The sequence below is a fragment of the Mytilus californianus genome, unplaced genomic scaffold, assembly GCF_021869535.1.
Source record: "Mytilus californianus isolate M0D057914Y unplaced genomic scaffold, xbMytCali1.0.p SCAF_10, whole genome shotgun sequence".
Lineage (NCBI taxonomy): Eukaryota > Metazoa > Mollusca > Bivalvia > Mytilida > Mytilidae > Mytilus > Mytilus californianus.
In genome coordinates, this window is record NW_026262582.1 from 12,997,602 (window position 1) to 13,110,079 (window position 112,478).

The 112,478-nt window shown below is 33.6% G+C and overlaps 2 protein-coding genes across 2 annotated transcripts; both read left to right on the forward strand.

The window, feature by feature from the left end:
• Positions 1-34,448: 34,448 nt before the first annotated feature.
• LOC127718682 (craniofacial development protein 2-like) lies at positions 34,449-35,552 on the forward strand. Its single transcript, XM_052224736.1, has one exon. It carries the CDS (start codon positions 34,449-34,451, stop codon positions 35,550-35,552), a length of 1,104 nt encoding a protein of 367 aa, XP_052080696.1.
• A 15,735-nt stretch (positions 35,553-51,287) lies between these two features.
• LOC127717627 (uncharacterized) lies at positions 51,288-100,917 on the forward strand. The gene is made up of 22 exons (XM_052223349.1): positions 51,288-51,469; positions 53,932-54,125; positions 66,599-66,700; positions 68,050-68,164; positions 68,425-68,536; positions 69,806-69,884; positions 73,434-73,511; positions 73,924-74,081; positions 75,152-75,189; positions 75,479-75,584; positions 77,800-77,964; positions 80,558-80,699; positions 82,316-82,441; positions 83,220-83,271; positions 87,702-87,851; positions 88,503-88,619; positions 89,688-89,804; positions 90,701-90,865; positions 91,268-91,380; positions 94,341-94,411; positions 96,332-96,558; positions 98,433-100,917. The coding sequence occupies exons 1-22, from the start codon at positions 51,382-51,384 to the stop codon at positions 98,471-98,473; spliced, it is 2,556 nt and encodes an 851-aa protein (XP_052079309.1). The 5' UTR covers positions 51,288-51,381; the 3' UTR covers positions 98,474-100,917.
• Positions 100,918-112,478: the final 11,561 nt, after the last annotated feature.

Genomic DNA, 112,478 nt, shown 5'->3' on the forward strand with positions numbered 1-112,478 from the left:
GATACTAGGCATGTTTTGTACACTAGACGCGCGTTTCGTTCACAAAACAAAACTCTTTAGTGACGCTCTTATCACAAAGTTGAAAATCATCGATGAAGCTGAAGAGCATTGAGGACCGAAAATTCAACTTAACGTTCTGTAATATAAATGATATCCTCACACTGAAAAATTCAAACGTAGGTGCTTTTTGAACACATCTATTCAACCGATCTTAATATCCTGACTTACATTTTGATCTTTAAAATGTGAGTGGATAGAGAACTGACCTTAACGACAAAATAGATTTCAATTTCATACTCATATGGTGAATTATTATTTTGTTAAGGAACATTTTAAGAGAGCATATGGATTACTTATATCCCAGGTGATACGGCAATCTATGGTTTGCGATTTTCTTTAACATTATTTATTGCTTACTAATAAAATATTGAACCAAAGGTTGCAACTGGTAAAGTTAAAGTTATCTGTTTCAAAGCTGTTAGGAACGTTGTGATGATTTGGTTCACCATTTAACAATATCTGTATCGCAGATGACCTCCGATATTTTCTACCTTACGAAAAAAAAAAAAACAAACAATGTCGTCATCTTTCACTAAATTGAGACATCTCTGAATGAAACTTGTCACATAATTTTTACTTCCAATAGATTACACGACCGCATCTATTATAGCTAGTTGAGCCTTTGAGATCTCCTGATTTGAAATTACGTTTTGGTGGTCTTTTCATATTCTGCTTCGTGTGAAGTTGTTCATCTTATCGTCGTTTTTCTGGTTGGGTGGCGTCTAATTTTATTCGACACAAGGGAGCAAAACAGTTAGAATTGCAAAAATTTCAAACGAAGTACGACATGTTTCGAAAAAACATTCCAAAGAAAGAATGAACTTCATTTCTGACTTCAATGTCTTTTGGTCTCTTGTAGGAAGTTGTCTCATTGGCATTCATACCATATTTTCTTTTGTTATATTAGGTTTACCAACAAAATGTTCAGACACCGTGTTTCTGCAAATTCTCCTTAAACAAGGACTGTGTTTCATTAAAAAAGAATTATTTGCAAAAAGCAATGCTGGCAATAAATCATTATATAGCAATATAAGACATACTGAAATCCTCTTAAGGTGATTCCAAACGATGTTGTAGTCCCTTAAAATATGTTTGAATTATTTAAATGGTGTTTTCTGTTTAATAGTTTTTGTACAGCGATAAGAAAAAAAAAAGACGCATCATGATACATGTATATAATATTAGAGGTGATGTAACGTAAAAGTAATCATATAGACATTTAAAACATATATGCTAACTAAAATTATTTCATATCGGTTAATAATTAGCTTCTCTTATTGGATAACAAGGGGCCACATGACATTCTTTATTCTTCGGTCATATTTTCTATCGGTCTTTAACAGAAAAAAAAGGACCGGAAAACCGGTCGTTAACAGACTTTTACATGTTAATGACCGGTGGGGCGTGGTTTCTCTGTTTGAGTGATGTCCCGTAATAAAACGCAATCGCTATTCAGACGTGTTTACAGTTTACAGTTTACAGTTAGGAACATGGCTGAATTTGAAGACACGTCTGCTAGTACAGACTCTAAAGACCGGTTTGCTGTACTTTCAGACGACAGCGGCCATTGACCTGCTAACTGACATGGCTCTTGATCAACTGCTTGGAAAATTCTAGCCATCACTGAGGAACAAGAATGGAGAACAATATGCTGTTCAAAGCTTGAGGTCAATACGGGTCGGCATTCAAAAGTAGGTACACTCGAGTTGCATATTCTTCCATCGTCTGTCAATGTTTACAGTTTGCCAAAACAATAATGGGGGTTGATATTTCTGGAACTTTATTTGTGCAAGTGTGAAATGTGTATTATGGATTATATGTATGTTTATAATTTGAATATCAATGTATTTTTAACCAGAATCAATTTGTTTGCATGTACCTAAGGCACGTTCCATTTGGTTTTCTGGGTAGGCCTGTTTTTGTTTGGTGGGAGTACACTGCAGCTCAATTTGAATAACTAGCTTTAATACATGGACATTTTACATATATTATGAACATGATAAATGTACAAAACATAGTAAGTTGAATATGTATTTATATGTGCCATTAATTTTTCAGGTACTACACTGAACCGCCACGTAGACAGGAGATCAACATTGTCAGCGGCGAAAAGTTTACCCGTAGTTAGGCTATGTTTGAGGCTGTTTGTGTAGACTTGAAAAAAAGTGGTCTTGGAGATGTAACCCACAAACCGGTGATAAACAATGAAGATATGGCAAAGATCTGTGACTATTTCAAAACTTGGAAAACATAAGTAGTAGTCCTAATCCGAAAGGTTTGGTTTGATCTCATGATTTTTTGCTGCCGTAGAGGAAGGGAAGGACTGAGAGAACTTTCGAAAACTTCATATGTTGTTGATTGTGATGAATCGGGTCAGAAATTCATAAAAAAATGGATCAGAATTGACAAAAAAATCATCGCATTGATGTAGAGGATTCGTCCGGTTGGATCATTTACGAAGAAAAGGATAGCGACTTGTGTCCAGTTGCATCTTATTTAGGAAAATTGAACCCTAACTGTGATGTACTTTTTCAGCGTCCGCGACCGAATTACCACACAGAAGATGAGACATGGTTTGAGAACAAACCACTTGGAAAAAATACTTTAGGTGCATTAATGGTGAAAATCTCTAATTGTGCGGGATTATCAAAAGTATACAGTAATCACTCAATCCGATCTACATCTATCACAACTCTGAGTGTAAGTGGTTTCGAGGACAGAAAAATCAAAACTGTATCTAAGCACAAGTCACTACAAAGTATTGAAAGCTACTCAAGGGACTCTTCACTCCCACAAAAGAAAAAGATGTCCAAAGCTCTTGCGTCGTCATTATATAATACTAAGGCAGATATATATGTACCGTCTACCGAGAACAATGCAATAAGCACTGCCAATAACATTTCTCCTTCTACAGGAAATGCTGTTGCCATTAGAGCACCAACAATGGTGCAGTACCACAAACTGTTCAAAACACTAATGCGTCTAATACATGTATGCAACTTGATGACATTGATTTTCTCGATGACAGTTTCATCAGTGAGTCCGTACTGAAAGAAATTAGTGCATCACAAAACAATGTTAAAAACAATTACTAAAAAAAGAGTCCATTTTCAACAGAAATGACCATAGCATTAATATACTAAAATGTATCGGGTGGAGTGTTCAATTTCTATATTTCTAGAAAAAAAAAGTTATACATGTATAACTATGTGGATTTTTTCCAGTTAAACATTTTCCTGTTTTCATTTTATATTGCAGTTGTTTTTGAATTGTTTACTATATGTTTTTGTTAATTATAAAATTATAGAAAACTTTATTTTGTATTCATATACTGAACAGTTGCACTCAAATGAATGGCAGTGACTTATAGTTATTCAATACTATGACTGATCTTCACTCTTTCCTATAGAAATCGTACATTAACTCGAGGTTACTTTGAACAATTTGAATTTATGATTTTTTTTTAAAACATGGTTTCTCAATGAAATAAACATAATATTTATTGAAAAACTTGTCATTATCGTGATATATGGACTACCCGCAGGACAGTGATATTGACTGCGACAGCGATAATGACCTCGCCTACCATGCCTACGGCTCAGTCATTATCGCTGTCTCAGTCAATACCACTGTTCTGTGGGCAGTCCATATATCACGATAATGACCAGTTTTTCAATAACTATTTTGTAAATATCCAATGAATGAAATGTTTCAAATATACATGAATCGTGTAAATGTATACTTATTATCACTTTCTAATATAGGTTTAATTGTGTTTGCATTGTCCTTAGGAAAAAAGATTCCTTTGGCTGAAAACAAATTTTAAATGACTGAATTGCTGAATTTTTCCATTTTATACAATACGTCTTAGCTACTATTGAGGTCTAAAATAGAATAAATCCATTTTTATTTTACTTACAGGTTCCTTTGGCTGAAGGTAAATTATGAAATAGTCAAATTGCTGAAGAAATTTCTCAATTTTATACAATACTTCTTTGCTTCTGTTAAGGTCTACACTAAAGAAGTTTGATATTCTACAGAATGTAATGATGTTTCTCTGAAAGCATCAAAATGATACAAAACCAGAAACATACTAGACTGAACCATTAATTTGGGAGAACATAATTTATTAATTAGTTGAACTAGCTTTCAGTAACTGTGATTACTCTTATTTCGAGGCTTTGTGTCTATTTTACTTTTTTTTATTCCTCGTACCCATTTTTCGAGTTAAGCCAATTGCAACTGTCCCAGGAAAGGTTGGGGTTGGTTTTTTTTTTGGGAGGGGGATAGGGTGTTGAGCCCTCACAAACATGTTTAACCCCGCCACATTCTTTCTGTGCCTGTCCTAAGTCAGGAGCATGTAGTTCGCTGGTTGTCTTTGGTTCATGTCTATCATACTTGTTTTCGTAATTTGTTTTGTTATACATTAGGCCTTTAGTTTTCTACATTTTTCATGTCAGGGCCTTTTATAGCCGACTATACAGTATGTTTTTTTTCTTATTGTTAAAGGTCGTACGGTTACCTATAATTACTCGCATTCACTTCATTTCAAATTTGGTGAATAGTTGTCTCATTGGCAATCTTACCATATCTCCTTATTTTTAATTAGAGACGTCTGGACTTTAGACATAAGTTATAATCTATTCACTTCTTGCATCGATCAGACATACAAATCATGCATTTGTAATATATTCCCAGTTCATATTTTACTGGTATAAGAGAAATAAAGAAATAAATCAGTTTTAATCATGTTAAATCTTTCTTTCAAATGCACTTGATGTATATCTTAAAGGTGGAATACGTAAGAACAATATCACTCATGTCAAAAGTCAGGACGTCTCTTTAGTCTATCAGCATCAGTCTATTTCCGTTTAGGTTATAATGTACGTATCCGGACACTACGTTGATGATAAATTGATCCTGTATTCTAATACTTTGTGAACAGCTCAGCATTCAAACAAACAGTTAAAAATAAAAAAACAAAAAAAAACAAAAAAAAACAAAAAAACAAAAAATTAAAAAACACGGAAAGTAAACACATAAATGGGCTTTGTATATGATATAATACATATTTACATGACAGTTTTATATCGACCCTTATACCATCCCTTGAATAATTTCCGGACCTTGGGCTTAAGCCCTTATTCAAGTTTGGAAGTCCTCGGGCTCATACTCGGACCGACGAGAAAACGTTCATGTTGTAATCTAAAAGTATAAATGATTTTGAGAATTTGTAACGTATGTTTTTTTAGGTGCCACAACAATAGATACAATGAATGTAAATGCACCAGATTATAGAACTACAGAAAGCGCTACCACTACATCAACTCCAGACACAACAACGGAAGGACTTCCACCACCACAATAAAAGTGTATTTACTAATAAAATTCTGTAGAAATGATTTATATTTTCAATCCATATCAATAAAGGTAATTATATGCTGATTTTGTATTAGATGTTGATTATAAGACTGTCACAGTGGAAAAATGGACAAAATTTGATTTTGAGACTTTTCGGACATTTTGTAAAAGATTTTGTAAAATCTTTGTTTTTCTTATATTGGCAATATTTCACTAAAGGATTTTTTTATTTTTCTTGTGAAAGGTTTATGTCAAGTTTAGAAGATTAAGCTAATCTTACAAACCTGTTCGTGCACTTTTCATTGTTATTCAATGCAAAATGATTATCTAAGATATATATACCTGGGATTATCTCATTTCATAAAGAATCTCTTTTGTTTACTTATTGTACCTCAAACTTATTAACCCGGTGTAGGTCTTTAAATTGAGGTTCATATTACTAAAAGTTAATCGTGCATTAAGCAATGAAGAGCTTAACTTACTATTTTCATCATGGTTAATTTTTATTCTAGAACGGCATACGTTTTACCTATAGCCAACGCTCTATCTTATTAAAGTGTCGCTCTAAAATTGTTAGCATTTGCTTCGGGTCGATCTACTTTGCATCTCGTCATGAATATGCATGACATATTTGCCACTGGACACTAAGGGAGCGATCAATTATTCAGTTTCATTTAGTGATGTAAAATCATTATTCTTAAGTTGATAATCGTCTCAAATTGATTTCCAATTTTCATATATTTGATTTTTATTTATATTTGATTTTAAGTGTAAATTTTATCATTTCTCTCCTATTTTTTCTCTTTGCATTTAATTTTTTCTAACATTGAATAATATAATTGATAATGTACATATCAGGTGTTACATTGTATCCTATCCAGTCAAACTAGGAGACAGGGAGTAGAACAGAAAAAAATCTTCATTGAGTGGCAATAACTCATATCTTGAAGCGTACAACGGCGGTAGTCTCGTCTAGATGACAACATTTGCTGTTTCTATATCTTTTATAATGGTCATAAAAGCAAAAATGAATAAGAAAAATTTTGGCAACAATATATAGAAATATTCAACTTATTTTGGCCGTTTTATTTTTTCTTTAGATATTGTCTTACTGGTCGGTTTTGTTATTTTGAATTTTTTTTTCATCTACAATTGTCCTTGCAAAAGGCGCAAACAATGTTAAAATCAGCCACGCGACTTATTTGAAGATTTAGCTGATCTTTGTTGTTGTTTAGAGATTTCAATCATATACCTTATACGTAGATCGTATTTCCCACTCAAAGAGTTATTCAAATGGTTTTTTAACGTATAGATAGCGTGAAACTCTCACAACACCAGGCAATTTATATATGACATTTCTATTCCGACCGGACAAAGCTGCGCATTTGTACACTGTGATGTTTTTGTTGTAATTATCAACTATATCAATCAATTGTAACTGATTTTATGCCCTTTATGGGCCCTGTAATTTAGGAATTGAAAATATTCTATTCTTTTCTATTCTATTCTATTCTATACATCCGAACAGATAAACGGACGCAAACCTGTAGCAAAAGGTGAATATTTCTATACCATAGTCAATCCTTTGGTTTTGAATAAAAGGAGATAAAGGTATACATTAATGCAACAGCAACCGAACGACACAGACAAATCAAAACATTGACTCTCAATATACAGTCTTTTGTAATAGAAAGATGCCTATACAGAATAATAAGCTCAAAACCGCTCCATGACTAGAAAGTACGGAGTTAATTTGATAATATTTATCGTCAAAGATATCCCAACAGGCACAAGTGTTTGGTTGAAAAATATCACCTGCCCTTTTTTTATTTCGATCGGTGGAAATTAAAGAAGGTGTAATATAAACCAGTACATGTAGAAGAAAAACATTTCACTGTTTAGTAACGGTCAAATAAATGATGATGATAATAGATGACGTACAGCGGCAAATTAAATGCATAATTAAAGACGAAAACATGTAAATGTAATATGAATATGTATCCAGCTTTGTACAAGACGATACGCTGAGCCGGACTTTTAACATGTAAGTTCACAAGCTAACAGTTCACAGGAAGAAAAGTCACCCTACTCGGACAAATTTCTAACTCCGAGCCGACCAGTTAAGTGCTCTTACTCTTAAATGCCGCGTGTTTAGCGTTGAAACAACAAAAACAAATTTTAACGTCTTTTTATGACCCGGTGTGTATTCGAACCAACGACCTCCCGCTCTTGAGGCGATCACACTCCCACGAGACCAACGAGGCGAGCGATAGTAAAGAATATCTTACCAAAAACTCAAGTACAATAAACAATACAGGTTCACAGAATTGTCACAGTTACTAAAGCGAGCTAAAGTATCTAACCTAAACTAGAGGCCTTAAATGATATTGGAAACTACACGTTAATACCGAGGGCCGACTTCAAAGTAGATTTCATTGATTAACGCTCTCTGCAAATCAAAAACTCTTGTACCAATTATTTTAGGGGTTCGGATGTGGCCAGATGTTGCAAGGCTAATTTCTGTCCTTATTAAAAATATCCTCATTTTCCAGTGATATTCCAAGTTTCACGTCCAACCTCACTGTCGACCTCCTATTGCAATACCTACTTATTGTATTTAAGATATATGTGTTCTCGCCATGAACATGCATGAAATATAAGCCACTGGACGTAAAGCAAACAACAATCAATCAACTTCATAAACTATTCCATGTACATAGTACACGAAGACAAGAGCTTGTAAAATGCTATAATGTAAAATTTCCATTTAAATCACTTAATAATAGTACAAAATATTTTATGGTGTTTTTGTTTGCCAATTTTTGCAACTTACTACATAACTTTACACTTATAATTTTTTTTTTTAAATATTTCTTTACTATGGTTCTTATCTTAATTCTGTCTTATTACGATATATTACATATGGTCTTATATGTTTCCCAATATATCTTTTGTATTTTTTCACTATTTTGACATATTGACTGGACGTTCCCTTTTTTTAAATGACATTGACTACATGTTACTATGAATAGTAACATCGAGTCAATATGATTTCCAAAAAAATAGGAACATCGAGTCAATATCATTTTCAAACTTACACTATTTACATATGTAATATATAAATCAAGAACTTTCACTCAGTCAATACGTAGTATATGGACCTGTTAGATTATATTGAATCTCAGACTACGTCCTCGGTCAATATAATCTGACCAAATCCATATATAACGTATCGACCTCTTCAAAAGCCAAAAAATGATAGTTATAATATATGATTATGTCAGGCGATTATAAAACTTAGCAAGGTAAAAGTTTTTTTTTTTCAAGGTGTTTATGCTTCATTTATACGTGAAAAGGGAATGATGGACGACTATAAAAAAAGTATTTGTTTTCATATAATACATTGTACTTCAATTTAAGAATGATGATCAACCTTGCGAAAATATCTCATCTATACACGTTTTGATTGAGCCTCTCAAGCCTACAAAACTTGATGTTAAAGATGTTACATTCAGGCTATTTAATACGATTTTTTCATTGAAGTTTACAGGCATAGTTTTTTTCTTAAACAAAAACTCAAACAAAATCAAATTGATCAATTAATAAGACTGAACAGACTACACTAATTATTTTTCATTTGCAACGTAGTGTAGGAAAATTGCAGAATCAAAACCAAAATGAACATTTACCTGAATATTGCATCAAGGTCTGTTCGATTAGAAGTTTTGAAAAAAGCTATTTAAATAACTAATTGTTGGAAGAGTGTACTTACTGTTTTCATATGGTCTGGGGCCTGTTTATCGAAACTATCCTAAGATCGGTCCTAAGAATTTCTTAGGACAGAAATTAGGATAAAGTTAGGACCGACTTACGACATGTCTCAGCATGCACATCGAAGCTATCTTAGGATTATCTTAGCTAGGATGTCCTAACCGCTGTCCTAGGTATTGGCGTTAAAGAAAATAACAAATTAAAAATGAAAAAATGAAAATATTGTATCAAATTTAACCAATAACTGTAATTCAAAAAAAGATAAATAATTAGAAAATAATTATTAGTTTTAACTTAAAGGTGATAAATACTTTTTATATTATATTTGTACATTTAAACTCATAAAACAAAACATAAGACAAAAATATAACTACGTTTTATATAAGAATTGAAACAAACGAATTGTAAATAGTTAAAATAAAATATATAATCGGTAAAATCATTATATGCTTTGAGTGAGCTGAATTCGAAGTGTCACGGTTTCATACTTAAAAGTTCAAAGACAAATCTCGTGCATCTTTCATATAAATACTGAGTACTTCAACTATTTTATTACTACAAATAACATGCGATGATACTTGTGAATATTAGAGACGAAATTCGAATTCTACCGATGCAAAACTACAGATTCTCCTGGACGACGTGGACAAGGGTAACACTTTGTTTTTTGGTAAATTGTCAAATGTTGCAACAAATGGTGTTGAAAAGAGGGATAGGGATTTAATATGCATTAAGGGAACTACCATTTGATTTTTATTGGGGGGGGGGGGGGACTAGGTTTAAATTTGTAACAAGGCAGGACAGCAGTTTGGAGTAAAAAAAAAAGGCAGGATGAGTAACTTTGCAAAAAAGAGCAAGATGACAATTTATGTTAAAAAAGGTCAGGATGAACTAATAAAATAATGGCAGGAGTTTGGAAGTAAAAAAAAAGGCAGGATGAGGAACTTTGCGAGAAAAAAAAGCAGGATGACAATTTACATGTATGTAAAAAATAGTCAGGATGAACTGATAAAAAAAAAAGGAAGGACAGAGATTACAACAACAAAAACAGCAGAACAATATTTTTCATCCTAGGCACCCCCCACCCCCCTAACCCACCCATCCACCCACCCCCGTCATAAAAATCCAATGGTACTTCCCTAAAGTAAATTCAACCAATACAGGCCATATTTAGTTATAAAACAACCATCCTAAATATATCCTAAATTGAGGACCATCCTAAGACCATCTTAAGACAACTAAATTTGTATCCTAAAGTTAGGACAATTCCTAGGATTTTCCTAAGTTACGACATGTTTGATAAACCCACATAGGATTAAGATATGTCCTAAGTTGGTCTTAGGACACGTCCTAATTCTAAGACTGCTTCGATAAACAGGCTCCTGGTCTTTACGAATCTATTTCATGATAACTGACAGATTAAAAACATCAACTATATATAACAAGAAGTTTTTGTACAGAACATTCATTGGTCAGTTACAAATGATGTCTGTATAGGGTTTTGATTTACTCATTTATAAAATAAAAATCGTTATATTAAAAAGTTGGAATTCAAAAATATAAATTAACCCCTTAATTTTATAAAACTTCCCTATGGTAGTATTTTGTTGCTAACAAATGTATAATAAATAAATAGCCAAATGATGTACTGCCATTTAATCGGTCCGTTTCCAATGCAAATTGGTAACTGTTACTTGTATATATCATTCTGAGTACTGTTTAACTATTATTTTATTTGAATGTATTCAGACTCGTCCAATTCCATGAAATTAGGCTTCTGCAAGTGTTTTTGCGTACTTTTCTTATGTTTTTGATGGTTTGTAAGTCAGTAAAAGTTCAATGATTAAGTTAATATTGACATTAAAAGACCTTCTCACAAAAAGGGCTGTTCAAATCCCCTCGCCCTTCGAGTTCGGGGATCTCAACATCCCTTTTTGTTCGAACGTCTTTTAATGTCAATATTAACTTATCATTGATCTTTACTATTACTAATTTCATGTTTCAATTTGTTTTTCAATTAGCTACATCTACTTCAATCCTATCTATTATTCTTTTATCTATTTAATTCGATAAATAAGTTTGTATGCTCTATTGTTAATTATTTGCTTTGTGCTAATTTTTCCATAATCCGTTAATTGTATTTGTCACTCATTTAGAGAAATATTTGTTAAGTCTATTCAAGTAATTTTTGATTTGTTAATTGTATAAACTATTTTATCATTTCGACATGGCAGATTGGATTGAGCATTACACTGAGCAGTTCCAACTCTGTACAATTGTATTCCATGCTGAACTATTAAATTATATATCGCGGAAACCAGAGTCGTCATTTGTTGCAAGAGTTAGCCCTCAGAGACAAAGTCGGTGCAGACTAGTCGTATTGCTTATTGTTTATGTGTTGATGCAGGCCAACACATAACCCAGTCACAAGATACACCCAGTTTCCATTTGTGACATTTGGTGCCAGGTCCGGGTCATTTTGACTCTGTAGGTCAACACGTTTACCTGATACCTCAGGCAGCAATCGAGTTACCAGTTCCCCAGAGATGTACATATACATGTAGCATAGTTATGAATTATTAGATTATATATCGCGGAAACCAGAGTCGTCATTTGTTACAAGAGTTAGTCCCCAGAGTGAAAGTCGGTGCAGACTAGTAGTATTATTTATTGTGTGTGCGTTAGTGTGTGGTTGAAGGCCAACACAAAACCCAGTCACAAGATACGCCCAGTTTCTATTTAGTACAAGCCCCTCACGTGTTTTATTATTCAACGGCAAAACAATCAGACAATAATGCACAATTCAATAATCAAAATTTGATGTTGCTTATTGATTAAGATTAAAGAAAATGAAATATTAAAAAAGAATTATCATAATTTAATTTTGAAATGTGTCGTAAGTAAAAAAGACTGTAGTTCTTCGATGTTTAAATACACTCATCAAAAATACCAAACTTATAAGCTGGTACGACTACATTAGAATCATTAGTTGAGCACGAATCCAACGAATGTAATTTGAAATTATAGACAACATTGAAATGCATTTATGAATACCACAGTTTCTGAAAAGTGGTGGTAGATACGACTAAGGCAATCTATGACTGGGTTAGAAAATCCTTACTATGTCGAATAATTCAACATTAAAAAAACACGTTATTTTTAGAGAATAAACATATCACAGTTTGTCAACACAAATATGCTGCCTACTGAGCATTGGCTGAATGCACGTGGTTGTAAAAGCTAATTAAATATATCAAGCCTATAACTTGGTATGCCAGCCGCACGTTAAATCTACATAAGACTCACCAGTGTCGCTCAATTTGAAACAGTTTTAAGACCAAATAAAATACGAAGTTAAAGAGCATTAAATAAAACAAACCTGGGTCACCTCATTAAACCAAAACGGTCAGAGAATGGTTGCTTCCAAAGGCTTAGCATATTCTACTATGCGTATATCTACGTCGATGAGAATTCCAACTCAGTCAAAATATCACGAAAGTGTTTAAGTATAGGACATAATCCTGAAATTAATTTTTGTTTGAAAGGGGTTCGCGTTTTTCTTGTTTAGATTGCATTGTTGTACTATGTACTTTATAATTTGTCAATAGGTGTGTTATTTCCACCGGTAAAAGTCTAACTAATTCTTCGATCTGAAAAACAATGTGTTTCAGTTCCAAACAAATGTTCCAGTTAAAAAGTTAGAAAATTTACATAAACGATGGTATACGAATTTATTGCTGTCTTACAGTCAGATGAGTGGGAGCCAATTACCAATCCTCTTATCTCCTGAATTGATTTGTCAAAATGTTTTATAGGTGTAACGCAAAGTGTGTCAAATGTGGAGCGCGAGACCTTTTTACTATTCCGATGCACCTGAGAGCACCTCCGATTTTTGGGGGATTCGTGTTGCTTTTATGTACTTGAGATTTTGTTTGTCTCAGTCAAAACGTCCCGACAGGAAAGTGTAAAAAATCCATAAACTCAAAGATCAGACAACTATCCTAGGACCTCTTAAAAAGACGAGACGAACAGGAATCTTATCGGGCGACAAATTCATGATGGTGACTATAAGCTTGTGTACTGTCGACGGCAGTCATTTTTATGTCACACCTACGATAGTAGAGGGGCATTTTTTGTTTTTCGGTCTGTGCGTCCGTCCGTCCGTCGTCCGTCTGTCCCGCTTCAGGTTAAAGTTTTTGGTCAAGGTAGTTTTTGATGAAGTTGAAGTCCAATCAACTTAAAACTTTTTAATGCCAAATTAGAGTTTTGACCCCAATTTCACGGTCCACTGAACATAGAAAATGATAGTGCGAATGATTATAATTTAATTTTGAAATGTGTCGTAGGTAAACAAAAAGGCAGTAGTTAAATATATAGATAAGCCTGCTATATGATGTTCTATATGAGGGTTTTGTGCCATTTTGAGTACCCAGAATAAAGACTAGAGATTTGAATCGTCATTTTGAATGTTGGTACTTAAGGAGAGAAGGAGAGAAGGATGGCTTTGTGAATTTTCTAGAATGTGTACATGTATACATGGGATTCCTGTATTATCGGTGATTTGATAGTTTTTTGTTGCGATACAAATGATGATGTTTACATATAAAAACAATATTGTTGTTCGTGATGCTCAGTCTTACACTTCAATTTAGTGTTTGTGGTCTTTGCCATTCTGTCTGTTTTTGTTTTGTTTTGTCATGGCGTTGTATAGATAGTGTATGTTCGAAATATAAGTTTTGCATGATCCCTTGATACAATGTATATTCTTCGCCTCTTTTTTTAACAAGCTGTTATAAACACTTCATGTCATAAATAATTACACCATTGATAGAGAATAGGTTTTTAATTGAACTGCTTGTTGGAAATTGAACCAATTGAAGTTGATTAAGAAAAGGCAATTCCAAAAATTTTAGCAAATTCAATGTGAATGAGATGGATCTATCGTTCGTCTGCACTACCATGAAATTAATGAAGTATTATAGTCAAAAAGGTTTCTTCATTTTAATCAAATTAATTGATATGCAGCAGACCGGCATTATATGGATGACTATGAGCCATAACAGATTATTCACTTCACGTTTATAAGTTACAGTTTATTAATTTTACTTACTTTTCTAAGGTTCAACAATATTTGTTCACCTAAAGCGTAACCAATGCACGTTAATCCGAAACAATGTATCTGGCGCATGAACATCGGTAGCATACGTTTTTGTTTTGATTTTTGGAAATCATTATAAATAGTCTGATTGCCGTTTTTCATAAAAGCTGGAAATTATTGAAAGTAAATTGCTCTAGTAAAATAGTTTTATTCACATACATTGAGCCTCAAATTTGACCATTAATTTCTCCTCAACGTCTTGTTTATTTGTTAGTAAATTTAAACAACAAAAGGAAAAGAGAAACCACTCCAAAAAGAAAACAAAACGCAAGGACAAACCAAAGTTAAAAAAAAATCACACAAAATTCAAAAATTGAGCACCAAGAATCCCCTAAAAGGCGGAGTGCGGGTGCTTCAGATAAAACCGGTATTTTGAATAACTAGTGCCTAATGATTGTAAAACAGATCATTTTAGAAACAATTGTGAATTCTTGAATGGTATGTGATGTACGCTTTAAGTAAATACATAATTCCATTTCTATTAGGTTATGATTATTAGGAGTATATTACATCAAAACCAGGAATTACCATAAAAATATAGAAAGTATAATAGATACCACAAACTAATATCACATGACTCCACAGAAAAAAAGACGTACAAAAAATGACAGCAACGGATAACAGATGGAGCAGATAGCCCGACTTGGAACATGCTCAACATGTGATGCGGTAAAGGCCCGACTTGAAACAAGCACAACATGTGGTGCGGTTAAAGTCTGACTTGAAACAGGAACAACATGTGGTGCGGTTTGTCCCAAGATAGACCAAGCACAACAATTGGTGCGGTTAAAGCCCGACTTGAAGCAAGCAAAACATGTGATGTGGTTAAAGTCCGACCAGAAACAAGCACATATTGTAGTGCGATTAAAATCCGCCTGGGAATAGGCACAACATATGGTGCAGTTAAAGACCGATTTGGAACAGGCACAACATGTGGTGCAGTTAAAGACGGATTTGGAACAGGCAGAACATGTGGTGAAATTAAAGTCCGACTTGAAAAAAGGGACAACATGTGGTATGGTTAGGACCAACATGAAACAGGCACAATATGTAGTGGTTAAAGCACGACTTAAAAAAACACAATATGTGACGCGGTGAAAGCCCGACTTGAATCAAATACAACATGTGGTGCGGTTAAAGCTCGACTTGGAACATACACAACATGTGGTGTAGTTAAAGTCCGACTTGGAACTAGCACATAATATGGTGCGTTTTAAATCCCGACTTGGAACAGACACAACATGCGGTGCGATTAAAGCCAGAAGTGGAATAGGCACAACATGTAATGCAGTTAAAGCCTGACTTGGAACAGGCACAACATGTGGTACGGTTGAAGTTGACATTGAATAGCCGCAACATGTGGTGCGCTCAAACTCCGCATTGGAACAGGCACAGCATGTGGTGCGGTTGAAATCCAACTTAAAACAAGAATAACATGAGGTGAGGTAATGTCACACCTGGAACAGGCACAACATGGCGTGTGGTTTATGCCCGACCTGAAACAGGCACAATTTGTGAAGCAGTTTAAACCCGACTTTAAACAGACACAACATGTTGTGCCGTTACAGCCCGACCCAGAACAGGCACACCATGTGGTGTGGTTAACATCCGACATTGAACAGCCACAACATGTGGTGCGGTTAAAGCCCAACTTAGAACAGACACAACACATGGTGCAATTAAAGTCCGACGTGGAATAGGCACAAATTGTAATGCAGTTAAAGTCTGAATTGGAACAGACTCAAAATGTGGTGCGGTTAAAGTTTGATATTGAATAGTTACAACATGTAGTGAGCTCAAACTCCGCATCGAATAGCCACAACACGTGATGCGCTCAAACTATGCATTGGAACAGGCACAACATATGGTGCTGTTTAAGTCCAACTTGAAACTGGAACAACATGTGGTGCTGTTACACCGGACTTAGAACAGGCACAACATGTGGTGTGGTTGAAGCCCGATTTGGAACGAACACAACAAGTGGTGCGGTTAAAGTCTGACTTTGAACAAGCACATACTGTGGTGCAGTAAATGCACAACTTGGAACAAGCACAACACGTGATGCGGTTAAAGTCACTCTTGGAACAGACACAATATGTGGTGCTGGTACGCCGACTTAGAACAGGCACAACATGTGGTGTTGTTAAAGTCTGCATTTTAACAGGCACAGCATGTGGTGCGGTTGCAATCCGATTTGAAACAGGAATAACGTGTGGTGAAGTAGCGCCAGACCTGGATCAGGCACAACAATGGCGTATGGTTTAAGTCCGACTTGGAACAGACACAATTTTTGAAGCGGTTAAAATCCGACTTGAAACAGACAGAACATGCTGTGCGGTTAAAGCTCGCCATGTGGTGTGGTTAACATCCGACATTGAACAGCCACAACTTGTGGTGCGGTTAAAGCCCAACTTGGAGTAGACACAACATGTGGTGCAATTAAAGTCCGACTTAGAACAAACACATATTGTAGTGCAGTTAAAGCCCGACTTGAAGCAAGAATGACATGTAGTGCGCGTTAATTTCGCTTTGGAACCGGCACATCATGTGGTACGGATAAGGTCTGACTTGGAACAAGCACATGTTGTGGTGCGCTTAAAACCCGACTTGGAACAGGCACAATATGTGGTGCGGTAAAGGTCTAACTTGGAACAAGCACTCATTGTGGTGCGCTTAAAACCCGACTTGGAACAGGCACAACATGTGGTGCTGTTAAAGCCAGACTTGTAACAGGCACATCATGTGGTGCGATTAAAGCCCGACTTAGAACAGGCACACCATGAAGTGTGGTTAAAGTTCGACATTGAACAGCCACAACATGTGGTGCGGTTAAAGTCCGACTTGGAACATGCACAACATGTGGTGCGGTAAAGGTCTCACTTGGAACAAGCACTCATTGTGGTGCGCTTAAAATCCGACTTGGAACAGGCACAACATGTGGTGCTGTTAAAGCCAGACTTGTAACAGGCACACCATGTGGTGCGATTAAAGTCAGACTCGTAACAGGCACAACATGGGATGCTGTTATAGCCAGACTTGGAACAGGCACACCATGTGGTGTGGTTAAAGCCAGACTTGTAACAGGCACAACAAGTGGTTCGGTTAAAGGCATACTTGTAACAGCCACAACATGTGGTGCGGTTAAAGCCAGACTTTTGAAAGGCACAACATGTGGTGCGGTTTAAGCCAGACTTGTAACAGCCACAACATGTGGTACAGTTAAAGTTTGACATTGAACAGCAACAACATGTGGTACGGTTAACGCCTGACTTTGAACAGATACAAAAGAGAGGCGAAAGATACCAAAGGGACATTCAAACTCATAAGTCAAAAACAATCTGACAACGCCATGACTAAATAAAAAAAAGACTAACAAAAAACAATAATACACAAAACACAACATAGAAAATTCAAGACTGAGCAACACGAACCCCACCAAAAACTGGGGTGATCTCAGGTGCTCTGAAAGGGTAAGCAGATCCTGCTCCACATGTGACACCCGTCATGTGGTGCAGTTAAGGTCTGACTTGGAACAAGTACATATTGTGGTGCGGTTAAAGCCCGACCTGGAATCGGCACAACATGTGGTGCGATTAAGGTCTGAGTTAAATGCGGTTAAAATCCGACTTGAATTAGGATTAACATGTGGTGCGGTTAAAGTCGGACTGGAAACAGGCACAACATGTCGTGCGGTTAAAGTTTGAAATTAAACATCCACAACATGTGGTGTGATTAAAGCCGGACTAGGAATAGGCACAATTTGTGGTGCGGTTAATGCTCGACTTGGAACAGGCACAACATTTGGGGTAAAGGTCTGACTAGAAGCAAGAATAACATGTGCGCTTAAAGTCCGACTTTGACCAGACACAACATGTGGTTCGGTTAAAATCAGACGTAAAGCATGAATAACATGTGGTGCAGTTAAAGCCTGACTTGGAACAGGCACAACATCAGATCAGGTCCGTTTAAGTCCGACTTAAAGCAGGATATTCATTCTAGTTGTACCTATTCACTTTTCTCGGACTATTCCAAATCCAATATTTACCAAACGAAAAACACATATTATCCATTAACATATATGCATAAATACTAGTTTTTTTTTACTCTCCCAAAGTACCACTTAAAGACACAAATACATATCATTTCAATCCCACTACAAGAAAGACGTGCGTATCCAATGACTTTAAACATAAATCTGAATGAACTTTATTTAAGATATTTTTATAGTAAGTATTCTACTGTTCATAAATACTTCGTTAAGTAAGTAGATGGTAAGCTTGATCTTAAATTTTGCCTGCGAATTTTTGGGTACAACACGGGGAAAATGAAAAGAAAACCATTACAAAATTAAATAAAATTCTTTAAAATGATAAATCGGAAGATTCGATTTAATATTTAAGGTGTATTTTAAGTTAGCGAAAGTCCAAATAGCTATCAATTCCTGGGAAATAATGGGCGTCGGCCCTACAGGCTTCCGCTCCATTATTTCCAAGGAATGGACAGTTATTTGGACTTTCTCTATAACATGATATTTCTTAAAGTTGTTAATTTTCTATTATGGTTACGTAAATTTTACTCAGTTAATGCAATCCTTATGTGAATTGCAAACGGTGTAATACAGTTATCGTTAGTTATTTTTGCCATCATGTTACTATAAAAAGTAAAATAACAAAAATACCGAACTCCAAGGAAAATTCAAAACGGAAAGTATCTTAACAAATGGCAAAATCAAAAGCTGAAACACATATATGTTTTGGTACTCCTTTAGCTCATGGGATGGTGTTGATTAATTTGCCAATGTGATCGGATAATTTGTTCCTACACACATCTGTGTTTATCAGACATGAAATTAAAAGAAATCTATGTCGGTTATTTTGTCCTGTCAAATGTAGTGGTATATACAACGGATGAGATAAAATGAAGACTTCAGAAAATAGAATTGATAATCACACGTAACTCGGAAATACGATTTGTAAGAAAAAGACACAAATAGAACTCATTTCTATACACCTTACGCCTTTGGCCGGCGCATAACTGTCTTATAGTTTTGTAGCTGTGCATATCCTCAACCTCAATATAATGAAAATATAAACAACTACAAAATTTGCAAAAGGTTCATATTCAATCTTGATTTCGTGAAATATATTCTCACATATCTTTGTGCTTCGAGTTATGACATTTTTTTTCTCTTATAAAAATATTTTTGCTGTGTGTTCTGTATTGCTTAAATTAATATTTTCTACGTCTTTTACCGTATTTGTTTGTGCCCTAAGCTTAAGGTTCGTATTTCTATTCTAAAATATTTTCAATTGATATTATAAATACTGTTGATCGTTAGATATGATGTAAGACTTGGCATTTCAGTCATAAAAATTTACTCAGTACTCGGTGTAAAACATTTTTACTCGAAACGCCATCTCCAGTATTTGTATTGGTTGATTTCTGAGTCTAAGTACGATAATTGAATATTTCATGACCCTTACACTACAAACCAGTAAAAGTCTGAAATGGCCTATATTTGTACTCGACTGTACTGATTTTTACTCGACCAGTCTGAGTTGGTCTGAAATTTACTTGATAATACTCGACTGTAGTCTGAACCATACTTAACAGTCTGAACTTGTACTCGACCAGTACTTAAATATTTTATTTTCGTCTGAACCATGCTCGACCTAGTCTGAACCATGCTCGACCTAGTCTGAACCATGCTCGACCTAGTCTGAACCATACTCGACCTAGTCTGAACCATACTCGACTAAGTCCTAACCAACCTAGACCTAAATTTTGTATCTATCTATTGTATTATCAATTTAGGAACTGTTTTTAACAGCTATGTCCCTTGGCTAGAAATTTGAACAACAATTTGAAATTTAAGATGTATTCAATATGGCATTGAAACCATAATTTCACAATAAACATAATATAAATTCAACACCATATTTATCAACACTTGCATATATATATCACCTTTAAAATAAAAATACAAGCTGATCAAATAATCACAAAACTGAGTATGGTTCAGACTGGTCGAGTATTGTTCAGACCTTTGGTCGAGTATGTTTTAGACTGAAAAAATTGGTCGAGTACAGGTCGAGAATGGGTTAAGACTGTTTCAAACTGGTCGAGTAATAGTTCAGACTATTTTCAATGGCAAAGATAAGGGTCAAGTACAAATCAGTACGGTCGAGTATGGTTAAGACTGGGGTCAAGTAATGTCGAGTAAAATTCAGACCAATTCAGACTGGTCGAGTGAAAATCAGTACAGTCGAGTACAGATATAGGCCATTTCAGACTTTTACTGGTTTGTAGTGTTAGCCACCTGAGAGTTAGGAAAATTGCAAACTTAACAAGGTTAAGGCAAAGTGCTTTGCATTCCATGCCATGCAATCAATAAGCAGTTGCTGTCGTCCTACATTGCGTAGATGTAACCGGTTCTTAAAATCGATGAGATAACTTCAGAAAACGAATAAAAACCAGGGAACATATAACAAAATGATCATATCGAATATAAAACCAGAAGGTATTGTTTCTGAATGTAACTAGCATAGCGCTAAGACGTAATTTTCAAACAAACAAAAATTGCAACATGCTAATTACCATAATGCATCACTATGACTTAACATAAGATTATCGATTTATCTAAAAAAAAAAGATTGCAAACGGATGGGTCGACAGAGTGAGCATCTCTTCCTAATCGTTAATCACAATTCATGTAATTTTTGAAAATATCCTAAACAAATGCCAAATTAGTGTGTCAGTTGTTTACAGATGTCCAAATCCCGTAAATCGATGCAGAAGCGACAAAACAAACAATCAGTGAAACGCAAATCCTGAAATAGCGATACTGTGTCCGTTGATAGGGTAAGGGTTTCATTCAAAGCATGCATCACCCGCTATGCTAATTCATTCTCGGTCAAAATGTCACGAACGAGAATACGACACTCTCAGTCAATTTATAATCAGACGTCTGTACTGGTATCTTAAGATCTAAGACCACAATAAACATGTCGAAAGTCAAGTGAGACATTGACACATCGTATTGGTCAACCAATTCGTCATATGGACTGTTTAGTATATGTAGTGTTGATTTAATTCGTCCTTCCTCATTTTGCTATGGGAACAATGTTTGTGTTTAGTAAACGCATCATAGAAACCAGGATTGAAATTTAAAGCACACCCCTGTTAATGAATTCCGTATAGAGTGGACATGCACGAGCTTATTGAAGTAAGTGAAATATGTAAACGTCATACGATGTAGCAGAGGATCTAAAAACTGCTAATAAATGGAAAGCTGACAACGGGAAAGTTTACTTAATAGGATGTGGATGGATAAGTGGGATATATGAGTTCGAATGTATGTGGTAGGTTGAAAAAAAAATGTATACTGTAACGAATAAGAACTTCGTGGTGGCTAGACAGAAGCTGCAATGATTTAGACATTTAAGTTGATTTTCTACATAATCTTTCCGAAGTATTCAATTTAAGAATGTACATTATAGTAAAGTCGGCACAATGATAATATGCTTTACTATATCTAATTTGGAAACGAAAATAACAATTTATTGATTTACTAGGTCGGAAACGCTTTTCTTGATTCATCATTTTATGTAACTTTCATACTAAATGGAATTGAAAGTCAAGGATACTTAAAATCAACTTGAGGACCTTTTTGACCAAAAGGGAATAGTCAAATTCACCCTAGGTCAACTATTTCTGAAGGAGTTGAAACCTAAGTTTCTGAACAATTTTTTGATTTTTCCATTTTGAATATATGAAAGGTATATTATAAATCAGAACTAACTAACTAACTACAGCGATGGATGTATCATCGGGGGAATACCAGCAGTGGTTACCGAAGTTATCAATGTATGACAAGTGCGAACTTTGTTTACAACTTTGTCAATAATTATGTCTACACAGTTTTATCTATTAGTTCAAACTACAGATACATGTTATAATATTCCGGGGACAACCCTCTAAGGAAGAATATTTACAAATTAATTATAACCGTACTTTTAAGTTTTGTAGTAATATTATAGATATATTCAAATATTTTCAGGTAAATATAATATGATTAACTACACCTAGTGGTAAGTGAAATATTGCAGATATTTGTCTATTTTGATGTCTTTATTGGAAATATATTGTTTAATTGAAGAAACTCTTTTTTTTTTTTTCTCTGGTCATTATATTTTCAACTTTTCACACATACTATTTACACCTTAATTTTTGTCAGGCAATTTGGGTTTCAAGGAAACAAAATGACTTACAATATATATCATGTACTATAAAAGTTCATATTCACGCAACTCTACAAAATATTGTGCGCCTTAAAAACAGAAGAAACAATATCAACCGGTGTGCATTCTTTTTAATTTTCAGACGGACCTCATCAATTTTATAATATGTCAGGAGAAAATGAACACCCAACATATATATTGATTGCGGAAAATGAGAAAACTGATTTATTTCGCTCTCTCTATCCAGCTATGATCTGGTGTAAGTTTCTAATTTATTGTAAGAACTATTCTTCAAACATCAATAAATCACACAATCCTGACAATATCAATATGCTTTTCGGCAACAATGTTTATTGTAAGGTAATTGGCATACATATGAGCCCCAATTGTGCCAGCTTTAATTTGATATCGAGCAGTTCTTGTATTTTTCTGATTCAGAGTACATGGCCAAACTCAGTAAAGTTACGTTTAAAATGCATTTACTAGTATCTGGAAAATATGGTTACGTTGAATAATAAAAAACATCTCTAAATATACTGCCGAAATTTACAGAAGGAAACTTTTAAAATAAATCTAATTTAAACAGCAATAGCTGGCACTTCAAATATTTAGATATTTTACCTTTAGACGTGAAAATGTAAACAAAAATGAACGCAAAAAGCGACGATTCGTCTTTTACTATTGTTCTTTCTATATGGGATAATCCTTTCCCCATCTTATGATTTTCGCTATGACCGTGTCTGTAGTGACTTTATAGATTCCAATGAACGTAATCTATGTTTCATTGCTAAATTATGGAGTCAGAGATTTCGTAAATACAAATTTTTTTTAAATCTGAACAAAATTCGTATAAAGATACAAAGATTTTGGTTTAAACGTTTATCAGTGCCTGTAAAAAACTTACAAATGGAATATCACATCCTCATTGTTACGGTGATGTAGTTCATATAGCCTGTAAACTAAGATACGACCAATGTTAAGTTATCGATTTTTTGGATACACTTACTGTTTTAAATATCTTTTTCAGAAATCTTCATAGTTCCTACATATATTCAAATAAAATGATATTCATCTTCAATTAATCTTAAATAAACTAAATGCCATGGGTGTGTACTGATTGATATAATAATTTTTGAAAAATGATTTATTCGTAACCTGTTATTGTCTAAAAATTAGTTTTCAGTACCGACGAGTACTGTTAGTTCGGTGTTTAGTGTCTTCAGTCTCATTGTTAGTCGTGTTTTGTGATTTGGGTCGATCTGAAGAATAAAAACATTTTTCAGCTGATTTTTACAGTTGGTCTTTTGTTGTGCTATTACACCACTGTCCAAGGTTATGGAGAGGATTGGGCGCTCACAAACAAGTATATTCACGCCACATTCAGTTTGTCCCATGTCAGGAGCCTGTTGTTGTCAAAATTTGTTTTTGTATTTTCTCGGTTGAATTTTTTTCACATTTAGTTATGTCGGGCCGTTCTATGCTAAACAGTATGGATTTTGCTAATGATTGAAAGCCGTAAAATGACATTGACTGGCCTTATATTTGTCAGTGTCCACCGACAGACAGCGCGAAGAACAGGTTTTGATTATCTGCGTTATGTAAAAACGAATCCATATTGGAAGTTTATCAATAGACGTTTGTAAATCCTTATACACATACATTGTCTGTTTGTTTGTTGGTGTTTAACTGACCTTATAGCGATCTTGGCTTTATCATGGCGGTCAGAGTTGACAGGCTGGTAGTTACTGTATATAAACTTCTTAGACCATTCCACGGCCATCCAGAAACAAATACACATCAAATAATTGACGTTTAAAACATAGTTACAAAATATTCATAAATCCTTTTCCGAATTCAGATGTTTCGGGGTGTCTTATTTCAAGTTTCAAAAATGTTACTATTTTGCCATCTATATATTTAGTAACGAAATAGAAAAATTCAGGTAGAATATCTTTATATGTACACATAAACTGCACAGAATGAAACATTCACATAGATGTTGTCATAGTTTTCTTTCTCGTGTATTTACCACTCAATGGCAGACTCTTGATTCACTATGTTAATATGTGACGTTATGGGCTGCTCTTAAAACTTCACCCATGTTTTCAGTCTCTTGTCATCAACTAAAATGCACTGCTCAATTTGAGCGACGTGTAATTATTTCGTTCAATTCAAGAAAGTTTACACAAACACTGTTATATTTGTTAGCAGTGGTGATTATTTGGTTGATGCCAATTATAACACGGAGAGGTATGATTATGCAATCTCAGAATGTACCACAAACGATACCAAGAACGATACCACGAACGATGATGCCCTTAACGGTAAGGATAGTAAAAACCAGTATAATTGGCATTGCAATGTATTTCAATGGGAACTCGGCGGGTTCATTTAACGTGTTAACAATAACTGCAATTTCTAGAGTTCCTATTACAGTTTTATGTGCTTTTTTTAATTGACCGTGGTTTGAATTAATCGTTTTTTGTTTAGTAATTCTTTCCAACAAAAAAAAGAAGAAATTGCTGATAAATATAAATGTAATATGAATCTAAGATTTTTTCTTGTAGAATCGTTTATTAATATTCGTTTGAGGCAGACTTTATACAGGAACATTTTATCAATATTGTAAAAAATTGCAATTTTCTGAAACAAACTAGCCTACTGCCTGTCGATACATTTGTTTTTGGCATTACACAAGTCATGTCTTCTTTGACTGTCCATGACGTTAAAATGCTAAATCCCCGGGATGTGTTTTAGTTGATTTTAGTCTCTGATGCATGATTTTTTATTATTAATTGTTTTTGGCTTTTAACTAGCTGTCAGTAACTGAGAGTACTCTCAAATCGTACTTTCTTGTTTATGACCTGTTGATACTAATTGTAATGATGTTTTGTTATTTAATGTTATTCAGGGATATATCTGGTCTATATACCAGCTTTGATAAGTGTTTGGTATTACTATAAATTTTCACTTCTTCGTACTATGAACATCAAATTATTTATTTTGTAAAAATATTTCCTTTCTCTATTTGAACTGTACACGTATACCTAACAACAAAATCATTTCTATTTACCTGTGTTTAAAGTAATTGCAAATGGCTGATATTTTTGTTCAAGTATATTGTTTTTCTTAAATTGTTTAACATTTCACAGCGATATAACATGTTACTTTAATTATTCTTCCCTTGGTTTATTTATTTTGTATTTGCATTGTATCATAGATCAAATTTATTTGTTCAGTGTATGTTCACTGGTGTTAATATGTCTTTTGATTGAGTTAAGCCATTTGATATTTGATATTTTATAGTGTGTTTTTCTATGTTGTGATGTTACACTATTGTTTCAGATAAGGGTGAAGGTTTGGTACCATTAAAACGTTTAAACCCGCTGCAACTGTTTGCACCTGTCCTAAGTCAGGAATCTGATGTTCAGTAGTTGTCGTTTGTTGATGTGGTTCATAAGTGTTTCTCGTTTCCTGTTTTTTATATAGGTTAGACCGTTGGTTTTCCCGTTTGAATGATTTTACACTAGTAATTTTTGGGGCCCTTTATAGCTTGCTGTCCGGTGTGAGTCAAGGCTCCGTGTTGAAGTCCGTACTTTGACCTGTAATGGTTTACTTTTTATAAATTTTGACTTAGATGGAGAGTTGTCTCATTGGCACTCATACCACATCTTCTTATATCTATCATCAAAGATACTAGGCATATCATTTTGTACACCAGACGCGGGTTTCGTTCACAAAACAAAACTCATTAGTGACGCACTTATCACAAAGTTAAAAATCAACGACGAAGCTGAAGAGCATTAAGGACCGAACATTCAACTTTACGTTCTGTAATATAAATGATATCCTCACACTGAAAAATTCAAACGTAGGTGCTTTTTGATAACATCTATTCAACCGATCTTAATACCCTGACTAACATTTTGATCTTAAAAGTGTGAGTGGATAGAGAACTGACCTTTACGACAAAATAGATTTCAATTTCATGTTCACATTGTGAATTATTATTTTTGTTAAGGAACATTTTAACAGCGCATATGGATTATTTGTATCCCAGGTTATACGGCAATCTATGGTTTGCGTTTTCTATCCTGATTTTCTTTAACATTATTTATTGCTTACTAATAAAATATTGAACCAAAGGTTGCAACTGGTAAAATTAAAGTTATCTGTTTCAAAGCTGTTAGGAACGTTGTGATGATTTGGTTCACCATTTTGGAATATCTGTATCTCAGATGACCTCCGATATTTTCTACCTTACGAAAAAAACAATGTCGTCATCTTTCTCTAAATTGAGACATCTCTGATTGAAACTTGTCACATAATTTTTACTTCCAATAAATAACGTTAACACGATCGCATCTATTATAGCTAGTTGAGCCTTTGGGAGCTCCTGATTTGAAGTTCTGTTTTGGTGGTCTTTTCATGTTCTGCTTCGTGTGAAGTTGTTTATCTGATCGTCGTTTTATTGTTTGGTTGGCGTTTATTTTTATTCGACACAAGGAAGCAAAACAGTTAGAATCCCAAGAACTTCAAACGAATAACGACATGTTTCGACTATAAACATTCCAAAGAAAGAATGAACTTAATTTCTGACTTCAATGTCTTTTAATTTCTGACTTCAATGTCTTTTGGTCTCTTGTATAAATTTGTCTGATTGACATTCATACCATATCTTCTTTTTTTATATTAGGTATACCAACAAAATGTTCAGACACCATGTATCTGCAAATTCTCCTCAAACAAGGACTGTGTTTCAATAAAAAATATTTTTTTGCAAAAAGCAATGCTGGCAATGAATCATTTGTTTTCAGTTTAATAACGTTATCTGTTTGTACAGCGATAAGAAATGCAAAAACAAAAAAGAAAAAAAAAGACGCATTATGATATATAATATTAGAGGTGATGCAACGTAATAGTAATCATTTAGACATTTGAAAAATATATGCTAACTAAAAATATCCAATGAATGAAATGTTTGAAAAATACATGAATCGTGAAAATGTATACTTATTATCACTTTCTAATATAGGTTTAATTGTGTTTGCATTGTTCTAAAGAAAACAGATTTCTTTGACTGATTACAAATTTTAAATGACTTAATTGCTGAATATTTCCATTTTATACAATACGTCTTAGCTACTATTAAGGTCTAAAAAAGAATAACTCCATTTTTATTTTACTTACAGGTTCCTTTGGCTGAAGGTAAATTATGAAATAGTCAAATTGCTGAAGAAATTTATCAATTTTATACAATAATTTTTGCTTCTACACTAAAGAAGTTTGATATTTTAGAGAATGTAATGATGTTTCTCTGAAAGCATCAACATGATACAAAACAAGAAACATACTGAACCTTTAATTTGGGAAAACACGATTTATTAATTAGTTGAACTAGCTTTCAGTAACTGTGATTACTCTTATTTCGAGGCTTTGTGTCTATTGTTTTTATTTTACCTGTTTTTATGCCTCGTTTCTTATTTTTCGAGTTAAGCCAATTGCAACTGTCCCAGGAAAGGTTGGGGTTGGGTTTCTTTTGGAGGGGAAGGGGTGTTGAGCCCTCACAAACATGTTTAACCCCGCCATATTCTTTATGTGCCTGTCCTAAGTCAGGAGCATTTAGTTCGCTGGTTGCCTTTGGTTCATGTCTATCATATTTGTTTTCGTAATTTGTTTCATTATACATTAGGCCTTTAGTTTTCTACATTTTTAATGCCAGGGCCTTTTAAAGCCGACTTAACAGTATGGTTTTTCTTATTGTTAAAAGGTCGTACGGTTACCTATAATTACTTGCATCCACTTCATTTCAAATTTGGTCAATAGTTGTCTCTTTGGCAATCTTACCATATCTCCTTATTCTTAAGTAGAGACGTCTGGACTTGAGTTATAATTTATTCACTTCTTGCATCGATCAGACATACAAATCATGCATTTGTAATATATTCCCAGTATATATTTAACTGGTATAAGGGAAATAAATCAATTTTAATCATGTTCAATCTTTCTTGCAAATGTACTTGAAGTATATCTTAAAGGTGGAATACGTAAGAACAATATCACTCATGTCAAAAGTCCGGATGTCTCTTTAGTTATATGAATTGTTTCAGTGTAGGACAAAACCGTCGTCAATGTTGGCAGCATGTACGCTTCAAATGAGACCAACAAAGTTTTCAGTTAACAAATATTTTACTTGAATATTTAAATTGTACAGCTTCTTCCTTATTTACTACATGTGTACATGATGAACACTCTTTGGAACGATCATTATAAAAACACTATGAAGACAAACGTTCGAAAAGCTCGAGATATATTTAAATATGTGGAGCATTACAACAATGAAAGGTCTTTCATAAAATGGTCATCACTATGTATTATCAATGATCATTGATCCTGAATTAAATTGTCTGTAGAACTTTTACTTTATGCTCATACTATAGATCGTCATTTTTCATGTTTATGTTAAATAATTTTACCGCACATTTTTTGCTATAATCTGTATTAGATTATATGACATTGACAAATTAGCATTTATCAGACCAGTCAGCCTAAACAACTAATGATATCGGCTCCTTATGCAATTTCAGGGTTATATTAGCCCACACGTGCAAAATCCGCATCAGTCTATTTCCGTTTAGATAATAATATACGTATCCGGACACTACGTTGATGATGAACTGACCCTGTCGTTTAAACACTTTATGAACAGCACACCATTCAAACTTTTGCTTTTATTACAAAAATAATAACGTCCGATATTATTGCATCATTCATAGAAACCGTATGGGTTTGTTGAAAGTCTAAGAAGACCAAGCGTGGTTACAGATGTAATCGGGGAATTTTTTTAATATGCAACAAATTAGGCATAAATTACCAATCAACAAACAAATAAACAAAAAACAAAAGAAAAACACGGTAAGTAAACACATAAATGGGCTTCTGTATATGATATAAGTACATATTTATATGAGAGTTTTATACCGACCCTTATATCATCCCTCGAACAATTTCGGGACCTTGGGATGAAGCCCTTGTTCAAGCATGGAAGTCTCGGGCTGATACCCGGACCGATAAGAAAACGTTCATGTTGTAATCTAAAAGTATAAATGATTTTGAGAATTTGTAACGTATTTGTATTTAGGTGCCACACCAATAGATACAATGAATATAAATACACCAGATTCTAGAACTACAGAAAGCTCTACCACTACATCAACTCCAGACACAACAACGGAAGGACTTCCACCACCACAATAAATGTGTATTTACTAATAAAATTCTGTAGAAAGGATTTATATTTTCAATCCATATCAATAAAGGAAATTATATGCTGATTTTGTATTAGATGTTGATTATAAGTCTGTCACAGTGAAAAAATGGACAAAATTTGATTTTGAGACTTTTCGGACATTTTGTAAAAGATTTTGTAAAATTTTTGTTTTTTTGATATTGGCAATGTTTCATTAAGGGATTTTGTAATTTTTCTTGTGAAAGGTTTATGTCAAGTTTAGAAGCTTAAGCTAATCTAATTTCATGTTTCAATTTGTTTTTCAATTAGCTACATTTACTTCAATCTTATCTATTATTCTTTTATCTATTTAATTCGATGAATAAGTCTGTATGCTCTATTGTTGAGGGGTGGACAGCTTTTGAGGGAGGTGGGAGGTGGGAGGAGTGAGACAAAAAATAGGTGGGAGACTAAAAAAGATTCTAAAAGTGGAAAGTGGGGCATAGGGGGCGGTAGGTGGGAGAAGGGTACCGCCCTGTCCACCCCCTCATTGTTAATTATTTGCTATGTGCTAATTTTTCCATAATCCGTTAATTGTATTTGTCACTCATTTAGAGAAATATTTGTAAAGTTTATTCAAGTAATTTTTGATTTGTTGTACAAACTGTTTTATCATTTTGACATGGCAGATTGGATTTACCATTACACTGAGCAGTTCCAACTCTGTATAATTGTATTCCATGCTGAACTATTAAATTATATATTGCGGGAATCAGAGTCGTCATTTGCTGCAAGGGTTAGTCCCCAGAGACAGAGTCGGTGCAGACTAGTCGTATTGTGTGTGTGTGTGTGTTTGTGTGGATGCAGGCCAACACATAACCCAGTCACAAGATACACCCAGTTTCCATTTATGACAGTTGGTGCCAGGTCCGGGTCATGTTGACTCTTAAGCTCAACACGTGTACCTGATACCTCTAGCAGCAAGCGAGTTACCAGTTCCCCAGAGATGTACATATACATGTAGCAGAGTTATGAATTATTAGATTATATATTGCGGAAACCAGAGTCGTCATTTGTTGCAAGAGTTAGTCCCTAGAGTGAAAGTCGGTGCAGACTAGTCGTATTGTTTATTGTGTGTGTGTGTGTGTGTGTGTGGTTGCAGGCCAACACTTTACCCAGTCACAAGATACAACCAGTTTCTATTGAGGACAAGTCCCTTAAGTGTTTTAATATTCAACGGCAAAACATCAGACAATAATGCACAATTCAATAATCAAAATTTGATATTGCCTTTTGATTAAAATTAAAGAAAATGAAATAGTACAAAAAATTATATATATTATAATTTAATTTTGAAATGTGTCGTAAGTAAAAAAGACTGTAGTTCATCGATGTTTAAGTACACTCATCAAAAATACCAAGCTTATAAGTTGGTACGACTACATTAGAATCATCAGTTGAGCACGAATCCAACAAATGTAAATCGAAATTATAGACAACATTGAAATGCATTTATAATTACAACAGTTTCTGATAAGTGGTGGTAAATACGGCTAAGGCAATCAATGACTGGGTTAGAAAATCCTTACTATGTCGAATAATTCAACATTAAAAAAAACACGTTAATTTTAGAGAATGAACATATCACAGTTTGTCAACACAAATATGCTGCCTACTGAGCATTGGCTGAATGCACGTGGTTGTAAAAGCTAATTAAATATATCAAGCCTATAACTTGGTATGCCAGGCGCACGTTTAATCTACATAAGACTCACCAGTGTCGCTAAATTTGAAACAGTTTTAAGACCAAATAAAAAACAAAGTTTAAGAGCATTATAAAAAAAACAAAATTACAAAGACTCATAAATCTTTTCTCATTTACAAGTCAAGACAAAACAAACCTGGATAACCTCATTTTACCAAAAACGGCAAGAGAACGGTTGCTTCGAAAGGGTTAGCATCTTGTACTATGCGTATCTCTACGTCCATGAGAATTCCAACTCAGTCAAAATATCCCGAAAGTGTTTAAGTATAGGACATAATCAGCAAATTAGTTTTTGTTTGAAAGGGGTTCGTGTTTCTCATGTTCAGATTTCATTGTTGTACAGTGTTCTTTATATTTTTTCAAAAGGTATGTTATTTCCACCGGTAAAAGTCTAACTTATTCTTCGATCTGAAAAAAAAAGTGTTTCAGTTCCAAACAAATGTTTCAGTTTAAAGGTTAGAAAATTTACATGAACAATGGTCTACGAATTTATTGCTGTGTTACAGTCAGATGAGTGGGAGCCAATTACCAATCCACTTATCTCCTGAATTGATTTGTCAAAATGTTTTATAGGTGTAACGCAAAGTGTGTCAAATGTGGAGCGCAAGACCTTTTTACCATTCCGATGCACTTGAGATCACCTCCGATTTTGGGGGGATTTGTGTTGCTTTTATGTACTTGAGATTTTGTTTGTCTCAGTCAAAACGTCCCGATATAAAAGTGTAAAAAATCCATAAACTCACAGATCAGACAATTATCCTAGGACCTCGTAAAAAGACGATACGAACAGGAATCTTATCGGGCGACAAATTCATGGTGGTGACTATAAACTTGTGTACTGTCGACGGCATTCAATTTTATGTCCCACCTACGATAGTACCGCTTCAGGTTAAAGTTTGTGGTTAAGGTAGTTTGTGATGAAGTTGAAGTCCAATCAACTTGAAACTTGATACACATGTTTCCTATGATATGATCTTTCAAATTTTAATGCCAAATTAGAGTTTCGACTCCATTTTCACGGTCTACTGAACATAGAAAATGATATTGCGAATGATTATAATTTAATTTTGAAATGTGTCGTAAGTAAACAAAAAGGCGGTAGTTAAACATATAGATAAGCCTGCTATATGATGTTCTTTATGAGGGTTTTGTGTCATTTTGAGTACCCAGTATAAAGACTAGAGATTTGAATCGTCTTTTTGAATGTTGATACTTAAGGAGAGAAGGAGAGAAGGATGGCTTTGTGATTTTTCCAGAATGTTTCCATGTATACATGGGATTCCTGTATTATCTGTGATTTGATAGTTTTTTGTTGCGATAGAAATGATGATGTTTACATATAAAAACAATATTGTTGTTCGTGTTGCTCAGTCTTACACTTCAATTAAGTGTTTGTGGTTTTTGCCATTCTGTCTGTTTTGGTTTTGTTTTGTCATAGCGTTGTATAGATAGTGTATGTTCGACTTATAAGTTGTGCATGATCCCTTGATATATTCTTCGCCTCTTTTTTTAACAAGCTGTTATAAACACTTCATGTCATAAATAATTAAACCATTGATAGAGAATAGGTTTTTAATTGAACTGCTTGTTGGAAATTGAACCAAATGAAGTTGATTAAGAAAACGCAATTCCAAATATTTTAGCAAATGCGATGTGAATGAGATGGATCTATCGTTCGTCTACACTACTATGAAATTTATGACGTATTATAGTCAAAAAAGGTTTCTTCATTTTAATCAAATTAATTGATATGCAGCAGACCGGCATTATATGTATAACTATGAGCCATAACAGATTATTTACTTCAAGTTGATAAGTTACAGTTTATCAATTTTACTAACTATTCTAAGGTTCAACAATATTTGTTCATCTAAAGCGTATCCAATGCACGTTATTCCGAAACAATGTATCTGGCACAGGAACATCGGTAGCATACGTTTTAATTTGATTTTTGGAAATCATTATAAATAGTCTGATTGCCAGTATTATAGTGATTAAGATGATAACACTATGTTGACTGCTGTACCCCTATTTTTGACATTTTTACCTATTGTGTCTGTTTGTTTTGTTCACGCATCGTTGTCAATATAATGGAATTTGATGCGACTGTCATACAAGTGAGAGGTTTAGCTAGCTATAAAACCAGGTTCAATCCACCATTTTCTACATAAGAAAATGCCTGTACCAAGTCAGGAATATGACAGTTGTTATCCATTCGATTGATGTGTTTGAGCTTTTGATTTTGCCATTTGATTAGGGACTTTCCTTTTTGAATTTTCTTAGGAATTCAGTTATTTTGTGATTTTACTTTTCACAAAAGCTGGAAATTATTGAAAGTATATTGCTCTAGTAAAATAGTTTTATCCACATACATTGAGCCTCGAATTTGACCATAACAAATTTCCCTTCAACGTCCCGTTTATTTGTAAGTAAATTTAAACAAATACCAAAAGGAAAAACGAAACTAATCCAAAAAGAAAACAAAACGCAAGGACAAACCACAGTTAAAAAAATCACACAAAATTCAAAGATTGAGCACCAAGAATCCTATAAAAGGCGGAGTGCGGTTGCTTCAGATAAAACTGGCATTTTGAATTACTAGTGCCTAATAATTGTAAAACATATCATTTTAAAAAGAATTGGGAATTCTTGAATGGTATGTGCTAATCACCTTGCCCTGTAAAGAATCAGCTGATTACAGAAACTTATACAGTCGTTAAACATGCTTGCCCTTCTAGGGTTGGAGCAGAAGTTGTTTTTAAAGCAACTGACCGCCATGCAATGCAGAGAATGACGTCTAATAAACCGATACCACTGTTTTCGCCCAAAAAAGTCACTAAAGTTGCGCAATGGAATTTACGCACAATGTATGAATGCAGAAAATGTGCTCAGATAGCAAAGGAGATGAGAAACTATGATATAAACATACTTGGCATAAGTGAAGCAAGATGGAACCAAAGTGGAGTTTTGACACTGGAAACAGGTGAGGAGATTCTATACTCGGGAAACCCCAATGAAAATGATTATCACTCCAAAGGAGTAGCAGTAATGCTTTCCAACACATCAAAGAAGAGCCTGATGGAATGGGAACCAGTAAGTGAGAGAATGATGTGGGTGAGACTAAAAGCTAAGTGCCAAAACATAACTATCATACAGTGTTATGCACCAACCAATGATGCCGAAGAGGATGTAAAGGAATGTTTTAATGAACAACTACAACATGTTTGGGACAAAATCCCCAAAAGAGACATCAAAATAGTCATGGGTGATATGAATGCTAAGATTGGAAAAGAGAACAAGGACAGAGAGAAAACATTAGGAAAACATGGTCTAGGAGAAATAAATGAGAATGGAGAAAAGCTAGTTGAATTCTGTGAGCTGAATGAGCTTGTAATAGGAGGCAGTTTATTTCCACAGAAGAATATACATAAGGAGACATGGGAATCACCTGATGGAAGAACAAAAAATCAGATTGACCACATCATGATAAGTCAGAGATGGAGAAGCTCACTTCAAGACGTTAGAGTTATGAGAGGAGCAGATATCAGCTCAGACCACCATCATAGCATAGCCAAAGTAAAAATAAAACTTGCAAAAGGGACCAAAGTCGAACAAAAACGTATAAAGTATAATGTGGAGAAGCTCAAAGACCTACATCTCAAAGATCAATTCCAAATCGAGCTCAGAAACAGATTTGAAGTACTTAAAGATGTGCCAGACCTGGACATGAATAATGAATGGAAAGTGGAAAGAGACATCATCAAGGAAGTGTGTGAAGATGTACTTGGAAGAAAAACTAACAAAAAGAAAGATTGGATATCACATGGAACATGGGATAAAGTAGAAGAGAGAAGGAAAATGAAGGAAAAGGTAAACAATGCAAGAACAAGGGCTCAGAAACAAGAAGCACAAAACAAACACCAGTTCCTCAACAAAGAAGTGATAAAATGCTGTAGGAAAAATATGTAAATGACCTTGCAACTGAAGCAGAATTTGCTGCATATAAGGGCGACATCAAAACCTTGTACAATATCACCAAAACTCTTAGTAAACGTAAAACAGCTAAATCTAAACCAGTAAAGGATAAAGATGGAAAAGTCCTAACCGATCTTAACGAACAGATGGAAAGATGGAATGAATAATTTATCAATCTTCTAAATAGACCAGAACCAGACCAACCAGTAAGAGTAGAGCCAGCTGGGGAAGATTTGAACATAAAAATAGATAATATCAAGAAATATGAAGTGAAAAAGGCCATTAAATCACTTAAAAATGGAAAATCCGCAGGCATAGATGCAATACCACCTGAAGCTTTCAAATCCGGAGGCAATGAAATAATAGAACATATGTACAAACTCCTGAATAAAATCTAGCAGGAAGAAAAGTTACCAACGGAATGGTTAAAGGGTTTGTTAGTAAAGCTGCCAAAGAAAGGAGATTTAGGGTTATGTGAGAATTGGAGAGGCATAACACTTCTATCAGTAGCTAGTAAAATACTGTGCAAAATTATACTCAGCCGAATTAAATATGCAATTGATCAGGTACTAAGAGATGAACAAGCAGGTTTCAGATCAAACAGAAGCTGCACTGACTAAATAGCAACACTACGTACCATCATTGAACAATCAGTAGAATGGCAATCATCCCTCTACATTAACTTCGTCGATTTTGAAAGGGCGTTCGATAGTGTCAACAGAGAAGGGTTGTGGCAACTGCTAAGGCATTATGGTATACCAACAAAAATTGTGAACATGATCAAGTCATTGTACGAGGATTTCACAGTACAGTTGATACATGAATCATCATTCACCAACCCTTTACATGTAAATACTGGTGTGAAACAAGGCTGCTTACTCTCCCCTACGCTATTCTTGATAGCTATAGACTGGGTAACTAAGCAAGCACTAGATACTACACCAAGAGGTATACAGTGGAACTTCGCACAAAGACTAGAAGACCTAGATTTTGCAGATGACCTGGCTCTGTTATCTCACCTTTTGAAAGACATGAGAGACAAAACCACCAAACTCCATGAAACAGGAAAAAAACTAGGGCTAAAAATCAACAGTAAGAAGACAAAAATTTTGAAAGTAAAGACCAGAAAAGGAGGAACAGTGTCAATTGAAGGAGAAGATATTGAAGAAGTAGACCAATTTACGTATTTGGGAAGCATCATGGATAGAACTGGTGGGACAGATGCAGACATCTGAACAAGAATAAGTAAAGCTCGACAAGCCTTTGCTATGCTGAAGCCAGTTTGGAAATCCACAGCATTTACAGAAAACACCAAAATTCGAATTTTCAACACCAATGTAAAATCAGTCCTTTTTTATGGAGCAGAAACCTGGAGACTTACAGCAGGGGTACAACATCAAATCCAGGTTTTTATCAACAAATGCCTGCGCCAAATTTTTAAATTTTGGTGGCCAGAAACAATTAGTAACAAATGCTTATGGGAAAGGACCAACCAGGTTCAGCAATTAAACAGCTAAAGAGAAGAACATGGCAATGGATTGGGCACACTTTGAGGAAACCTGTAGGTACCATCACTAGACAAGCATTAGAATGGAACCCCTAAGGACATCGGAGACCGGGGAGACCATTTCACAGATGGAGAAGATCAAGGCACCAGGAGCTGGAGGAGATTGGATATACCTGGAACGAAGCAAAAAGAATAGCCTAAAATAGAGTAAGGCGGAAAGCGACTGTGGCAGCCCTATGTTCCACAAAGAATGAAGAGGATTAAGTCAAGTAAGTCATGTGCTGTACGGTTTCAGTAAATATAATCCTATTTCTATTAGGTTATGATTATTGGGAGTATATTACATCAAAAACAGGAATAACCATTAAAATATAGAAAGTATAATAGACAACACAAACCAATATCACATGACTCCACCGAAAAAAAAAGACGTACAAATAATGACAGCAACAGATAACACATGGAGCAGATAGCCCGACTTGGAACATGCACAACATGTGATGCAGTTAAGGCCCGACTTGAAACAAACACAACATGTGGTGCGGTTAACGTCTGACTTGAAACAGGAACAACATGTGGTGCGGTTAAGCCAGAGATAGAACAGGCACAACATGTGGTGTGGTTAAAGCCCGACTTGAAACAAGCACAAGATGTGGTGCGATTAAAGCCCGACTTGAAACAGGAACAACATGTTGTGTGGTTAAAGTCCGACTTGTAACAAACACATGTGTTGAGGTAAAAGTCAGACTTGAAACAGGAGCAACATGTGGTGCGGTTAATATCTGACTTGAAACAGGAGCAACAAGTGGTGCGATTAGGAGCGAGATAGAACAGGCACAACATGTGGTGCAGTTAAAGTCCAACTTGGAACAAGCACATATTGTAGTGCGATTAAATCCGACTTGGAACAGGCACAACATGTGATGCAGTTAAAACCAGATTTGGAACAGGCAAAACATGTAGTGCAGTTAGAGTCAGAATTGGAACAGGCACAACATGTGGTGAAATTAAAGTCCGACTTGAAAAAGGAACAATATGTGGTGTGGTAAGTCCCAACATGGAACAGGCATAACATGTAGTGGTTAAAGCCCGACTTGATACAGGCACAATTTGTGATGTGGTGCGGTAAAAACTCGACTTGGAACATACACAACATGTTGCGTGGGTAAAGTCCTACTTGGAACAAGCACAAAGTATGGTGCGGTGAAATCCCGATTTAGAATGGACACAACATGTGATGCGATTAAAGCCGGACTTGGAACAGGCACAACATGTAAGGTGGTTAAAGCCTGATTTAGGACAGGCACAACATGAGGTGCAGTTAAAGTTTGACATAGAACAGCCACACCATGTGGTGCGTTTAAAGTCAGCATTCGAAAAGGCACAACATATGGTGCTGTTTAAGTCCACCTTGAAACACAAACAACATGTGGTGCGGTTATGCCGGACATAGAACAGGAACAACATGTGGTGAGGTTAAAGCCCTACTTGGAACGAACACAACATTGTCAAGTGGTATGGTTGAACAAGCACAAAATGTGGTGCGGTAAATGCACATCTTGGAACAGGCACATGTGATGCGGTTAAAGTCCGACTTGGAACAGACACAACATAAGATGCGGTTAAAGCCAGACTTAGAACAGGCACAATATATGGTGCGGTTAAAGTCAACATTTGAGCAGGCACATGCGGTGTGGTTAAGACCCGGCTTAAAACAGACACAACATATGGTGCGTTTAAGGTCTGACTTGAAACAAGAACATATTGTGGTGCGCTCAAAGCCCGACTTGGACCAGGCACAACGTGTGGTGCAATTAAAGCCCGACTTAGAGCAGGAACACCATGGAGTGTGGTTAAAGTCCGACATTGAACAGACACAACATGTGGTGCGATTAAAACCCAATTTGGAACAAGCACATATTGTGGTGGGGTTAAGGTCTGACTTGGAACAGGTACCACATGTTGTGCGGCTAACGTTTGACATTGAACAGCAACAACATGTGGTACGGTTAAGGTCTGATTGGATGCAGATAAAGCCCGACTTGGAACAGACACAACATGTGGTGCAGTTAAGGTCTGACTTGAATGCAAATAAAGCCCGACTTGGAACAGACACAACATGTGGTGCTGTTTAGGTCTGAATTAAATGCAGATAAAGCCCGACTTGGAACAGATGCAACATGTTGTGCGGTTGAGGTCTGACTTTGATGCAGATAAAACCCGACTTGGAACAGACACAACATGTGGTGCGGTTAAGGTCTGACTTGGAACAAGCGCAACATGTAATGCGCTTTAAGTCCGCATTTGACCAGGCACAACATGTGGTGCGGTTAAGGTCAGACTTGGATGCAGTTAAAATCCGATTTGAACTAGGAATAATATGCGGTGTGGTAAAAGTCCGACTTGGAACATGCAGAACATGTGGTGCGGTTAAAGCCGGACTTGGAACAGGCACAACATGTGGTGCCGTTAAAGTCCGGCTTGGAGCAGGAATAATATGTGATGCGGTTCAAGCTAGACTTGGAACAGACACAACATGTATAGCGGTTAAAGTCCGACTTAGAACAGGAACACCATGTGGTGCGGTTAAATTTCGTCCTGAAGCAGGAATAACATGTGGTGCGGTTGAAGTCCGACTTGGAACAGGCACAACATATAGTGCGGTTAAACACGTATTGAGTGCACAAAATCTCAAACTCCAGACGAGATCATGAGGGCAGTATTTGTCAGAGGCAGATAATATTAGAAATCATCCGACCATCTTCAGAAAGAACCATTTTCACTATATTAGTTAGTATATCACGTCTGCAGCCCTTGCTTTTGAAAGCAATGACACTTTTAGTTATTCGTTTTAATAATAATGATGATTAAATTTTTAATGTGAATCTTAACACATGGTAGACAGTGAAACGAATATAGGATAATGATGTATGATGTATTATGATGCGTGTAATAAATGTAATAAATTATTTTGGTTATTTAAACAGGTAAAACTGTTGAAGCTTTAACTCATTTGATGTTACTCTGATCAACTGGTGAGGTTAAACACTATATAAGCGCCATTAGCTATGATCAACTGGTGAGGTTAAACACTATATATGCGCCATTAGCTATGATCAACTGGTGAGGTTAAACACTATATATGCGCCATTACATATGATCAACTGGTGAGGTTAAACACTCTATATGCGCCATTAGCTATGATCAACTGGTGAGGTTAAACACTATATATGCGCCATTAGCTATAATCAACTGGTGAGGTTAAACACTATATATGCGCCATTAGCTATGATCAACTGGCTGGTGAGGTTAAACACTATATATGCGCCATTAGCTATGATCAACTGGTGAGGTTAAACACTATATATGCGCCATTAGCTATGATCAACTGGTGAGGTTAAGCACTATATATTCGTCCTTGGCTATGATCAATTGGTGAGGTTAAACACTATATATGTGACCTTGGCTATGATCGACTGGTGAGGTTAAACACTATATATGCGACCTTGGCTATGATCAACTGGTGAGGTTAAACACTATATATGCGCCATTAGCTATGATCAACTGGTGAGGTTAAACACTATATATGCGCCATTAGCTATGATCAACTGGTGAGGTTAAACACTATATATGCGCCATTAGCTATGATCAACTGGCTGGTGAGGTTAAACACTATATATGCGCCATTAGCTATGATCAACTGGTGAGGTTAAACACTATATATGCGCCATTAGCTATGATCAACTGGCTGGTGAGGTTAAACACTATATATGCGCCATTAGCTATGATCAACTGGTGAGGTTAAACACTATATATGCGCCATTAGCTATGATCAACTGGTGAGGTTAAGCACTATATATTCGTCCTTGGCTATGATCAATTGGTGAGGTTAAACACTATATATGTGACCTTGGCTATGATCGACTGGTGAGGTTAAACACTATATATGCGACCTTGGCTATGATCAACTGGTGAGGTTAAACACTATATATGCGCCATTAGCTATGATCAACTGGTGAGGTTAAACACTATATATGCGCCATTAGCTATGATCAACTGGTGAGGTTAAACACTATATATGCGCCATTAACTATGATCAACTGGTGAGGTTAAACACTATATATGCGCCATTAGCTATGATCAACTGGTGAGGTTAAACACTATATATTCGAGCTTGGCTATGATCAACTGGTGAGGTTAAACACTATATATGCGACCTTGGCTATGATCGACTGGTGAGGTTAAACACTACTAGTATATATGCGACCTTGGCTATGATCAACTGGTGAGGTTAAACACTATATATGCGCCATTAGCTATGATCAACTGGTGAGGTTAAACACTATATATGCGCCATTAGCTATGATCAACTGGTGAGGTTAAACACTATATATGCGCCATTAGCTATGATCAACTGGTGAGGTTAAACACTATATATTCGACCTTGGCTATGATCAACTGGTGAGGTTAAACACTATATATGCGACCTTGGCTATGATCGACTGGTGAGGTTAAACACTATATATGCGACCTTGGCTATGATCAACTGGTGAGGTTAAACACTATATATGCGCCATTAGCTATGATCAACTGGTGAGGTTAAACACTATATATGCGCCATTAGCTATGATCAACTGGTGAGGTTAAACACTATATATATTCGACCTTGGCTATGATCAACTGCTGAGGTTAAACACTATATATGCGATCTTGGCTATGATCGACTGGTGAGGTTAAACACTACTAGTATATATGCGACCTTGGCTATGATCAACTGGTGAGGTTAAACACTATATATGCGCCATTAGCTATGATCAACTGGCTGGTGAGGTTAAACACTATATATGCGCCATTAGCTATGATCAACTGGTGAGGTTAAACACTATATATGCGCCATTAGCTATGATCAACTGGTGAGGTTAAACACTATATATGCGCCATTAGCTATGATCAACTGGTGAGGTTAAACACTATATATTCGGCCTTGGCTATGATCAACTGGTGAGGTTAAACACTATATATGCGACCTTGGCTATGATCGACTGGTGAGGTTAAACACTATATATGCGACCTTGGCTATGATCGACTGGTGAGGTTAAACACTATATTTGCGCCATTAGCTATGATCAACTGGTGAGGTTAAACACTATATATGCGCCATTAGCTATGATCAACTGGTGAGGTTAAACACTATATATGCGCCATTAGCTATGATCAACTGGCTGGTGAGGTTAAACACTATATATGCGCCATTAGCCATGATCAACTGGTGAGGTTAAACACTATATATGCGCCATTAGCTATGATCAACTGGTGAGGTTAAACACTATATATTCGACCTTGGCTATGATCAACTGGTGAGGTTAAACACTAAATATGCGACCTTGGCTATGATTGACTGGTGAGGTTAAACACTACTAGTATATATGCGACCTTGGCTATGATCAACTGGTGAGGTTAAACACTTTATATGCGCCATTAGCTATGATCAACTGGTGAGGTTAAACACTATATATGCGCCATTAGCTATGATCAACTGGTGAGGTTAAACACTATATATGCGCCATTAGCTATGATCAACTGGTGAGGTTAAGTAATATATATGCGACCTTGGCTACTTAAGTATTCATATATCAGGAATTGATTTAAACAACGTATTTGTTTTTGTTAAAAAAATCTCAATCAATATTTTAAAATCTATTTACGAAATTACAACATGTGCAATAAAAAGGTAGGAAAAGAAATACCGTCTAATGTCTTTTTTCACGAGAAATATCATATTTACAATAAGGAACCAGATTACTTTGTGTGTTTCAGATACTTACATTCGAGGGCAGAATAGACGGAGGCAACACACTAGTATTATTGGTATTGGATATCAGTGATTGTGTAAGAAACTGAATTGTAAGTGAAATAGAAGGTAGTAATGATGAGCAGGCGTCGTTTGTGGTTTAAAATGTATAAAACTACCGAATAAAGCTTACCTTCTACTTAATAAATCGAGTTGAGTTCCTGGGTCGAACATCTGAAATACGGTGGTAACAGTTTGAGAAATCACATGACAAAGCTTTTCAACTTAGTTTGTTTCAACTTTTATTCTCCCAAATCTTGGAAATCAAGTTTGGAAATCAAGTTTGATTGTCCCTTTATTTAAAGGAGGAAAGAAATGTAAAAGTGATCCAAACTCATATCGAGGAATAAGTTTAGCACCGTGTATCGGAAAAGTGTTTGATAAAATCATTGATTTAAAACTTGAATTGAAAAAAGACAACAAATGCTTTCCAAACCCACAGCAAACGGCATATCAGCAGTGTCTATCGTGTTTACATACATAATTTAATATCCATGAATCCATTTATCACCATCTTGAAAGACTAGGAAATGTTATTGTTGTTTTACTTGATTCAACAAAAGCATTTGATACGGTTTGGCACAATGGAATGTTGTATAAACTGCTTGAATATAGAGTAACAGGAAAATTATGGTTGCTTATAGCTAATATGTACTCGGACGCTAAAAGTGCAGTTCTTTATAATGGTCAAATCTCACGTTTCTTCCCAGTTTATCGTGGTGTTCGCCAAGGGAGCAGCTTATCATCTAAATTGTATCTGTTATACATTAATGACTTGTTAGAAGAGCTCTCCGACTGTAGACGTGGCATACTCGTAACGGACATTCATATTTCATCACCCGTTCAAGCAGATGATATCGTTTTGATCAGTACTAGCTGTTGTTACATGCAAACGATGGTAACAGTATGCGAAAATTAAAGCATTGATTGGAAATTTAAGTTTAACCCACTGAAAAGCATTCAACTTAATTTTTCCAAATCAAAACAACATACGGATATTCTACTGTACAACAGCAGCATACAATTGGATATTTCCGCAAGGCACGTAGGAGTGCTATTGAACAGTAACCTTAATTCTATAGACAGAACACTTCAAGCCTGCAGAACATTACGATCTTCAGCATTAGGGTTAATCAAATCAGGTGTACATCCTTCCGTTATCAGTATTGACACTTGTAACCGTATAGTTCGTCAGGTGTGTTTCACGAAAGCTTTTTTCGGATGTGAATTGTAGACCGAAATTACCAACACCGAGATTTTGTTACTAGAACGTGCACAGCGATATGTGTGTAAATCAATACAGGGTCTACCAAGCCAAACTATATCTGATATGGTAAATGCGTTGATTGGCTGGAAGTCCGCCGAGTCATACATAGATGAACGGAAATTATTATTTCTTGGAAAGTTAGTGTTAATGAAAGACTCAATGCTTCCGAAGCAGATATTTCTTACCCGAGCTATGGAATTTAAATATAACTGTGTGAAACACAAGCTTGGGTTTATTCCTGATATACATAGAATTTTGATCAATTATAGATTGTCAGACTTTGATACTTACCTGAGTACAGGTCATTTCCCAACTTACATTCAATGGAAGAAGAAAGTCAAAGTTGCCGTCCAAGAACCGAGGAATCGTTGTGGCGTTTCAGGACACAAATAGACAAAGATTTTAAATTCTTCAGTCGTATACATACACTTTCAAAAGGTCTTCATCCTGCTTGGACTTTTAGCCGAAAACATCCATTACTTATAGAACAGTGCCGTTTTATTGTCAATCTATGTACATTAACCCGTCCATACGAAGAACCATATTTTCTGTGTGACAAATGCGGAAGGTTTTTCGGTGATATAACTGTTCACATCGTACTCTCTTGTGAAACTTTCCAGTCAAAAAGGTACAAGTTTTGGTGTGATTTTAATAGATATAGGTCCAATCGAATTCAGTGCTTATCTACATAGTTTAACTGACGAAGACTTTTTAGCATGCATCTTATCATGTCGTACAGACTTCGATCTAGACGAAGATGAACGGACTATGTTTCAAAAGGCCTGCATCACAAACATATACTGGATGTGTCCGACTTGAATTGAATGAATGGAACAATTTCTACATATTGGACAATAATTTGTGTAAAAAATTCTACTGTGTGAACATTGCTACTTTCTTAGGCTGGTAAACATTTAATTTTCTTCTCTGGTTACGCATTCTTCACGTTTATATATTTATGTAAAGGTTAATTTTGATATATTGTTTGTAAATATACTGTCCTATCTTCCAACTTTACTTTCACTATCGATCTAACTAATGCTCTTCATTATTGGAGGAAATAAAGATATACATATATATATATATATATATATATTCCGACTTCCAACTAAAGCGACCCATAGCAGGAAAAAAAATCAAAAATACATAAAGAGGAATTATTTTTACACCAGAAGATACAATACTTTGAGTTAGCATTTATAAAGTATGACCCTTTAGTATATCAATATAAGCTGTATGTGCTGTCTGTAGTATCAATATTACTAGCCAGTGAAATCTTAGTCTGTAGTATCAATATTACTAGCCAGTGAAATCTAAGTCTGAAGTATCAATATGACTAGCCAGTAAAATCTCAGTCTGTAGTATCAATATTACTAGCTAGTGAAATCTCAGTCTGTAGTATCAATATGACTAGCCAGTGAAATTTCAGTCTGTAGTATCAATATTACTAGCCAGTGAAATCTCAGTCTGTAGTATCAATATGACTAGCCAGTAAAATCTCAGTTTGTAGTATTAATATTAGTAGCCAGTGAAATCTCAGTCTGTAGTATCAATATGACTAGCCAGTGAAATCTCAGTTTGTAGTATTAATATTACTAGCCAGTGAAATCTCAGTCTGTAGTATCAATATTACTAGCCAGAGAAATCTCAGTCTGTAGTATCAATATTACTAGCCAGTGAAATCTCAGTCTGTAGTATCAATATTACTAGCCAGAGAAATCTCAGTCTGTAGTATCAATATTACTAGCCAGTGAAATCTCAGTCTGTAGTATCAATAGTACTAGCTAATAAAATCTCAGTCTGTACTATCAATATGACTAGCCATTGAAATTTCAGGCTGTAGTATCAATATTACTAGCCAGTGAAATCTCAGTCTGTAGTATCAATATAACTAGCTAATAAAATCTCAGTCTGTAGTATCAATATGACTAGCCAATGAAATCTCAGTCTGTAGTATCAATATTACTAGCCAATGAAATATTAGTCTGTAGAATCAATATTACAAGCCAATGAAATCTAAGTCTGTAGTATCAATATTACTAGCAAGTGAAATCTCAGTCTGTAGTATCAATATTACTAGCCAGTGAAATCTCAGTCTGTTGTATCAATATTACTAGCCAGTGAAATTTCAGTCTGTAGTACCAATATTACTAGCCAGTGAAATCTCAGTCTGTAGTATCAATACGACTAGCCAGTGAAATCTCAGTCTGTAGTATCAATATAACTAGCCAGTGAAATCTCAGTCTGTAGTATCAATATTACTAGCCAGAGAAATCTCAGTCTGTAGTATCAATATTACTAGCCAGTGAAATCTCAGTCTGTAGTATCAATATTACTAGCCAGAGAAATCTCAGTCTGTAGTATCAATATTACTAGCCAGTGAAATCTCAGTCTGTAGTATCAATATTACTAGCCAGAGAAATCTCAGTCTGTAGTATCAATATTACTAGCCAGTGAAATCTCAGTCAGTAGTATCAATATTACTAGCTAATAAAATCTCAGTCTGTACTATCAATATGACTAGCCATTGAAATTTCAGGCTGTAGTACCAATATTACTAGCCAGTGAAATCTCAGTATGTAGTATCAATATGACTAGCCAGTGAAATCTCAGTCTGTAGTATCAATATTACTAGCCAATGAAATCTCAGTCTGTAGTATCAATATTACTAGCCAATGAAATATATGTCTGTAGCATCAATATTACAAGCCAATGAAATCTAAGTCTGTAGTATCAATATTACTAGCAAGTGGAATCTCAGTCTGTAGTATCAATATTACTAGCCAGTGAAATCTCAGTCTGTAGTATCAATATTACTAGCCAGTGAAATCTCAGTCTGTAGTATCAATATTACTAGCCAATGAATCTTAGTCTGTAGTATCAATATTACAAGCCAATGAAATCTAAGTCTGTAGTATCAATATTACAAGCCAGTGAAATCTAAGTCTGTAGTATCAATATTACTAGCCAGTGAAATTTCAGTCTGTAGTATCAATATCACTAGCCAATGAAATCTCACTCTGTAGTATCAATATCATAATGCTAGCTAATGATCTCATTGTCTTGACTAGTTTTATAATTTGTATTCTCAGCACCTTCTGTAATTGTACTTAACAAAATAATAAGCAGGAGGTTCAGTACTTACAAAACACATTTATTCCGGTATCAGTTTACCCGTAAAAATGCATATGTATGTGTTCACTTCCTGGCGATAGGTCAAACACAATATTTAAATATGGCTTATACAAAATATCTTGAGATTCACAGAGAGACAGTTCAGATCTAACAAATAAGATAACCACCTAAGAACTTGTTTATTCCCGCCAGGGGCCTCGTCTGACATATTGTAGTATATAAAACCTGTGTATTGCTAGATTGTAAGTTGACCTTTCATGTCCTTGTGTTACTATATCAATGATCATGATCTCCTTTTACGCATATTTGTATCTAGAGCATTATGGCAATACAAATAACCTTGACAAGCCTAAAAATTATTCAGTTCTTCAGAATGGCAAGACTATTTTGTTTCATTAATACATAAATGTCATCTAGTAGATTTGAATTTCATCGGTATGCTATCAACCACAATCAAATATTCCGAAGTCAGCATGATGTTGATTATGACCGAATTTGGTGCCAAATTAATAAAAAGGTTTCAGATAAGAGTTTTTATTAAGAAAATGCGTCTTCAAGGGTACCACATGATAGATTCAAATGGAATTGTGATGACTTACTTTAAATATATAGGACAAACTTCTTTATTTTGTTTTATTGATACAAATTAAAATAATGACTAAATTGGACATTTTGTAGATTTGAATTGCATTGGTAAATGTATGCTACCAACTAAAATGACAAATTTCAGCATATTAAGAATGATAATCAAATATGGTGCCGAATCAGATTGTAATTTAATTTTTTTGAAGAAAGTACGTCTTCGATGGACGACATTTTGCTCACTTCACAAGGACTTTTCAAATATACCCCGAGGGTGTCACCAGCCAAGTAGTAAACACTTTCGTGTTGACATGAACTATCATTGATATGGTCAGAAATATAAATTTACTGTAAAAAAAAAACATTGAATTTTACAAAACACTAAGGATTTTCTACCCCAGGAATTGACTACCTAAGCTTTTTTTTTAGACAAAATCTTTCGGAAGTTTTGGTCCTAAATGCTGTTCAACTTCGTACTTTATTTGTCCCTTTGGCGGTTTTGATTTAAGCGTCACCAAGGAATCTTTTATAGACGAAACGCGCGTCTGGCGCACCAAACTTTAATCATTGTATCTATTATATGTTTACTTATATACGTTTTTATTTAATAAAATCATTTTTAATCAAAACGCTGTATCGTTGTCTGATGTATTTATATTTCCTTAAATCATCATGATCATGGTACTCTATTGACAGGTATATGTTGGTTCATTCGGTGACAATTATGTTCGGTTACGTAAACGAAAAGCTTCAAATACTACCAACCATGCATTAAGTCAATTAAAAGGCAAAACACTAAAGAAAGTTACATTAACAATCTTGTTTGCACAATTCGTGGAATCGATTAGAAGGCAATAAACTAAAGAAAGTTACATCATCAATCACATTTACCAAATTCGTGGTTTGAAAAAAAAATAAATTAAAAACAAACCTTAACAATATTACCCTATATTCACCGCTGACAATAAGACATCATTTGGAAAGGAAAATTGAAAGTCATTGAATCTGCATCCCCCCCCCCAAAACAAAATCATTTTGTTATCATACAAAATTGCAATGCAACTTTCCGCTATTTGAGCTTTTATATAAAAAAAATATACTGCATTATTCACCTTTGCGGAACCAAATGAAGTAGGTTTCCAGGGTTCTTTTTCCTTCTGAAATTTGGCTTCAACCACTTTTCCCATGAGTAGTTTAAGTTTAAACATATTCTTTTTGCTCAAAGCAAAAAAGGATCAGACACAAGTAAAACATACTTATAAAGTCTTTTCCACAATACAATATATATAACAATACAAATTGAACATGAGCATGCATCATATAAATATAAATATTACTAAACTATACTGAAAAAAGAAAAGGGGATGAAGAAAGAACGACAGCTGAGACCATTAAAAAGAATAGCCCTTTCATTTAGATAGAAAGGACAATCAAAGTAAAAATGGTGGATGCCCTCAATATCCACACCACATTTACATGTTGGATCAGATATAATGTTAGCTCTAAACAAGTCACAATTCAAGAAAGATGCCGAACATCTAAATTGGGTTAATATTATATTCAATTTTCTTGGACCATATAAATAATGTTTAGATTGATTCTCATTTCGAATGTCGTGGTTTTTTAATTCTACTTTGAATTTTGATAACGAGTCTACATTTCGAACTGATATGTTCAAATAATTCCAAAGTTTAATTGTTGATGGGATAAATGATTGTGAAGTCAGTGTCAGCCTGCAAAATGGTAAAATGATATCTTGTCCATTTCGCAAGGGATATTGTGTTGTACTTTGAATTTTAGGGGGCACAAGGCTACATAAAATATTCAGGGGCATTATTATTCTGAATTTTATAAAATAATTGTAGTTTTCTTCTTTTACTTCGTTCCTCTAATGTTTCCCAACCAACCTCTTTTAAGACAGTCTCAGAGTGTGTGAAAACAGGCAAACCTGTTACAATTCATGCAGCTTCAAGTTGTAGCTGTTTTAATTTAATTGAATAACTTTTTCCGCAATTGTCCCATACTTCAGTTGCATATTCAAAAATTGGTCTAATAAATACTAGATATAATTTTCCAAATTTTGTCGGCTAAGTTGATATTTGAGTTTTCGCAGTATATTCAGATGTTGTTAACACTATTTAATGTATTTTCAACATGGTTGTTCCATTTTGCGTCACTTCTAAATGTAACCCCTAGATGCTTATGAGATCACACAATTGGTATTTTTTATTTACACCCCTTAATAATAAATAGTTATATAAAGATCTGCTCTTCGATAGAATGACAGACCCAGATGTGTTTTTTTATGTAGAACATATTGGAATATATAAAATTCACAATTATAGTTAATTATGTTTTTTTTTATTGGATTAGATAATGAAAGCGTGAAATATATTTTGATATTCAAAACTAATAAATTGTATTATTTCAAGTCCAGAAATTTCTATTAGAAGTTAAAAAGGAAATAAAAATCAATAATTTGAATTTTACTAATTCGTCGAAACAGAAATATGCGTAATGCTGGATGGAAAATTTTTGAAAACTACTAACGCGTCATTATCAATCGTCAATCAATCAATCCATCTATTTGAATGATCCTTACTCGTATTCACTACTTCCATCATGTTTTATGTGAATTGATAGATGAGGGTCTGGATGTGAGATGCTAAGATATAACGAATAGAGAATGGTGAGATGTTAAGATATAAAGAATAGAGAATAATGAGATGTTAAGATATAACGAATAAAGAATAATGAGATGTTAAGATATAACGAACAGGGAATAATGAGATGTTAAGATATAAAGAATAGAGAATGATGAGATGTTAAGATATAACGAATAAAGAATAATGAGATGTTTAGATATAAAGAATAGAGAATAATGGGCTTAAAAATTGAAGAATACAGAAACAAAGGACCCACCATCCAGACCCATATTGATTAATGACACATTTGTAGGCCATATAAAGCAAAATTGTTATTACTCGGATGTATATACTTCGATCTTAAAGTTTAGTGGTCACTAGCGGTCAAGCTAATTTGATAGTTGTTTCTATACACTCTGTCCTTGTTTACATGGTTAATGACAACAAAATAACGGTTATTTTTTGTAATTTTATGTACTTTATATCACTGTTAGTTTATACGAAGTTCAAATACTAATTGAGTAATTTTCTTTTATGTCGCTGCTACAACTATCGTCAGTTCTATTTATTAAAAACACTTTCGTTCAGAAGGTATCTAAAAGTATTCAACCATTTTAATATCATTATAAAGCACACTTCATCGTACTTCCCCCTGATCAAAGTGTAATCACCGCTGGTGGGAATTTAGATAACTTTATTTTTGTGAAACACATTTAATTTTTTTTTTAAATATATTAAAATTAATCGGTACACTTGACACAATGGAGTTCAAGGTCACCATCAAATGAAGCATGGAACATTTCATCGAGGGTTGAAAATTTGTCATTTATACGAAGATGAATGTTGGAGAATGTATATTTCTGTTGTCTATTTCATATACGTGTTCATTACAGCTTCATTCTTCAATACCAGTCATAACACGTGGTAAGTTAATATAGAAACCTTTATTTGATTAGGAAAAGCAACATTTTGCATTAAAAAAAAAGGAACTAATTTTCTTATATCTGTTATATATTAAGTTAAATCATGATAGTGCATCATAAGCCTATTTGGCTGGCTGAATCATTATGCTAATACTCAATGTACATTATATTGTTTATATTCAGGTTGCACTCTAATATACTATTTATTTATTCATTCATATAAAGAAGGGTGATTACGCTATCTATATATATATATATATATATATATATATACACTGTATTGTCAAAACAGTATCGTGATGAAGTACTTCGTCTGAGCTATTGTCAAGTTTGTTTTTTCTCAGGTACATGTGTTAGGTAAAATGTTAATTTATCGAAAATATATTAAACTTGTAAAGCAGGGTAAAATGTTCATATTATAATTTTAACTAAATTTACAGCCACCTGGTTCAACATTCAGTTATGTAACTAATTATATTTGCTTATAATGAACTGGATATAAGACATTTATTATTTATTATAATTGCTTATGATGGGGAATATTGATTGTATAATATTTCATGCATACTCGAATGCTTTTTAATCGAATCTTCATTGAAGGGTTGAACATAAAAAAGACATGCTTCTTGCTCAAGAATACAAAACATCTGAAATGACCCCAAAAACCTTGCAAAAATTCATAAATTCATAAAAGTATTTTAAAAAAGACATGCTCCCCCCATATGTGCAACGTTCTGATTCAACCACAAGAATTTAAGGAAAGGAATTTGAATTCAATTTCGTTATCTAATCACCAAAAAGCACTTAATGTAACAATTCTATATAAAAACAAAACCCTTACCACCAGGGGTCATACATGGAGTTTAATATAATTTACTAGCTATATGACAACTTAATTAGAAAGTTGTAGCTCTTCACGTGTTTCGATACTGTTACATCATTGAGCCTCCTCATGGGTTTTTGATTATGTGATTACTTGGCCGTTTTTATAGTGATTATTTGATTACCAGACCATATATTTCATGCTTATTTGGTTATTTGAAAAATCTAGGACTGTATTTTTGATAATTTAATTATCTTGTTTAAAAAAATGATTAATAATTATGTGATTATATTGGCAAAAAATTTGTGATTATGTGATTACTTGGACACCCCCATGAGGGGCTCATCATCGGCTTTCAAATCTTTTGAACGTATTTTGTGATGACAAATCCGGTAAAACGCATACAATTTATAAGGTGTTATTTCCCTTGTTTTTTTAACAGTAGCCGTTGACTGTTATCGAATAGAAGTGTGAAATACGATTATAATTATGTTCCGTTTATTGTAATCACTTCACATCCTTCTTTCCTCTTCTTTACCCAGTATGAACTTATCCTCGAACTGCGCATGTCACAGGATGTGCTTACCTTTCCTTGGTAAGTCAGTTGTACCGATATATGTGCTGCTCAAGCATTACTTTTCTGTTTACTGTTTTGCGAAACACTGTTGTCATTTCTTTTGCATCTTGGATCACGGTGTTAAATAATATTTTTTTATTCCAGATAATGATTTTTTATTCTCTTTTGTTTTCTATTTTCTTTGGTTTAACCGATTCGCACGATTTCAAGGTGCACATCACGTGCTTCTTGAATAACCTTCATATGGTACAAAGACTAAATTGTTTTAGGTTAAATTCAAAAGGGTTATTTGTGGAAAAAGAGGGGCAGGAAGATTTTTATCTGGCTGAATATTCATTTTCACCTATTGCGATTCTCGCTTATTATTTTTGCGGGAAAATTTAATTTATCTTTGTTTTGTACAAATTATTTAACTGCATTTTGTTGTAAGATTTTGTTTTTCGTTCTTACCAAGCCAGGATGGCCGTTTAAAAAAATTTCTTCCTCCCTCTCACCCCCCCACCAATCTGCTGTATCACTAGCCTGTCAAAACTGAGGTTGTTTGTTCGAATCCTGCACGTGACAGGTGCGCACCACTGCAATTTTAATGGACGAAGACCCATTGGTGGCCTATGGCTGTTTTATGCTCTATGGTCGGGTTGTTGTCTCTTTGACACATTCCCCATTTCCATTCTCAATTTTATGAATGTCAGTTTTCCTACCGAGTGTTGGTGATTCTCTCCAAGTACTCCCGCTTCCTCCACTAATTAACACTGAACGCCAAGAAATAGCACAATAGTGCTGATAGTGGCGTTAAACACCAATCAATCAATCTGTCAATCAATCAATCAGGACACGCAGGTACAACATTTTTATTCAATTAATGTTGTTGGTTTTAATTTATTTATGTTGAAATAAATGCCTATAAATCGTTTATTTACTTATCTATGCAGTAGTGGCTTTATCTGATATAACATATCCGCAAGTCCCTTCCTTCTCACAAATTTATGAGAGAGATAAAAATATTATTGTGAACTTGATCATTTTCAACACTTTTGTAAAAAATATAAAATCATGATTTCAGGTCTAGTCCAAATTGAAGTTTCATCGAATCACTACAGACATAAGCGAAACATTGACTTGCCTGACAGGTTGCATATCACCATACAGAATGATGATTTTCACCAATCATTTGAAGTAGAAAGACATGACAATGAAGATCAAAATATTCCACTGTATGTCAATGGACATCTTTACAAAAACTACCGTAATCCAAAGGTATGTCGAAAGGTTTCAGGGACGATCTAGGATTTTTAAAAGGGGGAGTAATTTCGAGTAATTGAAGAATAGCGCCGATTTTATACCAAATATTTAAATATATTGTGACAAACAGGATTTAAAAAAAAAAAAAACAAATGGCGATAAAAAAGGGATGGGGTGCTCCCGGGATCCACCACTGGGTTGAAAAGTAACAAACAATGGATAGGGAAATGTTATTTGTCTTCCTTCAGGGACGAACTAGGATTTTTAAAAGGGGGCGTAATTTCCGGTAATTGAAGAATAGCGCCGAATGCCTTTGTGTGCTCTGATCTTTACAACTTTAAAGTTCTGATATTTTTAAAGGAATTCTATTTTACTTTCGTTTTTTTTTTTATTCAAACGCCATGGAAACATATCTACGTTTTCAAGAAATTGACGTAATTATTTATCGTCTTGGTGATATTCTTATATGAGTCAGTGACATAGATCAAAAGAAGATTGGAACTTTGACCCCAATTTTTTTCAGATAATATAAAAATAAGGAGATGTAGTATGATTGCCAATGAAACAACTACCCACCAAAACGGTTCAGTTCGCCTAGGGTTAAATACGATACATTTGAAGTCGAGGCGGAAATGTTTTTGGTCAGACCGTACAAATGTCATTTGCTAAAGCAAAGTTGATCTTCCGACTATTCTACGGCTGCCACATGGTGAGCCTCGATCTGTTTACCCTTTTGGAGCATTTTTATAGCGAAATTGTGAAGAATTTTTCTTTCAGTTTATCTACATTTAAATTATTTCTGTACTAAAACCATTGAGATTCATCAAATAAACTTATCATAGATACCAGGCTTAAAATGTACGCCAGACGAGCGTTTCGCCTACAAAAGTTTCACCAGTAATGCTCGAATGAATAAACATAAAAAGGCCAAATAAAGTTCAAATCGATTGATTTATATGTTGCAATTATGTAATGCATAAAGAGTATTTACATGAATATTTTATGAAAAAAAAACTTTTAAATGCAGTCATGTGATTTCGATTCACTAGAGGTGATTTAAGTTTATCTGTATTAAAATTGAGAATGGAAATGGGGAATGTGTCAAAGAGACAACAACCCGACCATAGAACAGACAACAGCAGAAGGTCACCAACAGGTCTTCAATGCAGCGAGAAATTCCCGCACCCGGAGGCGTCCTTCAGCTGGCCCCTAAACAAATATATACTAGTATACTAGTTCAGTGATAATGAACGCCATACTAAACTCCAAATTGTACACAAGAAACTAAAATTAAAAATAATACAAGACTAACAAAGGCTAGAGGCTCCTGACTTGGGACAGGCGCAAAAATGCGGCGGGGTTAAACATGTTTATGAGATCTCAACCCCCCTCCTATACCTCTAGCCAATGTAGAAAAGTAAACGCATAACAATACGCACATTAAAATTCAGTTCAAGAGAAGTCCGAGTCTGATGTCAGAAGATGTAACCAAAGAAAATAAACAAAATGACAATTAGTCTATTTCTGTACAAGGCTCTTATTACAAAATCTCATTAAGACATTACTTTAAGAATACATATTGCTGTCTAATGGTAGACGGTAGTCATTCAAGGACGAGTAGATAAAGGAAGAAGTTGAATCATACCCACACCGTCTGAAATTTACATAACGTTGCATAACATGAACTTGATATACTTACATCAAATTAAGATACACCTGTGACGTAAATCTTTTGTTCAAACTCTCTATTATTTTTCAGGAATGGAGGGGTGATCTGAGCCGGATCACCCCTACCAGATCATCCTATCTGGAGTTTCTTTGTTCTGCATGCTTTCCTTTGTTCTGTAACATTTTGGCGGGAATGTCAAATTTATACTAAAACTTATAAATATTTATATGGAAAAGACTAACTATCAAAATTTGTGTTGAAAATTTAGTGTCTATGCTGGGAATCGAGTTCAAGAACTTTAGCATATAGACACTCGAGTCATACCACTAAACCAGCACGACTGGATACAAATCAATGTTAATTTAACATATTTAAACATTGTGTCCAGGGCTCATAAAGGGTATATACTATATAGTAATATATACAGTTTATAATAATGGTTGTGTGGCGTTCTAAACTAGATTGTATGAAGCGTAATTGATTTTTTTTTTTATCTAATCAAGAACAGCTGATAACGGATTTTTTTAAATTGGGATCGTAGTAATACAATGAACACCAAATAACTTTTATTTGCGAGTCGTAATTCCATCGTATACTATATCACTAAAATTCAACAACATTATCGACCAGGGGCGGATCCAGGATTTTAGGTTAGGGTTGCGCAAACTTAAATTTTTTGGAGGTAAAATTATCGAAATATTCTTTATTAAGCGGAGGACAACCCATGCTTTGCAAATTTAAAGGGGGGGCACACGCCCACCACTCTCCCGCCTGAATCCGCCCCTGTCGACAACTTGTTTTCCGATGAGATCTTGGCTGAATTTCTGATAGTATCTTAGCGGATAAAAATGAATATTTTCCATTGAGTGCCATTCCTCTTCTGTGCATCTACAAAATATCAAATGTGTTCACTCAGTTGAATTCTTTTGTAACATTGAACACATTAACATTATTCAATAATGAAATTTAGAGAAAATGGTATTTCACTTAAAGATTTGATTTTAATTTTACCGTTTAAGATATCATTTCCTTGAAATTTAAAATGTTGTATTTTGATTTTGTACATCAAAAATCGTTTTTGCATTTAGATATATACATTCAAAACAGAAAAATTACTCGGATAGTTTCTACAATACTATTGTGGTTTAATAGAATAAATAGTTTAAGAAACTGAAATGGTCACGATGGCGTATTCGGTATATTTTTAAAAAATTTTCGTTGTCAGAATTTGAATATAGTACTTATGAATAGAATTTGAGGGGTATGGATAAGACTTGAATACCATTTGTATTAAATAATGGGCGGGGTTTTATTAAATTTTCAACTAAAACGCGTAACATAATCGTATTTGTTCAATGTTGTTATCTGGATATGTGTCCAGTGGCAAACATAACAGTTATATCGGCAGTGCAAATGACGGCGTTAATCTTAAAATAAAAGAGTTTTCCACTTGAGTTAAAAATCCAGATATGTTTTGAATCATGCGGGTTTTTTTTTCTAAAACTTTTTGCTTCCTTTCTGATAGAATAGAAGAATGAAAAATATTTTCAGTTTGCTTGTATGTTGCTATTTAAGACTCATCTAACAAATGCATAAAGTCGGGTTTTTTTCTTTGTTATGAGCAAAGGAAAGAAAAAAAAATAGGGTTATTAGAAATAAGAAAATGTGGTATGAGTACATTAACCAATGAAACACTGTTTTCTTGTTTAATTCTATTTCATCTAATAGAATGGTTTAAAATATAGAATCACATTTTGTTTCCGATGTAACAAATATTCGAGCACACCCTTATTAGTTAAATAACATAGACAAGAGTGTTACATACCTGGAAATTCTAGTTGTATCATTTCATTTTCTTAGACGAATCTACATCCAATATTTATCAAACGAAAATACACATAATCCATTAACATATATGCATAAACACTAGTTTTGTTTTTTCTCTAACCCGACACCACTTAAGACACAAATAAAATATCATTTCAATCCCACAAAAAAAAAAAGAAAAAAAAAAGACGTGCGTATCCAATGACTTATAACATAAATCTGGTAGAACTTTATTCAAGATCTTTTCATAGTAATTATTCTACTATTCATTTAGAACATAGCAAAGTGCTCTCGACCAATGAAATTGTAGGATTTCGTGTTTCTTAATTGTGAAGAATGAATGGAGTCATTTTCTTAGTACATATAGGGGATTATCCTATTGTTTAGGCCTACTTACAGTTCAAAACAAAGAGTTTCTATAAATGAGTTACAAATGCCCCGAAGCACATTTATCAACTTGAAGGAATTTGTGATTAAAACTGACTAAAAATTGAATTTTGAAACAAAAAAACAAAATTTTTTTAGATAAAGTGTACTGGTGCCGTCACATTGGTAGCGTTAACGTTGTTATTAGTATATTAATAACTTCAAATTACTAAAAAAACATAAACAATATGAATGCAATGCAAAAAAAAAAAAAAAAGAAAAAACAAGTTTTAAAATTATAAATAAAACCTAAATCTTTAGCGCCAACTCTTTCAAAAACTCAGATTACTGGATCCGCGGTTGGTGGGAATAGTGATTTCCAATATTCGGAAAAAATTCTAAAAAAAAGGAATTTAGTTTAACTTTTGAATATATTTTAAAACCCCTTAAACTAAGAAAAGGCCTAAGATTATACTTAAGTATAAGGTACATATAGAGCTACCTTAACTTTTCTAAAATACATAAAATCAGTCAAATGTATGCGTTTTTCGCAGAACATGGCTAGATTAGCTCCCATTTAATTGAATAATAATTATATTCAGTAATATTTCGTTTGTTTATTGCTAAATATTAACGATCATTGTAATTTTCGTAAATTCACCTATAATTAACAAAACCAAGAGATAACAGAGGGTAGTTCTATAATTTCATTCTACCCTTATTTCTCAATCTCGTTAGTGTGTATTCCGAAAAGTACTCACAGTTTTTACACGCATGGAATTCATGCAATAATATTTCTTTTGATTTGTTCGTGCCTGCTTACACAAGTATTATGAAATACACCGCCTGGTATCGATTGTAACTGTTAGATAAGTACAAAACTGTATGAAGGAAGGAAGCGATGAAAAATCCTGTTTTTTTTTTTGGGGGGGGGGGGGGGGGGGGGTTTCTACATATATTAGACAAATTTCCCCTGGATTTGTTTTGTTTCACTAACTGGGACAAAATCAAAACGTTTTAAGACCTACTCTGTGGAATTCGAAGTCTATATATAGGATAATGGATATTTGTTCATTTTTTTTCTAAAACCTACCATGAATACATGCAGTTTTGAGTCATCTTTCGGCATGCTAACTGTCAAGCGAAATATTCAGAAATACGCAAAGATGTTGATTATACCTCACAGTAATCATATGAATCTAACAATGTATGTTTTAGTAAAAGATTGAAGGACTTTTGAAAAATGCCCCTGTTTTGATATGAATTCATGGAAAATCAACATACCCCCTGTTTTATTGTTGTAAAAGGGAAGTGATAAAACAGTTTATTTTAAATCAAAATTAGAAAAAAAAAAAATCTTTATCATGTATTGTTAGAGTTAAAAAAATATATTGTTGTCTCTGGAAAATAAAATATTGCCCTTCCATTCAGCATCTCCCATGAAAGATGAATGGTCGGTGCCTTGGAGATGGTACAAATCTGTTTTATAGATATGATGGCGTGGATTTATCTTTTAATTAAGATTTAACTAGCATATACCATTATTAGGCTGGATGGTTTGATACAAGATAATGTTGAGTTTTCATTCAGCGACTCCTCGGGTGATTGAAGTTTTGTTTTCAAAAAAGAATAAATTGCAAGTGGATAAATCGGAATCTTTTGATATTCTACATTTATCACGTCATACATAATTTGTCCCACTTCTTTTGTATCTCTTAAGAATCTCTCCTGAGGGATTTGTTTTCTACTTATTATATTGTCATATATTTATTTTTTTTTTCACCCTAAGGGTGAGTGGCGACCAGAAATACGGTATTTGGTCTATTTCAGACCAGCAGTAAACTCTTGCCAAAACGGGACGTTCGTTTGGCTGTGCTGGATGTATAAGTACGCAACCACGTTCGGTCAGAATAGGGAGTTAAATCCTATGCCTCGTGTGTAGAGAGAGTGCCACACACTCTGAACGTTAAGAACACCTACAACAACTCTTTGGGGTCCGTAGGTGAGCCGTTGCAGGGAAGAATTCTGTCCCTATCCGATATACCTTCATTTTCCGGTAATAGTCCAAATTTTCTTGACCTTCATCCCGGAAAGCGTCTATTACAAGATCCACTTATTTTATCTATTGTTAATGTGTTCTCGTCCTGAACATGCATGACATATTTGCCACTGGACTTTAAGCAAACATCGATAAATCAATCAATTTCCTTCCAATCCCCTTTAGTAACAGTAGGGGGAAGTTTTGCATTATAAATATTTTGTTCTTCCCACGCTCGTCCACCAAAACAACCTGTTCTCTTATGCGCCAATTTGTTTGGTTATTTAAGTTGGTTACGTATTCTTTAATTGTTTTACACAGCAACATCAATTTAATCCCAGTGCTTTATACAATTATGTATTGTTCAAATTATCAATGTAAATAATCAAAACAAACTTTTACACGGATGAGTACATGCAATGAGCTAACATATATCATACGGTAATAAGAGAAAGGTTCCGATTTAAGTATTCCTTAGTTAAGTGAAGACTTAAGTAATTTTATGCATACGACTTGAGAATTTTACTTAACTAAGGGAATTCTGAGTGAAATCTAAGTTTAAGGAACACTTAAGTTAAGATGTTTTATGCATACGGGCCATATTTGCTACTTTTTATTTAAAAGAAAGAAACTTGTAATCGTCAAAAAACATTTTAAGATTCAAAGTTTAATAAGTAGGAAGTTTAAAAATCAATTTGAAAACTAATTACAAACTATTCAGTTTAATTTAGAACACAGCATTTATTTCAAAATAGCCAGTAGCAATTTTTGTTTTAAAATCTAAGACTTGATTACGATACAATGAAATCTTACACTTGTGGTCATTCGTGCGTAGTTACTAAGTACATGGAAAAAGTGTGTACTATGAAAATTAGAAGGCAAATTCAAGCAATTTGATTGGACGAGAAGTTGTAAGTATGTGCTAAATATACAAATACTTCGTTAAGTGAGTAGATGGTCAGCTTAAATTGATCTTAAATTTTGCCTACGCATTATTGGGTACAAGACGGTGAAAATGAAAAAGAAAACTATTACAGAATGCAATAATTTTTTTTAAAATGTTATAATCTGAAGATTCGTTCTTGATATATAAGGTGTGTGTTAAGTTAGCGAAAGTCCAAATAACTGTCCATTCCTGGGAAATAATGGGCGTCGGTCTAACGGGCCTTCCCCATTATTTCCCAGGAATGGACCGAATAGGCACCAAATGATCTAACTGCAGTTGTAACTATACAATTATACGATGTACTTTAATTGTTGTGATTTTGGTTTGCTGTTTCGTTAAAATTCACACCTTATTTATTTATATAATTTTCAAATACAATAAGTTTTATATAAGACTCGCGATTTGATAATAATACATGTACACTAAAAATAGAATGCATATATTCAATGCGTAACGAAATAATATACAATTTGCAAGAATAGCAGCTTGTTAGATGAATGATTACGATTAAGTTAAATGTTAAAAATCCAAGACAGCCTTATTCTAGTCTATATAGTAACAATATATCTGTTCTAAAATATTCATAGCTTTATATCATTTTATCACCCTAATTTTTAAACGAGAATTAATTTCATTTTGTTGCCATCAGATGAGCAGAACGAACCCTTTTCATTATCCAATATAGGTTTGTTAAATACTACACAAAAGGGATTACAGGAATCACAAAAATATTAGTACATAAAACTCGACAGAATAAAGTACAATATCAATCATCTACACCTGGGCTGATATGCATAAAACCTCTTTTAAGATAAGATATTCAATCGTAGTTCTAATTTATCGTAGGACATGTAGAAACATCCGTCTGTTCGGAACAAATCTTAACTCAAGTCCTGAATCCTCCGTACAAATAATAGATCAAACAAAGACAAACAACAACGAACAACACATCGTCCATCGGCTGACCTAAGGATGTAGTCAGGTCAGGTTTAGGAATTTTTGTCAGATGTTCGGACTCCTTGGGTATTTTCCTATGATACATGGTAAAATATTTTGCCCCATATCACCCACTTTTATTTTCATAGAAGACTTCAATAGCTCATAAAAAGGTCATTGCCAAAATTTAAGCAGATTCTAGATTTTTTTCTTACGATTTGAGACTCAAATAATGCCAATGCTAAATATAAGGTAAAAGTCCGAGTCAGCCTTTTCCCGCCATTTAAAAAAAATCAAATATCTTAAAAAGAAGCAAAACTTTTAAACACACAAAGGAACCTGAACAGTCATAGTTTATATGTCATTGGTTAGCCATCTTTCATACTTTATTATTTTTTGGGACTTGGTAACCTTATGATTTTGCTATGGTCGATGTAACAATTGATGTACGGGTTTTAACGACATGGTATGTTATACTTTAAAGATATACAACATTTTTAATGCGACCGACGATTTGTTTTCTTAAAAAAAAATTAATTTTATATGTTGTTTTAATTTTCTGCGAAAATATCTTCATACTCATTAAAATCGAATTTTATAGGAAATTCGGAAATGTGAATAAAAGGGTAAATACGTCAATGAGAAAGCAACCCAACGACAAAATCAACAAAATAAACATCTAGAGGGCAGCATATAGTCCTCAACAATGGACAGGTGTCTATAATATATGTTAAGCTCTATATCATTCCTAGTCTGTAAAAGTTATGAATTAAATTAACAAAGATAAAACACAAGGCTACACCTAAAAAACTACAACAAAACAAACATTAACATTCAAAACACAAGGCTACACATAAACAACTACAACAAAACCAACATTAACATTCAAAACACAAGGCTGCACCTAAACAACTACAACAAAACAAACATTAACATTCAAAACACAAGGCTGCACCTAAACAACTACAACAAAACCAACATTAACATTCAAAACACAAGGCTACACATAAACAACTACAACAAAACCAACATTAACATTCAAAACACAAGGCTACACATAAACAACTACAACAAAACCAACATTAACATTCAAAACACAAGGCTGCACCTAAACAACTACAACAAAACCAACATTAACATTCAAAACACAAGGCTACACCTAAACAACTACAACAAAACCAACATTAACATTCAAAACACAAGGCTACACCTAAACAACTACAACAAAACCAACATTAACATTCAAAACACAAGGCTACACCTAAACAACTACAACAAAACCAACATTAACATTCAAAACACAAGGCTGCACCTAAACAACTACAACAAAACCAACATTAACATTCAAAACACAAGGCTACACCTAAACAACTACAACAAAACCAACATTAACATTCAAAACACAAGGCTACACCTAAACAACTACAACAAAACCAACATTAACATTCAAAACACAAGGCTACACCTAAACAACTACAACAAAACCAACATAAACATTCAAAACACAAGGCTGCACCTAAACAACTACAACAAAACCAACATTAACATTCAAAACACAAGGCTACACCTAAACAACTACAACAAAACCATCATCTAATAAACAAGGGAAATATTCCCATTCAGTATTTCACCCCACCATCTAATAAACAAGGGAAATATTCCCATTCAGTATTTCACCCCATCATCTAATAAAAAAGGGAAATATTCCCATTCAGTATTTCACCCCATCATCTAATAAAAAAGGGAAATATTCCCATTCAGTATTTCACCCCACCATCTAATAAAAAAGGGAAATATTCCCATTCAGTAATATTCTGAAATGCACAAGGGATCTAATAGGATTAAATCTTGGTGCGACTGGTTTTGTTTATACCATTATGTGACCTGGCCATAGGCTCTTTCCCTTAACTTTTCTTATTTTCAACAGCTTATAACTAGTGCAAAAATAAATGATGATTGAATGGATTTTAATCATAAAATGTATATAGAAAATAAATATTATACATAAACTTAATAAAATCACGAGAAATATATTATCATGAATTTTATTATTAAGTATTAATATTTATAATCTTATGAAAAGGTAAATAAAAATTTCACATTAAATTCATACTTGATTTAACAAGGAAGTCAGACATGAAGTTCAAGTTCATCATGATCATGATGATCATCATGAAGGTACACACCGCGTGCACTATGATAATGGACCATGACTGACTTCCTAGTTGTTACCTCCTAGTGATAGCTTTTAAATAAGTTTAATGTTAGACTAATGTTACAAAAAATTGGTAACGCTTCTTTTGTTGTTTGATGTATGAGTCTGACATTTATATAATTTAACAGTCATGCCTTTAAATGTTCAAGAAAAAAAGCTTTGCACAAAGCTTTAATATATACCGAGTAAGCAAAAGTTTGCAACAAACAGTTTCAGTTTTAGATTTAAAAAATAAAGCATACTATCAAGTACATCTTACAAAACATGTTTAACCACGCCGTATTTTTGCGCCTGTCCCAAGTCAGGAACCTCCAATCTTTTTTAGTCTTTTTGGATTTTTTTAATTTTGATTCATTTGTATTTGTCAGAGATTAGTGTGGCATTCATTTCTCTTAACTAGTTTACTAATTTAATATACTGTTTAGGGGGCCAGCTTAATCCCGGCATAAGATGCGGGATTTTCTCGCTGCGTTGAAGACCCATTGGTGGCCTTTGATCGGGTTGTTGTCTCTTTTTCGTTTTCTATTCTATTTTTGAACAAGACAAGTAACAGATTAATATATCATAGAAAATAAACCAGAAAGTTAATTTTTGACACAGTAAAAACAATAATAAAAACATTATATCTTTAAACCATTTTAATATATTTTTTTTAATTGGAATATTGTAACGTGTAACAAATGAGGCATTTAAATCTAAAACGATTCATTCAAGCTGTCCATAAACAATACGACGTTACCAAAAATATGTAACCATCTATTTATGCAATGTACATCAAACTTAGAATATACACTGGCTCCTTGCAAATATAAAACAACATCAATCAATTATGTATATACAAATACAATGCTATTAAATGGTCACTATCAGACAATGCGGGCTGGTGCAGTCTCCCTTAACTTCCTAATTGGACACTCTGTAACTATCAGAGACTACGGGCTGGTGCAGCCTGTCCTCCAAGTGGAACAGTCTGCTCTGACAACTTTACTTATATAAGATCAGCTTGTACATTTACGTTGTACCCAGTACAATGACTTAGTGTCCTCGCAATATTACAGCTCAATTATAATGTAATATATTCGTATATGCGATTCTTCTTTATAAGACCATCGACAGAACTGGATTAGTATTTTTCACCCGCTTATATATTCGTAGTCGAATACATTATTTCACTGATGGTGTGTTTCCAAATGTTTCCCTAACTGAATACAGAAAATCCCCGATGAACACTCCTAGAACCCTCGACCTTACCGCTAACTTTCCCGCCAAATGTCTGAAACAACAAAATGCTTTCCAGTGGCGGATCCAGATCTTTTCATAAAGGGGGGGGGGGGGGGGGGGCTGACTGACCTAAAAGGGGGCCGCTCCCGTCATGCTTCAGTGTTCAGTGATTCCTTATATAATCAACCAAATTTTCCCCACCAAAGGGGGGAGGGCCCAGACCCCCAGCCCCCCCCCCCCTCCCCCCCCCCCCCCTGGATCCGCCTATGCTTTCACAAACGTAAAACATGTACTGCTATATCATATATAAGAAGATTCTTCTAATCGGTAACAGTAACGATAAAAAAACATCACAATACATATGTTGCTAAACGTGTTTTACTAAGTATATTTGATTTAGAGTACGTAAATTCATTGTCTGTGGACGGGTACACCAACAAGGTCACCAATGCTATAGAAACGCGAGTTCTCAGCTGATATTTGTTTAAGGGAAATAATAAAAAGACAAAGAAATGTTGGTTATAATTGAGGCACGTTGCTGCATATTCAAGTTGACAAAAACCTGTTAACTACGTACGACTTGGCTTGAATATTACGGCGAGTAGAAATACAAGGACCTATATTTGTAATACATCCGGTTTAAGTTCTCAGACATGTATTAATTAATCTCTAAAAATTAACACAAGAATGTTTTGACTGAATGGTTCTAGCTGTCGTTTTAGTTCCTTTGTGTATTCGACATTTAAATATTTATTTTTCCGAACTTACAAGACCGAGAGAGATAAAGGGGGATTTTTTGTAATTTTGCCTCATACTATTATATCAATTTAACAGTGCTCTGATTTTGTGTTTATATGCCATTTTGTTTTTCTTTGTTGAAATAGTTATTTGCTTTTATTTATATTGATTAAGATAATAACACAATGTTGACTGCTATACTCCATTTTTTGACCATGTTACCTATTATGTCTGCTTGTTTTGCCCACACAGTGTTGCCAATATAACGGAATTCTATGCGATTGTAATACTAGTGAGAGACTAAGCTAGCTATAAAACCAGGTTTAATCCACCATTTTCTACAAGAGGAAATACATGTACGAAGTCAATAATGTGTCAGTATTTTTCCATTCATTTTGCTTTTGCCATTTGATAAATGACTTTCCGTTTAGAATTTTCCTTGGAGTTTGGTATTTTTGTTATTTTACCTTTTTTGTAGTACCTTTATCACATATTTGTACCCATTCATCTTCTAATCTGATTTTCTTCACAGGTACTGACCGAGTTTTATCAATGCGTTACCAAAGAATGTCTTTTTCAAGCAGAGAGGTTAATACGGTTGAACAGCACAGCTGTGATTGAAAACTATTTGCTGGTATGTGTTATGTATTTATACAAATCGGGTAGATTGTCCATACCATCTGCTAAAATATATGGTATAAATGGTAGAATTTGATTTACTTTAATAAAATGTGACCTACAATTAAAACAATCTTGTAAAGTACTTACGTACGTTATGAATATTGAACAAATCTGTATTTATTTTATTCTTTTGGCGTTTAACAAATTGAAACATTATGCAAAGCGTTAACATTTTATGATCAAGTTCATTGCAAATGGGCCATTTAGTTTTTTTTTATCAGTATTTTACTTAGCTTTCAAACAGTTTTCTATCATATAACAGTTTTAAACGTTGGGATGCAGCTTCTGTCAGAGTCTGATGGGTTTACAGAACAAAGAATAATGAGGAAAGATAAGAGACAAAAATGGGAGTAATAAGAAAAGAATAATAAAAAATGGGCCAAAAATATGAAGAATAGAAAAAAATTAATAGATTCTAGAGAAAATGGTCTAAGAAATAAAAAGTACAGAAATGAAGACCCTAATACAGACCGGGTTTTGTATAATTAAATTTGTGTACAAACTCATCAAGTATACTTAGCTCACATGCTCGTCATTACTTTATAAAACTTATCAGTGATGCTAGAATCGAAACAATAGGAACATCGAATCAAATACCAAGTTGAAAAGCATTACAAACCAAAAATTCCGGTAAGTTGTGACAAATACGGCTTAGTCAATATTTGCTTGGGGAATAAATACTTTGTGTTTAGAATAATTTAACATCTTATAAACAGCAAAGATACAGCTAGAAATGAACTTATGTTGTACTGTTACACCACTGTCCCGGGTTAGGGGAGGATTGGCGCTTTCAAACTAGTTTAACCCCGCCACATTCTGTATGTGCCTGTCCCATGTCAGGAGCCTGTAATCCAGTTGTTGTCGTTTGTTCCTTTGTAACGTATATGTTTTTCATTTATTATTTTGTACATAAGTTAGGCCGTTATTTTTTCTCGTTTGAATTATTTTACATTTGTCACTTCGGGGCCTTTTATAGCTGACTATGCGGTATGAGCATTGATCATTTTTGAACGGGCCGTACGGTGACCTATTGTTGTTAATTTCTGTGTCATTTGGTCTCTTGTGGAGAGTTGTCACATTGGCAATCATACCACATCTTCTTATTTTTATATATCAATGATATTTCACGTCACAATAACAGTGCTTGGCACTTGACACAAGTCAAGCGTCACTAATGGGTCTTTTGAAGACAAAACGTGCGTCTGGTGTACAAAATTATAAGCCTGGTATCTATGATGAGCTGTTTTCTATCTACACAATTAGGTTATCGGTGAATAAGATTTTTGTTTTCTCCTTTCTTAGTTTGGAACATTCCATATAGATGGACAGTTACATATTCTTGAGCCATCTTCAAATGGAGATCATTCAATCATTATTCCAGAAGTTCAGTTATTTGATTGGAATATACCAATTTCAGGTAAGTTCAACAAACTATAAACAGGGCAAATGGAGCACACGAATTTGTGTAACAATTTTTATTGTCTTTTTTGAAGAATTTCTGTTTTGTAAGTAAAATTATAAACTGTCACAATAAAAAATGTAATAAAATCAAAATATATCAATGCTTAATTAAAAAAGGGGAAATGAAATATAGCTAACATGTTTGAAATACATTACCAATTATAGATATGCACTTAAGTTTCATAATTGTTCAACTTTAAAAAATTGTCCTCACAGCTAATTATACAGAAAATAAAGTGACACAGAACAATGCGAGTAGGAAAAAGAGAGCAACAGGGAACTACCAGATAGAACTACTGATGGTGGTAGATTATAGTGCATATCAATTGTGAGTATACATATATATGAGAGTCCGGATTGGGGGATCCTTCGATTCCGCATTCTTTAAATTTTTAGGTCATTTTTCTTAAAATCGTTTACAATAAAGCTTAATATTCTGTAAAGTGTCTCATAAATGAGTTTACTTTTACATTTTCCTGTAATAAGAGGATTTCTGTATTCTGTACAACGTTTATTTCTGTAATGAGTATTTTATTATCCAATTATCTTATTTTCGACAGTTATTTTTTATTCTTTGCACCCAACGGATATCTATTCTTTACATTTGTTGAACATTTTTCTCTATTCATTATTTTTTCTGACCATTATTCTCTATTCTGATTACCCCGACCAGACTCTCATATATGTAGGTCTACATCACTGGAATGAAACAGAAGAGTAAAGAAGAAACGTTATTAGGAAAACTTACAAAACTTTACCCCGGACTCCCCATGTACACAATCATGGTGATGTTAATGATTTGCAAATTGAATTTCTAAAATATCATTTATTAATACATAAAACAGAAAATGCACATGACATTCTGTTGAAGTTTTGTTAAAGTGTATCACCCCATTTAGAAATATAGTACATTACAAGAGACATGCTGTGCATGGACTGATTTTGTGTCATTGATGGATACCCCATATCCTTTTTTTTTTTTTTTTTTTTTTTAATATATGGAAAATGCCTCTGGATATACACATTTGTAAATTCATTATCTCACAATCTTAAAGATACATACAGGTTTTAATTCTTACCACTGGATAAATTTATAAACTTAGATGACGTGCTGTACCGTAGTGGTGTAAATTAAAAAATAAAATGACAACTCTAAACTTAAAATCCGGAGTCATTTCGGCTGTTCCAAAACTTTATTCTATATCACATATATCTTGTGAATGGGCAAATGCAGTTATAAAACAGCGGACGCGAAACTTATGTGTGTGGTTCCCATTTGGCGTCGGCGGCTTCAATAACTGTTTAAAAACTCTGAGAAAATCCGCTATCGCAAAAAAAGTCTTAACAAAAATACTGAACTCCAAGGTAAATTAAAAAAAATGGTACAAAGTCCATAGAACTTGACAAAATCAAACGCTAGGACATATCAACCAACGGAACGAATTGAAAACAACTATCATATTCTTGACTTGGTAAAGGCATTTTTGGAAGAATATAGTGGGTTAAGCCTGGAATAAGAGTCTGGCGAGACAAAATCTCCATCTTAACAGTTTGTTACTTATATGTAGCAGTATAGTGTCGTAATTTCTATTTACAGTTGGCTGTCTGAGAAAAACAACGATGTAAATGCAGCATTGGATGCAATAAGACAATTTTACGCATACATGATGAAGGGGGTAAGTTAACCATAGTATAAGTCTTTGATAAAGCTAAACATTAAGTTGATAAAAAAAAATATTAAAAAAATTATTTACATCAATCTTATGAGCAATCAACTTACAATTTCTATCTTCAGAATTGTCTTTACAATATTAGAATACCATATAAACACCGTTATTTTGCTGGGTCTTCAAAGTGCTCCACAAAACTGTTATTAGCATCAATTTCATCAGTATTCAAAGCAAGGCTCCAGATTTATTGTGAAACTTCCTATTCTAGGGGCGGTGTGAATCAGATGTGGATAGTTCAAAATCTAAAGATATGTAGATTACATAAAATCTTAGTCTCTTTCCGTTTGGAATAATATTAAAACATTTGACTTTTCAATCCTTCACTCAAGTTTTCCCTATTCAAAACTAAAAGACAAATTAAAAGAATGATCAACTTAGATGCAAGTATCTTGTCTTAGGGAGGGATACATTTTATTGTGTAAAAAATCACTCTGATTTAAACAAAAAGTTCTCTGAATCTCACATTGCCAGATGCTTGATTTCTTGATTAACGACATGTTTTGTTGCTTGTGCTCACGTGTTTTTTTTTCAATAAACAATTGGCATTCTCATTTAAGCCAACTGTGCTCCTCTTATTGACGACTTGTTACTTTATTCATATAAGGCTGACTTTGTACGGGAGCTTCCTCATGAGGAAGAACGAAAAGAAAATAGCATATTATCCTTTAACCTCGCGTTCCGCTGTATAGATGATGTCCTGTCACCAAATAATTCAAAGTATGTTGACTATGTTGAACGCATCTATCCTATCGAACTTGAAATAATAAAGCATACAACCAATATAGGTGAGTCTGCCTCATATCTTGACTTACATCTCGACATTGACAATGAGGGTCGGTTGAGAACAAAACTTTACGACAAAGAGATAGATTTGAACTTTCCATTTCTATGAAGCATTTTAGTAGTGCCTGTTTATGGAGTATATATCTCCCAGTTGAAACGATTTACATGAGCTTGCATTTCATATCGTGATTTTCCTAATACAAGGTTGATGCTTACAAGGAAGCTATTGAACCAAGAGTTCCAAGTAGTGATGTTGAATGTCGAATGTGACCTATCGAATTTGACTGGCATTGTATTTACATAAGCAATACGAAGGATGCCACACGTTGAGGTGGATCTGTTTACCCTTCCGGAGTACCTGAAGTGTTGCTCAATCTTGAGTGTTCCGTGTTGTTTTTTGTTTACTGTTGTTTGTCTTTTTGTCGTTGTTCGTTTTTTGCCATGGCCTTGTGAGTGTTTTTTGACTTGTGAGTTTGAATGACCTTTAGGTATCTTTCATCACTCTTTAATAACAGACGAATTAAGATCTTTTTTTAACCCCCAACCTACTGATTCGTAGATTTGTATTAATTTAAAGATTTGTTATTCATAAATTAAAGAACAGATATTGACAATAGCTATTTATTTGTACACAATTTCATATTGTCACCTTTGTAATGATATATTTATATTCCTTTATCAGTTTTAAGCAAAATTACTGTTTCATTTTTGATAGCATTTTTATAAATATCTTAATTATGTGTTGCTTAACAAACCAAAGTACTAAATTGCTGAACATCGGATGACCGCAAGTTCTGGTGGATGGACACAGGCACTTGTCTCAGAACAAATAAAATATCTCTATACCTGAAAGTTAGGTTAAGGTACATGGATTTATTTTTTTTTTCTGAGACAAGTTCCTGTGTGGATGATGAATAATTGACAGAGAATTCAACCTCACCGTAATAATTATTATATTGTACTGATATAATCATGGGACAATCATTTGTTATCAGTATAATCTGGTTTGTTGTTATATATTATATTAATATTTGTACAACAGTTATATATATATATATATCAGCTCTTCTTAATAACTCTACCGGCAAATTTTTATCCATTTATACCATCATTCTATTCTACTATTCTAATGATAGTGCAGTGCAAGTGCATGGTGGGCACTCTTTTGTAATAATTCGTTTTTCTAATAGGTTGGATTTGAGTAGGCATTCATATTTCTTCCGCTAATGAATATGTATTGATGAAATTAATATATAACAAGCGATAAGAGATATTCATCCGCAAACACAACTTTTCGGTACGTGTGCATATATATTAATGAGTTTTTACTTATATATATATATATATATATATTTCTCACGACAAAACATTTTCATATTATTTATTTATGTTCTTAAAAAATATTTTCATTAGTATTCATTGAAGAAATGAATTTATAACAAGCGACAAAGAAAGTTATTTTGCACTCGATAATATTCCCGTATTTATACGAAATACGTTCGGTTATCAGCCAAAAACGGAAGTCACGTGGGTAGAAATGTCTGCGGGAACATAACACCGGAATGCCCTTAAGGTCACCCGCTGTATAACGTATGAACTCCAAGGTAAATTCAAAAATGTTATATGGACACCATCACGAATTGGTTGATCTATACGGTGTGTCTGTGTCTAAACAAACTAATGACATTTTTACCACGTCTTAGTTTGTGGTTTAACATCTATGTCGTCTGTTATACCGACTGTGAATTTGCATTGCTAGACGACGTGTCTCGGCATTTTGTACATCCAACATTCATGTATTTATTTTTGATGTGTCTGTTATGGTTTCGGTTGCATAATGTGTTGTGTCTTATCGTTAGTAGTCCAAATAATTATAAAATTGCCTTTCAATACCATTATTGTCATGAAAATTGTTTGGACTGGTATTGTGAAAATACTTGTATAAAGTTCGAGATTGCATGTTCGTTACGTAAGTGCGTCACTGTTTGTGATGTCCTGTGGTGTCTGTCGTTGATAGGAGATGATCGTTGTTGTTCTGCGGTTTGCAGGTTGTGGCGACTATTCTATTATTTGTTGGTGCGTTTCTCTGTGATGAGTGTTCTTGCGTGTGTTTGTGCTGTATTTCTGTCACGTAGTGTTGTAATTTTAGCGATATTTTTTAACATTGTCATATAAGCGGGAGGTTTGGCTAGCCATACAACCAGGTTCAACCCACATTTTTTTCTTAAAATGTCCTGTGCCAAGTCAGGAATATGGCAGTTGTTATCAAATGGTTCGTTTCTATGTATGTTGGCGTTTGTTTTTGTTGCACTTCAAGGTTCCTGTTGTTCCTTTATTTTCCTCTTATAGTCCCTTTGGTTCCCTCAGTTTTAGTTTGTAACCCGGATTTGTTTTTTTCTCAATCGATTTATGACTTTTGAACACCAGTATACTACTGTTGCCTTTACTTATAGTCCATAAAAACTGACAAAATCAAAAGATAGACTATGTCAACAAACAGAATGAATTGAAACCAACTGTCATATTCCTGACTTTGTACAGGCATTTTCTTAAGAAATTGACGGGTTAAACCAAATCAGACTTTCATTGTAATTCAAAGTTTATAATAAATGCTGTTTGATCATTTTGATTCAATGGAAACGTATTTACTAGTAATTCAAGTTATAATACTAGTATGATTTATTTCTTTAATGGGAAGCTCTGCTTTTGTAGATTGATCTTCGATATAAGAATATTCCAGGCGTTTCCTTCACAATGGACATTAAAACTGCAGGACTCCATATTTTACAGGTATAATTTATTATGTCAATATATCATTCTCATCAACATAATTGATATTTGATGTTAAGCAACTTAAAAAATAGCCTTCGAACATTCTTTTAACATACATGTACACATGGCCTTCGATTAATGTATAATATAGACGTATGTTAAGTGGGTGCATGAATGTCGTTAACTTATAGGCTTTTGAAAAAAAATGTAACTCGCCTATTTATTCCACTTCGTTTCAACAGTGGCGGATATTTGTTTAGTTGGCAATCATATCACATCTCCTTATTTTTATATTTTTGTCACTGCATGAACTCTTGCTTCCTCAATCAATTACAACTGACCACCACAAAACAACCGACAGTGCTGAAAGTGGTGTTTAAACACAGAAGATCGATCAATCAATCTTAATGCATTATGTAATGTTTTTAAGGATGCTGCTTATGCTCCATTCACCGAGAACAACACGGAATGCCAGTCGTCATCTCGATGTTTATTAGATTCCGGCATAACGCTAGCGGCCTTTAAGGACTGGATTCATACAACAGGACAAGGAATACCTCCACATGATCATGCGATGCTTTTTACTAGGTATGATTGTTTTAATGAAAAATGATTATGAATAATTTTATTCAACGAAGATGTTTTCATTTATAAAAGTTTTAGTTCATCAAAGACATTTTATCGGATAAGTTGGCAAGTGTACTTCTTAGTGGTTTTTTACTCCGAAGACACATACCAGAGATTTTATAATTAGATGGAAAGAACTTTTGAAATTGTTCTGGTTATTATAATTATTATTTTTTTCTACTGTCGATTGTTTTTTTTTTCATTTACGTTTCTGAAAATTTCGATAAGATATTTAGTATATAATATCAAACTTTATTCTGCTTTTATTTTAAAGGTGTACGGAAATTCTATCGTTCTTTAAATAATTGCATTCTAATGTCTTTCAAATTCGTTTGCAACTTTGTTCGAATCAAAGTGATCAGATATGACATATTGTACTTTTATAACCAAAAGTCAAAAATAAATTTTAGACATAACTATGTCAAAGAGAATAAAAAGATGAATAGACCGGCACCAGTCTACCAAGCATTTAACACAAAACAGTGAATTAAGCAACACGAACGAAAACTACAAATTCGAAGCTAAACGTAGGTGCTCTATGAAAAGGCAGGTTCAGATTGGGCTTATGAGAATTATTTCTTAACTAAGCTTAGGTATCAAAATATGAAAGCTGTTGTTGAAGATAAGTAAATAAGACAGAACACCCGACATGTTTCGTAACAAACATTGCCAAATAACGACCTGTCTGTTCAGGATATAAGAATATATCTGTTGTCTGAGAGTTAAAATATATCTTTTCATATGTCAAACAATAAAGGTTAACAGAAAAATAGTCTTGTCGCATCTTCACTTTTTTTTATAAACGTGATTTGATTTCATTGGGATACGATTAATAGTACCAGTTTTTCGGCATCACATGCGCAACTATTTGATAATTCAAAACTTATCAAAAATGACGAGCTTATAATTCAAAATTGACAAGAAGCATAGCCAAAATAGGGCAAGAAATCAAAGGCGGGAGATATATTTCTGAATTTGAAATAATGGTCAATGCTTCAGATATTCTATCTATGCTTATATTTTATATTCAGACATGACATTACTTTGCTGAACAGCAGTAACGCTACAGGTAAGAACCTATAACAATTGTATTGCTCAAAAACTTAACAAGTAACTCGGGAAATAATTTAAACGTTAATGTATTGAAATTGAGAATAATAAGAATTAGGGTTAGGAAACACATTTTTCCTTTCCATCCGTTTTTATGGGTACCTATTTCTTTTAACAACGCTATATTGCACCTTCATTCCATGTTCAATATGATAATAGACCATTGCAAGCAATTTGTGGACAAGGGACCTGTGTTATAATCAGATTTAAGTGAGCATTGTATAGAAAGGCTGTTCATATTGTTTTAGGCTATGCTTATCTTGGAGCAATGTGTACAGATCAAAGTGTTTCTATAGTAGAGGAAGATTTCAACTTTATATCACAAACAATTGCTGCTCATGAGCTAGCACATAGGTAAATATGATGCAAAGGATTTGTGATAATGTTGGATATATACTGCATGGATCGCCATACATCAGTCATAATTATATAATTTAGTATAAAAGTTATTGCATTATTGTATGCAAAGACGTCTGTACCATTGTTTTCAAAACAGTGTTTTAAGCAATCAGTGGATAAAGATACCATAGATATTCAAACTCGTTTGGTAAAAAAAAAAAACAAAACACAAAAAGTAATTTTGTGCAGTGTTTTCCTCATTCTAGCAAACGATGTGAAGTGGATATGTATTTTGCTGCGAAAGTGTCAATGATAGGTATAATAAGCAACACGACGACATTTGGAGCAGAATCTGCTCATCATTCCGGAGCACCTGATATCCTCCCCGTCTTATGGCGGGCTTCGTTTTGCTCAGTATTTACTTAATGAGATTAAATGCGTCTCATGACTGTGGTTATGTTTAATAACATGAAGAAAACACTACATGAAAACATTTGCAGCATCATAGGCCTAAACCAAATGTGAATCAATAAACACATGGCGTTGATTTAAAATAAAATGAAAACAACACTTTATATATTTCAACCGTCCAAGGCACTTTTCTGGATTCACATTCATCAGGAACGGTCAAAGCCGAATATTAGAGAAAAACAACGAATAAGAAACAGTTACACAAATACCGCTTGTCAAAAAATGCATATTATTTGGTGTGAACGAGATTTGGTCGCACTGTTTGTTATAAACATGATCTTCATATATCTAACAGAAATATATTTTGCAACTTATATTCATGTGACATGTTTGTTTGCAAAATTGAATGATGTATGAATATATTTAGAATAAATAGTAGTTTGATACACGAGTAACATATCTAAAATTTTCACTCGAATCAATTCAATGAATTGATTTAATATGCACCAAATGCGTAAAACTAAAATTTATTTATTGTCAACAGTTTCGAAATCACATATTGGAAATCTAAAACCATAGAACGTAAAATGCAGTAAACGTATTTTTACATGACATCGATACTACTACTATAAAGAGTTACGAATGGTAAAATTGGAGTCATCGCTTTGAAAGTTTTACGGACGCCATAATGAGTTTGTTGACTATTAAGGAATATTTGTGACACAGATTTCCAATTGTCGTAACCACAATCCCGGGCGCTTTTCCTCGATTGTGACATTACTGAATGAGACTTATGACCGACTTTGTACTTACCATGAGCAATACGACGGTTACCACACGTAGAAAAGGATCCGCTTACCTTTCAGAGCATCCGAGATCGACCGTTTTTTAGCGGAATATTTGTTGATCAATCTTTAGTTTTCTATGAAGTGTTTAATTGGACGTTGTCTTTTCGAATTTTTTCGCCAAGGTGTTGTCAGTTTCTCATGGACTTAAAAGTTATTAATTCCCCTTGGTATATTTTTCACCTCTTGTTGAGCCTTATGCATTTGGATGATAAACCTAGAGGAATTTAAAAAAATATCTTTTTTTAAAAACTGAAATTTTCTTAAAAAGTATTATCAAAATATCAAAACCAGTACAACATTTCTGACACCGAGATAAATACCCACGGAGACTTATAGTCTACAGCACTGCCATCGACCACGTAGTTAAAGTACAAATTTATTAGATGATCCAGTTAAAAAAATGCGATAACTTCAGTTCACGTCAGTGTGGCTTGAATTCAGATTGTTGAAGTATGAAGGTATCAAACAGGCAGTCGAATATACTTTAAAAGTTGTCAACGCAAAATCAACTAAAAGAAAAACCAATACACAAAAGATGCATATAGCAAAATTATATTATTTCAAAAATAGATTTAAAACGATTGCCGAAATAAGTATAGAACGGAACAACAGTGTTAACTGTTGAATAACGTGAGAGTTGTCACTAGCATGACTTGTGGCGCATCTTTAATCTTCTGTGTAATGTAAAAAATATCAATTCTTGCTGTTTGTCTGTTCTGTTTTTTTCCCTTTTGGCAATGGCGTTGTCTACCTGCAATAATGATTTTTGATAGCTCCTGAATATCGTTCTATATTCTTCTGTTTTCAAATATCTTATATAAACTTAACGTCTATTCAAACAATATGCACAACATACATATTAAAAAAAAAAAAAAAAGATTACACAAAATATTCACAAAAATTGTAAATGGACATTGTGTATTAGGTAATAATTTACATATTTCTAAGCAATACACTCGATGCTATTGCAGTTTACGTGCAGTCCATGATGAGCTTGATAATACTTGTCTGTTAGCAAGTCATAACATTATGGCTGCTGTCAGTCAAGCCATCAGCGGATCCACGTCGACCAATCCATGGAAATTTTCATCTTGTAGCGGACAAGAAATAGATACCCGAATAAATGAGATTGAAAGGTAAGTATCTTACATATTATTCAATTATACAAATTGTTAGATAAATCATATCTCTCTGTATTTGATGGAAGTCACGTTGTATGTTCATGTTTTATATCAATAATAGTATCTGTATACATTGTTGTATACTTTTGTAAATACTTGTGTTTATTATTGATTTTTTTCTGTGCGTGATTTGTATCTGTACTGGTGTGTATTATCATTAGGACCAAACAATATGGAGATTGAATACACAATCATATAGCGTCTTATCGAAAAAAGGCACACTGTTCAAAGTATCAAGTTTACTCAAATTTCATACCGTATTTCATGCATTCCAAATTTATGACGACACACTCGACCTCGGATGAGTCGAACCTCGGATAAGTCGAACACTTTGGTCCTATCCCTTCGACTTCGAGGTTCTACTGTACATCGAACTGGGTCGGATGCGACTGTCGACAATTAATGTATCTTCAGTGATGCTTGAGGTCAGAATACTTGAAAATTTCAAAACCTAATTCAGACAATGAAGTCTTAAGGGCGCTACCATTTGATTTTCATGGGGGTGGGGGGTGGGGGGGGGGGGGGATGGGGGGCTAGGATAAAATTTGAAAAAAAGGCAGGACAGGAGTTTTAAGTTAAAAAAAGGCCAATTTATGTAAAAAACAGTCAGGTTAAACTAATAAAAAAAAAAAAGGCAGGACCGAATAGAGTGAAAAATTAAAAGGCAGGACAACATTTTTCATCCTAGCCCCTCTTAAAAATCAAATGGTAGCTCCCTAATAAAATCAACTAGGACCAGACGTTAAGCCAAACCTGAAAAAGACACCAGTGCTATGAATGAGGGAGATAGTTTCTTAATTCAACATGATTTTAGCGCCATCTAACTGAAGGATAAAAAAACAAAAAACTTGTCGACCTGACGTCGGAATAATCTTTCTGAAAATTCCGATCAAGGATTATCATAACTTTTTTAATAATGCCTGGTCATATTTGCAAGAAATCAACATGTTATGCTGATAAATAGGAAGGACGTCAAGCATTATTTGTATCGTCTAATAAATATGTATGGCAGAAATAAGTATGATAGACTAAAACAAACCATAGTTACGTATATTTATAAAAATAAATGACATTAGAAACCTCCTTTTTTATGTAACACGAGTTGATATGGTAAAGAAAATGTAAAATATAAAGGGAAATGTAGCAGTATACGTCAAAAGAGACAGACAGCAACCAAAAAAAAGAATCTAGGTGTTAAATTTCTTCAACATTTGACACTTGTGAATACAATACATCAAGCTGTAAATAATCCTAATATAAGCTTTCTTTAATGATAAACATATTTTCATATAGATAGAAAAATAATTTAACAAAAATTATAAATTTGGAAGGGCACATGAACTTGTGGCATGATTATTTCAGGTTTTTCATATCATATATTTACCCGTTAAATCTCAATCTGTGGACTGTTCACTAGAGAATGTATAAAACAATGAACACAATGCATAAAAATAGAAAAAAAAATAAAAAAAATATATACTAGTACCAATAGATGCTAACAATGTGAACTTTAGGTACTTAACATACTGCTACAAAATTTTACCCTCTTTATGTACCATAATCCTAGGTTCACCGATCAAACTAAATTGCTTTTTCAGTGTTAGTATTGTGTTAGAGCAATCAATACTGACTGATTCGGCCCTTGCTAGCTTTATCTATTAGATACTTTAGAGGGACTACAGTATATTACCGATATTCAAATATACTCAATCCATTTGATAAGTACGAACGAAGAGGGGAAACACACCTAATTGATTCTTTTAAACGGGGCGAGATTTGATGTATCGACAGGGTAAAAGTATACTGCTATGCATTCATTGCAAAATGTTTTTCTCTGACTGTTAATGACATTTTTACACTAAATCCATTGGATGTTGAATGTGTACTGATTGATATCTAAGTCTCTGATGCATGATATTTTTACTAGTTGTTATTGGCTTTGAACTATCTGCCAGTAACTGCGAGTACTCTAAGATCTGTACTTAATCTCTTTTGTTGTTGTGGGGATGTATAAATACCCTATCACATCCGAACTGTGTTTTTGTTAGATGTTTTTCTTCTTTGTATAGATCTGATAAGTTAAGCCCTTTTCACCTAATTTTCATAGTATGTTTTATGTACTGTGACACCACTGTCCAAGGTAGGGGAAGGTTTTAGCGCCAACTAACTTGTAAAACCCCGCCACATACGTATATGCCTGTAATTCAGTGGTTGTCATTTGTTGCTGTATATCATATTTGTTTTTCGTTCATTGTTTTGTACATAAATCAGGCCATTCGTTTTCTCGTTTGAATGGTTTTACATTTATCTTTTCGGAGCATTTTGTAGCTGACTATGCGGTTTTGGTTTTGCTAATTGTTGAATTCGCATGGTGACCTAAAGTTGTAAAATGCTATGTCATTTGGTCACTGGTGGAGATGTGTTTCATTGGCAATCATCCCCATCTTTAATTTTTTATATTACTCGCCATTTAAGTTACTGTAAATAACAAGTAAAGCCAATGGTATACTAAGGTATTTATTAATTACTTTACTCTTTTATATTTCAGTTCTGGCAACAACTGTTTATTGACAAAAGTTTCCAACAATCATAACAGTCTGAATTCATATTTAACGCAGTCGATTGGCCAATCATATACTGCTGATCAGCAATGTCAAATGGCATTTGGTGACTCATCTTTTGTTTGCAGGGTAAACCTTTACAAAATAGTTATCACAATAGCAACCGATGTAAAGTTATATGCAGCAAGATCAGTTCTTATTATAGACAAAAGAGGCAAATATACTGAGGGAACATCCAATACTCATAAGTCGAAGAAAAACTGACAAAGCAATGGCAAAAAACGAAAAACGACGAATAGACGAACAAATCAACGAAACACTACATAGAAAACGCATGATTGATATACACGAACCCTACCAAAACAAAAAGCTGCTCAGAAAAGGTATGCAGTTCCTGCTGCACAGTCAGCATCCGTCAGGTTGCTCAAGCATAGGAAGGAGGTAGATTATTTGTTGGAATTGTCCGTTTTAGGCTTTCCAGGAAGTATAGAACCACGTCCGACCAATATAGAGACATTTAACCAATAACTGCTTGTTAACAAGAAGAACTGAAGAATATCACAGAGAGTCGTAGAATGATGTTTTATTTTTGTCCTATCCAACATTAGTTGTTTTTTAAGCTATTTCCTAAAATTATAGCCGTTTTCATGACAATATCAATATAAATAAGAAGATGTGGTATGAGTGCCAATGAGACAACTCTCCATCCAAGTCACAATGTGTAAAAAGTAATCAATTATAGGTCAAAGTACGGCCTTCAAAATGGAGCCTTGGATCACACCGAACAGCAAGCTATAAAGGGCCCCAAAATGACTAATGTGAAACAAAACGCAGGAAAACCAACGGTCTAATCTATTTAAAAAAAAAACGAGAAACGAGAAACACAGTTTATGAACCACACCAACAAACGACAACAACTGAACAACAGGCTCCTGACTTAGGACAGGTACATACAAATGTATGTATTTCTTAAATTCAGTCTTATATATCGGAAAAAAATTGTTGTCTTGTGTAATTGCACATATTTGTTGTCTGTTAAACTTTATCCTTAACTTGAATATGATTCATAGCAAAACCTATTACCAGCAGTTTAATATTTCATGATTATGGCAAACCTCAACCTCAATTTAATATGAAATTATTCGTTTCTTCTTTGCATTGTTCAAAATGATAATTGTTGATAAAAATAAATAATTTAAAATACTACATGTATGAGTAAATTCACAGAATCTTGCACGTATTATACCTTCTATATTTGAAATTTTGACAACCTGAATATTACAGCAAAAGGGGACTCAAAACATTCTGGATTAACCGTTTAACAACATCGCAACGAGTGAAAAACAACTTTCATATATTCTTGACTTGATACAGGCATTCCCCAAAATAAATAGTAAGGTTAAACCTGGTTTTATAGCTGGCTATTCCCCCACACACTTGTATGAAAGTCGTTAATGATATGAAGAATTTCTAATTTTTTTTTCTATAAACAAGATCTAATTGTGTATACTTTTAAAAAGGAAACTTAGAAAAAATCTTTTAATGTTATCTAGGTTTTCTGGTTCAAATATAAAATAATTAAAAGCAAAGGAATAAGTATTTACCAATTACACAGGAATTGATTGTTGTGATATACAATGTAGATAGAAAATTACATACAATCGATGAAATAATTAAGCGAACATCATTTGTTTTGGGGATTTAACATTTATTATTTGTCTATGTTTTGACATTTTTCTTTCTAGTTACCATATGTAAATGCTGGTAGTTTTCAAACCGCATGTACAGGTTTGTGGTGTGTGAATCCAAATTTAGCAAATCAGTGTTCCTTGATTTTACCAGCTGAGCGGACGTCTTGCGGAAATGGAAAGGTATTGTGGTTATCATGACTTTTTTTCCAATGCATGAGCTTATGTAGACGGATTCATACGTTTATATGCTACTTAACATAGTGTGGACATAGTTTCAGATTGTAATTTTTCGGCAAATAAACAGTACGCACAGAATACAATTCAATAACTTTTCATTATAAGAAACGTTGTTTTGGTTGTATGCTTTACATTAGCGTCAGTCACTAAAATTCTATTGACATATCTGCTGCTAAATGATGGAATTCATATTCGCATCCAAATACATCAAGTAAGTCCTTTGAAAATTGAAAATATACACACAGAAATATAAATTAATTTAGTTTCATTTACACAGCATTCAGACAACATATCCAAAAAAAGAAATAAACAAACAAACAAACACTGTAAAAAATGGTTTAATTTGTACAGAAATTGCTATTTTACTTTTTCATAAAAAGCAGAATATATACTTCCAAAAATAACGGAAGAACCTTAGGGTAACTAATGCAGTAAGTATCGGGCATCAATTGTGAAAGGTGATCGAATATAATCAAGGCTAGGGTATCACAAGTTTCCCAGAAATATCTTGACCTAACAATATATCAATAGAATGCATTATTCCAACGCATATTACAAAATGTATTAAATGTATGACTGATAAGATTTATACTTGTTGCTCTCAAAATTGTTATATATTTAGATCGTTCAACTTATTCAGTACAAGCGTGTGTATTACACTTTTTTAACATTTGAGCCTACATATTCATTAACATGTTTTTATATGTTTGGTCTCGAACAGTGGTGTGAAGGCTATCAGTGTGTCACTTCGTCAAATGCCCCCGCACTGACAGGTAAGATGAATTTATATTAATGCAAACATATCAGTACTATTGTGTATTTCTTGTTAATGGGGATTTGCTATCTTTTGAGGGGAACTCAAAACGGTCTCGTGCACAATGACGATTCGATATACAATTGGCAATATTGCTCTCGTCTATTTTGAGGTTTAAAGAAAGTAGCGGATAAAGTACATCTTTTTAAGATAATTAGAGAAACTATGCATTGGTTTTACTTTTAAATTTTATTTCAATTATTAAAATACTTTTGGTTAATATGTTTTTTGTTTTGTTTTGTTTTGTTTTGCTTTTTCCTCCCTTTTTTGGGGGGAGGGGGTCTCATTACAATAAAGTTAGATAGTTTATAAGGTCTTTATATATATATATATATATATATATATATATATATATCTGTTTGTCTTTTTATTTTTGGCCATGGCGTTGTCAGTTTGTTTTCGATCTATGAGTTTGACTGTCCCTCTGGTATCTTTCGTCCCTCTTTTACACATATACGCGTTTCTCAACTTTGTGATTCTTAAATCTGAATAAGTTACACACATCATGAGTGACATTTGGTTTTAGTTAATTATATGATCTTTTTGGTTTGATCAGCTATTCATCATCTGGTGCGATAAAATTGGTACCGTCAATGTTATAAGAAAATTCGATAAATAAGTTAGACTGAGAATAGATAGGATATGAGATATATGGGTAAATTACAACAGTTATTTACCAATGTTAAAATCTCAAAAATCCATTAAGCATATACAAATCAAGATAAAACAAAACAGAAATAAGAAACTCATTGCGTGGAAATCGCATGAACTCGAGCAAACGGAGCAAAACTGGGTGCATACATATGTAATTGTTTATGTATTACTATGTGACTCAGAACATATCAACCAATGTGGCACAGCAACAATAAATCTATGAGAAAGAGTCTCCAATATCAAGTTGGTGATATATCCTCAATAAAAAAAGTTTTGTATGATGAATCATCTTGTTCTGGTTTGACGTATAATGCGATAACGTAAACGTTAAACACTTAATAAGATGTACTACCAATGGACATAATCAATCATGAATTTATACTTTTAAAATGAAAAGATGTGGAATGATTATGAGACAACTCTCCACCATAGACCAAATGCCGTAGAAGTTAACAATTATAGGTGAACGTACGACCTTCAACAATGGCCTAATTTTGTACAAAACAGTAAACGAAAAAACAAATATGATTAACAGCAACAAACGACAACAACTGAATAACATGCTACTGACTTTGGACAGACACATACATAATGTGGCAGTATCAAACATATAGTTTACATTCCCAAAGTTTGTCAAACAGGCATGAAGCGTTCTTTCTCTCAATTCTTTAGAATTCTTTTATTGTCTTTTTTGTTTCTTTTTAACCATTTTTAAACGTGAAACGGTTCATTTTCTATAACACTTTAGATTCATCAAATAAAAATGACATCCTTACAAACATGTCTTTTTGGTCCACTTCGAAATACAAAAGTTCTACAAATCCCTTTTACAATCGAAATAATTCTTTCATACTAACGCTCGTTTTAAAGAAATTGAAAAGTATAATCCCTAGTCTTGTTAATTTAAAAGTAGGACATGGCATAAACGATTTATTCTTAACATAATTGCTCAATTTATCAACGCGTAATTTTAGATATGTGAATCCCTGCTTAATCATGTCAATGTCTGAAAAGCAGAAATAGAATATAAAAAAAAGATAAGATAAATGCATTTATTACATTGTTTGCAATGAATTACCGTCATTTTCCAGTGAAATAAAAACCAATAATTTCACATGTGAAATTAAATCGATAATTTCACTCCTCTGACGTCATAGAACAATAGGTGTTGTCAAGACGTTGTCGATGACGTTACATCAAAACAAACTGAATGCGTAGAAAAACTTATAGTCCCTTGCATTTTTTATTTTATTTCCATTAAAAAGCTCATTGTCAATGTAATAAAAAGAATATTAAACTAGTGACCAAACAACACTATACAATTATGGCCCGCTGAGGAGGTGAATATCCAAAATTGTCAACCCGAATAAGGGTTATTCCACGAGGGCTTGGATATTCACAGACTCAATGGGCCAAAATTGTTTTATTGTAACGAACACACAATTAAGTGTAAAATATTGTCATACGGGAGGAAATAAAAAGATTGTTAAAATACTTACGTTAGAAAATTATTTTGTGTCTAAAAATTTCTGGTATGTTCGCCAAAGGTAGACTATTTCTGTAAAACATTGATGGACCTGAAGAGGACTGTTTACGAGAGATATCATCGGAACTAGATGATTTTCCAGCCTTGTTTGATCTTGTTTCCTTGTTACTTGATGGGCTTCTTACCTGGCCGTTGCCATTTTGTCAATGACGTCATTTTTTATCGGAGATAACTCGTGCAAAACCAAGGGGCTGAAAAAGTCATTCACCGGGGAATAATAGTTCTGTTCGATGGAGGGTTCAACTTGTCGTTGTTAGTCACCACTCCTGCCAATTTTTGGAAAAAACATCGAAATTAAAATATGACACGTAATTCCGTATTAGACAATCAAATAATTATTATATAATGTAAGGTATTATAATGATAATTAACTCAAGAGCTACGCGCATTCGTGAATAAATGTGTTGTTCATTCACTCGTTGAATATTTTTCTATAAATGCATATATTTTTGAAAATTAAAACTGTCGTTTAGCAATATCTTATGTATTTTCAGTATTCGTCTTACAGTGACTAATACTATCATATATTCATATATGTTTTTATTCTTGTTGTCTCCTTGTGCCGAAGGTATTTGAAATATACAATAATTTCAGCATTAAAATTGTAAATTCTGTTTTTGTCATCGAGACTTGATGTATGCAGCATGACAAATATATTTCACTTCAAAGTATCTTAATTAAATTCGTGCCAATTCCGGAAAAATATCATTTAAACGTTGAAAAATTTGAAACTGCCTTTTCCTAACTTTCAACAGGAGCTGAAACAATTACCAAAAAATGTTTAAACAAATTTAAATGGCGCTATACACTAACACTAATACGACTAATAGTCGAGAGTTTACAGGTGAGACATTTAAATAAGGGTCATCTCAAAAGTATTAATTTAATCAATGATTAACTCGGCGCACCAATGGCTTTTCTAACTTTGCTTCCAATGAATATGAACGTTTTGTGAGTGAAGGCCTTTCCGTCTTTACTAACATGATTATAAGTAGATTTGTTGGGAGCACGTGATTAGTCGGTTAATTGGAAGCATCCAATACTTCATATATTTGGTTTATTGATTGATTTAAATATTGCATACTTTCTAATTGAACGAATTTCGCAATCATTAATCCATCGATTAGCTTGGAATGTTTGCTTGATTAAATGATGTATTGATTGACAGTAACGTAAAGAAACGGATATTTCATATTGGACAATTCATTGATTGATTGTTACTGTGACGTTCAGTGACAAATATTTAACGAAAATGGTTTGCTCTTGGAATGGTTAATGCACCGTCCTCTAAATAGATGGGCAGTCCGGGTAAAAAATCAGCGATTAAAACAAACATGGGTTCGGGTTCCTAAGAACATGCGGAACAAAAGGCCTATATCTCGTGTCCGGATCAGTGCAACATGTAAAAATAAGAAGATGCGGTATGATTGACAATGAAACAGTTCTCCACCAGAGACCAAACGACATAGAAGTTTACAATCCTGTGTCACCCTACTGCCTTCAACAATGAGCAAAACCCATACCGCAAATTCAGCTATAACGTGTGTATTTATCAACCAAGCAATCAACCAAGCAAGCAACCACAAAGCACTCTTAATTTAGAAACTATGGAATGACTATATCCAATTGTATGCTAAACAGCTTATATCTAAAACAATTACATGTTAGATATAGGTATTAATAGCAATGTTATGGAAGCTGTTTTTTGGAAATTTTGGGTCTTTAATGTTCTTCAACTTTGCTTTTATAAGGTATTTTTTTGATTCGAGCGTCACTGATGGGTCTATTGTAAACGAAACGCGCGTCTGTCGTACAGAGATCTCTATGATGAGTTTATTTACCATTAGTATACCGAGTAATTCAATAATGAAATTCAACCTTTTCAGATAAACCCTTATTTAAATATCTCAACTCTAGACTTCCGACTCTCCATTGTCAATTGTGATTTTTTTCTAACATGCCTATTTATATTCATGATATAGGTGCTGTGCATGTTCACTAAAGAATTAATATACAAATGAAAATAAAAACAAAACGAAAACAAACGCTCTACAGAGTACTAAACACATTTTCTGACTCCAAGTGTATGGTAAAATAAATTTTAAACGGAAATTCAATACATGTATTTCATGAACATGTTTAAATGATTTTGCAGCATGTTTTTATTAAATTCTTTCATTCATGTTTAGAAAATTGTGTATTTGTTGATCAGACAGGTGTACTTGTTCTGCAGCAAACTTGTGCCTCTCTTATCCTCCAGCAATCATACAGGTGCTATAACCCAACTATTTATCCACAATGCTGTAAATCCTGTTACAATATTGCTACAGGTGTATCAGGTAATGTTTAATTTTACTTATTTATTCTAAACCTTAATACATGCATTTTAAATAGCTTGCTACAAGAAAAGAATTTGTTGAACCTATCAATTTTTCTTCTTATTAAAAATTTGATATAGAATGTCTTTTTTTAAGGAAAAATTGATATCCGATTTCAAATATTTATCTTCATAACTGCTGAAAAGAATATATGACATTTTATAAATGCATACCTTTCAACGTTGTACACAAAGAGGCTTGCACACATATTTAAACTGCAATTTTGAAGTAAACGAGTGTACTTTTGTAGATTAATATTTGATGCAAACGTTCATCCCAAATACCTGTTTCTATTGTATATGATATTCTAAATGTTTTTTTGGCGAGGTTATTGTTGCTCAATATAAAGTGTAGATTTTGTTAGTGTTGTTTCTTTTCGTTTTTGTTTTATTGATATTTTTGTTTTATTTTAATATTTTATATTATGCAGGCTTCATTATAATGATTAAACGCAGATTGTTCACTTTTTTCTCTTTTGATCATACGGAATTGAAAACTTAACCTCTTGGGTCGGCTTCCAATAAAGAAAAAAAAACAAAATAAACAACACAAACTTAAAAAAATAAAACATACACACGCTATATATTTGAAATGGTTTTATTTAATCGACAGGTTGTGAATTTGGTGATAAATCTGACTGTTCAGCCATTACGAGTTATGGCTGTTATACTGGTAATAATGGAGAAAACTGCTGTAATACGTGTTCTCCGTATATCACAAATATCCCAGGTATGTTGAAAAGGACGAAAACACAAAATCTATGTTTTTTTTTAGAAAATATCAAATAAAAAATATTACAAAATTGTCATTGTTACCAATCACTTAGAAGGTCCATATTAAATATGTTATTGTCATGGATTAAAATGTCGCGGGATTGTCTGTTTTCATTGATAATGAGTTCTATGTAAGTCATGCTGCCAAAATAACCAGAAAGCGCAAACATAATTGAAATTAGCAGAAATGCATCCAGTCAAAAATCCAATAAATTTATTGATTTATCAAAAGCTTAAATTGTCATACCCACAAGCAAACAAACAACAGAAGAAACTTGGGTAAATGAATGAGTTGTTAACATTGACTAAGTAATGGATAGTCCTAATCCAAAAAAGGTTTTTAGATAGTCTCGCTATGTTTTCTGTTAATATTTTACAACGTCATTGTTCCATCTCTTTCAAGCAATACCGGTTTTGTTTGCCTCATTTTTTCATTTTTCATTCATTTCCCGATAAGGAGCGTTCTGTCCGAACTTCTTTTTGCATTCGATTGTAAGCGAAGCTCATACGTAAACGACGTTTTAAAAGGTATTAATATCTCCGCAGAAATGACGACATTAAACAGATAGTTTAAAAACCGTTTTGCTCGGTGTCAGAGAAACGAGCCTTTAAAGTTTTATGTATTAGGCTTTCTCGCACTTTTGTTCTTAGTTTAACTAAAATGAAGCTAAACTGTGTCGTGTACTCTGGAGTAGGAATTAGATGTGTTAGGTATAAGCACACAGATGTATTACCGAAATGAAAAACAAATGTAATCAGTTGTTATGTTGTTTATTCACACCATTCCCTTTAGTACCAATTCATAATTAGATACTATAGTATTTCACATATTAATCACACTTGAAGACAATTTCTTATCGTGGTTAATCATATATACGGCAGTCGTGCAGACTATTCGAGCTTACATAGACAATATTTTAGAATAATACCATTTACATTTCTAACTCGAATGTAAATATTGCAACAATTTAGACTGTTGTTGCATATCTAACACACTGTTCAATTAAGACCTTTGTTTTTTTAGATTGTAAATATGGTGATCGTTCAGACTGTTCTAATATAACAGCTGGCTCCCAGTGCTATGGTAATAATGGAAACATATGCTGCCAAACCTGCACACAGTACACAACCACAATATCAGGTATAGTTTACTCTCGAAAGGGCGTGCACAAGCAAGTGTTCGACGGTTGGGATCACCTTGAAATGAAATGCAAAATGTTCATTGTATACTTTGTTTCAACGTTATGAAGGACTAACCAATTATTTTTTATTAACAATCCCCTTACTGAAAACTCGATAAATTTTTAAACAACTCAAATGGAATGTATATAACTTATAATTTCCGATGTCACAAACTGAAAATTATATCTTCATTTCTCTGACATTTCGCAAGCTCTTTCAAATAAAAATTATCAGGTACTATTTTCTATTCATTCAAAGAATATATCTATATTAATAATGAACATCGATTTTAAAACTTAGTTTAAATATATTCTGTACGAAAATAATCATTAACAACATTGGTTGAATCCGAACCGCTTCTTTAAATTTTACGACAAGGTGTTTTAGAACTCACCCGAATCATATGTTACATTGTATAGATATCATGTTAAAATCATTGAACCATTTGCATTTTCCTGTTTATTGCAATATTGCTCCCTTTTTATGGCTCCTCACAGTTACTAACATATTTATGTTGTAGTCGATCTTCTGACGAGAAAATTGACAAGTTAATAAGGTAAAAGATATTATTAATCCTATGATGTCTGTTTTGATAGCGCATGCAATTTTGTCAATATAACGGAGATATAAACAACTGCCATACAAGTGTTTTAGCTTACTATTAAACCAGGTTTAACCAACCAGTTTCTTTGGAAAATGCATGTACCAAGTCAGGAATATGACAGTTATTTTGCATTTGTTCCTTTTGTTGATTTAGTCGAACGTTTGATTTTGCTTGGTGTCATTGACTTCCCTCTTCTTGACCTGCCCTTATAGTTTGGTATATTTGTTAATACATTTGTTTTCATATTGAAGATTGTGAGTATGGCGATAAGGCAAACAACTGTTATGTTAATTCCTGTACGACATATAGTGACACTGACCGAAACTTGTGTTGTTACACGTGCAACGGGATAACTCCATCTTCCTCAACACCAAGCCCAATCGACACAACGACAAATAAAACGACAGAACTACCAGGTAATAAAAAGATACAAAATTTGATGCGCAATGCTTTTTGATAGAATAGCCTTTACAGGTCAATCAGTGCCTACAGATTTGAAAGTCTCATACAAGTACAAAAATAAAAAATATAGACCAAAATGGCAGACAAAGAAATTATATAATACATGTATACTCATTGGTTATCATGTTAGAGTGGATGTAGAATATGAAATTATACAAACTGTGATTGCGGTTCTTGTGTCAAACAATGGGGTTTTAATTGCCTATTGTGCCTGATGATAATGGTCATGAAATAAGCGAAATATGCTTCTTCAACAATTGTTTAAAGACTTGAAATAAAACAATGAACACTAAAATATTGTTAACATATATAATTATATAACAAATTACATATAATTTTCTGTCTGTTATTTGTAGTATGGGTAATTCCGGTTGCCATTTCTGTGGGCTGCCTGCTTTTGCTAATTGTAATAATTGTTATTGTATGCTGTATACGAATGTCTAGACGATCTCATAGTGAACCATTAAAGGTATGTCAACTAACTGTAATGAAATAAATAATTTTAAATCAAGAAGTAAGAAGAAAATAGTTGAGGCATTTTAACTGCCAATCTTTGCAGTTAATACCTAGCTGCAAACGACATAACTTCAAAATTGACGGATTGTATGGCAGTGCTAATATGATAATAAAAACACAAATATTGGGTTAATGGCTTTTATACATTTCAAATACATTATTTAATTATTTTATAAAATCTATGTGAATCCATAGGAATACGAGCTGAAAACTGATGCAATCAGAATGATTCACATTCATGAAATTGACAACTTTGAAAAGTTAGAAAACACAAAAGTATATAAAATCACACATCACCGTACCCAATAACAAAATCAAAATTAAACAGACGGAAGTCAATAGCACTATTTTGTACACAATATTTGCTGTACAATTTATAGTATTACAAATATGGGGGGGGGGGGGGGGGGGGGGGTAGTGCTAGACAATGTTATGTAGGAAAATAATCATAATTTCATTGAAATTAGTCATCCGAGATGTTCAGAAATGAGGACAAGCGGTTAAATAGTAGCATTCTAGCAAACCATTCCTGAAAAAAAGATGATTGGAAAGCATATGGTAACCCATTCACGACTGCCATGAATGCAAGTTTTAAAAAGCTTACCATAAATGAGCCGGACATTTTAGGGACGTTTTTATGCATTGTCCAATAATTAGTTAGTTAAAAAATAAACTACCAAATAAACAATATACGGCATATATGTTTTAGTCAGAGTTGGTTTTTAAATCAAACCTATCAACTTTTATACGACCCTATTAAGTTCAGGACATATTGCATCATGATTTTAAGCAAACTTATTAAACTAGTATAACAAATTGATTATAAGTATCCAATGAGACCATACTATTAATTAGTTTGAACTGAGAATATGGCGCCCTTAAATAAAATGCTAGTTCTCCTTAAAGATAAATCACGCCGTACAAAACTCATGCTGAATACACTTAACCGTAGAAAACAGTTAGTCTAGGCCAATCACACCACATACAGAGGAAATACCGAACCGTACTGCACAGGAAAAAATAAAGAGTGATAAACCGTTTTGCTGTGTCAAGCCCTTTTGAACTAATGTTTACATGTTTTTTGTGTCGTTCCACCACTCTAACAGGTTCAGGACAGGGTTGAGCTCTCACAAATATGTTGAACCCCGCTTAATTCTGTCTATGCCGGTCACTAGTCAGGAGCCTGTTATTACGCTTTTGTCGCATGTTGATGTCTGTCATAATTTTTTTGCTATAAATCACGCCATCTATTGCTTATATTGTTGTCCATTTTCTCAGATCAGGGATTCGTATAGCTTAGTATATAGAATGGGTTGTGCAAATTGTTGAAGGTCACATGTTGACCTATAGTTGTTTACATCTACACTATATGATCTCTGGTGGATAGTTGTCTTATTGGCAATCATCTTTTTACATTTATTTTTGGAACAACACAATAGGTTCAAAATTACAGCCGAAGATTTAAATAAGATTATAAAATTAAAGTTTTGAATTAGAGGTTATACATGTACTTTAGACTGATTGATTATATGAATATATTAAATATCAACACACTAGACAAAAACAATTACAAATGCGAATGTATAGTGTTGTCAAGTGCAATATGTTATATGCAATTCAATTGATAATAGTCATCATATTGCTAAAACTAGAACGATAACATGTGTACGTTTGCAGTTGGTCATTTCTTGAGACATGACAAAATGATAGCCAAACTTAAGAACAGAACAACAGATACTGTGGATAATGTGTGCCGATAATTACAAATATTGAATGTTTTGATACAAAATTACTGAATTATTTCTGGTTTTTTATTTCATTTGGAAACTTTTGTTCTTTTCTTAAATTAAGTTCATTTGTCAATATTCTTTATGTTTTCAAACATAACCATTCATGTCATAATTGTATGGCTAATAAGAAACAAATTCCGTTTGTAAATATACAACAATTATTCGGCAATCAGACAATCAACAATCAGACCACACAAAAAATAATATAAGAGACTAAAGTTGGTTTCCAGTATCATCTAATGAAACTACAAAGAAACTGGTGAAGGAAAAGAGAGAGAGATAAAAAAAGAAATGTTTGCACAATATTGACCAATGCCTGAGATCACCCCAGTTTATGTTGGAGTTCGTGTTGCTCAATCTTTAGTTTTCTATGTTGTGTGTTGTAAAGTTTTGTTTGTCCTTCGGTCGTTTTCTTTTTTTTTGAGATGTCGTTGTCAGTTTACCTTCGACTTATGAGTTTGAATGTCCCTTTCATATAATTTGCCTTTCTTTTACCTGATACTCAAAACTAATATCTTACTGTTGAGATCTAGTCTGCAATCCAAATACTATTAAAAGTATTTTGAAGTTTGTTATTATGTTGTACTGTTACACCACTGTCATATGTTAGGGGGAATGGTTGGGGCCTTCAAACATGTTCATCCCAGCCGCATTCATTTAGTAAATAGCTTGTAGTTCAGTGGTTGTCGTTGGTTCATGTCTGTCATATTTGTTTTTCGTTATAATTTAGGTCGTTTGTTTTCTCAATTGTATTGTTTCATATTTTTCATGTCGGCATTTTTATAGCCGACTATACGTTATTTTTTTTTTTTGAAGCCGTACGGTTGCCTATAATTGCTTACATCAACTTCATTTTGAACTTTGGTGGATAGTTGTCTCATTGGCAATCATACCACATCTCCTTTTTTGTTTTTTTTAATATACCCGTTATAGTGTACAGTCCTAGTACAAACAATGTGAAATGACCATACAAAGAATAAGTATTAGACAAGTAATTGATTTTTTTAGCCACTGATATTTTTGTATTTTGATTATTTGGTGGCTATAGAATTAGGCACGTGTAAAACTGCATAAAAGGCTTCGTTGTCTTGTAGAATAAATCAATTAATTGATATAATTCCAGGCACCTCTCGATCATGTAGTACCTCATGACAAGATAAGGTATCAAAATAACAATGCCTTACAAGGTGGACCGTAAGTATAGTAATTAAGTTTCAAGTATCAGATCAACATTGAAATTTAAAAGTGTTAACGCCCTCGTCAGAAAATACCATCCGAAAGTAACCGAGTACATACCTACCATACCATTGTCAAGCCAAACACATATAATCTTAGGAAACGTGCTGTCAAAAACAACATATTTGTAAAAAGTGATTTTTATATACAGAAATTACTAATTGTACACCTAACCAAACAAAAACGTTTCAAGAAGAATGTATGGCAAAAGTATATAATTACACTGTTGAGCTAAATGAAAATCAAGGTATTCAATTTGATTCAATTCAATTCAGTTCAATATTTTATTGTCATTATATACACTTTAATTATAGTAATGACAAAAAATCACAAAAGGATGATAACATCATATACAATTACTCTAAAATGAATACAATTAGTTAAACATATAACTATTAAACAGTATTAAAAAAATTCCTCCCACCCTTAGTTCCATTGACTATTGTTTGAACGACATCATTGTTTGAATTTGACTTTAGAATGTGGTTTCAGTTTGTTTTCAGTTGATTTGTTTCATCCATATATTTAAAATTTAGGAAGTTCGTGATGATAATTTTCATATCTCTCAACAGGTCTTTTGATGTTCTTCATATCTTGCCAATTTAGGAAGAAATGTTGTTGTCTTCCTTTTTGTTGCACAGTACTAGCGTCTGATCCTTATGAGCCTAGTTAGGTTTTCCGATTTGTATTGAAAGATTGTTCATTCGGGTTAATTTTTAAAATAGAAATTGATTTATGTTAAATTATTTATTAGTTTCTGTTAAATTTTTACATCGAGCCTCAACTAAATCATTACCGATTTTGAAATGTTATCAGGGACAATTGAACATTCTATTTTGACATTTATCTCATTTCATACAAGATAATTATGGCATTTATAGTAAGTAAAATCACTTGAAACTATAGGTTTACCTTTAAAACAATGAAATATTAGCATTTATGTTAATTCTATTACAGTTTTGTTTACTTGAATGTAATGCTCGAAAAACACGAAACAAAAGTCAGATATGATTTTAAAACATTTCATATTGTATGTTCCTTCGTACTAAACGATGAATAGAGGTTTCGTATCAACGAAATCTGTTCCTGTGTAATTCAAGGTCTGGATTTGTGTCCTTTTGATTTACCTCACAAAAGGTTTCTGCTCATATCTCCTAATTAAGGATGTACTTAGGTCAGGTTAAGGAATTTTTGTCAGGTGTTCGGACTCCTTCGTTTTTTTCCTACGATACAGGGTAAAATATTTTGCCCCATTACATCCATTTTTTTTTCATATAAGACTTCAATAGCTCATCATAGGTCATTTACCAAAATTTAAGCAGATTCTAGATTTCTTTTCTTTTGATTTGAGACCAAAATAATACCAATGCAAATATAAGGTAAACGTCCGAGTCAGCCTTTTCCCTCCATTTTGTAAAAATTAGATATCTCGAAAAGGAGTTCCATAACCTATCAATATTTTAAACTTATTTTATTCATTAACTAATGCTCTTCTGACTTAGAGTATCAATTTTAAATTCTAGGTTTTTTTAATTTCATCTATGTACATCCTTAATACAAATTTATGCCCTTAAAAATGTAATAATAATGACAAAATTTCGATTTAGTCCTAATATGATATTTAAGATATTACAATCATTAAACGTATATTTTTCATTTTAAAGATCGTTTATGTAAGGACAGTAGACACATTAATTAGTATAAAATAGTCTGGTGCGGTAAACCACCGTAACAGATAAAAATGAATGTACACTGCTGCAACTGAGTATATGCAATTGTTAAGAACTCGTTTTATGAAATATTATCTAAAAAGAATTTCATTACTTTTAAAGTAGAAAGCTAACATATATAACTATGTTGGTATTTTTGTTCATTTAGAAGTAAACATCAGTCGCAACTAAGGAAACAGTCATCAAAGGGAGATATTCGTCCACCCCCAGTAAAGCGACAGGTCTCTAATGGTGCTTTTAAAACACAACCGTTGGCACGACCTACTTCTAAAGATGAATTTCCATCATCCCAAAGCAATCGCGGATTCAGCAGACCACCAACGGGGCGTCACGTTTCTAGGAGCAATATTTTACTGCCACAAAGATCAAACCGAGGTAGTATTCATTATAAACAGTATATTCAAGTTTAGGTTGGCGGAATTCTTTCATTGTAACAGAACGCAGTAGAACGTTTAAGAGGCTTTTCAAATGAAATTTACTTTTAATCTAAACCGAGCTCGCAAGAATGATCGCTAAAACAGCGAGTCAATTTTCAGTCATATCATTTGCATTAAATAGTGTTCGAAAATTCTGAGAACGGACTATCTAATTTCATTTTCAATATCTAGTAAATGTTATCTTACTGTATGACACAACAATTGTTGAAAAGAAAAGAACTGAACGTTTCTGATTTTAATTTTTGTTAAAAGGTACTAAATTTACAACATCAAAACATATTCTAGAAAACTTACACTCTTAACATTTCCCACACATTTCATGTTCGAATATATTTCTTTAATCAATTACGTTTATCATATATTGACATCGTTTTGACATGAAAAAGGATTTATAAACCACAACAGTCCGACCTTTACCGTTTTGCAGGCACATTTTAGACGAAAATGTGTGCAAATCCAAAACATGTCACTCAAAATTGGAAGAGCTTTTAGGTCCATAATAGCCCAAACATATAGCTATATATGGACAAGGAATTCGAGCTATGCATAGAAAGTAAAATCACAATAATACTGAACTCCGAGTAAAATTCAAAACAGAAAGTCCCTAATCAAATGGCAAACTCAAAAGATAAAACACATCAAGCGAATGGACAACAACTGTCACATCCCCGACCCGGCACAGGCATTTTCAAATTTAGAAAATGGTGGATTGAACTTGGTTTTACAGCGCTTAACCTCTCACTTGTATGACAGTCGCATCAAATTCCATTATATTTACAACGATGCGTGAACAAAACAGACATAATAGGTGTCACAATCTCAAAACAAACAAACATTTAACAAGGAAGCACAAAAAGCATCTAACAAAATTAACAACCACATTCATTGCTTACTTATATATGTAATATAAATCAACCCATAAAGGATTGAAATATGACTGCATTCACATCTAATCTTAGTGTAGAGTCGCGTGTTTGAGGAAGAAACTGTCTTTGATTTAAATGATTTTGTAAGATTTAACTTTACATGTGGTATCCTGCATTCCAATTTTGATGGAATGGATGAATTCTGGTGCATACCCGGTCTCGCTCCTTTATGAGTTCATGCAATTCACTCCGTTTTTGTTTGCAAACTCCATGTGTTACTGTCTTACCGATTTATGTAGTCTGGACATTGGTAAACTACTGTATTTTATATCCATAAAATTGAGCATGGAAATGGGGAATGTGTCAAAGAGACAACAACCCGACCATAGAACAGACAACAGCAGAAGGTCACCAACAGGTCTTCAATGCAGCAAGAAATTCCCGCACCCGGAGGCGTCCTTCAGCTGGTCCCTAAACAAATATATATACTAGTTCAGTGATAATGAACGCCATACTAAACTCCAAATTGTACACAAGAAACTAAAATTAAAAATAATACAAGACTAACAAAGGCTAGAGGCTCCTGACTTGGGACAGGCGCAAAAATGCGGCGGGGTTAAACATGTGAATTCATTCGTTTTCGTGGGTACCAATTTTCATGGGAAAGATTATATGTCCGTGAATATTAAATTTTGTAGTTTCGAAAAAGTCTGCTTACAAACCAATTGAAAATATGTACATCGTTGAACATGCAAATTCGTGGTTCACCTATGGCCACGAAATTCACGAAAATGTATACCCAAAGATTAACAATGAATCCACAGTAACCATGGTAACACATAAAACATTATAAAATCAGCATTTGTTTTACTAAAATGTTATTGGTAATAGATTCGACAACAGTGTATATTAAATTTGAAATGAATTTGTTTCTGTTTATTTTTAGGTAACGAGTACTATTCAAACAGTGGTTACAACAGATATTAATCAATTACAAAAAAAGACTCTATTCCAATTCAGAACTGATCTTAATAGAATATAGAATTTTGGAACAATGATTAAATATTTGAACAGATATACACGTGTACCATGTTACTGTCCAATGATAGTAATTCATTATATAGGATTATACTAAGTTGTCTAAATGATCGTTTTTAATGTGTGCTTCAGTGATATAACACCACAATCATAATAGCGATATCTAATAATTCTGATGTGCTTTAAATCATTATTCCTAAGCAATTATTTTTATAAAAATAAGATAACGACTTCAGTATGTTTCTGAAATTTGGTTCTGTACTAAGACAAAAATATCACAGTTGTTTTCCATTCGTTCCGTTTTTTGATAAAGAATAACTTCTGATTATGTCCGTGTAATGGACTTCTCCTTTTCGAATTTGAAAAGCATGAAAAAAAGAAAACTTAAGAAAACAATTACAATCCAGATAGATTTATGGTACACAACATACAAAATCAACATTTAATTTTGTAAAGTTTGCAACTGGAAAGGAAAAGGTTTTAGCCTAAGAAATAAAAATTTTGAGGACTATTTCGAATTTGCACATCATGTTTAGATATGCATAAAATTAAGAAATATACATTAATTATAGAAACTGTTTGATGTTATGATATGATTTATGATATTACGTCAAAATATTTTATTGTTTTAATGAAGAAACTACAAAATTTATGCAGTTTACCATCGTTATTTCTATTGTGGAAACATCGTGCGCAGTAAAGAAACAACAAAGCTTTTTTATACTTATTGACAAAATCTCACTGAAAATAAAGTTGTTTCTTGGTTGAGCACATACTTTCCCAAACTAATATATACTCAAAAGTTGATGTAAAGCAAGGAAAATCAAGAAATTTTACAAGATATTCACATTTTGTCATGGTTTGTTGCTTTGATTTCTCGTTTAACCTGAAATATGTTTTTATTTTCTGAACACCTTGTATTTTTATGTAGTTATGACAAATTTAAGAATATGTATGGTAACTTATCAATTTGCACTAATTTGTGGGCCAAATAATTGCCTTATTGCCCCTACTCCTTTTAAACAAACAGGCCGTTAGTTTTCTCGTTTGAATTGTTTTACATTTGTCATTTCGGGGTTTTTTATAGCTAACTATTCGGTATGGGTTTTGCTCATTGTTGAAGGCCGTACGGTGACCTATAGTTGTTAATTTCTGTGTCATTTGGTCTCTTGTGGAGAGTTTTCTCGTTGGCAATTATACCACATCTTCCTATTTTATATGAATGCTACATTGCGTTGTATTGAGTATTCTACATACTTACTAAGAATGACAATCAAAGAAAACAGAAAATCCTGTAATAATTTGATTAATATAGGACGTCCATTCTTTCAAGTTTTGGCCATAACGTCAATAAGACACGTTTTACACCACTTATTTATTAGTTCGTGCAGACTGTTGCGATAAAGGGGATACGATACGGTAAAGATTCACTGAAATATTTTGTTGATGATTGACACAAAAGATGTATACCATTCGAATATCCAAAAGAAAGAAAGAAGGAACTAACTTACTTCAATGACCTACTTTTTAAAATATGTCAGTTTCTTTTGGGCTTTTTTTTAGAAAAAAAGAAATAAATATTGACTTGTAATATTCACGAAAACATAACTTTTCAATGTTGCCTGGTTTTTCCCGCTCGTTTTAAAAGCCAATAAGGATTATTTCTCCCGGATTTATAACATATTTTTAGTTTCTAATATCAACAGCTCCCTCTCACTGTATCGTATGTCCTTAAAGGTAATTTGATTATTTGTAGCAAAATAGTTATGATGTTTAAGGACTGTCCGAATTGCTTGGAATGTGTGTTTACTACCGAAATGTTGACAATCAAACTCAATACAACTATATAAGTCTAAAACGACTTACTATATGCTTTGCATTTTACATATTTTTAATTGTTTAACAGAAAATAACATTTAACTCTATGAATTAAGTGTTATTTAAAACTTTGAACTTTTGTATAAAAATTGTTCAATACGCTCATGTTAAGTGAAAACATTATTTTCAAACAAAGTAATAGAACATAAATAAACAATCAATATACTGTTTACTACATATTTGCTGGTATTTTTGGCATCGTTTCTTGCTTCATTGTGTATATTTTATTAATAAAAGTTGTTATATTTTTACATTTTGGATGCTTTTAAAAGTCTTTTTATGAACATGATGGATAAAAAGATATGTTGTATACAATGTATATATCACTAAGGACATGTTCACATTGAGCTAAACTCGGTATGGTATTAGTGTTCTCAACACGTAAACTAACTCTACTACGTTCCCATTAATACAAATCAATGTTTACATGTTGTTTAAATCACAGTCGAGTGAATTTTATTATGAATATTTAAGGAACAAACCTCTTTTGAATAAACATGATCTTTTTTATATTATGAATGGTGTTATTAACCAAACGTACATTTTTATGCCTCACCTACGATAGTAGAGGGGCATTATGTTTTTCGGTCTGTGCGTCCGGTCGTCCGTCTGTCCGTCCGTCTGTCCCGCTTTAGGTTAAAGTTTTTGATGAAGTTGAAGTCATATCAACTTGAAACTTAGTAGTACACATGTTCCCTGTGATATGATCTTTCTTATCTTTAAGCCAAATTAGAGTTTTTACCCCAGGGTCCACTGAACATAGAGAATGATAGTGCGAGTGGGGTATCCGTGTACTATAGACACATTCCTGTTAGACTTAAAGCATCAATTAATTAATTAATCTTGAATGAAAAACAGCAACAAGATTTTTTTTATGAAAGTCCATGTAATATTTATTTTAACCCTTTAACCCCTTCTTCAAAGGAAACAAACTATTTGTTACTTCCTTTCTGAAACCCTTTTTTAAAGAAAAAATGAGTTAATAATTAATTTATTGAATATAAAACATGCGTCTGTCCCGCTTTAGGTTAAAGTTTTTGATGAAGTTGAAGTCATATCAACTTGAAACTTAGTAGTACACATGTTCCCTGTGATATGATCTTTCTTATCTTTAAGCCAAATTAGAGTTTTTACCCCAGGGTCCACTGAACATAGAGAATGATAGTGCGAGTGGGGTATCCGTGTACTATAGACACATTCCTGTTAGACTTAAAGCATCAATTAATTAATTAATCTTGAATGAAAAACAGCAACAAGATTTTTTTTATGAAAGTCCATGTAATATTTATTTTAACCCTTTAACCCCTTCTTCAAAGGAAACAAACTATTTGTTACTTCCTTTCTGAAACCCTTTTTTAAAGAAAAAATGAGTTAATAATTAATTTATTGAATATAAAACATGCTTTCTAAATTATTAACATTATTTTCATTAGTAATCAAAGCTGGACTTCAAAGTTATTGTGAAATTACCTACTCCAGTGTAAATCAGTGTGGATACTAAAAAAGGCCAAATCTCTGTTAGAGTACATTACATCTAAGTCTCTTTCCTCTTGAAATCGTTCTTTTCTGTGTTACCGGGGAAACAAATTTCTCCGCTGATATAGCTGGAGGAAAATTGCAGAGGCGGCAGCGGGTCTCCGCGGGTCTGTGTTACAAAAGGGGAAAAACATTTGATTTTTCTGCCCGTTACACAAGTATTTCCCATTCCAATCTAGATGACAAGTTGAAAGATATTGTCCTGCTTTGTTTCGTTAAAAAGAATGGCCAACGTTGATACAAGTAACTTCTCTTAAGGAGGGATTAATTGTACTTTGTAAAATAAAGGCAACAGTAGTATACCGCTGTTCGAAACTCATAAATCGATAGAGATAAAAACAAATCCGGGTTACAAACTAAAACTGAGGGAAACGCATCAAATATAAGAGGAGAACAACGACACAACAAAAACAAAACATTAAAAAAATTCAGAAACGAACCATAATATAACAATGGCCATTTTCCTGACTTGGTACAGGACATTTTAAGAAAAAAATGGTGGGTTGAACCTGGTTTTGTGGCATACCAAAACTCCCACTTTAATGGCAACGTCAAACACAACACCAAAACGACAACATCACATGACAGGACCACAATACAAATAAATGGGAGAACACATAGGACAAAGAAACACACGAATAATAGCTAACAAAAGGTACTAGGCTTAAAATTTAATACGCCAGTCATATATATTCAATAAAATAATTCTCTGAAACCGACATCATCCAGAATCGTATAGAGGACGTGTATTTCAAAAAAATCAAACTTGAAATAAAAGATACAACAGATACAGTTTAACAATTAACAATGATGATCAGTTGTGAAAACAAACCCTAAACATTTCTTTGCAGCAACATTCCATAAGTGTCTGCATCTCCCAGTTGATTGAATATTCCAGATCTTGCATTTTCTATTTTAATTTTTTTAACAGAGGGTTGCTGCTTACAAGGAAGATATTAAACCAAGAGTTCCATGTGGTGAACATGAAATCACCCCTTCGTAAATTTCACGGATGCCATTACGAGTTGTTTGACCATTAAAGAAAATCTGTTTCACAGATAACGACGGTTATGTTCCAATTGTCGTAACAACAATTCCGTCCCCATACTAGAATGAGACCTACCAAATTAAACTTATCACCGGGTTTGTACTTATTTGAGCAACACAACGGGTGTCACAAGTGGAGCAGGATCGTTTAACCCTCCCGGAAAACATGAGATCCTCCTTGGTTTTTGATCGTGTTTGTGTAACTCGTGACAAACAAGTGAATTGTTAGAGCCATGATACTCATTTTCTTTATTTTCGATGCGTTCCCATTTGTTAATTTAACTTTTCCTTGACAGTTTTATAAATATTTGTTGTATTGAATTTGTTCTTTTAGAATCGGTGATTACTATTTACCTTTCAGTTCACGTTTGTAAACATTCTGCCATCACGGTAATCCCCTAGCACTTGCGATGTGCGGTGGCTGAAGTTCTAACGAGAGGTCTCGGAGTTAAGGTCATTGCATACGGTAAAATATCGGCGAATTAGTGTACGGGAAGACAATAATTCAATAGCGGTATATTTGTGACGTTTTGGTGATATACAGGATTTTCTTTGACAGTTCACGTACACTTGTTTAATAGTAAAACTTAGCCATTCAAGTATATAAAACATATTCAATTTGTTTTTGAAATTTAAAGGTTCATATGACTTTAAGCTTATTTTCTTTTTTCAAATGATGCATAGGTTAAAACTTGACGACTTATGATTTTAAACACACATGTCCAATGAATGATAACTTAAAGCTGTCAACATGAAAGAAGAGTGTACATGATAATCATTTGTATTGTGACAGGAAAAAACAGATATACATATTTCAACATTGTAGCTTTTATTTAATAATCTGCAGTAAATTCGGAAAAATGAAGTTACAGCGAAGGTCTTTTTTGGGGACTTTCTTGTTTAGAAGCTATTATAAATTCCATATGACTGACTATAAGTATGGTGCTTGGGACTTGGGACAGCTATTTATTAAAATGCATCAAATGTTTGATACCATCTACTTGCAGTAGAAACTATGACAGATAGAAAGAAACTCATTAAAGATACCCTGCTTATTTTTCCAGACGTGCATTTTGTCTACTTAAAATGTATTTATACTGCCATAACAGGAAAATGGATATGGGGTATTTATCTACGACACACGTATATTCACAGCATGTACATAACATGTATAAGGTTCCATAGTTTGACAAAACGCGCGTCTGGCGTATTTAATTATAATCCTTGTACCTTTGACAACTATTTACACCACTGGGTCGATGCCACTGCTGGTGGACGTTTCGTTCCCGAGGGTATCACCAGCCCAGTAGTCAGCACTTCGGTGTTGACATGAATATCAATTATATGGTCATTTTTATAAATTTCCTGTTACAAAAATTTTGCGGAAAACTAAGGATTTTCCTTAGCAGTATTTGGCACAACTTTTTGGAATTTTGGGTCCTCAATGCTATTCAACTTTGTTCTTGTTTAGCTTTATAACTATTTTGATCTGAGCGTCACTGATGAGTCTTATGTAGACGAAACGCGCGTCTGGTGTAATAAATTATTAAAGAGGAAATCAATCTAATACTGGTACTTTTGAAAACTATTTGAACCACTGGAAAGATATTGGCTGTTGGATCTCAATAATTGTCACATTTACCTATCATGTCTGTCTGCTCACCCAATTTATCAATATAACGGAACCATAAACAACTGTCAAACAATGGGTGGTTTGGCTAGCTAAAAAAAAAGGTTTAACTCGCAATTTTCTTCGAAAAAATGCCTGTACCAAGTCAAGAATATGACAGTTGTTACCGTTTGTTCTGGTAGACAAAGTCTAACGTTTGATTTTGTTAGTTTTTATGGATTTCCTCTTTTTGAATTTATCTTCGATTACGGTATTTTTGTTATTCCTTCTTATTGCTTTAAAACATATCTTTAGCTTAATGAACAATTTGAAATTAATTTAATGACGACAAAGTATAATGCAATTTTGGATTTTTATTTTCTAACTTATACTGCTACCTTTTCTAAGTATACTTCATAAGCAGAGTGCCGTTCACGGACACATTGTTGATATAAATCTGGCTCATGAACATGTCTATTCATATTAGATAGTTTCAAATCTTCATTTTTCCCGCTTGACCCAGTATAAATGATAAACAATATTCTTTATACGTGCGGCGAGTTTCTTCTGCATTTTTGAAAGTCTTGATACTCCTGTTATATAACAAATAAAAAGTTAAGATGTTGAACGACATCAACCACAAATGAATGCGGGATGACAAATGATGATGTGTTTAGTTTAGTTTTCGTTTGTTTGTTAATTCTATCTTCATAAAAAAATCTTTGGCGTCAATAAATCTGGTGATGTATTTTTTACTTACGATGGGAACATAAAAAATATACAATATGTTCTGGTTTGAATACAGCACTACTAATGAGCGCGTTGCCAGTAAAACTGCATTTCCGACCGTCGAATCTCCAATTGACAGCAACATCTCTACACGTACAAAACTGTTATTCATTTAATACAATAACAATTAATTTAACTACAACGAAGGATTGCAATAGTTATAATGTCGGCTAATGAGGGGCATTCATCATTGTAATACTGCTTTTCTAATTTATACCGGCTTACGGTTATATTCTGTCTGAGATTTAAATGATTAAAATGAAAAAAACCTATAACAGATAAAATAAAAATTAACTTAATCGTGTATTAAGATGTCGTAAAGCATTTAAAAAAAGGGAAAAAAAACAACAAAAAACAACACGTTACATAACAAAATCCCGTAGCGCATGACTGAATTTTAACAGTTGTTCGTTGATGACTTGAATATTTTTGGATATTTGAATTCTGAAATTACTTAGTTTTTTTATATACACTGTTAAGGTAAGTAGAGTAAAATATACAAGGAACCAAAACTTTGTCTATCCAATCGAAAATGAAACAAAAGATACAGTAATCTGCCTCACTTCTTGACTAAAATCTAGAAATTGACAATAAAGTTTGGTTGCGAACAAAACTTTACGACAAAAGAGATTATTTCAGCTTCCTTAGTGTGAACCTTCCATTTGAAGGTATCAATATTACAGCAGCGCCTGCATATGTAGTAGATATCTCCTAGTTGATACGATATTTCAGGGGTTGCATTTCTAATCATGATGTCTTTAATAGCGGGTTACTGCTCACAAGATTTCCTTTATAGAGGGTTGCTGTTCACAAGATTTTCGTGAAAAAGAATGTTGCTCACAAGGAAGCTATTGAACCAAAAGTTCCAAGTGGTAAAGTTGAAATCATCCGTTCGAAACTTTTACTGACGCCATCACGAGTTGGTTGACCGTTATGGAATATCTGTTTCATATATGTTCCAATTGTCGTAACTAAACTCCTTTTATCCTTTTGCTCGAATATGACCGACCGATGTAGACTTATCACAGGGTTTATATTTACATGAGCAACACGCCGGGTGCCACATATAGAGAGGGGTCAGCTTACCCTTCCTGAGCACCTGAGATCACCATCGGTTTTGTTATAGGGTTTGTGTTGCTCAGTCTTTAGTTTTCCATGTATACTGTTGTTTGTCTTTTGGACTTTTTCTTTTTTTTATCATGGCGATGTCAGTTTATGTTAGACTTATGAGTTTGAATGTCCTTTTTGTGTCTTTCGTCAATATTTTAATAAGACAAACACTTTACCAGGAACAATGAGTGAAGACCATGTTTCTATGTTAACATAACTAATGATGTCATAAACAAAATGCCTAATATCTATTTATCACAGTTGTCAGGATACATGGTTTAACAATAAAATTGCTCCAAAAGGCAAAACAGTTCTTTAACATGTTAACTAAATGTTCAGTCAGCGTCATATTTTTTGTCGATTTTGTATTGCTGATCATGTTTTTTTCTGTAAATAGTTTTAGTCTATCATATAAAAGTTTTTATTCCGGCCAATATATTACATAAGGGTTTCGATAGTTAAGACAGTTACTTGCATTTTTCCAAATTTGTTAAAAGTATAGCCTTTGCAATTGATGGACCTTAATAAAAATGTATATACCATAATTTTGATAGGATAAAGATGAATCATGTCGAAACTTTTCAATATGTTTAGTGTTAACGCAGGAGAAAATCTTTGAATATAAAAATATATACAACAAGAAATGATTGTAACAGGATGCTGTTACGAAGTCTCCCAAACGAAGCTCCCATAATTCGTAATTCCCAGGGTTGCCTGACATTTGGCAAAGTCCAGTGAAAATTGGTTTGGTCCAGTAAAGTTATATGCATTAGTGAAGCCTGGGGACTAACCCTGTATATCATTCAAATCATCTTGGCATGACAAACAAGAATATATATGGTTTAGGGGTGGGGATCTCGACCATTTACAAGATATTAGAACTTTCTCAAATGGCAGGGGGTCGGGATGACCCCGGGGAATAACCCTGTATATCATTCAAACCATCTTAGCATGACAAACCAGAATATATATGGTTTAGGGGTGGGGATCTTTACCACTTACAAGATATTAGAACTTTCTTAAATGGCATGGGGTGGGGGTGACCCCTGGGAACAAACCCTGTATTTCAATTCATGTGCTTTATCATGACAAACCAGAATATATATGGTTTAGGGGTGGGGATCTCAACCATTTACAAGATATTAGAACTTTCTCAAATGGCAGGGGGTCGGGATGACCCCTGGGGACTAACCCTGTATATCATTCAAACCATCTTAGCATGACAAACCAGAATATATATGGTTTAGGGGTGGGGATCTCAACCATTTACAAGATATTAGAACTTTCTTAAATGGCATGGGGTGGGGGTGACCCCTGGGGACTAACCCTGTATATCATTCAAATCATCTTGGCATGACAAACAAGAATATATATGGTTTAGGGGTGGGGATCTCGACCATTTACAAGATATTAGAACTTTCTTAAATGGCATGGGGTGGGGTTGACCCCTGGGGACTAACCCTGTATTTCATTTCATGTGCTTTATCATGACAAACCAGAATATATATGGTTTAGGGGTGGGGATCTCGACCATTTACAAATTAGAACTTTCTCAAATGGCAGGGGGTCGGGATGACCCCTCGGGACTAACCCTGTATATCATTTCATGTGCTTTATCATGACAAACCAGAATATATATGGTTTAGGGGTGGGGATCTCGACCATTTACAAGATATTAAAACTTTCTCAAATGGCAGGGGGTCGGGATGACCCCTGGGGACTAACCCTGTATATCATTCAAACCAACTTAGCATGACAAACAAGAATATATATGGTTTAGGGGTGGGGATCTCGACCATTTACAAGATATTAGAACTTTCTCAAACGGCAGGGGGTCGGAATGACCCCTGGGGACTAACCCTGTACATTATTCAAACCATCTTAGCATGACAAACCAGAATATATATGGTTTAGGGGTGGGGATCTCGACCATTTACAAGATATTAGAACTTTCTCAAATGGCAGGGGGTCGGGATGACCCCTGGGGACTAACCCTGTATATCATTCAAACCATCTTAGCATGACAAACCAGAATATATATGGTTTAGGGGTGGGGATCTCGACCATTTACAAGATATTAGAACTTTCTCAAATGGCAGGGGGTCGGGATGACCCCTGGGGACTAACCCTGTATATCATTCAAACCATCTTAGCATGACAAACCAGAATATATATGGTTTAGGTGTGGGGATCTTGACCACTTACAAGGTATTAGAACTTTCTTAAATGGCAGGGGGTGGGGACGACCCCTGGGGACTAACCCTGTATTTCATTTAATGGGTTTTATTATTTAGAACATTTTCAATTAAACAGATTGTGTATATCACAAACGGTTTTCAATTTATAATCATTTGAAAATTTTAAAAATTTATTCCCATAGGGTTCTATAGTAAAACCCTCTTTTCTTTTTGCCCCTCAAAGTACCCCTTTATAAACCCCATTGCACAAACAAAACCCTGACTGCACCACTAGACATGTTAGTCTAACATATTGTGAAACCCTAAGTTAATCTGACAAGCGGTTTTGGAGAACGGGTGCGGACAAGTTCAAATTTAAAAGCGGCGGAAGAGGAAGAGGAAGAGGAAGAGGAAGAAGAATAATAATAATAATAAGAACTGAGCAAAAACAATAAGTCTTCCCAAACTTCGTTTGGGAGACTTAATTATCTACGGACGTCAAGTAAAAGCAAAAGTGTATTATTGCCCTTCACAAGACGAGGTGCAAAGTCGTATATCTGAAGGCCACAAAAATCGTTTTTTTCAGCTTTTTAAGTTCTGTTATTGATATACTATCAATTTAAAACAGTCTTTTAAAACGCTTGTTATTTTGTAAAATGTAGCAAACATCCTTTATGCGATTTTACAAATAAAGATTTACAAAATATGAAAACACCACATCTTGTTCATTTTGTTCATTCTTTTAATCAGTTCTTTTGAAAAAGCTAGTAATCATGTTCAACATTTCTATAACTCAAATTAAATGTTATTCGTTTTAATAATTGAAATTCCAAATCGTCAATGTAAAATCCAAACGCCATATGTTCATTTCATTCCGCTATCTTTTGAATCGCGCAGTTCGACCCGAATAACTAATATATCGTACACGAAGTTAACTGTTGTTAACCTATTACAAGTTTCTTCATTTCATATTGTATCGGCTAGAGAAAAATTAAATGACAAAATAAGCCTATTACATATTTAATCGAATTTAAATTCAAAAAAACAAAGACAGAGAGAAAATATAAATGCAATGAACAGTGAAATACCATACATGGCTTGTCATTAGAATAAATTTTAATTTGAAAAGCTTTTTTTTCACGTCAGCATTATCTTTTTAATGTATCATATCTAATGGAAAAAAGATTATGTTCGAAAACCGACTAAAAGCAATAATATTATTATCTATATATAACAACGTAATGCCTTTTCTTGCTAATGATTAAAACATGTTAAGCCATTCATGAAGTTGTTAATGCTTACTTAATAAGCTGCATATGGGATATCCATGACAATAGGATACAAATCTTTCCATATCATTCTTATGGTTACAATTATTAGTGCACGTGCCAGTTAGTTCCGATAAAGATTTTTTATTGCAAGAAGAAAAAGATACCAAACTCATTAGTAAAAAAAAAAACAGACAATACCATGGCCAGAAATAAAAACGACGAAAAGACAAACAACAATAGAAAACATTACAACAAAGTTGTAATAACATTTACAATGTAGTAAAAACAGTATGATTAATTTTAGAACATATTTGGTCGTAAGCACAACTGTCTGTACGGCTAAATTTAAATAACCAATCCGTTTATTTTTTTAAAATTGTTTCTAATTGCATTGAATGGCAAAATGCAAACGCAAAGTAATAACCAGAACTTCCACTGTCCTTCGACCAGATGTGGTACAAAGTGGTGCAAGGAGAATATATATGATAGATATACAATCAATGTATAAATACCACCAACAAGCAATTTCTTTCTGGATGTAAAAAAGTCATAATTAGAACGATAACAAGTTAATGAGGTATGCATATACCCTTTTTGTACTAGAGCAACACAATTTGAGTGTTTCATTCACTATTCTAGCTCACAAAGTAAAAATCCATAGAAAGGTACTACTCTGATACATTATTCTAATTTAAAAGCATTTAGATGATAACTATTTGGTACGATTTCTGCAATCTCAATTTTGTGAGAGTGATATTAATTATGCATGTGATTAAATGGAAAACATGCATATGGTAATACTTTTCAATTTAAAAGTATTTAACAAAGATGACCGGCATTTTAATTTGTAGCAGGTGTTGACACCAAACAGATTCATACTATGAAAAATGTCCTTATTTGTTTGTTTTGCGTTTTTAACAACTTCCACGACAATTTAAAACTTATTTACGTAATAGAACAGGAAAAGATTTACTATTAAAGTTCAGGTCAAACACAGCTAAACCTAAAACAATTCATAATACCAAATTATTTTAATCTCAACCTATAAACAGCGTTTAAATTGTACCGACTGTCATGTTTTACATTAATTATTATGTATGCAGTTTTTTAGCATTTAATCATATTTTGAGGAACAAGACATAGACAAGGAAATATGTACAAAATATCACATTACGCGGATATCTGACGTCATTTGAATTATTAACGGGCAAACTTGATCTTTGTATACATGCACTGACAAGGTCGCTGTTGAGCCTTGACATTTTCCAAACATCCGTCTTTAAAATAATGTACATTAAGCATCCTTATTCCTTTAAAACATAGATTAATTGTTTAATGTATCACATTAATCTCAGCTGCTACATAAAAAAATATCTAATTAAGATACTTAAGATATACATCCCTTTGCCAAAGGTACTGACGTAGATTGTTTGACAACAAACTCATCATTCACGTAATATAACGTCGTCTAAAAGTAAATTTGTTGACAGAAAGATAACTATCGGAATAGTGCTAACTATGCGATTACAATTCAATATTAAATAAAGATGCATTTCCAGTTAAAAAATAGTCCATAATAGTGATCGGTCAAAAATTAGTTTTCATCATTTTGTACGATCTATGGTTGTTTATGGAATCAGTTGTATATGCAATTGCCTTGATAAATCGAAATCACTTGTTTTATGAATGGAAATTATATTACGAATCGTAACATCGGTATTTTGTTTTAAATAATCGAACAAAGCTTTCTTCAGAATCAGTCGTTAACTCGCTACTTTTTTTGCTCACTTTAATACATGTTGTCAAGAACTTCACTTGATCTGACTACAAATAAAACAAGCATAAGATGCATCTAGTCACCGATCATTAATGTCAAGGCAGCGTTTGTTTTTATCGCTACTTTTCAATAGAAACAGAACAGTTTATCTCCCTTCTTAAACACATATTTTTTTAAAGAAATTAAGAATCAAACATTTTATTTTAATCCATTCCCTCACACATTGTAGATGAGTATTCGATGCCCAAATACATTCCCTAACATGTTACTTAAATGCTATTTCATCAATTAAAAAAAAACAAAATATGAAAATCGTGTTTATTCTTTTTGTCTGTTCTGAAATAAGCTAGTTGACATTATAAACATTTAAAACTAAATTCTAATTTGATTTCGTCTTAATTGTTGATATTCACTATCTGCAGGTTAACAATCGAACTCAATCTTTGGAAACGCTCTTTTTAACCTTTTCAAAAACATCGTACACGAAATTGTAAAGATACCAAAGGGACATTCAAACTCATAAGGCGAAACTAAACTGACAACGCCATTCTAAAAAAGAAAAAGTCAAACAGACAAACAACAGTACACAAAACACACCTAAAGACTGAGCAACACGAAGTGTATTGATTTTAATTTGTGTATGCTAGAGAAATAAGAAATGACGACACAAGCCCATCACATAATGAAATTTGATTTAGGAAATACCAAAACAGAGAGAGAAGATAAATGCAATGTTGAGTGGAATACAATGCAAAACATG

Coding starts and splice junctions, on each gene's coding strand:
- LOC127717627 (XM_052223349.1), top strand. CDS start 51,382: ATGAATGTTGGAGAATGTATATTTCTGTTGTCTATTTCATATACGTGT. Junction 77,965..80,557: donor CGAATAAATGAGATTGAAAG/GTAAGTATCTTA, acceptor TTTATATTTCAG/TTCTGGCAACAACTGTTTAT. Junction 89,805..90,700: donor GTACACAACCACAATATCAG/GTATAGTTTACT, acceptor TTCATATTGAAG/ATTGTGAGTATGGCGATAAG.
- LOC127718682 (XM_052224736.1), top strand. CDS start 34,449: ATGTATGAATGCAGAAAATGTGCTCAGATAGCAAAGGAGATGAGAAAC.